The sequence below is a fragment of the Lacerta agilis genome, chromosome 6 (genome assembly GCF_009819535.1).
Source record: "Lacerta agilis isolate rLacAgi1 chromosome 6, rLacAgi1.pri, whole genome shotgun sequence".
Classification (NCBI taxonomy): Eukaryota; Metazoa; Chordata; class Lepidosauria; order Squamata; family Lacertidae; genus Lacerta; species Lacerta agilis.
In genome coordinates this window covers 93,689,181-93,831,836 of record NC_046317.1, presented here as the reverse complement: position 1 = coordinate 93,831,836, position 142,656 = coordinate 93,689,181, and the positions used below count along the sequence as shown (strand labels likewise).

Here is a 142,656-nt window from a genome sequence, read left to right as displayed (position 1 = left end):
TCCGTTTCTCTGGAGCAGCAGAAAACAACCTTTCTCCCTCCTCTATATGACGTCCTTTTATATATTTGAACATGGCTATCATATCACCCCCTTAACCTTCTCTGCTCCAGGCTAAACATACCCAGCTCCCTAAGCCGTTCCTCCTAAGGCATTGTTTCCAGGCCTTTGACCATTTTGGCTGCCCTCCTCTGGACACGTTTCCAGCTTGTCAGTATCCTTCTTGAACTGGGGTGCCCAGAAACTGGACACAGTATTCCAGGTGAGTCTGACCAGAGTGGAATACAGAGGTACTATTATGTTGTACTTGGCTGCTCTAGTATTAGTACATCCCACAAAATGGGACAGGGGTTTTGGCACCTGTCAACCAGGTTTAATTGCTGCAGTGGTGAGCCTGTATTTTTAATTGGGAGAGGAGGAGAGAAAGCTCACATGAGGAATTATTCTCTCCCACTCTCTGAGCAAGTCCACCACAAATCTGTAATGTATTATGCCCTGGAGCATAGAAATGTGTCCCTATTCATAATCTCTAGAGGGAAATACAGCCTATTGAACCCTTTGCTTGTAATCATGAATGTCTTTGAAATTGTGGCGCTGCATTAATATTACTAAGGCAGTGATGAGAATCAGGCTATTTAAGGATTATATTTTATTTTTAGAAAAGGACACAAAATGTACCGAGGCCAGCCATGAAAAAACACATCCAGTGGCTTTTGTCTAAACAGGTCTTACTATGCATTCTCTGCGCTAAGTTCTAGAAAAGAAGAGGGCGAACAATTACTTCTTGGTGATACAAGGTGGGAGTGAAAGGAGTAAGATTTGGAGCGTCTACAAGAGCCTGCTGGATCAGGCCAATGCAGGGGTGGAGCAAGGGGTGCGTTGGGGTGGGCCGCCCCGGGTGCCACTTGGGGGGCCCCCCTGCAACTCCCAAGCCGAGCCCCGCCACCCGGCAAAAAGCCTTGCTCAAGTCGCCAGCGGCTGGCTTGATCGCTCACCTGCTTGGCCGGCACGCACTTTGCTTCTTCCTGGGCGAGGCGAGGGCACATGCAATCAGCACCCCGTACGGAGTGCGCAGTGCAGCATTCTGTATGGAGTGCGCATGTGCGGAAGCCGCACTTGCACAGTCCATATGGGGTGCCCAAAAGAAATCCTGCACCGGGTGCAATCTGGGCTTGCTCCGCCACTGGGCCAATGGCCCATCTAGTCCAGCATGCTGTTCCCACAGTGGTTGCCCCAATGGGAAGCTCACAAACAGGTTCTGAGTTCAAGACCAGCGCTCTCCCCTCCTATAGTTTCCAGCAACTGGCATTAAGAAGCACTTTTGTTTCCAACTGTGGAGACAAAACAGAGCCATCCTGACTAGTAGCCATCCATAGCCCTCTGCTCCTCCATGAATTTGTCCAATCCTCTTTTAAAGCCATCTAGTTTGGTGGCCATCGCTGCCTCCTGTGGCAGGGAGTTCCATAGTTTAAAGGTAAATCCTTCAGACCACTTGAACCATGGAGCAAGCTGCCAGGGAGAGGCTTGGACAGCCAGCTCATCCTTGGCCCTGAGCTGGAAGGTGACAGCAGGACATTCCTGGATCCAGACGGAAGCTGGGAATTGCTTCTGTGAATGTAGGAGTGTCCCTCATAAAAGGGGGGCGGTTGGAGGGTATGCTCTGAGCATGTGCAGAGAGCCACACCTACAGCCAGCGTGCTAACTGGTGATTGGGGTCAAGGCTGGTGGATGTGTCGAGTTCCCAGAACCTCTCATTTTACAAATTAGGCATGTCAGCCTAAACGAAGCATGAGGAAGCTGCTGGAGAGGGGGGGGGGAGAGAGAGGGAGGCTTCTACCTGAAAGCAAATGTGCCAGCAGCTGCCCTCCCACAACCCCAGGCCTTAACAAGCGCTGCTAATGAGCCTCAAGGCAGAGAAGCCTCTCTGAAACTCAGGGAAAACCCTTGGCTTCATTCCTCTCTGGCAAAGAGCTCTCTGACTCCAATGGTCCACCAGAGGCCAGGGAGAGACCCCTTTGCTAGCTGCAGGAGAGGCAATTACTGTGCCTTCGCCATGCCTTCCCTCTCTGATCCTCCCCGGGGTAATAGCGGATGGTGCCAGGTTAGTTAGGAAATTGCCTTCCTCCTCTCTCTCTCTCTCCTCCATTGCTGTGCTTTGTCTGAGCTGAGGAGTCAGGTTTTGCGGGAGTCTCCTGGGCTGTTAACTGCAAGAATCAGAGGGCCTCGCTAGTCTTCCCTCTTACTTTGGGGTGTGTGAGTGAGAGGGGGGGGGGAGAAAATGCTCTTTTATATTGACCCTGATGGAAGGGAGTTGCAGGACGGAGCAAAGCTGGCTTGGGGGAGAATCGAAGCAGGAGGAGACGGTTACCAGCCACAGAGACTCTGCTTTGACTCAGAGGCAGCAATGCTTCTGAATACCAGTTGCATACCCTCCAACATTTCTCTGATGAAAATAGGGATGCCCTGTTCCATAATAATAATAATAATAATAATAATAATAATAATAATAATAAATGTTATTATTTATACCCCACCCACTCTGGGCAGCTTCCAACATATATAAAAACACAACGAAACATTTTAAAACTTCCCTATACTGTACAGGGCTGCCTTCGGGTGTCTTCTAAAGGTTGTAGAGTTTCCTATCTCCTTGGCTTGGTAGTCGCAATACTCCATACCCGCCAACATTTCTCCAGTGAAAATAGGGACGTCCTATTCCATATCCCCCAACATTTCTCAGATGAAAATAAAGATATCCTAAGGAAAAGAGAGACATTCCAGGATCAAATCAGAAACCAGGACGGCTTATGTAGAGCCAGGACTGTCCCTGGAAAATAGGGACACTTGGAGGGTCTGCAGTTGCTGGAAACCACAGGAGTGGAGGGGTCTTTTGTGCCTGAATCCTGCTTATGGGTTTCCCCAAAGAGGCACCTGCTTGGCCACTGTGAGAACAGGATGCCTGACATTGGCCTGATTCAGCAGGTGTCGTTCTTAGCTTCTTAAATTCTTACAACATTTTGAAGCTGATACTTCTTGATACCGTGCCTTTATAATTTTAAAGCAGTGCAACTGCAAACATGTTTTAATAAGGCAGCACGGGGCAAGAGGACTGCAGCTAAAATTACTTCTGAGTAAACATGGTTACAGAATGGGGAGTTAATCCCCTGGATTGCCCTGGTGGAATGCCAGCTTTGCAGTCGGCACAGCAGGATCTAATCAGGAAACGCAATCTGGTCAGTTTCACAATCACACCCACGGAAAAACAACAACTGCTGGCTTCATTTCCCCTGCTTCTTAGCTGTGCTGCTCTACCAGAGCACAATTGCAACTGAAAGGGAGGAAAGAAACCAATTCCCGTCCCTGCAGCAGAGGGATCTAAGCCACAGCTAGAGGATTTGCAGCCTTGCAAGACACAGTCACAACCACATCTGGAAGGAAGCATTGCTGTTTCATAGAATCATAGAATGGTAGAGTTGGGAGGGAACCTGAAGGGCATCTTGCCCAGCCCCCTGCAATGCAAGAATCTCAGCTAGACCATGGCCATCCCAGTTTCCTCCTGGTGGGTTGAGGAAACCTCCTTCCAGGAAGCAATTACTTAAGGCTGAGAGCAGAGGCAGATTTGGGGCAGTTCCACCACACTGGGTGGGTGCCAAGCCTAGTGGGCACCGCAGGGCATGACGTACTGAACCCAGCAGAACGGAAGGCGAGAGGTGGGGGGGGCACTGAATTTTGCCCTGAAATCTGAAAGACCAAAGTCCTTCCCTGCTGAGAGCCAGTAGATCAGAGGAAATGTATCACTGGACATGCCCACATCGTATGCCTCAGTGTGGGATTTTCAGCATTACACCTCCAACATCCATTTAGAAAGTTTGTATCGGCTTCCTTTTAGTCTATGTTCTATTGTGGTTTTAACTTTCTGTATGTTTTAAATTATGGCTGCAGACTTCCCAGTGATAATTTTATCGTTTTATATTGGTTGCCTTTCTCTGCACAGTCCCGGCTTCAACATGACAAGAAGCCCTGTTGAAATCCAAAGGCAAAGAAGGGCAATTGTATCAATTGGGTTATCCCCCCCCCCTTGGAGGACTGCAGATGCTCTGGAGGAGGCATGGGGGGAACTGGCCATCAGCCCTGCAAGGGTTAAATCCGCCCTGCCCTCGGCTGCCATGGGGCTCCCTCTGCAACAATGGATATTGGCTCTGGGGCAGGAAGATAGCTGAGCAACCGGTATATCTCAGGTTTATGAGAGCACCAAGCTGTCCCAACAGGCGTTTTCAATTCTGTTTATCTGCGTTTCCCTACTGAGTTCGTTTTATTTCCCTTAAGTTTTGTTTCCTGGAAGATTTATTCTCCCTGATTTTCTCAGTTTATGACGGCGAGAGTGCCATAAACTGGCAAGCAGGCTGAGACCATTCTTCTCGCTTTCTGTCTCTGGATTTGTCTGTGTTTAAGAGAAGCTCCTCTGCCGGTGCCACTGTGGAAGGTGCTGCTGCTGATGGTGGCAAGTGCTGCTGGTGGGGACTGGGGAGGAAATGGCAAGGCAAACTGGGGGTACAGACTCTCCTAAAAGGCAGCCAGGAGGAGGACTTCTTAATGCTAGGAATTGTGGGCATCCACATTGGCAGATTCAGAGCAAATTTCTTCACACAGTGCATAGTTTTACTCTGGAACTCGTTCCCCCAGGGAGGCAGTGAAGGCCCCCATCCTGGGTGGCTTTAAAAGAGGATGAGACAAGTTCGTGGAGGAGGAGGAGGAGGCTGTTGGTGGTGGTGGAGCCAGTGTGGTGAAGTGGTTAAGAGCGGTAGACTCGTTGTTGATTTAAGCCAGGATCTATCCAGGTCTTGTGCCCCTCTTTGTGCCCCGACTGGGCCAGGCGATAAGACTGGAACACCTACAGCTTAATCAGGATATCTGGACTCAGGACTGTCTGTCATGAGCACCCTCACTTCCTCAGAGGTTGAATAAAGCGCTGGCTATATTAACTTGAAACAGTTCTTCTTTATTTTCTACAAGCTACATTATATACATAACTACACAGCTTGTGTGGCTAAGTTTCTTCCACACATCTTATCTACAGAACAAACCCTGTCTCTAACACACACAGTGAAGGTCACAGTCTGTCTGACGCAGAGAAGCTAAGTAGGAGATCAAAGACTCAGTTCCCTCCCCCTTCTCTCAGACCATAAGTCACACGATTCTCACAAAGGGAGGGGGTGAAATACTAACACTCGTAATCTGGTGAACCGGATTCGCGTCTCCGCTCCTCCACATGCAGCTGCTGAGTGACCTTGGTCTAGTCACACTTCTCTGAAGTCTCTCAGCCCCACTCACCTCACAGAGTGTTTGTTGTGGGGGAGGAAGGGAAAGGAGAATGTGAGCCGCTCTGAGACTCCTTCGGGTAGTGATAAAGCGGGTTATCAAATCCAAACTCTTCTTCTTCTTCTTCTCCTAGCCAGGATGCTCTGCTCTGCCTCCACTGTTGGAAGCATCAATGCTTCTGAATATCCGTTGCTGGAAACAGCAGGAGGGGAGAAGGGTCTTGTGTTTGAATCCTGCTTGCTGGTTCCCCACAGGCATCTGGTTGGACACTGTGAGAACAGGACGCTGGACTAAATGGGCCACTGACCTGATCCAGTTATTGTCGTTGTTGTTGTTGTTGTTAACATAATCCAGATGCTTAAAGCAGCAAAGAAATTTTTTAACCACCAGCAACTTAAAGCCAATGCAAACACTCACAAGTTGAAACCTTAACAGCACACAGCGGCCGTAAAAAGCCAGCTGTATCGTTAAAAAACTCAGCTCAAATCTTTAAAAATAAATAGGCCTTATGTTGGTTCTAGAAATTAAAAGGGGGGTACATTAAAACACGTCTATTGCAGGATACTGCTCCATGGCGAGTCAGAGAGACAGGGGGAGTTTCCATCCCTGGGGGAGAAAGACCCTCTGGTTCCTGGTGGACTGACAAGCCTAGGAGTAAAAAAGAGTCAAAAGTACCCCCACCAGGGTATTACGTCTGCAAACAGATCCTGCCACTTCCAGCTCCCCAAATGCAAGCCTCAGTCAGAGCAAGGAAGGGGGTCTCTTCATTACTCTGAGCAAACGTCAGGAGGCTGCCTTTTCCTGGAGAGGTTTCCAATGGGTTAGGACAGGCTTCATCCAGTCCTGGGGAAGTCTCAGAGTCATCCAGGGAGGAGGCCACTGGTACCAACCCTGACCTTGGACGGTGGCAAAGGAAGCCTCTCGGGCATCTGGGATGGCGCGTCCAGGGGTGGGGAGAACCACTCATAGGGACGGGACAGGGCACACGGTGCCCTTAGAGAGGGATGGGATGGGGTGCTTGGCACCCATTAGGGGCGATTGGCATGGCAATCAGCACCCATTTGGGGTGATTGGTGCGGTGATCGGTGTCCAGGGGGGTGATCGGAGCAGTCATCGGCACCCGGGGGGGAATTGGTGCTGTCATTGGTGTCCAGAGGGGCGGCTCGGTGATTTGCCCAGGGGGGATTTTGACACACCCACCCACACACACACACCCAGGGATGACACCCAGGGTGGATGGCCCTCACCTACCCCTAATAGTAATAAATAATAATAATAATAATAATAATAATAATAATAATAATAATTTATTTATACCCCACCCATCCTTTTTTAATAATAATTTTTATTGCTTTAATACACAACTACTACAAAGAAAAAAAGATTAATTCACGCATAATCATCCATATTTTCCACCTTTCTGGCTTTTATAGCCGTGACTTCCCTCAGACCTTCCACATGGCTTTCAAATTTCTATCTTTTTAACCTATACATCTTTAATCTATCATTGCTTAAACTATCATATCCATAATAATCACTATAAAATTCATAATTACAATAATATTTCTTCATTTATTTACAAAGCTTCTTGAAGTCCTATAAACATATTCAATTGAGTATCTTTATCTTTCAGATAGTTCGTAAATTTAGACCAGTCTTTGATGAATTTCTGGTCCCGCTGTTCTCGGATTCTTCCCGTCATTTTGTCCAGTTCTGCATATTCCATTAATTTCACTATCCATTCTTCCTTTGTCGGTGTTTCTTCCTGTGTCCACCTTTGTGCTATCAAAATATACCCCACCCATCCTATGCTCCTGACCTTGAAGGAGTCTCAAGCAGGTTATCAGAGAAGTGACCACTCCCAGCAGCCACCAGACAGCCCCAAACAGAACCCTTCAGCTCGAGAAATCCCTCAGGTGCCTCCCCTGTTGGTGAGCTTCTGGCTGTGGAGGAGAACTCAAGAAGAGCTTGCTGGATCAGGCCAATGGCCCACCTAGTCCAGCATCCTGTTCTCACAGTGGCCAGAGAGGTGACCATGGTGGAAACCTACAATCAGCCCAGGACTTGAGCCCAAAAGCAGCACTCTCCCCACTGTGGTTTCCAGCAACTGGTGTCCGGATGTGTTGCTGTCTCTGACTGTGGAGGGCACAGCATAGCTGTTGTGGCTGGCAGCCACCCATAACCCTTTCCTTCCTCCAGGGGGTTTGGGTTGGGTGTTCATCAGTATGCGGATGATACCCAGCTCTACCTCTCTTTCAAATCAGAACCAGTGAAGGCCGTGAAGGTCCTGTGTGAGTGCCTGGAGGCGGTTGGAGGATGGATGGCGGTTAACAGATTGGGGTTGAATCCTGACAAGACAGAAGTACTGTTTTGGGGGGATCAGGGGGTGGGCGGGGGTGGGGGACTCCCTGTTCCTGAATGGGGTAACTGTGCCTCTGAAGGACCAGGTGCGCAGCCTGGGAGTCATTTTGGACTCACAGCTGTCCATGGAGGTGCAGGTAAATTCTGTGTCCAGGGCAGCTGTCTACCAGCTCCACCTGGTACGCAGGCTGAGACCCTACCTGCCCTTAGACTGTCTTGCCAGAGTGATGCATGCTCCAGTTATCTCCCGCTTGGACTACTGCAACACGCTATATGTGGGGCTACCTTTGAAGGTGATCCGGAAACTGCAATTAATCCAGAATGCGGCAGCTAGACTGGTGACTGGGAGTGGCCGCCGGGACCATATAATACCGGTCCTGAGAGATCTACATTGGCTTCCAGTACGTTTCCGAGCACAATTCAAAGTGTTGGTGCTGACCTTTAAAGCCCTAAACGGCCTCGGTCCTGTACACCTGAAGGAGCGTCTCCACCCCCATCGTTCAGCCCGGACACTGAGATCCAGCGCCGAGGGCCTTCTGTCGGTTCCCTCACTGCGAGAAGCAAAACTACAGGGAACCAGGCAGAGGGCCTTCTCGGTAGTGGCACCCGCCCTGTGGAACGCCCTCCCATCACAGGTCAAGGAGATAAACAACTACCTGACATTCAGAAAATACCTGAAGGCAGCCCTGTTTAGGGAAGTTTTTAAATTGTGATATTTTAATGTATTTGATTTTTGTTGGAAGCCGCCCAGAGTGGCTGGGGAAATCCAGCCAGATGGGCAGGGTATAAATAATAAATATTATTATTATTATTACTCTACAAATTGGTCAAATCCTCTTTTAAAGCCATCTAGTTGGGTAGCCATCATTGCCTCCTGTGGAAGTGAGTTCCATAGATTTGATTATGCCTTGTGTGAAGGAGTGCTTCCTTTTATCTGCACCGAATCTTCCAGTGTTCATCTTCACTGGGTGTCCACGAGTTCCAGTGTAACGAGAGAGGGAGAAAACCTTTCTCTATCCACTTTCTCTGTGCCAGGCTTCCTTTTACAAACATCTATAATGTCTCCAGGGGCTTTGGCACCAGCAGAATTGGTACGTGGCCCCCAACCGCTTCCACCCAAGAGAATGCAGCCTGGGGACGGGGGGAGACAGAAGTGAAGCCCTCCTTCTGCACACAATGCATCACGAGAATTGACTTAGGGGATTCACAAGTCCAAGATGTGGCCGCCAGGGAGGCCGCTGGCTCATATCTGGCCCAGCAAGGCAATTTCTTCCGTTTACCTCCATTTTACCTGCTGTTTGCTGGAGTTAACAGCGCACCTCCTGCAATTGCAGCTCATGCTCCCTCCTCCCGGCTTGGCTTTTGCAAAACTTGTCTGCAATCATGTCTTCCTGGCAGAAGCATTCATAGAAAGTGAATCACAGGTGAGGGAGCTTTTGGGAACCTCATTTTGATTCATGAGCACAAATATTTGCAAGGAAAATAGAAGCATCCTCTCCCTTGCCTGTATTTGTGGAAGCAGCCGGAGACTTTTGACTGCCGCAGATTGCTCGGTGGAAACTGGGAGGCTGCCTTGGCTGCAGTGTTGTGTTGTGTTGTGTTGTGTTGTGTTGTTATGTTTTATGTTGTGTGTTGTGTTGTGTTGTGTTGTTTTACTTCCATGCTGCCTTCTAACCAGAAAAGCATCCCAGGGCGGCTCACAAATAATGCAAATCCAAACATACCATTGCAAATAAAATACAATAAAAAATCACACTGAATCTTAGCATTTCAAAAATAATAAAATACATTCATTTCCCTGCCAAAAGGGCAACACATTGTCCCCCCCCCAAAAAAAAAACTTAAGTACTTAAACATTGGCTCTTCCTTGCCAGGGTCCCAGGCAGGGGTGTGGGGCAAGGCAGAAGGAATATGTGCAGACTCTCCCCTGAATCTGGACTGGGAGGTGGTGTCGTTGAGGGGAAGCCTCTTCGCTCTCCTTCTCAAGATGGGCATTGCCAGGGCATGAACTGCCTTCTGGAAAAGGGGCACCACACCTCCAGCACCCGTGGCCATAGGTGTGGGTGCTGAGCAGCCGGTCGTGGTGGGGAAGGCCCTTGCCATGGAAGGGGGAGCTGAGCACCATCTCACTGAGCAATTTCTTCTTGCTTCTGTAACTGCTTGGCCTGCATCATTGAAACCTGCCGGAAAGAGTAAAACAAAACCAAAAAAGCAAAAATAATTTCGTAACAGATTACAGAAGCTCTGTTTCCAAAACGAGACGCTTGGGTGCTTCGCCTGTGATGAAATTTTATTCATTGCTTGGTTTTTTTCTACCCTCCCCACTCCGAGAGCTGTAAAAAGCAGTTACAGCCCTTTCTCTTAGAAATGTTCTCGAGAACTCCTCTCTGTTCCAAATGTGGGAATGTTCAGGGATGCAGGAGCGGATATATTGTTTATTATATCCTATTCCAAATTGTGTAAACAAGTTCAACAACTCCTAGGGGCTGCGGCCCCTTCGCCCCCCCCATAAAATATTTCCTGGGATAGCCCCCCCCCCCCAAGTTGATGGTCATTGCCATTCAAGTGGTGTGGGTGTGCTGCATCATGCAGTTAATTGTGCAGAGTGGGCTTCTTTCTTTCTTTCTTTCTTTCTTTCTTTCTTTCTTTCTTTCTTTCTTTCTTTTATATTTTATTCCAGTTGTCCCCCCTGGATGAAGAGATGGTAGGCTGCTGAGGTGGCAGGAGGGGGCAAAGGGGGTTGGCTAAAGAATAAGCAGCTAAGGTGGTGCATATTTTGGCTATATATTGTGTGTGTGCTGATGGAAATGCTCTCACAGACCCTTTTGGAATCTGCCGATAAAGCACTTCTGAATAAAGCCTGTCTCCTGGGGAATCTGGCGTGAGCCCCCCCCCCCCTATTGATCCCCCAAAGTAAACCTTCTCCCACCAGGGGGTTTGCCAATGTGGCCCAAGCAGTGGCGGAGGAAGACTCCGTGCTACCTGGGGCAGCAAAAGGAAACGCCCCGGGGGGCTGGGCGTCGTGACGTCACAATGTGACGTCACGACGGAGTGCCGCCGCCGCTTCTGCAGCCCCCTTTTAAGCCGCAGAGCGAAAAGGCGGCTTGTGGGGCTGCCGAGCGCGATCGGTGGCTCCCCGCTGATCGCGCACGGCAGCCCCACGAGCCACCTTTTCACTCTGCGGCTCAAAAGGAGGCTGCAGAAGCGGCGGTCCGACGACAGAGTGCGCCTGCGTGAAATGTCGCGCAGGCACACTCAGTCATCGGGCCGTGCGCTGCCACTCCCAGGGTGACAGAGGGAGCGGCGGCGGCACATGGGCGTGGCGGGAGGGGCCGCTGCTTGTCACCCCCACCCTCCCCTGTCACCCAGGGCGTACCGCCCCCACCACCCCCCTAGTGACGCCCCTGGGCCCAAGGTTTTCTGATTTGGATCTTGGGTTTGGATTGCACTGTAGGAAACTGAGCTCTGAAGCAGGAAGTCAGCAGTTTGAATCTCCAGCCCCCACCCTAGAACTCATGGCCGCTCTCTCTATCAGTCCCCCCCACCCAGATTTACCAACACAGATAACAGGGTTATTGTTCAGAATGGAATCAGATCATATCTGTGTGAACTGCTCTGAACATCCTGAAACACAAGATAATGTCTGAGGCTGCCATTATGAATTGCATAAAGTCTGCTGCCATTCTTTTTCATTTTTAGAAAAAAAAACCCTTTGTGTTGTTGCTGATTCATCAGAACAGCATTGATTCGATGGCAGATTTCCCCCCATTTTCAATATTCCCAAACTGAAACCATTTCTCTGAGTGACAATTTCCAGCACCCTGTAAATTGAGTGCATTTCTTCCTCCTCCATAACATTTTAAAAGGTAAAGGACCCCTGACAGTTAAGTCTAGTCGCGAACGACTCTGGGGTTGCAGCGCTCATCAGTGGCGTAGCAAGGGAGGGGCGGTGGGGGTGGGTCGCCCTGGGTTCCAAGGGAGGGGGTGACACTTGGCAGCCCCTCCCGCCACTCCCCGCCACCCGGCACCCCATCCTTGCTGCTCCACAGACGGACGGGGCAGCCCCACAATCCACCGCTCACCCAGCGGCTCACCCGGTCACCGCGGGAGGAGCAGCACTGTGCATGCCCGGAAATTCCAGGCATGCACAGTGCATCCGAGTCAGCGCCACTGCTCCCACGGGGACCGAGCGAACCGCCGAGCGAGCTGAGGCTTGTGGGGCTGCCCTGTCTGTAAAGCACCACGGAGGGGCAGCCCACAAGCCACCGCTCAGTTGCCGCAGGAGCAGCAGCGCTGGACCAGATGGACTGCACATGTGCGGCATTTCCATGCATGCGCAGCCCGTCCCAACATGCGTTGTGACGTTGCGTCGCCCTGCCCCCAGGGGGGTGCCTGTGTGCGCCACCCCGGGCGGCACGGAGGCTTCCTCTCCAACTGGCACTCATCTCGCTATACTGGCCAAGGGAGCCAACATTTGTCTGCAGTTTTTCCAGGTCATGTGGCCAGCATGACTAAACCGTTCACCCCATTGCAGCACTCTGTCGTGGGGATTCGAACCACCGACCTTCCAATCGGCAAGCCCTAGGCTCAGTGGTTTAGACCACAGTGCCACCCGCGTCCCTATCCCATAACATTTATATACCACTTAAAAATGCAAAACCCCTAAGCAGTTTACATATGGCCCAGTAACATAATTAGAAAAGGGAAAATGTATATACAACATTTAAAACCCAAAATACAAGGAAATGCCTGCTTGCTTAAGTATCTGAATCTTTAGGAGGCTGCCACTGTTTGTGTCTCGTGAACAGTGCATGGAAGGGGGTTTGGCCATTGGTCATCCCGCCTGAGGCATCCTCACTGAAGGCTGACTCTGAAAATTTGGCAGGTCTCCTCCCTTGGAGCGGGGCTGGGAAGTGCCCTCCCTGGCTGGGTGGAAGACACCAAAGTTAAAGGCTGGGTCTCTTTTTGAAAATACTTACAAACACACCCCAATTCCCCCCTCTCTCCCCACCCTTTTGCTCTATGTCTGCTGCAAGGGTAAACAGAAGAGCAAATCTGAACTTATTTTGTTTCCATTTTATTTGTTTCATAACAAAGGACCGACATGCTTCCCCCTTTGTTCCATTTTCCCATTTGTTTGGCACAGAAAAATAGAATTGTAGACTCGGAAGGGACCCTGAGAGGCTTCTAGTCCAACCCCCTGCGAGGCAGGAATCACAGCTAGAGAATCCTCCTCTGTTGAAGGAGGGTCCACCACCTTCTGAGGTTATAGAATCATAGAACTGTACAGTTGGAAGGGACATCAAGGGTCATTTACTCCAGCCCCCTGCAATGCGGGAATCTCAACTAAAGCATCCCTGACAGATGGCCACTCAACTTCTGTTTAAAAATCTCCCATGAAGGAGAGCCCACCACCTTCCAAGAGAGTCCATTCCACTGTAGAAGAGCTCTTTCTTACCATCGTCCAGATGTTTAGTTGGAATCTCATTTCTTGTCATTTGAATCCTGTGATTTGGGTCGGATCCTGCCTTCTAGAGCAGCAGAAAACAAGCCTGCTCCCTCTTCCACGGGGCGGCCCTTCGGAGATTTGAAGATGGCCCTCAAACTACCTCTCTATCCCTAGCCCAAGCCTCCCTCCTCTGGACCCCACCATGCTTTCCATGGCACCTGTCTCGCTCGCCCAGCTACCATGAGCTGCCCTGGGCATGTCTCCCAGCCCAGCAACTGCCTTCTGTGCCACCACACCTGGTACAAAGCTGGTGCTCTGCCCACCCTGCTTAGCAGTGTTCCTGCCTCGAGGAGGACTGCCAGCGGGGAACTGTGCCATCTCCTCTGGTTGGGGATTTTATGGCTCGGCTGCTCAGGTTCAGGAGGGTGGGGGGGGGGGGTTGGCAGGCAAATGATGCAGTCAGAATGCAAACATCTCCCATTACTGTGGGGGGGGGGAAGCATCTGAGAATGGAATGATAAGGAGAAGCAGCAGAGAGCCAAGGGGCCAGGGCAGCCGGATGGAAATGGATGCTGCTCCCTTCATGGGGGGGGGGCGACGGATTCAGATTTGCTCTCCCCAGACACTAGAAATAAATTCCTGAAAGGCAGAATGGCCAGCTCTCCATTGCTGGGGCCGCCTCCATTACTGAATGATCTACAGTGCTTTTGCAAATATTGAAGAAAGGTTAAGCGGCAAATTAATATTTAAAGATGCAGCAGCTGTGTCTCACTCTAGGAAAATGCAACATTTTCTGACTCTGCCTTTTGCTCCGGAGATGCTGGAGTCCAACAGAAGGAACACAAACATAATAATAATAATAATAATAATAATAATAATAATAATAATAATAATGTATTATTTATACCCCGCCCATCTGGCTGGGTTTCCACAGCTTCCAACAGAACATTAAAATGCAATAATCTATTAAACATTAAAAGCCTTCCTAAACAGGGCTGCCTTCAGATGTCTTCTAAACGTCTGGTGGTTGTTTTTCTCTTTATATATCGGACGGGGGTGAGTAGGCACCGTGTCATTAGACATTTGTCCCGTCTAGCTAATAAAGCAGAACGCTGTTCTTTCTGAAAGCAGACTTGCTTCTTAATGCATTGAGGGATGCCCAGTGCAGCTCCCTGACTGCCTTGGTTTTGACTGCCCTCTGCATAATCCCCAGGGGTCGGTCACAGATAGGTCCAAAATGGCTGGCCTCCTTTTGCCTTTGGTCACGAAAGGGTGCGAGCAGAACAGGACAGCGTAAGGAGAGTGGGTGCTCCTCTTCTGCTCGAATCCTGCTTGCAGGTTTCTCACATCTGGTTGGCGACTGTGACAACAGCTGATTAGATGGGCCATTGGTCGGACCCAGCAGGAGCTTCCTATGTTTCTATAATTCATGGATGATGAGGCTTTCAATGACTGCTGGCCAGAGGCAGCAATGCTTCTGAATGCCTGTCACAGGAGGGGAAGAAAGGGCTCCTGTGCTCGGATCGGATCCTGCTTGCATGTTTCCCATGATGGGCATCTGAAAACAGGGTGTTGGTCTAGATGGGTCATTGGCCTGATGCAGCAAACTCTTCTTAGGGCCATGCTTTAGTTGAGATTCCAGCCCTGCAGCGGGGTTGGGCTAGATCAGTGTTTTTCAACCTTTTTTGGGCAAAGGCACACTTGTTTCATGAAAAAAATCACGAGGCACACCACCATTAGAAAATGTTAAAAAAATTAACTCTGTGCCTATATTGACTATATATAAAGTAATTCTCTTGAATTTTTCAATTTTTCCCACGGCACACCAGGCAGCATCTCGCGGCACACTAGTGTGCCGCGGAACAGTGGTTGAAAAACACTGGGCTAGATGACCCTTGGGGTCCCTTCCAACTCTACAATTCTAGGATTCTATCATTTCATCCTCCTCCTTGGTAACACACCCCACCACAGGCACTAAGCAAGAAGTAGGAAAGTCAAGCCTTTCTGACTACAATGGAACCTCAGTTTCGAACGTAACCCGTTCCGGAAGACCATTCGACTTCTGAAACGTTCGAAAACCGAAAACTGAAAGCAGAAGCCTCAATTTAATAGAGAAACCCAAAACAGAAGGCACATAGCACGTTCGGCTTCTGAAAATCATTCAAAAACCAAAACAGTTACTTCCGGGTTTTTGGCGTTTGGGTTCCGAAACGTTAATCAACGGAGATGTTTGAGGTTCCACTGCACTAGAAATATTGACTTAATACAGAGCAGAGATTTGTGGACTCTGTCGTCCGAATGATCCGCAACAATCTAGTGCGAATATAGGGTGCCTTCCCTGCTGCATTTTGGACTGGCCTACCTTGGTTCAGTTTAACTCTTTCAGTCTGCAATTTTGGGCCGCAAGATCCCATGGGTGGATTGCTGGAGAGCGTTGCCGTATCACCGATCCTTCATCCAACCCCCCTCTCTCACCACCTGCCCCCGAGTCTCTGTTTATCGCGAACACAGCACCGTGCTGCCTCTCACAGCTATCTTATCCTGCAGAGCATCTCTCTGCCTGTCTCTCATCACTCGAGAGCGGGGGCCCTTCCATATCAGCCTTGATTCAATGATCCACGATGTGCTGGGTGGCGGCATCACTTGCTAATGTGATACGCGAAGGGAACCCGGAGAAGAAGAAGAGGAGAAAAGGCATTTTCTTCCTCCAGCCTGAGCTATAGGCAGGTGCTGGGTTTGCAGCGGCGTGTCTATGGTGACAATAGTACATATGGCATCTGTGCGCACTTGTGCATATAAATCAGGAAGCCGTTTCTCTCTAACTTACTGCACCGCAACGTGCATTGGGGTGAACGTCTGTTTTCCCAGTCGCAAGCTGAAAGCCTTCCACAAAGCCCAAACAGGCAAACGAACGAGAAGAAGCAAAATTCCAATTTTTATATCTGCGATTCGCTGTGTGTTGTTTGGGGATTCTCTGCTGCTTTAGCTCTCCAAAGTCAACAGCCCAGTCTGGTTCCTTGTGCAAAAATGGCTGGTCAAAGAGACTGGCCTTGCATTCTCCATGCTGTCCAGCTCTTGGATGATGGTGAGCGCCACGGCCCTGCAGAGCTCATAAGGACCGCCAGCACCAGATGCGCTGCCTGGCCAGTCCCCTGCTGCCAATACCACCACCACCACTGCAGAAATCCAAGGGAGAAAGTCGGGAGGGGACCGGGAGAGCCAGGAAGGCCGCAAGGAAGTGCACAGCCTAGTCCAGCCCCAGCCCCAAACTCACCTCCCTGGCAACTGGCACGGAAATGGCAGACTGGGGCCCAACCAGGAAACGTGTGCCAGGGATCACCCGGGAGACCCTTATAATTCTATACTTGTAAAATCAAATAAAAATTATTTCAAACAAAGTATGACATAAGCTATGAACAAAATCGAAAATTCTTTCTAGTAGCACCTTAGAGACCAACTGAGTTTGTTCCTGGTATGAGCTTTCGTGTGCATGCACACTTCTTCAGATACACTGAAACAGAAGTCACCAGATCCCAATCACTGTTCCTCAGCTTAACCTACCTTACAAGAGATTCTTTCCAGTAGCACCTTAGAGACCAACTGAGTTTGTTCTTGGTATGAGCTTTCGTGTGCATGCACACTTCTTCAGATACACTGAAACAGTGTATCTGTTTCAGTGTATCTGAAGAAGTGTGCATGCACACGAAAGCTCATACCAGGAACAAACTCAGTTGGTCTCTAAGGTGCTACTAGAAAGAATTTTCGATTTTGTTTTGACTATGGCAGACCAACACGGCTACCCACCTGTAACTAAACATAAGCTATGAAATTAACTCCACCCAATGGACTAGAATGTGGTCCAAATCTCCCTTTAAAACCATATCGGCTAAAAGAAAAGAACTCACCCCGAAACTCACTCACAGATGGTCCCTAACCAGTGGCGGAGGAAGCCGCTTGGCTGCCCGGGGTGGTAAACAGAGGCACCCCCTGGGGGCGGGGCATCCTGACGCTTGTGTTGTGACGTCACGACGCACGTCAGGACAGACTGTGCATGCACAGTCCTCCGTGCTGGTGCTGGTGGTACTGCTCCCGCGGTTACCTTGCGAGCTGCTGAGTGATCGGTGGCTCGTGGGGCTGCCCCATCCGTGCTGCTTCTCACGCTCGGCAGCTTGCAAGGTTGCTGCGGGAGCAGCAGCGCTGGCCCGGACGGAGTGCGCATGTGTGACATTCTGCACATGCGCACTCCGTCTGGGCCGGCGCTGGTGCTCCCGTAGCAACCTTGCAAGCCACCGCCGCACAGACGGGGTGCCGGGCAGTGGGGCTCAGCTTGGGGAGTGGCGGGAGGGGCCGCCGAGTGTCACCTCCCCTCCCCTGGAACCCGGGGTGCCCCGCCCCCATCGCCCCCACCTTCCTACGCCACTGTACCTAACACCACAGAAACTAGCAGTGATACATCCAGGAGCCTCACCAAAATGCTGGAGAGGATGCACCTCCGCAGGCACATACCTCCACATGTGGTGGGAATGTCCCAAAATCCAACTCTCCTGGACACCAGTTATATAAGAAATAAGCAAAATAACTAAGCAAGTATTAGAAGTTACCCTACTGGACATCTTCCAAGAGAATAATGCCCATTCACATCATAAAGAACTCATAACTCACCTACTCTCAGCAGCCAGTAGCAGACACTGGAGAGACCTGTCAGGTGTAAGCATGGAGCAATGGTACCAAATAGTATGGGAAACAGCCTTACTAGAAAAACTAACCAATAAACTGAAACTGACACGCGGACAAATAGAATAAGATGCCTTCACCCCGGTATGGTTCCCCTTTATCACATACGCAGCCCGACAAGACAACGACAAGAACCCGCCAACAGCATGTGAATCAATCTGGTTAACCTGACCCCAAAATCCACCCTCTCAAAGACTCGCACACATGAACCAATCTCACTACAGACAACCAAAGACAACCAACCACACCCTAGGCCACCCCCAACCTCTCTCACCACCAAGGAAATAGAACAAGCGAATAGTAAGAGAACCCACACAAGTGCCACAAAACCCCACACATACACTAAGCAGAAGAATAGGAGCATCACCACCCCACCCCACTCACTATCCCTCCTCCCCCTTTCCCCCCTCTTTTCCCCCAACCCAGTAGTGCATGCAATACTATTGTCTCACAACAAATGTAACCGATCTGTAGAAAAAAGAGACAATGCACGTATTTTTGTAAACTAAGAAATCTTAAATATTTTTTTAAAAATCATATCTCTGCTGCTGCTTTTTATTTAAAAGGCACTTTCACTTTTAATTGATTGATTGCAGCATTTTCCTTCCATCCTGAGACGCATATTCCTGCTTAGATTAAAACAAGGTAATTGAAATGGCTTGCCGCTTTAATTACAGGACATTATTTATTTATTCAGTTTATTTATTATCGTTATCTGCAATATTTAGAGCCCATTCTTCATTTAACATTTTCAACCCCAGAAAATAAACAGAGGGCAAGAAACATACAAAAACTACAAAACCATATAAGCAGGACCAAGAAGCAGCAATGCTATCGTAATGCAAACAAGCAAAATTGCAGCATCAAAGATTGTTATTCCAAATTAATTGGAGTTGGGGGCTCAGGGTCAGCAGGACTGACAGGTAGATTTTCTTGCCCTCCTTCATCTCTCTCTTCTCCTTACCAGCCGGCAGCCACAGCTCCAGAATCGTGCACGGCTAACATCCCAGTGTTTGGGAATCAGAACGCAGAGCAATGTTTCATTTTAACCAGAAGAGAAAAATGCTGTATGTATGTCCCCACTTCTAATGAATAAGAGAAAACAGACAATAGAGGTCACAACCCCAGAGGCGTAGAAAGGTCAGGTGGTACCTGGTGCGCAAAATTTCTTGTCCCCCCCCCCCACATTGATTTTTATTTTATTTTTTGCTTGCAAAAATTGTTTTACGTTATTTCATATTTTCTTACAAAGGAATAATAATAATAATAATAATAATAATAATAATAATAATAATAATAAACTTTTATTTATATCCTGCCCTCCCTGGCCAAAGTTGGGCTCAGGGTGGCTAACATCAGATACATAACATTGGTATAAAATCAAACAATAATTAAATTACCTCCTAAAAACATCTCAAAATCAAATTAAAGTCTAATTAGATGGCTTTCTGCAGGGTTAGGGTTGGGAACAGTAAGTGCTCCACTGAATTGAAATTTCAGCCTTCACGACATAGGAAAATGGCCAAGTAAACAGCTATTTTCATGGAGGAGGGTCAAGATATTAACCGATATGCATGAAATTTAATATATAGCTATATAATCCCTAGTGCAGTAAGATAAGACCTTCGGAGCAGGCATTTAAAAAAAAAGTTTTTTATGAACCGCCCTAGTAGGGCAGTAATTGTTCCTTGATAATTTGTCAACCCCCCTTCCATGATGGAACATGGGGCGAACCACCCCCCACTTCCTACGTCCCTGCACAACCCCACAGCTCCTTCGATGGTTGGTAGATCCTTCAGACCATCATGGAATTTCTGAAGAAATCAACGCAGCCATTACAGAGGGCATGAGGCTTCCCGTCCATAAATCAGGCTGAAGGTTTGAGAGCTTTGGGTAGCACTTTAATTAACGCAGAATATGGCGGCAATTTCTATGGCAAACCAGAGCTTTCCTCCCTCCTACTGGTAGCAGTCCCCGCATTTGGCCCATGATTAAGCAAAACATGGCAAACTCATTTTCAGCAATGCCGGCTTGAGCCGAGTTTCCCATCAAATGTGAAAGCGGACAATTAGTCAAGGCCTCTGACCAGGCTGGGTGCCTCTGGCTACTGAGATCCATCATTGCCACCAGATGCAGGAGCAATAAAGTTGCAATTAAAGGACCCTGCCAACTTGTTTACCCAGGAGCAAACCAATAGCTCTCGCCCTCCGCCCTGCCGGCATGCTTTCATTTATTTTAAGGTTAGCAAATTCACCCGTTGCCTGCTAAGGGAAAAATTAAAGAGCTGTGTATGCACAACCCAAAAGGCAGGTGGGGGAAATTAAGCCCAATGATGCAGCCACCCTTCTAAGTTGGTCTATCCCAGATTTGCAGTGTATTAAAGTTAGTTTCCGTGCCAAGTGAAACATATATTCAAGCATGTTGGGTTCTTGCCTCTCCCCTTATTCATCAGGTTGGCTGTCATCTGTGTTTGTGTGTGTGTGTGTGTGTGTGTGTGTGTGTGTGTCCGTGTGTGCAGGGGTGTAGCAAGGTAAATTTGTAAAGGTAAAGGTAAAGGGACCCCTGACCATCAGGTCCAGTCGTGTCCGACTCTGGGGTTGCGGCGCTCATCTCGCTCTATAGGCCGAGGGAGCCGGCGTTTGTCCGTAGACAGCTTCCGGGTCATGTGGCCAGCATGACAAAGCTGCTTCTGGCGAACCAGGGCAGTGCACGGAAACACCGTTTACCTTCCCGCTGGAGCGGTCCCTATTTATCTACTTGCACTTTGACATGCTTTCGAACTGCTAGGTGGGCAGGAGCTGGGACCGAGCAACGGGAGCTCACCCCGTGGCAGGGATTCTTTTTTTTTTTATATCATACTTTTTTATTGAATTTTTACTTTGACATACAAACATAGAACTCGTCAATTATATTTACATTGTTATTCCATAGTTTATATTTCATTCCATATCTTTGTGTCGTATATCCTCCTTATATTCTTTTTTACCTCCTATGAGTTCCATTCTTCTTACAATGCAAATCTGTCATTATTGAACCCCTCCCTATTCCTCCCCCTTTCTTTCCCCTCCGGCTTCCCCCCTTCTTCCTCTGTTTTATTCTTTCTTTTGTTCAGTTCTTGCGGTTTCAAACCTCTTTATTGTTTTTATCCTATGTTCTTAATTATTTTCATCTTTGTCCTCATCTTTTCCTCTCTATATTCTTATATATTTCCAACTCAATAAAGTGTTCTAGATCAAGCAATGAGATTCTAATTACTATTTCAAATTCCACATATTCTATTCAAGTATAATAGAAATTTTCCCCATTCTTTTTCATATGTTCCACTTCCTGTTTGCCGAATTTTCACTGTCAATTTTGCTGTTTCCATATAGCTCACCATTTTTTGTCTCCATTCATTTACAGTTGGGATTTGTTGTTGCTTCCAAACTTGTGCCAATAAGATTCTCGCACCTGTTGTTGCGTACATAAATAGAGTCACATCCTCTTTTTCTACATCCTCTCCTACCATACCCAACAAGAATGCTTCGGGCAGTTTTTTAAATGAATATCTATAGATCTTTTTTAGTTCATTGTAAATTTCTTCCCAATATTGTTTCACTTTAGTACAATTCCACCACATGTGGATGAAGTTTCCCTCCTTCAACCCACATTTCCAGCATTTTTTATTTCCTGATTTATACATTTTGTACAGTTTAGTTGGGGTGATGTACCATCTGTATATCATCTTGTATATATTTTCTTTCAACTGTACTGATGCTGTAAATTTCAATCTTATATTCCACAGTTTATACCACTTTTCAAATTCAATATTGTGGCCTAGGTCCATTGCCCATCTAATCATGACGCTTTTTATCTCTTCATCCTTGGTATTCCACTCTAATAAAAATTCATATATTTTAGACAAGATCTTGGAGTCATTTCCCGTCACTATTTTGTCTAACAGTGTCTCCTCCTGATCAAATCCTCTTTCTTTCTTATCTTTTTGGAAGACACTATTCCAACCATCCTTGCAGCCTGTCTTTAATCTCTTCATACGGTCTTATATTGAGTTCTTTCTTATCACCTATTAATATGTCTCTATATGTGATCCATTTTCCCTCAGTATTGGTTTTTTTTATTGTAAAGGCTTCTTGAGGTGACAACCATCTTGGTGTTTTTCTCTCAAACCATTCTTTATATTTGTTCCAAACTAAAAATAATGATTTCCTTATTGTATGGTTTAAGAAACCTTTGTGAGCTTTAATTTTATCATACCATAAGTATGCGTGCCACCCGAATCTATTTGAGAAGCCTTCCAGATCTAATAAATCTGAGTTTTCTAGCTTAAGCCATTCTCTTATCCATACAAGACAGGCTGATTCATAATAGATCTTGAGATCTGGCAGTGCAAAGCCCCCTCTTTCTTTTTTATCTGTCATAATTTTAAATTTTATTCTGGGTTTTTTGCACTGCCATATGAATCTGGAGATTGTTTTCTGCCATTCTTTAAACTGATTTTGACCCATCACAATTGGTATAGTTTGAAAGAGGAAAAGCATTTTAGGCAGGATCATCATTTTAACTGTGGCTATCCTCCCCAACCATGACAATTTAAGTTTTTCCCAAATTTCCAAGTTTTTTGTGATCTCCTTCCACGTCGTTAAATAATTATCTTTATATAAATCACGATTTCTTGCTGTCAGCCAAATGCCTAGATATTTCACTTTCTTCACCGCTTTTATTCCTGTTTGTTTTTCCAGTTGGTCTTTTTGTTCTTCATTCATATTCTTCACTATCATGTTTGTCTTTGTTTTATTTAATTTCAACCCTGCCAGGGCCCCGAACTCTTCAACTTCTTTTAACGCTTCCTTTAATGAGTATTGCGGATCTTGTAATGTTAAGACAATATCGTCTGCATAAGCCTTAAGCTTGTATTCTCTATAGCCTTGTCTGATGCCTATTATGGCTTCATTTTTCCTTATTTTTTGAAGCAAGACTTCTACAGTTGTTATAAATAATAAAGGTGATAATGGGCAGCCCTGCCTTGTTCCTTTCGTTATTTTAAAATTTTGAGTAGTTTCATCGTTTACAATAATTTTTGCGTTTTGATCTCTATATATCGCCTCTATACACTTCATGAAGTTCTTTCCAATACCCATCATCTTCAGATTTTCCTTCATAAAACTCCATGAGACGTTATCAAACGCTTTCTCCGCGTCTAGAAATATCAGGGCTGCCTGTTTGTCTATTTTTTCATCTAAATATTCAATTATATTGAGAATATTCCTCATATTATCTCTTAGCTGTCGACCCGGTAGGAAGCCTCTTTGGTCCATCTGTATTTGATCTTTCAGCACCAGTTTCAATCTTTGTGCTAATATATTTGTAAATATTTTATAGTCGCAATTTAATAAGGATATCGGCCTATAATTTTTGACGTTTGTTTGTTCCGATCCTTGTTTATGAATCAAAGTAATATGGGCTTCTTCCCATGTCTTAGGTATCCGACCTGTCTTCTCTACATTCCATATTACTTCCTTCAATGGTGCCATTATCTGTTCACTCAATTTTTTATAATATTTGATAGGTAGTCCGTCGGGCCCGGGCGCTTTTCCATTTTCTCCACTTTTAATTGCATTTAAGATTTCTTCTTCTGTTATAGGTTTTTCTAGCATATCTACCTGTTGTTGTGATATTTCCTTTAATTTATGTTTTCCCAGGTACTTTTTTATTTTCTCTTCATCCTCTTTTGGTGCTTTATATAATTCTTTGTAGAATTCCAGGAATGCGTTCTTTATCTTTCCTTGTTTGTCCAATGTCTCGTTGTTTTGAATGATTTTATTTATCGTAGTTGCCTCCCTTCTCTTCTTCAACTGCCAAGCTAACCATCTTCCGGTTTTATTAGCAGATTCAAAATTCTTTAATTTCAGTATATTCATTTTCCACTCTACCTCCTGGTTTATTAGTCCCTCCATTTGTGCTAATAGTAGCTTATATTTCTGTTTTATTTCTGTATCTTCCGGTTTTTTAGCCAATTGATTTTCTGCTTCCTTTATTTTCTTCAATATATTTTCTTTGTATTTATCTCTTTCTCTCTTCTTAATTGAACTCTGCTGGATGAGATAACCTCTTATTACTGCCTTACTGGCATCCCATACTACATTTATGTCAGTTCCTTTATTTAAATTACATTCAAAATATGTGTTTACTTGTTCTTTCACTTTTGTTAGGATCTTTTCATCATCTAGTATAGTTTCATTCATTCTCCACCTAAAGTTTTTCTTCCGTTTAGTCTCCCACTCCATGCATACCGCCCTATGATCCGACAGAGTTTTTGGTAATATTTCTGCTCTGTTAACTCTAGTTGTTAAATCTTTCGTTGTCCATATATGATCAATTCTACTCCAACTTCTATTTGCATCTGAATAAAATGAGAATTCTTTCACCGTTGGGTTTTTCCATCTCCATATGTCAATTAAACCGTTCTTTTCTGCCATCAATTCGAATATCATTGGCAGTTTCCCTTGATTCATTCTCTTTTTCTCTGATCTATCCATTTCCAAAGATGGTACTCCATTGAAGTCCCCCATCAGTATAATTTTACAGTCGATATAATCATTTAATATTTCATCTAATTTCTTATAGAATTCCACCTTATTATCATTTGGTGCGTAGATTCCTACGACTATTATTTTTTCCTCTTCAATTTGAACTTGCAGTCCTAAAATTCTTCCTTCTTTGTCTTTAAAGATTTGCTTCGTTTCATATTTATTTTTTACGTATATCACCACCCCTCTCTTTTTCTGAGTATCCGAGGATATAAATTCATTTCCCAGTTTTTGTTTTTAAGGACTCTATTATGTTTTTTATCACATGAGTTTCTTGCAGACATATTATGTCTGCCTTTTGTTTTTCCAATACATGTCCAATTTTATTTCTCTTATTTTTATCATTCATGCCATTCACATTCCACGAAATTATTTTAACCACCATTTTGTTCGTTTAATTAAATAAATTTTTATTTCACTTTAATTATCTCTATAAAGAAAAAGATGCGAGATCTTTATGAGGCTATCTCTTTAATCTCTTGTTCTTGTATCTCGTTTTCGCCTTCTGACTCCGATTCACCTGACTCCAATTCAACTCCTTCTATCTTTCCTAATTCCTTATATCTCCTTCCGAATTTCTTTATTTCCAAGATAGAGTCAATCTTAAATTTTTTGTCTTTATAGAAGAAAGACACTCCCTCTGGATATTCCCACCTGAATCTTATCTTATTTGCCGTCAATATCTTAGTCAATCCTTTATAAAGATTCCTTTTGTGCAAAAACCTTTTCGGGATGTCTTTAAACACTACTATTTGTTTCCCATTTACTATCCACTTTGTCTCTCTCCCTTTCCTTAGAATTTCGTTTCTTACTTCCATAGAGTTGAGAGTTACTAAGCAGTCTCCTGAGTATTTCTTTGCTCTTCCCTGAGTTGGGTTAGGCCTAATCCTGAAAACCTTGATAATCTGATTCTCCACCTCTTCCATTTTCCAATCAAGCAGTTTAGCTATTTCTTCAACAATTTTCCCTCTTAAATTCTCCCCTGCCTCTTCTGTTAAACCTCTAATTTTCACATTTTGTATTTTTTGATTCATTTCCAACAGTGCAATATTGTCCAAAGTTAATTCTTGTGTTTTCTCCCATTTCTCCATTTCTGCCTTAAATTTCTCTCCTTCTTTCCTGTTCTCCCTGACTTCTTTTTGAACTTTCTTAGTTTGTTCTTCCACTAACTGTACTTTACTGCTTAAATCTTTCATTGGCTTGAGAATTCTGTCACAATTTCCGTCAATTTTTCCCCAATGCTTTTTTCACTTTCTTTCATTTCTCTCCTTAATTCCCTTATTTCAGATAATATCTTGGCCAAATCCCCTTCCCCTTCTATTTCCGCCTTAGAAGACCTTCTTTCCATTGGTGTTGTTATTTTTGTAGCCTTATGTGCCATTTTCTGTGTGTTATACTCCCCTTGGTCACTAGAGGTCGCTTTTCCCACTGCCTTACCAGTAATGTTTTTCCTTCCCTTTACACACCAACTTAATCTTCCACTAATACATTTGGTATAATTAATACAATTATATGTTCAATTATATATTATACCTTGTACATTGTGTATTATCTTTTATATTCTTTGTCAGTTCTCCCCTTTTTCCTTTCTTATCCCCAGAGTCTAGGATTCGTGCCCCACAGTCTGCAGAGTTTCTATTTCTCCTTCTGCCGCCTCCAATAGCCCCCTCCTCCGCTTGGCTCTTCCTCTTTCCACTTTTCCCGTGGTGGGTCGAAGTTGGATCGTCTCTAGGTTGTAGGTCGATGTTGGGTCGTCTTTAGGTCTTTTTGTTACCCCCCTCAGTTCAATCTGGGGCGTTAATAATTCAGCGTAAAGTCTTTAGTATCTCTCTCTCTCACACAATGTTTCTTAATCCCAGCGGCTTCTTGACAGGATGTACAGCTTCTAGTGAACCAAACGGGATTTTCCCCCACCCTTTTTTGCGTTCTCAGTCTTTCGCAACCCTCACCCTATGAAAGCTCCACAGTTCGGGTTTCTCCAAGGTTTCAAGGTTCAAAGTCAGAGTCTCTTTCTTATAGCCCAATATCTCGTCAGTTCTTTGTCAGCAACATAAAAACAGCATTCCCATTCATTAAAGTTCGTTACAGTACCTTTCGGCTTTTCCGTGGCAGGGATTCGAACTGCCGACCTTCTGATCAGCAAGCCCTAGGCTCAGTGGTTTAACCCACAGCGCCACCTGGGTCCCCAGGTAAATTTGTACCCGGGGGCAAAAAAAACTTTGTCCCCCCCCCCCAGGCATGGGAAGGTCAGGTGGTACCCAGTGCGGAAAATTTCTTCTCAACCCCCCCCCCATTGATTCCCCCCCCCCGCAAAAATGGTTTTAAGTTATTTCATATTTTCTTACAAAGGAATAATAACAAGTAATAATAATAATAATAAACCTTTATTTATATCCCACCCTATCCAGCCAAAGTCGGGCTCAGGGTGGCTAACACCAGATACATAACATTGGTATAAAATCAAACAATAATTAAATTACCTCCTAAAACATCTCAAAATCAAATTAAAGTCTAATTAGATGGCTTTCCACAGGGTTATGGTTGGGAGCAGTAAGTGCTCCACTGAACGGAAATTTCAGCCTTCATGACATAGGAAAACAGCCAAGTGAACAGCTATTTTGGTGGAGGAGGGTCAAGATATTAACCGATATGCATGAAATTTCATGTATAGCTGTATAATCCCTAGTATAGTAAGAAAAGACCTTCGGAGCAGGCATTTTCAAAAAAAAAAAAATCAAAAAAATTTCAAAAAAAAATTGTTCCTTGATAATTTGTCACCCCCTCCATTATGGAACATGGGGTGGACCCCCCACCCCCCTTGCTACGCCCCTGTGCGTATGACAAATTGCTCTGGTGTATGTGTGGTGTTGTTGATGGTACAGGTGCTAGCCAATACACACCCTCCATAAACCAACTATTCCCTGGTTCACACTGACCATGCTTGAAGCTCATGGAACCCTTTTGTCAGAGCTCATGAAGTTAAAAAGTATGTCCCTGCTGAATGTAGCCCAGGCACTTCCAAACTGGCCCTGTTGCTCTGAAAATGTGACATTTGTCTTCACCCTCGTTGTGCCGGCAGTGGCTTGGAAGGCAGGCCTTGGCATGCCTCCCTTTTCCTGCCCCTGCTAAATGACTTTTGCAAGTCTCTTGCTGTTCCAGAAGCCCCTTTGCCCAGAGATGAGGGCGGGACAAAAGATGCCACTTCTGCCAGCAGGGCAAGCTGAGTCTCTCCCAAGGGAGTTTCCTTCAACTCTCTCCTGAAAAGGACTATTAATAGTCTCCAGGCAAAAGGGAGAACTTTGGTCTATGAACTTTGAGAAAGCTTCCCGCGGATCGGCAGGGGAGGCATTGTGCAAACAGAGAAAATTTTAAAAAGGAGCACAGTTGGGGCCTCCCTCCTGCAAGCAGCAAATCCATTTCCACCTTCTTTCAAATACAGAAATTTGCAAGGCTGCAGCTACAATCCACAAAAGAAAAAAAGAAGAAGAAAAAGCAAGGAAAGGAAAAGGAAAAGAAGGTTAAAGGAGGTAGAAAACAGGAAACAAGTAAGAGAGAAAATGATGGGCTGCTGGAAGGGAACATGAGAACATAATAACAGTCTGCTGGATCCAGTCCAGCACCCTGCTCTCACAGTGGCCAACCAGGTGCCTGTGGGAAGCCTGCAAGCAGGATCCGAGCACAAGAGCAGCCCTCTCCCCTCCTGCGGCTTCCAGCAGCTGGGATTCAGAAGCATCGCTGCCTCCAGCTGTGGAGTGCAGAGCGGAGCCACCCTGGCTAGGAGCCACCGACAGCCCTCTCCTCCTCCTCCTCCTCTGTGAACTTGTCTCGTCCTCTTTTAAAGACATCTGGTTTGGGGGCCATCACTGCTTCCTTCCTGCAGGAAGGAGTTCCATAGATTGAACTATGCATTGCCTGAAGAAGGGCTTTCTTTAATCTGTCCTGGATCGTCCAACACTCAGCTTCACTGAATGCCCACAAGTTCTAGAGCTCCTCCTGTCTTTCCCCTACCTCCATGCCACACATAGAATCCTAGAGTTGGAAGAGACCCCAAGGGCCATCCAGTTTATCCCCCTGCCAAGCAGGAAACACCATCAAAGCATTCCTGACAGGTGGCTGTCAAGCCTCCGCTTAAAGACCTCCAAAGAAGGAGACTCCACCACACTCCTAGCAGCAAATTCCACTGTCAGGAAGTTCTCCCTAATGTTTAGGTGTAATCTTCTTTCTTGTAGTTTGAATCCATTGCCCCATGTCCGCTACACATACTTTTATAAACTCCTATTGTGTTGCCTCTTGATTTTCTTTTCTCTAAAGTAAAAAGTCCCCTTTCCTCGCAGGGGAGCCCCTCCATCCTCTCGGTCATTTCCTGAACCTCCTCAAACTGCACAATGTTCTTTTCGAGGCGAGGCGACCAGAACTGCACACCGTGCTCCAAATTTTGCCACGCCATAGATTTATAGGATGATGGCATTATGATATTGGCAGTTTTTATTTTTCCTTTCCTTTCCTAATGACCCCTGGGCATGGAATTTGCCTTGCATATTGTCGCCTCCCACTGGGTGGGCATCTCCTTGGAAGCGGGCTAGAGGGGGGGAGGGCCAGAGAAAGGGAGCTGAGGACACCCCCCCTCCCCCCCACCCCCATCAATAGCTGTTTCCAGGTTGTTCTCCTCTGAATGGATGGTTTTATCCACTGTCTCTCAGACCTTCCTTGCCTGCCATTCACTGTTGCTCAGCATCTCCATCTTTCTCAGATGCTGCCACCTCTGGACTCCATCAATGATGCTTCCTAGGGACACAGATACATTATGGCGGGGCGAGGGCGGGGGGGAGGGGGACACAAAGTCCCGGGCTGCTAAATTTATGTCATTTTGGCATGGGGAAGGAGGGGGGAGGAGGCATCATAAAGGAGGGCAGGGGTCAAGTTTTCCTAAACCCAACAGTTTTGTATTTATTGATCACTACTAATGATACAGCAACTGTTATTTGTACCGTAGCAAACCATTACAGTATATCCATTTCAGTTACCCTGGAGAGAATATTTTGCTACTGTACAAATAACGACTCTGGACTCGCTAACGACCTCTCCGTCTTTCTTTTCTTGTCATTTATTGGATTCGGCCGCCGCTTTTGCTGAAGGCTCAAGGCAACTTGCAAAAGCGCACATAGTCATAAACAGAAAATACATATTACAAACATACATATTACATCACAAAAACAACTTTAAAAATTATGGAGAGCTATATCCATGAGACATTTTCCCAAGCCACAGTAGCAAGATTTTCACTGTTCTCTTACTGGGTATTATTTAATATCCTGTACCAAGCTCCTTAGGTTTTTTAAATACAGTACTGCTTGCTGCAACTAAATCAGCTGGGGAACTGCGGGTTGTAGGTGTCACCCTTAACACCTGTATGGGAAAAAACAAATAACTCTGAACATTTCATGTGACTTCACAGGGATGCCCCTCCTCCCCCGGCCTCTTGCTCAACATGAGCTGAAGAATACTGTTTGGCACTGTGCCTTAGAGTTCCACAGTTTCCAGAAATCTTCCATTTTTCTTCTTTCTCCCTGTGATGCGGTGGCTGGAGGAGGCTGACAGGGGTGAGGCTCAGCCTCTCTGCTTGGGGGTTGTCTCGGTGATGCTTCTTGGATCAGCGGCAACTGAGCTGTTGTGATGGGTGAAACAAAACGGAAGGAGATGTGGCAGGACAAGGTGCTCTCCTCCTCTGCCGCTTCCTTTCCCCCACGGAAACGTCACCTGGGATGTCCTCCTTGAACTGGCAGAGCTCAACCACCTGCCACAAAGAGAAAGCAAATCAATTCCTCTGTGGCTCCTGCTGACAAAAGCCACGGGACGCCACAGGTAGTTACTGCTCTTGAGATTCTTCCTTGTGATTTGATCACAAGCTTAGATCCGCTTTCAGCTAGAATCATGGAACGGTAGAATTGGAAGGGGTCCCAAGCGGTCATCTAGCCCAACCCCCGGCAATGCTGCTTTTCTCTGGCCATCCCACACATTATGCAGCAAGAAACCCAGGTCTGAGTTTGTATCCTTCCAAAGAACTGCAATGAGCTTATTGAAATTTACTGTATAATACTCTTGCAACCAGATGCGGGTGCAGGGGCGGAGCAAGGGGGCTGGGGGGGTGGCCCGCCCCGGGTTCCAGGAAGGGGGGTGACACTTTGGTCGCCCCCCCTACCCCACCTGCCGGGCGGGCCCCGAATGGGGGCATGCCGGCTTTTCCCCCTTCCAGCGGCTTTTTTCCGGCGCGAGGGGCGGGCCAGTGAGGATGGGGCGTCACCCCTCCTCGCTGGCCCACCCCCGTGCAGAAAAAAAGCCGCTGGGAGGGGGAAAAGGGGAGGCAAAGCAGGTGCTTGCCAGAAATTTACCAGTGTAGAACATTAAAATAAACAACATTTGAAGCAGTATTGTCCCTATTACATCTCCAGCAGCCGCATGAATTTCTTTATCTTTTTTTCCTTTTGTCTTTTTTTACACAGGTGTATCTTAACAATCATGTGTTTCCCCCCCCCCCATGTCTTATTTTACCTTGCGCACCTATAGCTTTATACTGGGTACAAAAATCCTTTTTGTTTTCAATAAAGAAGGGATGTAGCTTATAGCAGTACAGCAGGTATGTCCAACAGGTAGATTGTGCATCTACTGGTAGATCACTGGACATCTGCAGTAGATCACTGGTAGATCATTTGCTCCCCCCAAAAAAAGCTGAACAACTGTGGCTCCCCTAAAAAAAAGCTCAATATTTTACCTCCTCCCTGGAAAAAAACTCAACAACTTTGATCCAAACCAACCTGAACCCCAAAAAAGGGAGTAGATCACTGCCAGTTTTTAACTCTTTGAGTAGATCGCAGTCTCTTGGGAGTTGGCCACCTCTGCAGGTAGAGCATCTGCCTTGTGTCCAGAAGACTGCAGGTTCCATCCTCAGTGGCATCTCCAGGCAGGACTGGGAATGTCTTCTGCCTGAAATCCTGAAGATCGGATGCCGGTCACCATAGATAATTCTAAGCTGGATGGCAAAAGAGTCTGATCCAGAAGAAGGCAGCTTCCAATCTCCCTGAGAATATGTAGATTGTGGCCACTGCTGAACTCACCGCAGACCTTCACGTGCCCATCCAGTTGTCACAGAATCATAGAATTGTAGATTGAAGGGACCCCCAAGTGCCATCAAGTCCAACCCCCTGTAATGCAGGAATCTCGGCTAAAGCATCCATGACAGATGGCCACCCAACCTCTGCATAAAACCCTCCAAGGAAGGAGAGTCCACCACCTCCCGAGGGAGACAGCTCCACCGCCAAACGGCTCTTGCTGTCAGATAGTTCTTCCTAATGTTGAGGTCCGAATCTCCCTTTTCGTGGCTTGAATGGTTTTGTGTTCTAACCTCTGTAGCAGGAGGAAAACAAGCTTGCTCCCTCCTCCACGTGACAGCCCTTTAGATATTTGAAGATAGCTTTCACATCACCTCTCTGTCTCTCTTCTGCAGAATAAACATATCCAGCTCCCTCAGCTGTCTGAAGATAGCTTTCTTGTGCTCACATGAATTCTGCTCAGATCTGTACTTGAATGCTTGAAAAAATACAGCGGGGGGCTGGGGGGGGGGGTTAGGGCCGGCAGTTGTGATCCAGCTTTCCCCTTCCATGCATTCTTGAGACAGGGCATACTTCAGCAAGAAGCTTCCGCTGCAGCAAATGTGTCCGCCTCCAGTGTGTCACAGCATGGAGCAGCTGACATTAAGATGGGGGGGGGAGGGAATCCCACCATGTTTAGGGCTTCCAGTGAGGAAGAAGCCACTCCGCTGGCTGCCCCTGAGATAAATGACTTTCCCCTGGGATGAAACTGTCTCTTGTGTGTAGGCTGCTCTCCATTAAAGGCCTTGGAGGCGTTAATGAGGATTCTCTTACTCAGAGGCATAAGGCGCAGTTCCCACATGACCTTTCCCAGCCACAGGATGGCAAGCCTGAAAAGGACAAGTTGTTTGATCGCAGGATAAACTGCAAACTCTGCTATCGGCTACCCACTCGCCCGACCTGTTCGGCATAGGCTCAGGTTACCTTAAAGGCTGTATCTCCCTTTACCAACCTGCCCAGGTGCTAAGATCCCCAGGTGAGAACCTCCTCTTGGTCCCATCCTCATCTGAGGCACGGTTGGTAATGGTGCAAGACTGTATCTCCCTTTACCAACCTGCCCAGGTGCTAAGATCCCCAGGTGAGAACCTCCTCTTGGTCCCATCCTCATCTGAGGCACGGTTGGTAATGGTGCAAGACTGTATCTCCCTTTACCAACCTGCCCAGGTGCTAAGATCCCCAGGTGAGAACCTCCTCTTGGTCCCATCCTCATCTGAGGCACGGTTGGTGATGGTGCAAGACTGTATCTCCCTTTACCAACCTGCCCAGGTGCTAAGATCCCCAGGTGAGAACCTCCTCTTGGTCCCCATCCTCATCTGAGGCACGGTTGGTGATGGTGCAAGACTGTATCTCCCTTTATCAACCTGCCCATGTGCTAAGATCCCCAGGTGAGAACCCTCCTCTTGGTCCCATCCTCATCTGAGGCACGGTTGGTGATGGTGCAAGACTGTATCTCCCTTTATCAACCTGCCCGGGTGCTGAGATCCCCAGGTGAGAACCTCCTCTTGGTCCCATCCTCATCTGAGGCACGGTTGGTGATGGTGCAAGACTGTATCTCCCTTACCAACCTGCCCAGGTGCTAAGATCCCCAGGTGAGAACCTCCTCTTGGTCCCATCCACATCTGAGGCACGGTTGGTGACGGTGCAAGACTGAGGCTTTTCTGTGGCTGCTCCCATATTGGGGCATTCCTTCCCAAGAGAGGTCAGACTGGCTCCCTCTTCGTTATTCTTCCGCCACCTAGCTCAGACCTTCCGGTTCAAACAGACAACGCTGGACCACTGGGCTGCTGTCAGGGCAAACTGTGCAAGATGTGCAGTCCAATCTAACAGTGAATGTTCTTGCTAGTTAGCATGTGAAGGAGTTAAGGTCATAGAGCTGCATTGCTGATAGGCAGACTCGGAGCATAGAAGCGTAATTGGTAGAAAAGGCTCTGTGTGATGTCATTTCCCTCCTCTCCTGGGAGGAAGAAGCAAATAAGTATTTCCTGTTCTTTCCTGCTCTCTCTGTCTTTGACCATCATGCACATGCCTAAGACTGCTTTTTGCTGTAAATACAAGAATTTTACCTGCAGTTATTTTTACTGTTGCTGCTGCTAAGGACGAATGTCTGACTGTGAGTAACTATATGTTTTAAACTTAATAATAATAATAATATAATAATAATAATAATTTGTACCCCGCTCATCTGGCTGGATTTCCCGAGCCACTCTGGGCGGCTTCCAACAAAAATCAAATACATTAAAATATCACACATTAAAAGCTTCCCTAAACAGGGCTGCCTTCAGATGTCCTCTAAATGTCTGGAAGTTGTCTATCTCTTTGACATCTGAAGGGAGGGAGTTCCACAGGCGGGTTGCCACTACCGAGAAGGCCCTCTGCCTGGTTCCCTGTAGCTTTGCTTCTCGCAGTGAGGGAAAGTACAGACTTTTTAGTCTGTAGCCTTTGAAAATCAGGGTAACCAAAGGGAGAAAGCAGCCTAACAGCTAATTCCTATGCTTTCAGTTAAACTACTTAAGATGAGATCCAATCTCTGCTCAGCCCCACGCTTTCAAACGCAGCGATAAGCTGATCCTTTTGTCTGCTAGCACACAGACGAGGGTCTGTGGAAGGACGGAATATAAGGAATGCCTCATCAAACCCATCACAGGTTGCATTTTAATGGCTGTTACTGTTTTGGACTAATTTGTTTTAATACTTTTATACTTTGCATTCTGTAACAGTGTTTGAATCCCAGTTTGGGAGAAAGCCCAGAATATAGAAGTCCATTGAAGCATCATCATCCTCGCCAGTCTCAGGGGACCAATGAGTGGCCTACATCGTAGGACCTCACAATATATTTGCTTATCCAGCCTAATCCCGCCCATGTTTACTTGGACTAAACGACTAAACAACAACAAGAAGCCTCCCGGAGTTCAATGGGACTCAAAAGAGCCGCATGAATTAAGATTGTGTCTGCAGCATTTGCAAACCCAAAGGGCAAAGAGAGAAATCCTGACTCCTGACTGGGAGCAATTAGCCTCAAAGGGCAGAGCAGCCTCCACCCTGACACTCCCATCCCTGCCGCTCACTCTGGCCAGAAGAGAAGGTGGAGGTGCCCATTTTTCCCTGCACCAGGAGGCAGCTCACAGCCACAACTCCCCCCCCCCCCAGGCTGTCTCTGTCAGAGGAAAGTGATCCTTGCAGGTGCCCCTCGGCTGAAGGAAGGCGGGGCCAGGGTGCTCTGATTTATTTAAATACATGCAACTTTTGAAATTGCTCGTTGCACAGCATGAAATGAATCCGGTCAGGCTGGCTTAGACCTAGCCAGGTGGAACTCTGAGTCTCCCTCTTGAGTGCCCCTCTTAAGTGGAGGTTAATTGAGGGCGCGCAGCCATCTCGGCCCCAGAGCACCCCAACCTCGTATGCAAAAGAGGGAGCAATGCTCCATCTCCCGCTGCCTGGCCCGGGGTCTTCGCTGTCCCCCAGGTGCCCGGGAGGATTAGCCAGGCGGAAGGTCGGCTTCCGGTGCCCCTCGCAGGCTCCAACGGCCACCAGCTGCTGGGCCATTCAGGGGCTCAGTCTCATTTTAATAAGCTGATTTAAGAGCTTAAGCCTCCAAAAAACCCAGATATTGTAGCAGATGCAGCTATGAGAGTCGGATTTATTTCCTGCCTCTCTTCGCCCTCGTTGGCCTCCAGTCTCTTTCTCTCTCTCTGATCACAGCTGTTGCTGCAGGGGGGGCGGCAGGGAAGGCGGGGGGGGGGGGAGAGAGAAGATGACCAAATGCAATAGAGGGAGGGTTTTTAATAGAGGTCAATGCAAAAATTGAGCAGGCACAGCTTTCATCTTCTGGAAAAATAATAATAATCCTGCACGCAAGTTTCTTTTGCCGACTGAAATGGCCTAAAGGTCCCAGGCATATTTTTACATTTGGCCACCTGATGGTTAATTGCGGTGGTAGGCAACCTAAGGCCCGGGGGCTGTATGCGGCCCAATCACCTTCTCAATCCGGCCCACGGACAGTCCGGGAATCGGCATGTTTTTACATGAGTAGAATGTGCCCTTTTATTTAAAATGCATCTCTGGTTTATTTGTGGGGCACAGGAATTCGTTCATATATATTTTCAAAATATAGCCTGGCCCACCACATGGTCTGAGGGACGGTGGACCGGCCCACTGCTGAAAAAGGTTGCTGACCCCCGGTTAAGAGTATTGGGGAGAGCCAGGTTTGCTCCCCTGCTCAGCCAGGGACCCTGGACCTGCCGCTCTTGGTCAGCCTGGCCTACCTCACAAGGCTGTTGTAAGGATAAAAGGAGGGGGGTGGGAGAGCAATGTGCACTGCCTTGTGGTCCTTGGAGGAAAAGAATAAAGCAGATAAGCAAGGCCTTAGGCATGGGCACAGCCAGGAATTTTGTTGGGGGGGGGGGTCAGGACTTGCTTCCAATAAGTTGCAAAGGGAATGTGCTCTGCTGTTTGCTCACTAGCTTGAGTGAAGAGGGATCATATCAAAACAGAATACCCTCCCCTACCTTCCTTAACATTCCCACACCCTTTCCTTTCCTCCCTGCACTGGCGTTAAACTGTGGAACTCCCTCCCACTGGAAGCAGTGATGGCTGCCAACCTGGATGCTCTTGTGCTCCAATCCTGCTTTCTGGTTTCCTGACCCAGCAGTCTCTTCTTATCTTCTTATGGGTTAGATTCAAGGGGTGTCAAACTCAAATTCATCGGAGGCCGCATCAGCAGTTTGGTCACCCTCAAAGGGCCGGTTGTATCTGTAGGACTATGTGTCCACTCTTTATTATCATAAATTATTGTCACTGCATTCAATTATTACTGTTTTTTGTAATAATGTAAGTAATAACTAGCTCTGAAAGCAGAATAATGGCAAGTAGATATTCAAAAATAGCTTTAAAAAAGCGAGAATAAAAGGTGAAGGCTGGTGGCCAGCGGCGGCTACACGGGCCACATGACGAGGTCTGGCGGGCCGGATTCGGCCCGCGGGCCTTGTGTTTGACACCCGTGGCGTTAGAAGATCCCTATTCCCCACCCCCACCCCCGCTCTCCTTCTGCCTCCGATTCACATCCCCACCTCTGAGCAGAAGGGAAAGGGCCAGAGGGTGTTCCTCCCAGCCGTTGCTCCTCTGCTAGTGAGGATTTGTGTGCCATGAGATGGGCGAGGAGGCAACATCTCCAAGAGCAATCGGCCCTGCTGCTGCGCCACCATGCGCTCACACTCACACTTGTGTGCACGCACGCGTACAGATATGTATATGCATCATCCCTCCGCCTTGCCCTGGCTCTGCATTCAGAAAGAAGGCCAGGCCCCGGGGTTAATTAATATCGTGGCTTCCCAATTAAAGCCTGACAGAAAAAAGATGTTTGATTCAATCAAGCTCTTTCTCTGCTCCACCGCTGAATTTCTAATCTTTCGGAGCGGATTTTAATTGTGTTCTGAGCAATTTAAACCCGGTCTCGGGACCTCGGGGCAATGGCGGTATGCGGTGGTTCTCCTTAAACTCGATAATTAAAGCTGCTTCACTGGAGGGGCTTCCCCCCCCAAGGGATGTTGCCTGAGAAATGCAGAGGGTGGTGAAGAAGAAGAGAAGAAGAAGAAGAAGAGAAGAAGAAGAGAGAGGAGTTTGGATTTGATATCCCGCTTTTCACTACCCGAAGGAGTCTCAAAGTGGCTCACATTCTCCTTTCCCTTCCTCCCCCACAACAAATACTCTGTGAGGTGAGTGGGGCTGAGAGACTTCAGAGAAGTGTGACTAGCCCAAGGTCACCCAGCAGCTGCATGTGGAGGAGCGGAGACACGAACCCGGTTCCCCAGATTACGAGTCTACCACTCTTAACCACTACACCACACTGGCTCCCAGTGGAGGTGGAGATGGGGGTGGGCATTGGGCGGAGGGGGTTGCAGAGAAGCCCTCCTCAGAGGGAGATCTCGGGGGGGGGACCACCCTCTCCCTGACACCCCATTTAAGTGGAGCTGGGGCTTGCCAACTCCAGATCCCAGCTCTGAATGCGAAGTACTTTACAGAGCGCTTCAGACCTCCTACAAGCTGCTTTCCACTCAACCCAGTCTTATTTTCTCCAAGGAACTCAAGGTGCAGAATATGCTTCTCCCCCTCCTCATTCAATCCCACATCAACCCTGTGAGGTAGGCTAGGCTGAGAGGCAGCAACCTGTGTCCCAAGGTCCCTTTGTGGCCAAGTGTGGATTCGAACCCTGGTCTGCCAGTCTGACCCTCTTAACCACTACGCCATGCTGGCTCTGGGCTGGTCCACACATACTGGGGTTTAGAAGACATGGCTTCCTTCCAAGCCAGGGGCTACTGAACAGTAGAATTCTAGAGTTGGAAGGGACCCCCAAGGGTCATGTAGTCCAGCCCCCTGCAACGCAGGAATCTCAGCTAGAGCATCTATGACAGGGAGCCCTCCAACCTCTGCTCAAAAACCTCAATTGAAGGAAAGGCCAGGAGAGTTTTCAGGCTGAAGTTCCAGCACTTGCTATGAACAGGGACAACTCTATGCATAATAATAATAATAATAATAATAATAATATAATAATAATAATAATAATAATTTATTATTTATACCCGCCCATCTGGCCGGGTCTCCCCAGCCACTCTTCTCATGTACTGTAATAAAATGCCCCAGTTATAGGAAATGCTTGGTCTGTCTCTGTCTGTCTGTCTGCCTGTCCCCATCTTTTCAGAAAACTAATGTTGCTCTCCATTTTTGCAGAAACTAATGTGCACATCACCATCTTTGGGCATTGATTGCTGGGGTCTGCACATAATTTATGTTCAATGCAGCAGTCCCCAAACTACCCCCCCAGTGTCCCCTACCCTATAAAAAGCATTATTCAGAATAGCAGTTTACACAACCCACTAAGGGTCACACAGTGAAATTCAAAACGGCAACGATTCATTGCACATTCATTCAATATCCAGTGGAAAATATTCAGTTTTATTTATTCAGCAAAATCGATGAACCCAGTATAGTTAAAGGAGCATAGTTGCCCCCATCGCTCAGCCCACACCCAGAGGTCCAGCTCTGAGGGCCTTCTGGCAGTTTCCCTCCGTGCGAGAAGCGAGGTTACAGCGAACCAGGCAGAGGGCCTTCTCGGTGGTGGCGCCTGCCCTGTGGAACAGCCCTCCCATCAGATGTCAAGGAAATAAACAACTATCTGACTTTTAGAAGACATCTGTATCGGGAAGTTTTTAATGTTTGTTGCTTTATTATGTTTTTATATTTTCTGTGAGCTGCCCAGAGCGGCTGGGGAAACCCAGCCAGATGGGCGGGGTATAAATAATAAAATTATATTATTAATTAATTAATTAATTATTAATTTGAGCCAGTTAAAGAAGCTTTTCAAATGTGATTTCCATCTCCAGCGCGCCCCCTGCTCTACCCCCTGCCCCATAGTGCCCCCTCCTGGTAATTCCCCCCCCGCCGCCGCCGCAAGGGACAGGACCACCCTCTTCGGAACCTCTGGTAATGGCTCTGAAAGCAGCCCTGGGTGGCAACAGCGTATAATAAGAGGCTCTGGAGAAGTTGTCTTGAACCTCTCCAGAAATCTCTGCCTGTTTGCTTTTCCCTACAGACTCTCGTGCCTTCCATTTGTCCTCTGACTGAACGGACGGCGAGAGGCTCTTGCAAAAGCAGCAGGGAGACGGGACCTCTCTCGTTAAGCCTCCCTCCCTACTCTGTATTTTCCCGTGTTCCCCTGCTAAAGGGATTAAGGAAAGCAGTAAGTCTATGGGATTTCCAGGCATCCAGGGGGACAGAGAGACATTAGAGGTATTAACTTTTTTCTGTCTAGCCTGATAATAATTCACTTTTCAGACCGGATCAGGAAACTCAGGGGAAGCCGCGAATTCACTTGCCGGTCTCCTGAGCAGCCCCGGCCGGGTCCCGTAAATGAGGAAAGGGGGGTGGGAGGAGGCCTGTGATGGATTAATCTGCGGGGGGGGGGAGTCCACTTTGACAACCCGGCTTCTGTATAACATCAGGGTCTCGGACCCCACAGGCTCCTTTCATGAATATCTTTAGGCAGCTGCGCTGAAGTTCAGAGTTTTCTGGGGCATCCCAAGTTGTTCCCAGGAAAAGCGTTGCGCTGCGCAGGCGACAGCCTCCGTTGCATCTGGCATTTGATCCGCACAACCAGTTTTATAGGGTGTTTGCTTTATTGTGGTGCAGATGCCGTGCGCTGGGTGCTTGTGCATCACAATCAGCTTGTTGTGACTTCCTACCTCCCTACGTGGCAAGCACGGTTGTGGCGGGGGGGGGGGAGGACAGGGGGGGGCAGAGGAGGGCAGACACCCCCCCCCCGGCCCAAGCATCTATGCAGCCAACTCCTGGTGGGCTTTCAAGCTGCATGTGCACAGTCTTCTTAATATATCTAGAAATACCTAAATATGTCTAACTAAAAGCGCTCTTGCCTACCTGGAATTTCAATTCCTCCGTCTGCCACCCGGAGGGGGGGGGGTCTGGCAATTCTATTTCATATTTGAGTGGGGGAGGGCAGCTGTCAATGTTCACCGATATCCAAAACGCTTGACTTGGGAGCAAGAAGGTTGCATGATGTCCTGTCTGGCTATGGCAGAAGAGGAAGATGGCCGGCGTGCCACCAGGATTGCCCACCCCCTTCTCCAGTCTCCAACAGTTACACAGTTCTCCCAAGTGTGATGATGAGGAATCTCTTGCTAGGGGCTCCTGTGACTAATCTCAATTAGGTTTCCCCCCCCCTCCCGCCCCCATTCCGGAAGGTTCCAGCGATGCGGAAGGAACTGAAGCGGAACCGACGTTGCCTCCAGGAACAGAGATGGCAGATTAATCTATGATTAATCCAGATCTCCCCTTTTTAGTATTCCGCTTCTGGCCTGTCGCGTTATCCCTCAGACGGATGTGCGGAAGGAGGCGGAGGGGGAATCCTAGTGCCCAAGGTGGCGGTTGGGTGGGTAGGGTTGGTGCAGGGAACACCCCACATCTCCAAACAGCTGCAGGGGCTGACTTTGCAAGCCCAGTGCACACAGGTGGAGCCTGATGTGTGCATCCTTTGTGCAGTATGCAGAGCAGGGATTTCTACACCTGGGGACAGTTCAGGTGCCTTTAGACATAGAATCCTAGAGTTGGAAGAGACCCCAAGGGCCATCCAGTCCAACCCCCTGCCAAGCAGGAAACACCATCAAAGCATTCCTGACAGATGGCTGTCAAGCCTCCGCTTAGAGACCTCCAAAGAAGGAGACTCCACCACACTCATGGATCCATCCCGAAGAACAGAAGAAGAGACTGCTGGATCAGACCAATGGCCCATCTGGTCCAGCATCCTGTTTTCACCAGTGGCTGACCAGTTGCCTCTGGGAAACCAGAATGCAGGATCCGAGCACGAGAGCAGCCCTCTCCCCTCCTAGGCTTTCTGCATCCTTCTGCAACATGCTCCCAGAAGGTCTGTGTGCGAGTGATGCAGGCATGTGAGTGGGCCAAGTCGCCTGGATCCATCCCATGCCGTCAGCACTCTCCCACCCAGCAGGGCATTGGTAAGAAGACCCATGGGGTGCCCCGCCCCCAGTTGCGTTGCAACTCCGAGCCTCAGGGGATGAGCCAATCACAGGAAAGCAGTTCCTGACCTGCACATTCAAAAGATGAGAGCCAGTGATACAGAGGGGCGGGGCAATATTTACCAGAACTGTGCTTCATTGGAAGTTGAGTTTGTACCTTCTGGGGTTTTATGGAGGACTGTTCTGTAGAACAGGGATGTTTTGAATAAGTAGGTTTGTTTGTTTGTTTGTTTGTTTGTTAATTTGTATACCACCCTATACCCATAGATCTCAGGACGGTTCGCAAACATGAAACGCATATTAAAATAAGAACAAAAGCAAACCGATAACCTCCTCTCTCCCACAAATACATTTACCACGATATAGGGTGTTAGGTTATGATATAGGCTGGTTTTGCAGAACAACATTTTCACCTGGTGTCTGAATGTGCATAATGAAGGAGCCAGACAAGCATTTTACAAAAAAGGAGCCACTGTAGAAAGGCCCCGTTCTCATGTTGCCAACCTCTGTACTTCTCGTGGGAAAGGCACACAAAGGAGGGCCTCAGTGGATGTTCTCAGGGTCCGGGCAGGTCCTATGGAGAGAGGCCGTCCTTGAGGTCTCTAGAAAATTTTGCTCAAAGAACCCAGGAGGGGGGGGGGCATTGCACCAATTGCACAATTTGGAAGTTGGCCAAATGGAAGATTAGAGTGTTTGAGCCACAGAACTGTGGGCAGTTGGAGTGGGGGAGACCTAGAGAATGGGAAAGGGCTGCCTGTTACCCCCCCCCCCGGAATATGAGATACTTGATGGAACAAACAGTGGTGGTTTCCAGAGACACCCCCCCTGCTATAACAGGAGCCATGTTTTGACAGTGTGACAATGATCTTCAGGAGAAATGAGGGACACCTAATGCTACCTGCAAGGAGTATTTGTTTTCAGAGACAGAGAAGGGAAATCTGCCACATTGGAGAGGGAAGTGCTGCTTATTTGTTTTGTCCAAAGACGGCAGGGTTTTCTGGGTGTGTGAGAGAGGATTTGCTCGTCGTTTTATGCTTTCGATAATAAGTGGAGATGCAAGACAGATGGCACCTTCCCCTTTGAAGAAGCTGCATTATGTGACGCAATCCCATTTCTCTCTCTTTCTGATGTTCCAACAAGATGCAGGGGTGGGTGGGGAGGATGCTCAATAATTGCATTTCCCCTTTTCATGCTGTTCAGAACACAAGGACATAATAAGAAGAGCTTGCTGGATCAGGCCAATGGCCTCCTGTTCTCACGTGGCCAACCAGATGCCTATTATGGGAAACCCAAGCATAAGAGCCCTCTCCCGCCCTTGAACTCCCTCCCACACCACCAACCTGGGTGGATTTAAAAGAGGATGAGACCAATTAATGAAGGAGGAGAGGGCTATTGATGGCCACTAGTCATCATGGCTATTCTCTGCTTCCACAGTTGGAGGAAGCAATGAATGAATACCAGTTGCTGGGGATTCTCAAATTATGCCCCGTGCGTTTCCTACGAGGTCAGCCACTATGAGAACTACGTGGACTACGTGGGCCATTATTGTTCCGCCACCCCAATCTGAGATACTCCATCGGTTCCAAACACTTACCTAGGTTCAGTTTCCTTGGAATGATGGTCAGGGGAGACGATGTGGTGTCTTCCTAAGATAATAATAATTTTATTTATTTATTTATTCATACTCCTCCCATCTGGCTGGGTTTCCCCAGTGACTCTGGGCGGCTCCCAACAGAATATTAAAAATACAATAAAACATCAAACTTTAAAAGCTTCCCTAAACAGGGCTGTCTTCAGATGTCTTCTAAAAGTCAGATAGTTGTTTATTTCCTGACATCTGATGGGAGGGCATTCCACAGTTGGCGCCACCACCGAGAAGGCCCTCCTGCCCAGCTTCCAGCGTCCTCCAGCTCATCTCTCACACAACTCTGTGGCGGCTCCTGCAACCTGGCTCTTTCTTTTGGGATGCTGAAGAGGAGAGCAGGACACTTATTGCGCCCAGCTCCGGCCATTGTCTTGACACGCTTATCAGACTAGTTAGCAATATACTCTTCTATTAGCTCCTAACCCTCGCTGGACCCCCAGGAACTGGAAGGGACTCAGGGCATCATCCAGCCCTCACTCCCCTCCCCAGAACCCACCACGCCCTGTCTGTTTGCTTGTGCTATCCAGAGCAGGAGGGAATGTGCTGGGCTGTCAGAGCCAGGCGTCTCCATCGCAGCAATGCACCCGAAGATGATTTCCCCAACAATAAATGGCTTGTCTGTGTTATTTAGTCAAGAGCAATTGCCATCTTAATTGCATATTCTCAAGATAACACCTGTATTGAGTTACTGTAGTATTATTTTAATTGGCTAATTGATTAATCATTGAAAGGAGATAGCTAATTAGCTAAAGGGCCGTTAATGGGCTGACAGCTCTGATTTTTAATTGTTGGAGAAATGTTTAAAAAAAGAGAGAGGGAGAGGAAAGAACTACCCTCCCCCCTGAAATCTAACACCCCCCCCCATGTGCCAAAGTATTGTGATAAAAACCAAGGCTTTGTTTCTTGTTTGGGTGAGAACCAGCAGTCCAGCCTGCCAGCCTTTCAAGGGGTTACCAAGCAACCCAAAAGTATGCTGCCCTCGTAATGGTTTGAGGAGTGCAGAGGTCAGCATGGAGAAAAGTGTTGCAACACCCCCGCCCCCCTTGGCATCTGTGCATCAACCTGCTGTGAAATGCAGAGCTAAAGACTCCTGACCGATGACCCGCCTTGCTTGTGGCTCTTGTCTCCCCTGCAGCGTTTTTCACAGAGGACCCCCATGACATGACCGCCCGGGCTGGTGAGGACCGTGGAGATGGCTGTGCTCCTTCCGTGGCAGCGGATCCCCTTCGTACTCGTCGAGATCCAGTGGTGGTACGTGCGCACTCACAGAGACTGGACGGACAAGCAGAACTGGGCCTCCAACCAGGTATGGCAGACCCCCCCCTCCACCTCCACCTTTCCATCTTTTGCAAAGAGCCCAGTGCAGCTACATCCCCACTGCAGACACCCTCTCTGCAGGATTCCACTCGGATAAAAGATTCCTGGTCGGGAACAACCCCCCCGGGATGCCTCCTCTGGCGATCCTTTTGGTGCTATGAAGAGCTGGCCTAGAGAGAAGGGTCCAATATTCATGTCATTCATTCCATTCATTCCATTCCATTCATTCCATTTATATCCCACTTTTTTTTTCTCCAAGGAGCTCACAGTGGCATATAAGATTCTGTGATTCCACTTTTAATCCCCACAACAGCCCTGTGAGGTAGGGTAGGCTGAGCGGCTGTGGCTGGCACCCAAGGTCACCCAGCGAGCCTCGTGGCCGAGTGGAGATTTGAACCCAGCTCTCTCCAAAGGCCTAGTCCGACACCCTAACCCCTAGACCACTCTGGCTCTAAGAGGGGTGTGCAAGATTTTTTATTATTAATTGTTATTATTGCTATCTGGAGGTTTAATTTGCCATTATTAAAGCTCAAATTCGTTTTGCCTCTCGTTCATTTAAGCTGCGTTCATTTCATTACCCAAATTGCTTCCATCGCTGCTTTGACGTCGTTCTCTAGACGTCTCAAAATAATATTATAAAAACGGTCTGAAGCCCTAACAATAAATCTGACTACTTGGATATTCTGCGGGTGGCCAGGGGGAAACAGTGGCTGCCCACCCCACCCCCGGCCAAATGGCAGCCCTCTTCCAACTCTACGATCCTGCAAAACCGCCTCTTCCAAAGGCGAAAGAGATCCCTTGCCCAGGGCAGAGCAGGTTGCCCGAGGTCAGTGGCCTCCTTGCCCCCTTGCCTCCTGGCACCTGATACCATCAGACCCCCCCCACCACCACCCCCGCTCTGCTGCCACCATGTTCTCAGCCGCTCCTGGCGCTTCTCCTCCGTATCCTCCCTTCCATCTCCCTCTCCCGCTCCCGCCTTTCTCTCCCATGCTATCAGACTCTGCAAACATCTGTCTCTTTCTTTCCCACTCGCTGCTCACACAGAGATAAGGGCCAAACAATGGCCAGGGCCTCTCTCGCGTCATGGTAATGGGGCTTGGTGGTGATTTTGTGCCTGCGGGGGCGAGAGAAGGAAGGAGATCCGAGCGAGAGGGAGAGGGCGCTCCAAGCTTCAGCCCCGTTGTTGTCCCAGAGTGTCTTTGGGGGTGCACATAAGAACACAGGGGGTTACACCCTAGCCGAGCCGTGCAAGATTCCACAGGTTCCAGGCGCATTCACCCAGTGCCTGTGTTTCCTTTTGCAAATAAGGCGCAGCGGAGACTGTGGTGTCTTTGGGATAGGACGATATTGGCAGTTTGGCACACTTATACAACCTGAGCCTATGATGGTGGGGCTCACAGCACTGGCACCCCAAGAGGGGCTTGCTTCTCCCATAACTGCAGCTTAGGATTCAAACAGATCCGACTGCAACTTTTTTCCTCCATATCTCATTCCAAGCCAACTCTAAACCCTGGCTTTTTTTACTCTAACAAAAGCCTTTCCCTTCTTAAAGCCTTTCTCATCACCTTCCTTTTCTCCTGCTAATGGCCTGTCACCCCAGGCAATTTCCTGGTCACAACTGGACCCAGGAATTTAGGGTGTCTGGTACCCACGGTCTCATAACAATAAGAAGAGCTCTGCTGGGTCAGGCAAACACCCATCTCACCCAGCACCCTGTTCTCACAGTGGCCAGACAGATGCCTGAAAGAAACCCGCAGCACTCTAACCATTTGACCACACTGCCTCTCTGCATACTCATGGCACTAGAACTTGGTGACCTCCAATGAACCTGAATAATGGAGGATTCAGGGCAGAGGAAACAATAATGAAAAGAAAGTAATTATTCATGCAGTGCATAGTTAAAATATTTAACTTGCTTCCACAAAAAGCAGCAATGGCCACCAACTTGGATAGATTTGAAAGTTTAAGAAGGATATTGATGAACTAGAAAGTGTGGCCAAGAGTTGGGCGACCAAGATTATGATGGGTCTGGAAACCAAGCCTGATGAGGAACAGTTGAGGGTATTGGGTATGTTTAGCGTGGAAAAAGAGAAGACGGAAAGGTGATGTGGATATGTTGTTGTTTAGTTGTTTAGTTGTGTCTGACTCTTCGTGACCCCATGGACCAGAGTACGCCAGGCACTCCTGTCTTCCACTGCCTCCACCAGTTTGGTCAGACTTGTGTTGGTCGCTTCGAGAACACTGTCCAACCATCTTGTCCTCTGTGGTCCCCTTCTCCTTGTGCCCTCCATCTTCCCCAACATCAGGGTCTTTTCCAGGGAGTCTTCTCTTCTCATGAGGTGGCCAAAGTCTTGGAGCCTCAGCTTCAGGATCTGTCCTTCCAGTGAGCACTCAGGGCTGATTTCCTTCAGAATGGATAGGTCTGATCTTCTTGCAGTCCATGGGACTCTCAAGAGTCTTCTCCAGATGTGGATATAGCCATCTTCAAATATATGAAGAACTTTAAACCAGGAAGTGCTATTTGACAGTGGAAGGTAGTGGACTCACCTTTGTTGGAGGCATTTAAACAGAGCCTGGATGGCCATCTGTCAGGGATTCTCTAGCAGCGATCACTGCATTGGAGAAATGATTTTCTGAATGCTGATCTCTGTCTCTGTTTCCACGCCCCACCCTCGTATGCTGGGCCACCTGAGGGAGCCCTGCTCTGCCTGCCGACTTACCGGAGTGCAATGCATTGATCAGTCTGGTTGTGCTCCTCCAGGCCTGGCTGTGGGTGCAGAAAACTTTTATTATCTCCAGGGGGCGTTCCTAGCCCCTTGGCTGCCCAGGGCGGGAAGCCAAGAGGCACCCGTGGGGGCGGGGGCATCGTGGCGCGTGCGTGTGTCATGACGTCATGACGCACGCACACGCTGCGACACCCCACCCCCAGGGGATGCCGGGCGGGGGCTTTGGGAGCCTCTGTGGGCTGCAGAGAGTCCCGAAGCCGCTGCTGTAGCACACAGGGGTGCCAGGCTGTGGCTTCGGGACTCTCTGCAGCCCGCCCGGGCCCCCTCGGGGGAGCGCAAGTGGGGCAGGGAGAGGGGCAGGTCAGCGAAGAGGGGTGTCACCCCTCTTCGCTGGCCTGCCCCTCTCCTTGCCCCGGCTCCGCAAGCCAGCCAGCGGCGCAAAAAGCTGCTGGAGGGCGGGGGCTATTTTCGGCGCTGCTGGGGCAGAGCCGCAGGGGTGGCCAGCGAGGGGGGTGAAACCCCGATTCGCTGGCGGCCCCTGCGGCTCCACCCCGGCAGTGCCGAAAATAGCCTAAAAAGAATTTTTTAAAATAAAAAATAAAAAGTTTTTTTTAAGCCCAGTGCGCGGGGCCGTCCCCCTGATGTGTCATCCCCAGCAGGGGCGCTGCCCGGGGCCCTCGCCCCCCCCTCTGCAACGCCCCTGATTATCTCCCATTTGACCGCATAAGGCACATGCGCATTGTTTCATGCTTCAGTTATCAGAATATGTTCCGTTAGTTTTAATTCTCACCTTTTTTAAAAATGCAGTTTTAATCTATGGAGCATGCATAATAGAACCATCTCCCTCACGCAGATACCCAGAAAGCCTCCTGCCAGAGCCAAGAACTAATTGGCTGAAGGTTTAATTTCACTGTTCTTTCTCCCAAGGAGCTACAGGCCTGGAGGGCTGGAATGTGGGCGGTGGGGGCGGCCTTCTCCTGCAGACGATTCTCACTGCCCTCACCAAATGACAGCCCCCAGATTCTTTGAGTGAAGTTACTGCAATGAAATCAGGTTTTTTTTTTTTAAAAAAAAGGCAACCTATTTTAAATGCAGAGAAGAGTCATAGAATTGTAGAGTTGGAAGGAAATCTCAACTAAAGAAGGACCAGGACAGATGGCCATCCACCTACATCATTCTGCCCGGACACTGAGGTCCAGCTCCGAGGGCCTTCTGGCAGTTCCCTCACTACGAGAAGCCAAGTTACAGGGAACCAAGCAGAGGGCCTTCTCGGTAGTGGCACACACCCTGTGGAACACCCTCCCACCAGATGTCAAAGGAAAACAACAACTACCAGACCTTTAGAAGACATCTGAAGGCAGCCCTGTTTAGGGAGGCTTTTAATGTTTAATAGATTATTACATTTTAATGTTCTGTTGGAAGCTGCCCAGGGTGGCTGGAGAAACCCAGCCAGATGGGTGGGGTATAAATAAATTATTATTATTATTGTTATTATTGTTATTATTATTATTATTATTATTATTATTAACCTCCAAGGAAGGAGAGTCCACCACCTTCTGAGGAAGACTGTCCCACTGTCAAACAGCTCTTACTCCCAGAAAGTTTTTTCCCGGGTTTTAGTTGGAATCTCCTTTCCTGCAACTTGAAGCCATTGTTCCAGTTACAGGCAGGTAGCTGTGTTGGTCTGCCATAGTCAAAACAAAATAAAAAATAAAAAAATTCCTTCCAGTAGCACCTTAGAGACCAACTACCGGTAAGTTTGTTCTTGGTATGAGCTTTCATGTGCATGTATCTGAAGAAGTGTGCATGCACACGAAAGCTCATACCAAGAACAAACTTAGTTGGTCTCTAAGGTGCTACTGGAAGGGATTTTTAATTTTGTTTTGAAGCCATTGGTTTGAGTCCTACCCCCCAGAGCAGGAGAAAACAAGGTTGTTCCCTCTTCCATGCAATACTGGAAGATGGCTATCAGGTCACTTCTCAGTTGTCTCTTCTCCAAGATAAATGTGGCCAGTTTTAAAAATGTACCCAGCTCACCCCATAAAAGGCTGCCTGGTCAGCTGGTCAGGCAACAAACAAACTCTGCAGCAATCCCCAACTGCCTCAACTGTTCCTCACAAGGCTTGGTTTCCAGATCCTTGATCATCCTGGTCGCCCTCCTCTGCACACCTCCCAGCTTGTCAATATCCTCCTTAAATTGAGGCCCCCAGAACTGGAGAGTATTCATTCAGAGCTGCAAAAAATGTTAAAGATCTCCTTCAATTAAAAAAAAAAAAAACCAGAGGCCTATCTCCTGGGAATTATAGATTCGGATATACCACAAAAAAATGAAGGGTATATTTTTATATGCTACGGCAGCAGCAAGAGTTCTCATTGTGGCAAAATGGAAGAGTATTGAAATCCTCTCTATACATGATTGGGTCGAAAAGCTAACAGAATATGCTGAATTAAATGGTCTATCAGAGAAAATAAAGAATAAACCAAAACAGGGTTTTGTTTCAGAATGGGAGGTTTACAAAGAATATTTGAAATATAATTACAGTGGTTTTAAATTCTGTTGCAGCATTCGAGGAACTTCAGTAATAATTGTAAGCTAGATATAAGAGTTAAGATATATCAAGAAGATGTTAAATTATGAAATTATGATAAATTTTTTTTGGCAATTTAAGGAATACACGGGAGGTCGGGTCTATAGTGTTAGACCAATTTGTGTTTTTGTTCAGTGTTTGTTGCTATTCTTGTGTGTAGTTTTGTATATATGTTTTCTTTTTTGTTGTTGTTTATTTGTTGTTGATGATGCATTTTAAAAAAAATTAAAAAAGAGGCCCCCAGAACTGGACACAGGACTCTAAGCGGAGCCTGACCCAGGCAGAATAGATTGGTGTCTGTACCAAATTCAGAGAGCTCAGCTCACTGCTAAGATTAGCTGCCTCCGTATGCACTGCATTGATGAAAGGGGAGCTTCAGGGCACTTCGTGTCTAGAAGCAGAGAAAATGCATACAAAATAAGCAAAGATTTAGGAATCTTAATGTGCAATTCCCCCCCCCCCCATTTTTCTGGGCTATGAATCTGATTTCTGTGAGCATGGAGGGCTTGTACAGCCCTGCTAACAGAACATGCTATAACTCCTTTTGCAAACTGGCTGGAGGGAAGGAGGAGGGCAGCTGGGCTAACCTGCCTCCTTTCAGTCCCTGGGAGGAGGTGTCAGGTGGGGGGGGGGGCAGTGGAGGGGGGGGTCATCCCAGTGCATCAAAATACTTGCCTTGCAAATACCGGTACATCCCCCCCCCCCAAAAAAAAGCAATCTCATCCCAAGACCACGTCTTCGTGTTGGTTTGCTCAATACCTTTATTGATTTTTAAAGTAAATGTTAAACAAGAGAACAAACACAATTCCTTAAGAATATAAGGACAAGAAATGTCCACATATCATTTCATTTTAGCGAGTTCTAAATATTTGCTGCCGGGCGTCTTGCAGCTCTTCTTGCTTTTAAATTCCTTTATTTGAAAAACAGAGATCTGAGTGACCCTAAATCACACGATGCAAATCAAGGGGGAATAATGCCCTTCTCTCTGGCGGGTATGTCAACCATCAGTGGCTTCAGACGTCTTTTTGCCCAGGCTTTTCCTGACCCAGAAGACCTGTTGCAGGGGGCTGGACTGGATGACCCCTGGGGATCCCTCCCAGCTCTACAATTCTATAATTTGACCCTGTTTCATATGTTTGAATACCATGAATTTTTGTTTTATTTGCTTTTGCATGCTTTTTATACTTCTGGCCCGCTGCATATCTGTTCCAATGGATGTTTTTACACACTCTAGATAGTGTATGCTGCTTAGAGTTTTATTTTTAAAAAATAAACAAACAAACAAACAAGCTATTGAGCTGTTACATAATTAAAATGAATGCCCCCTCCAATTCTTGACCCAATATGTGGCTGCAGAGTCAGCCCACCAGACCTTGCCATCCTACCCACTGGACATGACTGCCCAAGGTCTGAGATGCCGCACAGGCACACACACAGGTGGGCCCAAATATGGCATGGAAGGGACCCCAAGGTTCATCTAGTCCAACCCCCTGCAACGCTGAAATGACACAGGTGAAATATCCAAAATGCATAAGCCTAGCGGCATAATCGATATCCCACATCAGAAGAACCTGCTGGATGCGACCAATGGCCTATTTGTTGGTTTTTTTTTTAATTTTGTACATTTGTAGTCTACCTTTCCCTGGTTATGCATCTCTCCATTTTATTCTCACAACAACAACTCTGTGAGGTAGGCTAGGTTGAGAAATGGTGCCTGGCCCAAAATCTTATGCATTAGGAGAAATTGCCACTAAAATGCTGATGAATCTTCACGAGGTCTTTAGAAAGTGGAGGAAGAGGGAAAATGTGAAACAGAGAGCAACTGAAATGGGGCGATTTCACTCATCCTTACCCATCTCACAGGCTTGATCTTACCAGAGGATGCATGTGTGGGAATGTTCAGGGTGGCAGGAGAGGATATATTGTTTATTACTATCCAGAGATTCAGGTGGCGCTGTGGGTTAAACCACAGAGCCTTGGGCTTGTGGATCAGAAAGTCAGCAGTTCAAATCCCCATGACGGGGTGAGCTCCTGTTGCTCGGTCCCTGCTCCTGCCCACCTAGCAGTTCGAAAGCACGTCAAAAGTGCAAGTAGCTAAATAGGTACCGCTCCGGCGGGAAGGTAAACGGCGTTTCCGTGCGCTGCTCTGCTTCGCCAGAAGCGGCTTAGTCATGCTGGCCACATGACCCGGAAGCTGTACGCCGGCTCCCTCAGCCAGTAATGCGAGATGAGCGCTGCAACCCCAGAGTCGGACACGACTGGACCTAACGGTCAGGGGTCCCTTTACTTTTATTAAGTATTGAGGCAGTGAACAGGGGCTGCACAAATTATTTGAGTTACCCCTGGGAAAGCACACAACCCCATGCACGTTGCTGTGTCCTGCCACCTGCATCTTCTGGGCCACTTCTTTTCCTTCATTCTGCTTTCATGCCTTGGGTTTCTTCTCTCTAAATATATCCCCCCCCCCAATTCATTCCCTCTGTCTCCCTCCCAGCCCAGTTTTGCCTTTGAAGACTGTATTAAAGGCCAAGGTGTGAATTATTTTGATGGGCTTTCTGTGCCCCCCCTCCTCCTTCCCCCCTTTTTTCTTTTTGTATCAAGCTGAACTAATGGGTTCTCCTCTCCCCTTTTCTCTCCCTCCCTCTTTCCCTTCCATTCCCGACAGCTAAAAGCATCTCCACAGGAAGAACCCGGGAAGGAGGCGACGAAAATAAGCGTGAGTTTTTTCCGATAATGACTTCTCAGGAAGGCTTTAAATCAAGGGCACAGCAGCCGCAGCATTCCCTTGTGATGTGGGGAGCGCCCGAGGTTTTTCAGCAAAAAAATAAAATAAGATATGATGAAGTGCAGGGCTGAGGAGTTGGGAATTTCTGAGAGAGTCCTTTGCCCACCCCCCCTGGCTGCCCTTTTGCCAGGGAAGGAAGTGGCATCAGGAACATAGGAAGGAGCAGCCTTGTATGGAGTCAAGAGCGTTGCTCCATCCAGCTCAACATTGCCTACACTGACTGGCAGCAGCTCTAGAGGGTTTCGGGCAGAAGTCTGTCCCAGCCCCAGCAGGAGATGGAAGCAGGGATTGAACCCAGGACGTTCTGCATGCAAAGCAGCTGCTCTGCCGCTGAGCAGGGGCAGATTCCGTCAAGGCAGCCATCGCCAACCTGACGCCCTCCAGATGTTTGGGGCTAAGACTTCCACCAGCCCCAGCATCATACGGCTGGAAGGAACTGCCGTCCAAAGCATCTGCCGGGCACCAGGTTGGTGAAGCGTGCTTTAAGGAAATGGGACCAGTCAAACAGTCTTCTGGAGAATCTGCCTAGCCAGGCACTGCTTCCTCTGACAGCCAGGGGCTCCCCAGGACTTCCCGGATATGAGAGTACTAACAGGTGCATTTGGGGGAAGGGAAGGGGCCCTGGGACTTGGGGGGGAGGTCTGGCAGGGAGGCAGCCATCGTGGCAAGGGGGAGCCCCACCGTGTGCCTGGCCCAAACCCAAAAGGGTCTGCACTCCATTTATATTACTGTGTGGCTTCTGGATTCTGGAACAAGGAAAAAATATAACATTCTTATTTTTTCCAGGTCCCTTTATCAGTTTTGATCCCACCACGCAATTTGCCTCCGAGCAACTTGCACTCCCTCTGGTTTCTTCTTACTGACTTTTCACCCTTCCCGCCCTCCGCTCATTTGCATTCCTTGTTGGGGTTGCAGAATGGTATCCCAGACGCAGGGCTGGCCCACCCATGAGACAAAGTGGGGTGACTGTCTCAGGTCCCCCCAGGACAGCAGATCCCAATGTTGATCTCTCTCCCAGCCCCTTTGTCCCTTACTTAGACCTTCTCTGACCTCCTTCCCCAGCAGGGAAGAGGGGGGGCATCATTTTGGGGCCCACCCCAGGCGCCAAAATATCTTGGACCGAACCTGCCCAGAAGTAATAGTAATAGTCCCACTCTATTCTGATTTGGTCAGACCTCACCTGGAATCCTGTGTCCAGTTCTGAGTGGGCACTACAATTTAAGAAGGATGTTGACAAGCTGGAAGGTGTGCAGAGGAGGGTGACCGAGATGATCAAGGGTCTGGAAACTAAGCCTTATGAGGAACGGTTGAAGGAACTGGGTATGTTTAGCCTAGAAAAGAGGAAACTGAGAGGAGATATGAGAGCCATCTTCAGATATCTCAAGGGTCGTTCTTGGAAGAGGGAACAAGCTTGTCTTCTCTTGCTTCAGAGGGTAGGACTCGAACCAATGGCTTCAAGTTACAAGAAAGGAGATTCCAATTAAACACCCGGAAGAACTTTATGATATGAAAAGCTGTTCAACATTGGAACGGCCTCCCTTGGAAGGTGCTGAACTCTCCTTCCGTGCAAGGGTCCGGTGGCCATCTGTCAGGGATACTTTAGTGGAGATCCCTGCATTGTAGGGGGTTGGACTAGATGACCCTTGGGATCCCTCCAGCTCCACAATTCTGTGATTTTTTTTGAGAGTGCATTGATCCAGAGGAGCACCTGGGAAGCCCCTCCCCTTTGGGGTTGATTGGCACTTGCTCCCCCCACCCCCAGTGCTGTGGCTCATTTTATTTCCCACCGAAGACAGTGGCTGGCCATGGAGGTGTCTCAAGGCAGCTGGAGAAGCCTCCGTTTGTAACCGCGTGAAGGATGGTGCCTGAGTCAGGCTCTGGGAGCTGCTGTGGGGATTTTAAATTTCCTGGTGGGTACTATCCAAGGCCCTGCTGGATCCACAACTATTTTTTACCTCCTGTGGCCAACTGATAAATTATAGCCAAGTCCTCTGCCAGAGGAAGGACGGCGTGAGAAATAAATTGCTCGGGCCAAGGTCTTCTGCTTTTCCTTTGACTTCCATTTACGCTGATAGATGTAGCTGTCTCTGGTGAGGTAGCCCACAGTAAAACTCTCTCTGAGAGGGCTTTCCTCTTCCCTGGCTCAGCTGCCCAGTCTGTTTTTCCATCTCCTGCCCAGATGCCTGTTGTTCCAAGTGTCACAGAATCACAGAACTGCAGAGTTAGAAGGGAACCCAGGGGTCCTCTAGTCCAACCCGCTACAATGCAGGGATCACAGCTAAGGAATCCCTGTAAATGTTAAGGACCCCTGACAATTAAGTCCAGTCATGAACGACTCTGGGGTTGCGGCGTTCATCTCGCTTTACTGGCCGAGGGAGCCGACATTTGTCCGCAGACAGTTTTCCCAGGTCATGTGGCCAGCATGACTAAGCCACTTCTGGCTAACCAGAGCAGAGCACGGAAACGCAGTTTACCTTCCCGCCAGAGCGGTACCTATTTATCTACTTGCACTTTTGACGTGCTTTCAAACTGCTAGTTTGGCAGGAGCTGGGACCGAGCAGCGGGAGCTCACCCCGTCGCGGGGATTCGAACCGCCGACCTTCTGATCGGCAAGCCCTAGGCTCAGTGGGTTAGACCACAGCGCCACCCGCATCCCAAGGAATCCCTGAGGGGTGCTTAAAAAACATCCAAGAAAGGAGAGCCCACCACCTTCTGAAATAAACTTTGAGTCTGAAGCCACTGGCTGTTATTTTTAGGACTGGGAGACCAGCGTAAACCTTTCATATACACTGCAGATTCCAGGGTTGCTGTGCATTTTGTGTGGTTTGAAATATATGGCGTTTAGAGATGCCAAATATCCTGTTGCGATTAAAAGGGGGTAGGGAGAAGCTCCAAAAATGAAAGGGGTGGGAGGAACACAAGGAGAGGTATACAAAGGCGAGTGCCAGGTGTGATTTATGCTTGCAGAACTACACAAAGACCATTTCAATACAGAAACCCATCTTCCCTACGGATTTTGGTGCTTTTGACAAAGTGCTTCACCAAAAACTCTAGTGGAAGCTCAGCAGTCGTGGAGCAGGAGGACAGCAAGGCGTGGAGAAAGTGTCCTTCTCCCTCTCTCAGAGCACTTGAACTCGTGAACGTCCAATGGAGCTGAAGGCTGGAAGATTCAGGGCAGAGAAAAGAAAGTCACACAGCACAGAGCTAACTAGGGAACTCCCTTCCGCAGGAGGAAGTGGATGGCTTTAAGAGAAGAATGGACAAATTCCGGAAGGAGAGGGGACTATCAATGGCTACTAGCCAGGATGGCTATGCTCTGCCTCCACCATTGGAGGCAGAAGTGCTTCTGAATACCAGTCATTAAAAACCCCAGGAAGGAAGAGGGCTCAGGTGTTCGAATCCTGGTTGTGGGTTTCCCACAAACATCCCAGTATGTTTCCAAGCACAATTCAAAGTGTTGGTGCTGACCAGGGCCGTCTCATCCATAGGGGCTAGTGGCGTGGCGAGCCAGGGCACTGGGCCCCCCAGGGGTGCCCCCGCAAGCCCGCCGGCATACCGGGCGCCCCCCTCCCCAACCTGCCCCCACCCCCACGGGCGGGCTGGCGGCCGGGCATTTGCGTGCTGGCAGCGCAACCGCTGCCACCCATGCTGCTCCCGGGGGGGCTGCGAGCTGGCCGCCCTCGCCTCCCATCCCAGGAGCACTGGAAGGGCGCGCAGAGCCCCGCACCGCTCCAGTGCCACGGCCCTCACCCCCCCGCTCGCCCCCCCGAGGGGCAGCAAGCACAGGAGACTGCGGAGAGGCGGCACGCTGGGGGCGCCGGAGAGATTGCCGTGCCATGGCGGCCGATCTGCCTAAGGCGGCCCTGGTGCTGACCTTGAAAGCCCTAAACAGCCTCGGCCCAGTATACCTGAAGGAGCGTTTCCACCCCCATCGTTCAGCCGGGACACTGAGGTCCAGATCCGAGGGCCTTCTGGTGGTTCTCTCACTGTGAAATGTGAGGCTACAGAAGAAGAAGAAGAAGAAGAAGAAGAAGAAGAAGAAGAAGAAGAAGAAGAAGAAGAAGAAGAAGAAGAAGAAGAAGAAGAAGAAGAAGATATCCCGCTTTATCACTACCCAAAGGAGTCTCTTTTTTTATAATCTCTCTTTATTATTTAAAAATACACATAAAAATACAAATACACATAAAGACAAACACAAACACAACAAAGTAAACATAAACATAAACAAACTGCTATTCTTCTCTTTTCTTATTTACAAACAAATTCTTGTACCTCCAATTATCCTCATTGCATTTTTAAGCTATTATACCTATATCGCGTACAGTTATATATTTCATTTACAAATCATAATTTGTAAATGGCAGATGCAGACTGAACCTTTAAGGTAAACAAATAGAGACTTAAGGATGGAAACTACCCAAAGTAGTCTCAAAGCGGCTAACGTTCTCCTTTCCCTTCCTCCCCCACAACAAACACTGTGAGGTGAGTGGGGCTGAGAGACTCCAGAGAAGTGTGACTAGCCCAAGGTCACCCAGCAGCTGTATGTGGAGGAGAGGAGACGCGAACCTGGTTCCCCAGATTACGAGTCTACTGCTCTTAACCACTACACCACACAGGCAGTGGCGGAGCTTCATGCTCCGGCACCAGGGGCGGAGAGCAGGCAGGGGCGGGGCTGGTGTGCATCCCGGGGGCGGGCATGCTCCCCAAAGGGTGGGGGCGTGTTCTGGGGGTGGGCCACACTGCCTGCAGGGGCGGGGCGTTTCCACTGCCCCCTTCTTCCTCTGACAGTGGTTGCAGGGAGCCAGGCAGAGAGTCTTATTTGTAGTTCTTCTTATTTGTAGTTCTTCTTCTTCAACTCCTTCAACCGTTCCTCATAAGGCTTGGTTTCCAGGCCCTTGATCATCTTGGTCACCTTCCTTTGCACACCTTCCAGCTTGGCAATACCCTTCTTAAACTGAGGTGCCCAGAACTGGACAAAGGACTCCAGTGGGGTCTGACCAATGCAGAATAGATAATATTTTTCTACTGAGGTGCCAATTTGCTTGAGAGTTTTGGCCCAGCCGCTGAGAGGCATCTGGTTGGCTGCTGTGAGAACAGGATTCTGGATGTGATGCGCCCTCTCTGGCCTGGTCCAGCTGTTTTGGGACTCTTCTCGTGTTCCCCAGCCACTTCATCTTCACACGACACACTTGTCACCGAGGCTGCCTCTCATCCCTGGAAATATCTCCTTCGATTTCTGCCGGCGTCTAAAGAGCAAGTTGACGCTAAGGAGGTAATAATCTAATTTGCTGAACAGATTAGAATTCCAAAACCCCATTTAGGCTCACGTGAACGGAATGAGGAGATATGCTAATTAGTTAAATCAAACAAATCTCCGTGGCCCCTCGGGTCTTTGCCCGCCCTCCCCCCCCCAATGCATTGGCCTCCCTGTCTCTTGCCATTCCCATTCCAATGGGGGGGGGGTGAGGTTTGCAGGAGTCGCTTTGTCAATTATCTTCCAGCTCATTACAGCAGAGGGTTTTGCCCATGCTAAAAACGGAATAATATTTAAAAAGCATTTGTTCTAATTGCTTCTCCTCTGACATTGTCTCATTTTAACAATGCTTGGCAGGCATCAGTTCCCTCGACCGGGGTGGGGTGGGGTGGGGGGCGGGAGACACGAGAGCCAGTGTGGTGTAGTGGTTAAGAGCGGCAGACTCGTAATCTGGGGAACCGGGTTCGCGTCTCCGCTCCTCCACCTGCAGCTGCTGGGTGACCTTGGGCTAGTCACACTTCTCTGAAGTCTCTCAGCCCCACTCACCTCACAGAGTGTTTGTTGTGGGGGAGGAAAAAGGGAAAGGATAATGTTAGCCGCTTTGAGACTCCTTCGGGTAGTGAAAAGCGGGATATCAAATCCAAACTCTTCTTCTTCTTCTTCTCTGCCAATATCGCGGTGGCTGTTGGCCTTCAGAGCCAGCCAGCCTCAGTTGGAGGGAGCAATGCGTCTGAATCCCAGCTGCTGGAAACAAAGGGAGCAGGGAGGGCCCTTGTGCTCGGATCACTAGTTTCCCCACAGGCATCCGATTGGCCACCGTGAGAAGAGGATGTTCGACTAGGGGGGCTCCTTTGGCCTGATCCTGCTACTGCAGGGATCTTCTTAGTATCTTATTATTCCTCAGTGGAGCCTCCATGGACAGAGCCAGTCTACCTTCGAACAGGAACAAGAGTGGGAGAAAGCTGTTGCTCTCACCTCCTGCTTGGGGGCTTCCCTTGGGGGGGGGGCATCTGGTTGGCCACTGTGAGAACAAGATGCTGGACTTTATGGGCCACTGGCCTGATCCAGCAGCCAGCTCTTCTTATGCTTTTAGGACAGCACAAGACGTGGGGCAAGAATGTTGCCCCAAGCACCCCTCAGCAACACGTTGCCACAATTAGGTGGGGTGGCAGAGCTCGCTGTGACTTGTTTGCAAAGTATTTTGAGGATAAAACCTCTTGCATCTGCAGATGAATCTCGAGGCGTGTTCAGAGCTCTGTCTGGTCCTGTTGTGTTGGATGAGTTTCAGTTGGTAAGGCACGAGGATGTGGACAAGGTGCTTGGATCAGTCAGGGTGACCACTTGCGCTCTGGTCCCTTGCCCCTTGTGGCTGATAAAGACTACCAGGGAAGGGACAGCTGGCTGGGCCAAGGAGGTGGTCAGTGCCTCTTTGCAAGAGCAGGTGGCCCCTGCCTGCCAGAAGGAGGCAATGGTGACACCACTCCTTCAGAAACCCTCCCTGGATTTGGATAATCTATGTAACTACTGGCCAGTTGTGAATCTCCCCTTCTTGGACAAGGTTCTTGAGAGGACGGTTGTGGACCAGATCCAGGTGCTCTTGGGGGAAATTGGTTTTCTAGGTCCATGTCTATTGGGGTTTATGCCCAGTTTTGGCACAGGTACTGCTTTGGTCACCCTGTCTGGTGACCTTTGCCAGGAGACGGACAGGAGCAATGTGTCCTTGTTAATTCTCCCTGACCTCTCCATGCCTTTTTTGATACCATCAATCATAGTATCCTTCTGGAGCGGCTGTCCGCTTTGCCGTGATACCGGTCTTGCTTGGGTGGTCATTCCCAGAGGGTGATCCTTGGGGAGTACTCTTTGACCCAGTGGAAGCTTCAATGTGTGGTTCCTCGGGGTTCAGTTTTATCCCTTATGTTGTTTAACATCTACATGCAATCGCTGGGTGGGGTTATCTGGAGGTTTGGGGCACACTGTCAACAATGCTCTCATGGCACTCATCTCTACTCCTTTGCATCTGCAGATGAGGCAATGGAAGTGCTAGACTGTTTTCTTGCCTCGGTAATTGACTGGATGAGAGTCAACAAACCAAACTGAAAGGTTGCCTGCTCTCAATGGGGTTACCTTCCCTTTGAAGGAGCAGGTACACAGCTTGGGGGTATTCCTGAACCCGTAGCTGTTGCTTGAGCCCCAGATGGTCTTGGTGACGCACCAGCTTCAGTTGGTGGCCCAGCTATGCCCCTATCTGGACAGGGATAGCCTAACTACTGTTGTCTATGCTCTGCTAACCTCAAGGTTAAGATTACTGCAATGTGTTGTAAGTAGGGCTGCCTCTGAAGACAGTACGGAAACTTCAGCTAGTGCAGAATTCAGTGGCCAGGTTGCGCACCAGAGCAAGACGGTTTGGCCATATAACGCCAGTCCTGGCCTGACTACACTGGCTGCCAATTAGCTTCCTGGCCCAATTCAAAGTGCTGGTTTTGTCCTATAAATGTTTCAGGAACACAATACCTCAAGGACCGCTTCTCCCCATATAAACTGACTCAGACCCTGAGATCATCATCTGAGGCGCTTCTCTGTGTGCCTCCTCCACAAGAGGTCCAGAGGGTGGCAACACATGAACAGGGCCTTTTCTGCATTGGCTCCACGTTTGTGGAATGCTCTTCTCAGGAAGGCCCACCTGGCACCTACACTACATATCTTTAAGTGCCAAGCAAAAACGTTCCTCTTCTCCCAGGCCTTTGGCTACTGAGATAAACTTTGGCGTTTTAAACGTGTGCTTTGTTTTGTTTTGTTTTGTTTGTTACTATGGTATGCATTTTGTGGTTTTATTTTGTTAACCTTCCTGTATTCATTGAATGAAGTGTGGTGTATAAATTTAATAAATAAAGTAAACAGTAACATTTATAAGGTCCTGTAGCCTGTGGTGTTGTTGCCCTGGGCCCCGGGGCCCCTTCCAACACATATTGAAGGGGCCGAGGTGTCTTCGGCCCCCTAGAGTTGGTGTGCTTGATTCTGGGAGTCACAACACTTTCCCAAACTCCTGGACTCTTTTAAAAGTTAGAGGAGTCTGAACGAGCAGCTGTGGAGAGACGTGTGCGCACATGTCTAAAGGCCAACCGTGTAATCATCAATGTTCTCCGTTCTTGGAGAAGACCTAAATTCCGATTCAGAAATGCCTTACTAGACCCAAGGGAGTGAGGCACAGCACCTTCCTGGAGATAAGTAACCCATAAATTCTTGCCAAGGGTGAAATTAACTTTTGTGCCAATTGTGCTGGAAAAGATTCTGATGTCCCCTCAGACCCATTTCTGAGCACCATCCTGTTTAAGAGGGACTCGGGAACATAGATTTTTGTCGGTCTGAAGAGGACCGGAAGCTGTAAAAAGAGATGAAGGAGGTGCTTTGAGAGACACGAGGGGAATTTATTTAAACCAGTCTTTTAATGATGCCTCCATTTCAGAAAGACTTACGATCCGCCTGCCAGGCCCATCTCAGAAGGGGCTCAGAAGGGAAACAGCCATTAAAGTAATTTGGGAGACGTTGCAGGACTCCTAATGAGTCCATGCAAATGACATCATTCTGGAGAAATGGCAGGGAATCATGGCAAGCTACTGCTGAAAAGAAACTTCATTCTCTGACCCAGAAATCCCAGAAGTGTGTGGACTGGTTGGGTCTACATGATGGACCTTGGAAGATGGCTGCACATGCTTGAAAGGAGTCCCTTCTTAGTGGTATTGCTTCGCAGGTTAAGAACTTAAGAACGTAACAAACACCTCCGGGATCAGGTCCAGCCCAACCTTCTGTTTTCACAGTGACTGATCAGATTCCTGCAGGACCTGAGCACAAGAGCCTTCCCCCCTCCTGCGGTTTCCAGTAACGCAGTGGTTCCCAACCTTTTTTTGGCCGTGCCCCACCTAAGCATCTCTAAAATCCGGATGCCCATCCGCTGTGACATATACCATTTTTTCGCTCCATAAGACGCACATTTTCCCTCCTAAAAAGTAAGGGGAAATGTCTGTGCGTCTTATGGGGCGAATGCATGGTCCCTGGAGCTGAATTGCCATGGGGCCAAAAGCTGATCGTGCTCTTTTTTTTTTTTTACAAAGAGAAGGGGGTGTTGAAAGGAAGCCGCTGAACAGCTGTTCAGCAAGTGATGGGGAGAGAGATAAGGCTCCCTTTCCAGCCCTGCCCCCTTGCCCAGGCCTCCATTGTTGAATGCAGAGGGAGGCTGTTTGTTTCCCCAGCAACATGGGACTGGCTGATTAGATTATCTGTCTGGAAACTGTAGAAATGGCTGTAGGACTAGAAGCTGCAGAACTGTGAGTTGAACCCCATAAAAACGGGGCTTTTCCTCTTTGAAAAAGAAGCTGCACCACTTTTAGCTGATCCTCAAAAAAGCAGGGCTTTCCCCCCTTTCCTCCTCTAAAAAATAGGTGCGTATTATGTTCAGGTGCGTCTTATGCAGCGAAAAATATGGTAATTATTATTCAAAAATTGAACTCCTATAAACGTGTAGAAAGCCTAAAAGGCCATTAACTGTTAATAACTCGTTCTCAGATTGCTCCCCCCACAAAAAAAATCAAATTGGGAACCACCGCAATAACGGAACTTCAGAAGCAGGGCTAACTCTAACTGTGGAGGCAGAGAAGAGCCATCCTAGCCTGTACACATTGGTAGCCTTGTCCATGAATTTGTCCAATCCTTTTTTTCATATTGGTGGCCATCCCTGCCTCCTGCAGGAATGAGTTCCATAGTTTAACTATGTGCTGCATGAATAGGGCAGCTGTATTTCAAAAAGTAAAAAACAGGGCACCCCAAAAGTTGTTGAGGATGCCCACCATTTTTCGACTGACTTACCTAAGATCCAGGACAAAGAGCCACCTTTCGGAAATTCCCCCCGGACATCAATTCCAGATGTATGGCAGCCCTGTGCATGAAGAAGGGCTTTCTTCTGTCTGTTCTGAATCTCCTGATGTTTGGCTTCAGTGGATCCCCATGAATTTGAGTGTTACGAGAGAGGGAGAAAAGGCTTTTCTCTATAAATAAGTCTTCTGTTTCAGTCATGGTTGTGTCTGCTTCATCTCCAAAGTTTCCTACTAATATCTTGTGACTTACCGTGCCTCAAATGTTCCTTGCTTGGGGGGCTTTCCTCCTCCTCCTCCTTCTGCTCTGTAGCACAAGGCTGCTCCTCCAGAAGGCAATAACGCAGGAACACTGGGAGCAACTAGCAAAGTGGAACCAGGTGCAGACGTCCCAGTATAAATCCACCACAAATGCATCAATGACGTCTTGCAGACTACAGAAGGCAACCCCTCATCAGCCTGGGAGGCCCCTTAGATTCGCTGTGCCTGGACTGCGATAAGGAAAGGCTTCCATCCTTCGCGTCACATGTGGACGGGCGCTGCACCCCAAAGGACGCAGCCCCCCCACACAAACAGTGCCATCAAGATAACAAGAATATTCCTTCCTGACCCCTGTGATGGAACATAAAGCATCGTTCTGCTTTTTCCTCCCAGCCTGAATAACTGCAAACATTATTAAGGGCCATAAAGTTACTCAGCCCTTTTATAATCCCCCCGGCTTGGAAGATCCCCCTTTCCGAGCTGCGAGTTGTGCAAAGTTGCGTTTCCTTTTATGGGTTCCGAATTTGCCGGCTGTTAATTTCTCTAAGTGACTCCTTGTTCTCGTATGATGGAGTTAACACGGGGGCCTGATTCCTCTCCTCCCCCCTCCCTTCGGTCCTTCAGCTGGCCGGAAGAAGGATGGGAATGGAAGGAGGAAACAGGGTGTGACTAGGGGTGCTTTGCCCTTTAGCTCACTGGGACACAGCGTCCAGAGGCTGCCCAAGAGGTTTTGCCCTGCGCCCTGGCCTGAGGGCCAATCTGCAGCAGACGCAAGCATTTGAACTGGGGTCAAACCCCACCACATGCGGGAGGGCTTCGCATACAGAAGGTCCCAGGTTCTGGAATGTCCCCCATTTGAAACCCTGGGCAGCCACTGCCAGTCCGTGTAGATAATACGGAGCAAGATGGAGCAATGCTCTGACCCAGCAGAAAGCGCTTGTCTACACTGTGATCTCTGCAGTCATGCCCAAGTGCCAGCAAAGGCTATTGGGGTGGCTACACATCAGACTTGTACTGTAGTTGGGGTTATGTGTGTGTATGGTCATACTGGGAGCTTCCACCCATGCTTGCTTTGCAAAGCAACTCTGCCTACACATTTGTCAACCACCTGATCAACCCACACCCTTTTCACTTCATCCACCCCCTTTACCAGTGTGGTGTAGTGGTTAAGAGCGGTAGACTTGTAATCTGGGGAACCGGGTTTGTGTCTCCGCTCTTCCACATGCAGCTGCTGGGTGACCTTGGGCTAGTCACACTTCCTTGAAGTCTCTCAGCCCCACTCACCTCACAGAGTGTTTGTTGTGGGGGAGGAAGGGAAAGGAGATTGTGAGCCGCTTTGAGACTCCTTCGGGTAGTGATAAAGCGGGATATCAAATCCAAACTCCTCCTCCTACTCCCCCTACTCCCCCTCCCCTTCTTCTTCTTCTTCTTCTTCTTCTTCTTCTTCTTCTTCTTCTTCTTCTTCTTCTTCTTCTTCTTCTTCTTCTTCTTCTTCTTCTTCCCCATCCCCCCACAGCTCATCTCAAGCCCCTCCCCTATATGAAGCCCCTCCCTTTTAAAGGAAGGGGAGGTGCTTCCCACAGCAGTTGGCTAAACTGCTATGTGAAGCACCTCCCCACCCCCAGCAGCACAGCTTGCCTCGGCTGCATGCCACCCACGCTGCTTTCTTTCTTTCTTTCTCACCTGCCTGCCATTCCTCATGCTGGAGCCAGTGTACCCCCCCTACTGGTGGTCATGTGAAGTGCAGCGTGACAACAGTCTTAGATTCTTATGTATATACAGCAATCTGAGCAGATTGCTCACCACCATCCCGTTTTAATTGGGACTGTGGCATGCAGGGAGGGGGAGGGGTTAACCCTTCCCTCTTCCGCATCACCCAAACCAAAATCAACCTCACAGCAGCTGTTAGCCCCAGAATGCAATCTCCCACTGAGAGCTGCCCTACAGGGGCATACCTGTATTTGATTTTTGTCTGGAATGCAGTAGGGGAGGAAAATGTTGACCCCATGTGCACATGTGCCAGATATTCATTATTGCAGCCATTACATTTAGAGTGGTACCTCGCGTTAAGAACTTAATTTGTTCTGGAGATCCGTTCTTAACCTGAAACTGTTCTTAACCTGAAGCACCACTTTAGCTAATGGGACCTCCCGCTGCCACCGCACCGCCAGAGCACGATTTCTGTTCTTATCCTGAAGAAAAGTTCTTAATATGAAGTGTTATTTCTGGGTTAGCGGAGTATGTAACCTGAAGCGTATGTAACCTGAGGTACCACTGTAATGGGATGCATTTAGCCCTGTGTCTAGTTTGGCATCTCTCTCTCCCTCCCCCTCCCCCTCCTTCTTTTGCGTGTGCTGTTATCATCCCCTTACCAAAATGCCATAAAGCTGTCTGATCACAAAGGCAGGGGCAAGTAGACAAATGGCCTTAAACTTCTAGAGGTGATTATATAGCAGAGCAGCTCCTGGGACCTCGGGGATGGGCAATATATCTGATTTATAGAGCCAGCAATGGGCCTTGTCACTCCCTTCCTCCCGAGGCTAAGCAGGAAAGCAGCTGGGACCCAGCTTCTCCTCTCTCTCTTGCTCCTCACCCCCTCTCACCTCTCCTCCTGGCCCTCCTGGTGCTGCAGAGGTAAGGCAGGCCAAGAAGGGGAGGGGTTGTGCTTCCAGGTGCCACAGAGCCCCAACTCTCAATCATCTTGGTCTCCCTCCTCTGTGCACCTACTGCTGGTCAGCACCCTTCTTGATCTAGGGTGCCTAGAATTGGACACAGGACTCCCGCTGGGGTCTGACCAAGGCAGAATAGAGCAGTACAGTTATTTCCTACAAATCTGCGGATGCAGCCTAGAATTGCGCTAGCCTTGCTGCCGAATGACAACTGTTGACTTGTGAGACTCGCTCACGTGGTCGTCCGGGATTGCAGATATGCAGCCCGTCAGAGCGGGCAGGCGGGTGGGTCTGCTCCCACCTTTGGAGCCTGAGTCTAGGCCAGGGGTAGGCAACCTAAGGCCCAGGGGCCGGATGCAGCCCTATCGCCTTCTCAATCCGGCCCGCGGAGGACGGTCCGGGAATCGGCATGTTTTTACATGAGTAGAATGTGTCCTTGTATTTAAAATGCATCTCTGGGTTATTTGTGGGGCATAGGAATTCGTTCCTTCAAAATATAGTCCGGCCCACCACATGGTCTGAGGGACGGTGGACCGGCCCACAGCTGAAAAAGGTTGCTGACCACTGGTCTAGGCAGCAAGACCTTACTCTCTTGTTCCAGCTTTTGGTAGAATGTGTCCTTTTATTTAAAATGCATCTCTGGGTTATTTGTGGTAGCACTCTCCCGTTGCTCCACTTTGATTTTTGATCCCCCTTCCAAAGTGGCTGCAGTCCACGCACAATGAGGGGACCCCCCCTTCCAAGACCATTCATCCCCACCCATTTCCTCCTCCCATCCCTATACTTGCTGCACTGTAAGACTTGTGAATCATAGAACTGGAAGGCACCACAAAGAGTCATCTAGTCCATCCCCCTACAATGGGTTTGATGGAACTGGCTCTGTGAGAGGTGCCACATGGCCCCGTTTCTGCATTTGTAAGAACTTGATATTTTACTGTGGTAGCACCTACACTTTGGAACTCCCTGCCGATTGAAATCAGGCAGGTGCCTTCACTGCTCTCCTTTCAGTGCCTGCTAAAAATATTCTTGTTTAGACATGATATTTAGAAAGTTGGCGCACATTAAAATCTACTGCAGTGAGAGATTTTTCTTTCATGGGCTCCATGATCACTGCAGAAGGTGACAGCAGTCACGAAATTAAAAGACGCCTGCTTCTTGGGAGGAAAGCAATGACAAACCTAGACAGCATCTTAAAAAGCAAAGACATCACCTTGCCGACAAAGGTCCGTATAGTTAAAGCTATGGTCTTCCCAGTAGTAATGTACGGAAGTGAGAGCTGGACCATAAAGAAGGCTGATCGCCAAAGAATTGATGCTTTTGAATTATGGTGCTGGAGGAGACTCTTGAGAGTCCCATGGACTGCAAGAAGATCAAACCTATCCATTCTGAAGGAAATCAGCCCTGAGTGCTCACTAGAAGGACAGATCCTGAAGTTGAGGCTCTAGTACTTTGGCCACCTCATGAGAAGAGAAGACTCCCTGGAAAAGACCCTGATGTTGGGAAAGATGGAGGGCAGAAGGAGAAGGGGACGACAGAGGACGAGATGGTTGGACAGTGTTCTCGAAGCTACCAACATGAGTCTGACCAAACTGCGAGAGGCAGTGGAAGACAGGAGTGCCTGGCGTGCTCTGGTCCATGGGGTCACGAAGAGTCGGACATGACTGAACGACTGAACAACAACAATGATCTACTGCTGTTTTAATTTTTTGCAAGGTTTACATTATTGCTGTGTGGGTTTTTTCCCTACTGGTAATTTTATCATGTTATCTTTTTTTTTGTAAACTGTGTTTAGGATTTGTTTTTTTGGGGGGGGCGGTTTGCAGTTAAGTGGTGTATATATTTTATAAAGTCCCTATCGAGTCGTTGATGTACAATCATTGAGTTATGTGAGGTCCTCCATCTGAGCCACAGCTTCCCCATCCAACGGCCGGGCAGCCTATGCTTGGTGGCCCTGAGCAAGGGGGTCTGTCAATTGCTTTGGTACCAGAAATGATGGAAGAGATCTCCTGCTGTGTTATTCACTGGCCCCTGTGCTTCTCATTCATTCATTCATTCATTCATTCATTCATTCATTGCCCGCCCACAATTTAAGACAATGTACAACCATAAAAACAAAGTGGGTCCAAAACATTCTTCTTCAGCATCCTCCGGCAGCTGTGCAATGAAGGTGCCAGGCATGCCTCTGCGGGAAGGGATTTCCCCAGTTTAGGGGCAACCACAGAGAAGGCCCTCTCCCCCTGGCCCACCACCCCCTCTGAAGGTGGAGGGGCTACCAAGAGGACCCCCTCTGCCAATCTCGGCACCCAGAGGGTCTGTAAGGAGGAGGTGGTCCTTCAGGTATCTGTGGCCTGAGTTGTTTAAACACCAACGTGAGCACCTGGAGTTGGGCCCAGAAACGAAATGGCAACCAGTGCAGTTCTCTTTAAAACAGGGGTTGTGTGATATCTAAATGGAACCCTAGCCGGTAATCAGGACGCTGAATTTTTGACCAGCTGAAGTTTCTGCGTCGTCTTCAAAGGCAGCCCCACGTAGAGCACATTGCAGCAGTCCAACTTGGAAGTCACCGCATTGTGATGCATGTCCTTCCCTCTCACCGATGCGGCACAGATGCTTGAGGCACTGAATCATCAAATTGTACCCTGAGAAGGGACCCGCGGGGTCATCTAGTCCAACCCCCTTGCAAGGAAGGTTGTGCCAAGGTGTCTGAGGCCAGGTGCAGGATTAGCAGCAAAAGCCGTTCTCTTCTCCATCCCCTGTTGACAGCTCTGATTGCAAGAAAGGCCTTTTCCATATAAATCTGCCTAGTGCTCAGATCAGTGCAGCCCATCTTTCCTTCTTTCCCATCCTTAGCCCATCAGAAACACGGTGGGTTTTTGTGTGACCCCAACCCCATTACCTAGATGCTATAAAATCTTCAGCTAACAAAGGTGATGGAGACAAGGGCAGTTGGGAGAGGGGGCGGGCGGCCTTTAGCATCCCTCGTGATTAAAGGGAGCAGAGCCAGCAGCCTCCGGGCGGGTAATAAAATCTGATTTATTGACCCAGCCCAATAACAGCAGCAGCAGCAGCAGCAGCTCCGGCTAGTGAGTAAGTCTTAAATTTCATTAGGTGATAAATACTGAGAGCGAATCAATTTGGTAGGAAAGCTAATTAGCTCCCGCAATTCTGCATCGATCTCGGGGCGCCTCACATTGGAGGGGGCCTGGATCTCATCTTCTCGGATGGAGGGGGGCATGGGGGGAAGGGCCCTGTGGTGGAGTAACGGGGTGGGGGTGGGGGGCTCAGTACCATTTGGGAAGAAGAAACTGCTGGAGAGCAGAGATCAGAGTCATCTAGTCCAGGGCAAGCATAAATCCTTGGGCTGGTGGAATGAGTTTGCTGAGTCCTGCCCACTGCTTGCTTTAGCTGAATGTCTGTGATTAGGGTTTTTGGCTTATTATTTATAACTTCTGTGCCTCGGACTGCTCGAGGTGGCTTAAAATCAATTAAACCAGCATGGCTTTAAACAAACAAACAAACAAATGGAACCTGAAAAATCACAAATTGCACCAAGGAGGGACCGACTAAAATTATGAAGTGCGTCAAGATGGAGCGAGTTAGAAAAACACAGGGAAATATATCTTTTTCTTTAGTAAAGAAAACCATGCCCCCCAGAGCCTTCTAAACAGGATACCCTGTTTATAAGTATCGTTTAATTTGAGGAGTGTTCTGTAATGGCAAACTTAGACCTTAGGATGGCTGGCCATCATGCCGGTCACATCAAGGTGAGCGAAATGTGCAAGAGGATGTCAGAGGGAGGTATTGGCTATTGGTTACGTGAGGGCTTAGTGTGTGAGAAGACTTGGGGGGGATAGAATTTTTTGCAGCTCAATATAACATGTTCGAAAAGGGACACGGGTGGCGCTGTGGTCTAAACCAGTGTTTTTCAACCACTGTTCCGTGGCACACTAGTGTGCCGCGAGATGTTGCCTGGTGTGCCGTGGGAAAAATTGAAAAATTACTTTATATATAGTCAATATAGGCACAGAGTTAAATTTTTTAACATTTTCTAATGGTGGTGTGCCTCGAGATTTTTTTCATGAAACAAGTGTGCCTTTGCCCAAAAAAGGTTGAAAAACACTGGTCTAAACCACTGAGCCTAGGGCTTGCCAATCAGAAGGTTGGCAGTTGGAATCCCTGCGACAGGATGAGCTCCCGTTGCTCAGTCCCACCTCCTGCCAACCTAGCAGTTCGAAAGCACATCAAAGTGCAAGTAGATAAATAGGTACCGCTCCAGTGGGAAAGTGAACGGCGTTTCCGTGCGCTGCTCTGGTTCGCCAGAAGCGGCTTAGTCATGCTGGCCACATGACCCGGAAAAACTGTCTGCGGACAAACATCAGCTCCCTTGGCCAGTAAAGCGAGATGAGCGCCGCAACCCCAGAGTCGTCTGTGACTGGACTTAACTGTCAGGGGTCCTTTTACCTTATAGCATGTTTGAATCTTATGTAGGGTTTGGCTCCAAGGATTCCACGCATACACAAAAATTGCATATGCCCAAACTGTTGGAGCCACCCCATGGCTACTGGGTGAGTGGAGGAAAGAAAGAGAAGCTACCTTGCTCCCGGAGCCCATGCGCAGAGTGTGTCTCCCAGCCGGCAAGGCAGAGAGCTCTTCTTTTGCACTGACCGGCCTGCTGCGAAAAGAGGTTTTAAGCTCTGTGCCTTGTTTGCTGGGCAACGACTGCTCAGTGCGCAATCTCTGACTGGCTAGAGATACTCACACGAGATCTTGCGGCAACTCAGTTGCCCTGCTAGATTTTGTGCAAGCATCCCAGAGCCGGCACACTGAGCAGGACTTCCTGCCCACCCGACGCACACACCAGCAATACAGAGAGCTCAAAAGCTCTTTCCTTTTGCAAGTGCAACATGAGCTTTGAAGCTCTACACCTCGCTTGGGTTTAAGTTGAGCCATTTCAACCAGCCGAACTTCAAGCACACATGGTTAAAATGGCGCAAGTTGTGATTGCACTATCCTGCCGCAGTGTACTGTTTTATTTAGAGCAAAGAAGTTGGGCATCTGCTCTGCACGCAGAAGGTCCCGGGTTAAGGGAAGAGAAGGTTAAGGGGTGATATGATAGCCATGTTCAAATATATAAAAGGATGTCATATAGAGGAGGGTGAAAGGTTGTTTTCTGCTGCTCCAGAGAAGCGGACACGGGGCAATGGATTCAAACTACAAGAAAGAAGATTCCACCTAAACATTAGGAAGAACTTCCTGACAGTAAGAGCTGTTGGACAGTGGAATTTGCTGCCAAGGAGTGTGGTGGAGTCTCCTTCTTTGGAGATCTTTAAGCGGAGGCTTGACAGCCATCTGTCAGGAATGCTTTGATGGTGTTTCCTGCTTGGCAGGGGGTTGGACTGGATGGCCCTTGGGGCCTCTTCCAACTCTAGGATTCTATGATTTTATGATTCCATCCCTGCTGGCATCTCCAAGTGAGGCTGGGAATGTCTTCCGTCTGCAATCCTGGAGAGACACTACCAGCCAGAGTAGACCATACTGAGCTAGAAAGAGCAGTGATCTGACTCATTGGTGTGAGGCAGCCGCCTGTGTAAATATGCACACATGATGTTCAGTCTCCTGGTTTTATTTCAACCCAAATCAGCTACAGAAACTACATTCTTGAGCAGAAGGGGGGCCCATGGGGGCTGCTTCACCCTTTCATCTTCTGCCATATTGCAGACCTGGTGCAATTGGCTGTATTTGCACAACTTGCTTTCATGCTGCAGCTCCCCTGTCCTTCCCATCCACATATAAAATATTGCCGTTAAATCTTTTTTACTTTCTTTCCATTCTTCCAAATAAATATTAAGAATAATCACTGCAATTTTGTTATTTGCAGGTTGGATGTTTTTATTGGCATAGGCTGGAAAAGAAAATTTAGTTGGCTACAATTCAATTTTTATTATAGAAATCCTGCCTAGGAAAGAAAAATGTAACTTTACCCTGTGGTGGGGCAGTACATTGTCTAGAAACACATAAATAATTCCAAATATTTTCTGTCTTGTTGTCCGTACGTCGTCCCCCCCCCGCATATCTTATTGGCTCTCACCCACCGACTATATTCTATCTTTTATTTTATTTTGACTCCTCAATTAGCAGTTACATTGATTTCACATTTTTCAGTTTTTCCCTTCCAGCTAAGGGACCATATTCAGTTATTACTAATTCCATTTCAGTAAAGGATTACCCTGGTTTAGTTAGTGTCACAGTGACACTGGCCATACATATTTGTTTACTTTTCAATTTTTACCCCAGTTATACACTATTTCCTCTTATTTTACTTGCTTTGGCATCTAAAGCCAAGAGAAACATTAAACAGACATCCTTACCTTTTGCCTTTTGCCAGATTAACCTTTTTTTGATAAACTCCCATTAGTGTAAATTCTCTGTGTTGAATCTGAATAAATGGCTTAAATCCATTGTCTGTTGCAAATCTGAAATCAAAATCTTTAAGAGTTTCCAAAAAGAAAATGCCATTCTTCATTGTCAAAAGCCTTTTCTGCATATAGAAACATCAAACAAGGACTCCTCTTGACTTTTGGAGCCAATTAAAGTCTTTCTTGTAAGCAATATTAGTGCAATTTATACTAGACCCATTGGAATTAATGAAGTGAGGTTTATTAATTTCATTGGGTCTACTCTGAGGAGATGTTTGTTGGATACAACCCGACATGACTTTTGCAGGTATTGTCACTGCTGTGGATAAAAACGGTTGCTGGGTAGGGTTGAGTCTGGGAATAGTTTAGTGTCGGGACCTGAATATCTGCGGTGGCTTCACTCCTGTGCTCTCTCTGCCTTGCTCTGCCCAACCCCTGCAACCCCCTCCAGGTCGTGAAAGTGGTCGGCAGTAACATCTCCCACAAGCTGCGGCTCTCTCGGGTCAAACCGACGGATGAAGGTACCTACGAGTGTCGCGTCATCGACTTCAGCGACAGCAAAGCCCGCCACCACAAAGTGAAGGCCTACCTGCGGGTGGAACCAGAGGAGACCACCGAGCCCCACCGCCACAGCTCCCCCACCGGGCACCTGCAAGACACCCAGCAGCTGGGCCTGCAGCTCTCTGACCACAGCAAACTGAGCGGCTCCCACCCACACCACCCGCACCACAAGCCAGGCAAGGAGCTCAAGAAACGCTCTGTGGACGATACGTCCTGTGCCCTCTAGACTGGGCTGCGTCCCGAGTTGTGGTACTGAATGGCCTAAATGGGGTTTCTCCCTCCTCCACCCCCACTCTTCCACACACACACACACACACACACACACACACACATGCACACCCACCTGCCCCATCCCACTGGGTGGTGGGAACATGACACCCCAGTGGCCAGCCCGTATTTGGGCCAAGTTGCTGAGGAACCGATGTAAAATGAATGCCACAAACTAGAGTCACCCCGTCCGCATGAACCTCATTGTCAGCATCCCTTCCACTCGGCCATATAGATATGTATTTTTAACATTCCTTCCTAACTATGAATTTCTCCCCTTGAATGGACAATGGGCTGCTTCCGGGACTCCGGAGACAAAACAGAGCCGCTCCAGGGTGGATTTAAATGGAGGGAGCCCAGTTGGCCGGGTTACACTGTCCTGCTGACTCTGCCTATGTCCACATGGGTAGGAGAGGGCATCTTCCCCAAGGAACACAGCTGTGGGTGGCCCCCCTGGCACCTGCTTGGACTGTCGTCTCTGATTGTCTTTTTGGAAGTATTTAGGGTGTCCGAACATGGGCCTGAGCTCACCTGCCTTGCTGTGAGGAGGTTTAATTCAAAGCTGGACCTTCCCCCAGCTCTGGGGACACTTTAAGCCACACCTGGGGCTGACCCTCCTCACCTTTGTATTGCTAGCTTCTTATGCCATTTGTGAACCCCACCCCCCACCCCAATCCGGAGATGCTCCACCTCTTGCTTTGTAAAATGAGACGCCCGAGGGATGCCGTTTAGACCACCCGTTTTAATTCACTAGTATCAAACTGTGTAACTATGAAATTGATGACTGTATATTGTAAATATAACCGACTGTTTCTCCTTCCAGCATTCCCAGGACACTGACCCAGTCCCCATGAGTTTTCCAAGTGGCACCTCTTTGTAGTTGTGCGGAGAACCAGCAGGACGCATTCTTGGGGGTGCTGGCCACTGGAAATCCCATCTCAAAAAATATGGAAGGCCACCATTATCAAACAGGTTGTCTCTTGCGACACCCAAATTTGCACAGTGATTTCACGCACTGCTGTGTTCTTTTTTAAATGCTCCACTCCAATCTGTGTCCCCGGTACTATTCTAGAGCGATGCTGCAATCTGGTACTAGAGCACAATAATATGGGGACGATTTGCCAGCCGGAAAAGTTGATGTGGAGCTCAGGTCCAAGAGCTGTCAATCACCGGCTAATGGTGGGGGGCGGATTATATTCTCAGCACTGCTTCTCATGATTTATTTATTTTTAATTTGGGGAAAGTTTGGGATCCTCTTTTTTATGTAATCCCTGGAGAAGTGGCACGGACACAACTGTAGCGAGGCCTCTGTATCTCAGTCGCTGGAAGTGAGAACAAGAAATCTCCCAACAACCAACCTTAGTTGGATGTGGAGGCCATGCCGGAGAACCAGTAGAGTCAAATTTGTGGGGCAACCTGGGAATATAGACCCACCTGGGTGGATACTTTTTTGCGGGGAGGGGGAATGAGACCCCACCCCTGTGGGAGCGGACGCCCGCAGGTGGCTGCCACCCTAGCCTTGGCAAAAACTCATGGGCACATAGAATGGTAGAATTGGCAGGGACCCAAAGGAGCATCTAATCCAATGCCTGCAACATCTATCCTTAGAGCGGGGTCTGGGGATGGCAAGGCTCCTGATTGAAACAATTCTGGTCCCCAAAAGCTAGAGCATAAAATGCAGATTGCACAAGAAATGCCAATTTCTTTTCCTGCTTGGCAGGGGGTTGGACTGGATGGCCCTTGTGGTCTCTTCCAACTCTATGATTCTATGATTTTCTGGGTTTCAAAACCAGACGCCCAAACCCACTGGCGGAGGAAGCCGCTTCGCCACCTGGGGCGGCAAACCCGGGGGCAGAGTCACTCCGTAGCGCGCATGCGCAACGTCGCTACGTACGGCGCATACGTCATTACGTTCGATGCATGCGTAGCGACGCGCACGCATGCACGCTAAGGAGCGGAGGCAAGCCGGGGGGGGGCATCAGCAGCCCAAGAGAATCCCGCCCCTCCCCTCCACCCACACCCCGAGCGGGAAGGAACGAAGCAAAGCACCAAGTGGAGGGGAGGGGCAGGGCGGGGCTTGGCCCACAGCTCGCCTCCGCCCGCAGCCCAGGCAGCAAAGGGTGCGCCGACAGCTAACCTGCTCGGCATGCGCTTTGCTATTTCTGGCTGGGGCGGAGGTGAGGGGCGGGTTCGCCCAAGCTGGAAATAGCAAAGCGCGCACCGAGCAGGTTTGCGAGCCCCGCTGCCGAGCGTGGCGTTTTACCGGGCAGCCGCAGGGCTCGGCTTGGGTGTCACGGAGTGGGGGCACCCAGAGTGTCACCCCCTCCAGGGTGGAACCCGGGGCACACCGCCCCCATCTCCCCCTTCCTACGCCACTGCCCAAACCACCTGGTTCCACAAGCCCCGTTTGCCCCCCTCCCCAGTCCTATTCCTCTTGTATATATTTCTATTTGCTATGTCTCGGGGGAGGTTGTTTGCAGAAGCAGGGAAGACTGGTCAGGGAAAGGGAGGTCATGTGTGTCTCATCGAGAATAGAGTTTCCTGCTGCTGCCTCTGGGCAGAGGGTCAGCCTAGCTGGCTACGAGAGACAACCTCTTCCTTACAGCTCTGTGACTCCAGGCCCAGCGTAGGAGCCCCATAAGAGGGGAGGCAAGCAGCTTTCTCACAAGGACCTGCCCTTACCTGCACCACACAAACCAGTCTGTAACCAGCTGAAGCAAATAAAGTTCTTTAAATGGGCTTGTCATCTCTGAGTCTTCATTCATGTCAAAACGCACGTGTCATGGAAAAGAAGTGAAGGCAGTGACCGGGAGCCTGGGAGCCCATCAGACACGACTGGGGTGGGTCTGTGGGGGTGTGGTTTGGGGAAGGAGGCAAAAATATTGCCATGTGCTAGCTAATCTCCAAGTGGTGAGGGTTTCCAGCAGCTACAGCTTTTACCCAGGGTTCAGTTTCCTTGGAATGAAGGTCGGCGGAGATTGTGGTGCATTGAGGATTTGTGGTTTTATTTATGCATACCTGTATATACAACCTAAGTTTCCGTGCGCTGCTCTGGTTTGCCAGAAGCGGCTTTGTCATGCTGGCCACATGACTCGGAAGCTGTACGCCGGCTCCCTCAGCCAGTAAAGCGAGATGAGCGCCTCAACCCCAGAGTCGGACACGACTGGACCTAATGGTCAGGGGTCCCTTTACCTTTACTTTACAACCTAAGTTGGGGGGGGGAGGGTTCACATCTCCTTCTCCAGGAAACACAAGCCTACTTCTGACACCAGTGTTGCGTGCACATCAGTTGCTGAGGGCCGGGAGACTCCAGGGGTGTGGGAATGCATCTTCAGGTTTATCTGCATACATATATACACAACCTGAGCATAGAATGGAGGGACTTGCAGAATTAACACCCCAAAAGATCTTGCTTCTCCATTACAGCTTTGAGTTAAGCACAGAGTAAGGCAAGCCTCTGCACCTCTGTTCATCGTCAACAGAGTCATGCCAGAGCGCTGAACCGGAAGGCGTTTTGGCATGCTGACCATCGCCAGAATGAGCATCTTTTGGTCTGATCCTCACACCAGAGAGCCAAAGCAAAAACAGAATCCGGGATTGGCTGCTGTGATCTGGGATGTCCTGCTTAAAACAGGACAGTTGGTGGGTCTGCACTGTGGATAACTTTAAAAGAGCAATTCATGGAGGAGAGAGAGGGCTATCAGTGGCGACTGACCAGTATGACTATGCTCTGCCTGGAAGACAGTTGGGCGTAGCAATGCTTCTGAATGACTTTTGGCTACAGGAGCTGCCACCCAACCACCAACTGTCCTGTTTTAAGCAGGACATCCCAGATCACAGCAGCCAATCCCGGCCAGAGAGCCAGTGTGGTGTAGTGGTTAAGAGCGGTAGACTCGTTATCTGGGGAACCGGGTTCGCGTCTCCGCTCCTCCACATGCAGCTGCTGGGTGACCTTGGGCTAGTCACACTGCTCTGAAGTCTCTCAGCCCCACTCACCTCACAGTGTTTGTTGTGGGGAAGGAAGGGAAAAGGAGAATGTTAGCCGCTTTGAGACTCCTTCGGGTAGTGATAAAGCGGGATATCAAATCCAAACTCTTTTTCTTCTTCTTAGGGAATCCACTCTGGATTTGTGTAAGGTTTACTCCTTAGCATTTTCTTCTCCCAAAGATGTCCCACAGGGCTGAGGGTACGGACTTTTCCTCAGGGTTTACTCCCAAAGTCTTTCCCACAAGTAAGTACAGTGTAGCCACAAAGGCAGGGGAAGTTTAGGATCAGAGTATTCCTTCTCCTGGATAAGCTACCTCCCCAGGTGCCCCTCACTTCCCTCTATTGCACAGGCAGAAGCCACCTTCCTGACGGACGGTTGGGCCCACTATTGGCCTCATCCATCTGCCGGAGCCTGTCTTTGCATGCAGGGGAAGTTCTTAACTCCAGGATCGTTTGAGACCCACCTGGTTTCGCCAGCCAGTCAAAGCTGTTCCTGGGGTGTGTTTGCTGTCGCACGACGACAGCTTCTAGGAGCCACAAGTGAGAGCTGAGTGCAGGGTGGGGACCAAAGATGGACAAAGGACCCCAGAAGGAGCATGACTTGTCCCCACACCTCATACACCCCAATTTAAATTAAAATAATAATAATAATAATAAGAGGAGGAGGAGGAGGAGGAGGAGGAGGAGAAGGAGGAGGAGGAGAAGAAGAAGAAGAAGAAGAAGAAGAAGAAGAAGAAGAAGAAGAAGAAGAAGAAGAAGAAGAAGAAGATATGGAGGCTTTGTCTCCAGACCAGGGGTAAGCAGCCCAAGGCCCATGGACCACAAGCGGCCCATGGGGGTCCTTTAAGCAGCCCACGAGCCGCCCCCAAACCGAGCCGCCCGCTCAGCAAGTCCCCGTGTGCTGCGCTAAACCGGCACAGTACGGTGTGGGGGCTCGCTTCCGCGGTGCCAGAAATTGCATCTGTGCAGACGCAGACACCAGCTCATGGAGGGATCTCCACTGGAGTGAACCAGCCCAGGGGAGGTAAACCTTGCCGATCCCTGCTCCAGACCCTTCTTCATCTCCCCAGATGTCCCAAAGAGAGGCAGAGGCTCAGACCTCGTAGACCAGGACCATCTCTCTTCCTTCTCCTCTGCCCCACAATCACCCAGTGACGCACTGAGAGAAGGGGGGGGGGTCAGCTTGTGCACAGCTCCATAAGTAGCCCTGACGGTCTTGTCAGAAAATAAACACACAGCCTCTCTGCAACCGTCCCCAGGCCTCGCTTGTCTGTCTTCCCCGGACGGTGATTTCTCACTTTGTCTGCCCTTCTTATGCCTCCTGTCAGGCAAACTTACGTCTCACCCAGCAAGAGGCGGAAGAGTGGAAAGTGGGGGCTGGCTGAGGTTTGCTCAAGGCTGATGGGAGCCCACCCCCCACCCCCCAAATGAAGAGGAACAAATAAGGAATCCCATGATGCAACCCAGACACAGGAGCCTGGCCAGTCAGGAGATGCAAATCAAAGCAGAGCCTCAGGCTAGCAAGGAACTTTGCAAAGCCCCCTCCCACTTCACCACATCTCTGTGCTGGGGGAGCGCTTGATTTCTGCCTGCCCTTGTAGCTGTCAAGGTGCAGCAGCCCTGCCTGGACCAAGGAGGGGGCAACCGGACGGAGAAGAGCCTGCGCATGCAGAGGCATTGCACACTGCTGGCTGCCACATGGCACGGACAATGCGCAGCACTCACTGCTGACCTCTCTCACCCGCACACTGCATCTCTGAACTTGGGGCTGCTCCCCCTTCTGTTGGATAGAGCATGGGAATCTCTCTCTCTCCCCCCCCCCCCCAAAAAAAGAATCTTTATCAAACAATCAACATTAACTTACACAACAATACACAATAATACAATGTATATACAAACTACATACACATACTATACAGAAAAACAAAAAGAAAAAAGAAAAGAATGAAAGATGGAATATATAAACTTCCAATTATTCTCATTGTACTGTTTCTCATTTTGTTATTTTACACACAGTAATAAGAATTAATCTATCTATCTATCTATCTATCTATCTATTTATTTATTTATTTATACCCCGCCCATCTGGCTGGGTTTCCCCAGCCACTCTGGGCGGCTTCCAACAGAACACTAAAATGCAAGAATCTATTAAACATTAAAAGCCTCCCTAAATGGTGCCTTCTTGTTGTTTTTTGTTCTCCCAATTCTTTTCAAGATCTTCTGTTATTTATCACCTATGGATTACAAGAATCATTCGAGGTCTGCCAGGAGATTTTTGTTATCACAATATTTTTTTAATACTCTTTAGGTACTGTCCATCCTTTATCTACCTTCACTCTCTGAACTTGGGTCTGTTCCCGCTTCTGTTCAGTAGAGCATGGGACTCTCTTATCTCGTGGGTCGTGGGTTCGAGCCCCACGTTGGGCAAAAGGATTCCTGCATTGCAGGGGGTTGGACTAGAGGACCCTCGTGCTCCCTTCCAATTCCATGATTCTGCTCTGGAATCAATCCAGGCACCAGGAGATGCTCTCGGAAGGGAGTCTGACTGCCAGGGAAATGGAACTGTTGCAGGTTCCAGCCTGTGCAGTGTGGGAAGGTGGGAGAGCGCCTATTTCCCATGCATGAAAAAGGTCCCGGGTTCAGTTCTCACTGGTATCCTCAGGTAGGGCTGGGAGAGACTCTCCGGCTGAAACCCTGGAAAGCCATTGCTGCTGCCAGTCAGTGTAGACAATACCAAACTAGATGGACCAATGATCTGATTTGGTATAAGGCAACTTCCTATGCTCCCCAAATAAGGCAACGCAGACCACATTGTTCGTCATTATTTACTTATTAAATTTATATACGTATATTTTTTTATTATTACTTTATTTATTACATTTACATACCACCTATTGTCCCAAGGAGCTCAAGGTGGAGTAAATCGTTCTCCTACCCATTTCACCCTCACAACGACCCTGGGAGGTAGGGGAGGCTGCCCGAGGTCACCCAGTGAGCAGCATGCCTGAGCGGGGATTTGAACCCGGGTATTCCAGGTCATGGGACGCGGGTGGTGCTGTGGTCTAAACCACAAAGCCTAGGGCTTACCGATCGGAAGGTTGGTGGTTTGAATCCCCACAACGGGGTGAGCTCCCGTTTTTCAGTCCCTGCTCCTGCCCACCTAGCAGTTCGAAAGCATGTCAAAGTGCAAGTAGATAAATAGGTACCGCTCCAGCGGGAAGGTAAACGGCGTTTCCATGCGCTGCTCTGGTTCACCAGAAGCGGCTTAGTCATGCTGGCCACATGACCGGAAGCTGTCTGCGGACAAACGCCAGCTCCCTCGGCCTATAGAGCGAGATGAGTTGTGCGAACCCAGAGTCGTCCACGACTGGACCTAACGGTCAGGGGTACCTTTACCTTTACCTATTCCAGGTCATAGTCCAAAACTCTTAACTATTACACCATCTCTGTCCTTCATCAGGAAATCAAAGGGCAGTTTGTACTTTCTAGCTTGTCCATCCATCCATCCATCCATCCATCCATCCATCCATCTGTAACATGGAAGACAGAGCTTGTTTTCTGCTGCTTCAGAGGTTAGGACCAGGAGCAATGGGTTCAACTTCCAAGGAAGGAGATGGTGAGTGCTGTTTGACAGTGGAACGGACTCCCTTCCTTGGAGGTTCTTAAACAGAGGTTGGATGGCCATCTGTCAGGGAATATTTAGCTGAGATTCCCGCATTCCAGAGGGTTGGATTAGATGACTCTTGGGGGTCCCTTCCAACTCTGCAGTTCTATGAGTCCATTATTCTTTTCCAGATGCCAAGAGATACCCTCTGAAGGGAGCTCAGCAGCACACGGTTGACAGCACTGAGGAAGCGGCAACACAAACTGAACCAGACAAAATCTTCATAAAATTCATTGCTGGGGGCAGACAGAATTGGAAATGTATTTCTGTGGGTCTCTGGGGAAATAACCCAAACAGTGCTCACTAACTGTTCCTTGTCTTCCTGGGGAAAAGGTGACAAGTGGGGTGCCGCAGGGTTCTGTCCTGAGCCCGTTGTTGTTCAGCATCTTTAGAAACAACTTGTATGAAGGAATTGAAGGGATTCTCATGAAATTTGCAGATGACACCAAATTGGGAACGGCAGCAATGCTGTAGAAGACACAATTGGGATTTAAGGTGATCTTAACAGATTGGAAAACTGGGCCTAAACTAAAGGAATGAATTTCAATAGGGACAAATGTAAGGCTCTGGAATCAGATACATCAATATAGGAGCGGGGACACCTGGATTGCTAGCAGTACATGTGAAAAGGATACCGTATAGGGATCTTGGTGGACCAGAAGCTTAACATGAATCAACAGTGTGAGGCAGCAGGAAAAAAAGAGAAGGCTCTTCTAGGCTGAATCAACAGAAGTCTAGAAAGTCCAGATCAAGGGAAGTCATAGTCCCACTCTATTATGCCTTGGTCAGACCACACCTGGAATCCTGTGTCCAATTCTGGGCACCACAATTTAAGGAGGATGTTGACAAGCTGGAAAGCGTGCAGAAGAGGGCAGCCAAGATGATCCAGGGTCTGGAAATCAAGGCTTATGAGGAACGGTTGAAGGAGCTGGGTGTGTTTAGCCTGGAAAAGAGGAGACAGAGAGGAGATAGGAGAGCCATCTGAAGGCAGTCCTGCACAGTGGTACCTCGGGTTACATACGCTTCAGGTTACAAACTCTGCTAACCCAGAAATAACACTTCAGGTTAAGAACTTTGCTTCAGGATAAGAACAGAAATCGTGCTCTGGCAGCACAGCGGCAGCGGGAGGTTCCATTAGCTAAAGTGGTGCTTCAGGTCAGAACAGTTTCAGGTTAAGAGAGCCAGTTTGGTGTAGTGGTTAAGAGCGGCAGACTCGTAATCTGGGGAACTGTGTTCGTGTCTGCACTCCTCCACATGCAGCTGCTGGGTGACCTTGGGCTAGTCACACTTCTCTGAAGTCTCTCAGCCCCACTCACCTCACAGAGTGTTTGTTGTGGGGGAGGAAGGGGAAGGAGAATGTTAGCCGCTTTGAGACTCCTTCGGGTAGTAAAAAGCGGGATATCAAATCCAAAACTCTTCTTCTTCTTCTTAAGAACGGACCTCCGGAACGAATTAAGTACTTAACCAGAGGTACCACTGTACTGGTTTTTAATGGTTGATGCTCTGCTGTGGTTTTATATGTGTTGTAAGTCACGCAGAGTGTCTGGGGGAAACCCAGCAAGGTGAGTGGGGTATAAATGACAAAATCATCATCATCATATAACTCAAAGGCTGTCCCATGGAAGATGGAGCAAGGTTGTTTTCTTCTGCTCTTGAGGGTAGGATATGAACCAATGGCTTCAAGTTACAAGAAAGGAGATTCCAGCTAAACATTAGGAAGAACTTTCTGACAGTAAGAGCTGTTGGACAGTGGAACGGTCTCCCTCGGGATGTTGTGGACTCTCCTTCTTTGGAAATTTTAAAGCAGAGGTTGGATGGCCATTTGTTATGTATTATCTAGTTGAGGTTCCTACATTGCAGGGGGTTGGACTAGATGACCCTTGGGTCCCTTCCAACTCTACAAGTAAGTCAGTCTGTCTGTCTGTCTGTCTGTCTATCTATCCCATAGATTGATAGAATTGTAAATGGACATCCACTTAAGGATACAAAACAATTTAAACAGTGGCCTGCATATCATGGTACGCCCTGAGATGACCCCTATCCACAGTGACCCCTACAAGGTCCCCCTTTCTGCTCCCCTTGACGCCTCCCTTATAGACTTGTGACCCAGCTTAACCCTCCCATCAAGGCATTGATTTCCCCACCCCTGGCTCCCCTGCCCAGGTTATGGCCCTCTTTGCACAGGAAACAAGATGTTTCTCTAAGTTTATGGCGCCATTAGAAATTCTCTGGGAAGCTTGAAGGCTCCAGGCAGGATGGTTCGTGTTTCCATTTTTATGGTGGTGTCTGGCTGGGAGGACGAGGGCAGCCGTGGCGGGGTGGGGGGTGGGGGGCAGAAGTGACTCAAGAGCTTCGTTATCACCTTGGCTTTATTATAGGCAGAGTAAATTGCTTTTGTTTGAAGCGGCATAATGGTCAGAAAAGTGACTGTGTGGAAATGACATTTTCACGCTGCCTATTTATTCTCAGATAGTGCTTTGCATATTAAGCTTGCTCCATTTGCAAACCAAAAAGGAATCAAAGCTGCACTGGATTTTTAAAGGCATCCCTCAGCTGCCAGCTTTGCAGGCTTCTGCTTCTTGCTTCAAAACAGAACCTGAAGGTTGGATGGTTCTGCAGTTTTTTTGGGGGGGGGGTTCTTGAGTTTCCTCCCACCTGCTCTGCCACCTGTAACCTACCCAAGTTCCAGGGAGCAGGATGAATCCCTCAGGAAGAAAGCAGTATGTGGGGGACCTTCTCTCCCCATCCTGGGTCCAGCCACCTCCACGGCCAAGGGGAGCTCAATCCCTTAAGCACATTTCAGTGTGGTCTGATTCACACAAATACACCCCGCCCAACACTTTGTGTCTTTGTGTCCTGTCCTTCGCGGTTGCGGCAGCCATGTCCTTCACATGCAGGGGCTGGTCAGGTAAGTCTTCCAGCCGCGGGATCTGGTGGGCAGGAGCAGGGTCAGGGCCGCTCTCTGGCAGTGGCAAGCAGCTGAGCGCGTCTGCATGACCCATGGCTTTCCCGGGTCGGTGCTGTGGTGAATATTGGTACCCGGCCAGGAAAATGGACCAGCGCAATACTCGTGGCGAAAGCATCTGGGGTGTCTGGCGGTCGGGCGCAAAGAGTCCCAGGAGTGGCTTGTGGTCTGTAACGATTGTGAAAGGCCGACCATAAAGGAAGTCATGAAACTTTTTGACTCCTTTAACTATTGCCAAACCCTCCTTTTCGATCTGGGGCAAGGTCACGCCGATTTGGTGTGAGATCTTGCCCGAAACGGACCCCACCTTGCCAAAAATTGGTGCCTATTGCAGCAGGGCACCCATGGGCATGCCCCCTGGAGTGCTTCTGCTGCCTGAAGCAGTGGCCTCACCCTGCCTCACACTGGGCTGGCTCCATGAGAAAGGGAGAAAAACATTAATTTGCCCCCTTTCTCCAGTGCCACGGAGAGGTGGCTGCTTGGCCCCGCGGCTACCTTGAGTACGAAGGCCGAGTGTGAACTGCCATCATTTATGCCGGTGACAAGATTATCCTTTTTCTTCTCTTCTGGATCACAGCCCTGGATTCAATTTATCGGAAGCCGCCCTCCCCGGGAAAGGCAGCCGATCCATTTGCTGGAGAACAAAAGACAAGAGCCCATGCCCCTTCCCTCGACCTTCTCCGGGGAATCCTGACACACGGATAGGTTTTGATGCTCTAATGTCTCTTTTATTCCCTAACAAACGACACCAGAAAAATCTGCCTTCCCTCTGACAGCAGCTTCATCTATAGCGCTGTAAACCTTGCTCTGTAATCAATAGATGTGATGTGGACAAGCTTCCCCTTTTATGCTAAGGCCTTTAATGGCCCAGGAAGGAGGAGAGATGCCCAGGGGGACCCAGAAATCAAATGCAGGGAGATAGAAAGAGTCTGCACAGCCGGCTTGCTCCGTTTTGTAATGCCATCAGGCCTGTTTTCCACCTTCATTGAGGAACTAGACATTCCTGCTGCTCCATCTCTTTCCCTCCCTCCCACTTTCTTGTAGCATCTAAACACAACAAATGAGGAGATTGTAGAGTTGGGAGGGGTTCAGAAAAGGGCCGCCAGAAATGATCAAGGGGGGTAGAGAGACTCCCCCATGAGGAAAGGGGGGCAGCATCTGGGATTTTTTTTAGTTTAGAGCAGGCACATCCAACAGGTAGATCACTGGCTCCCCCCCCCCAAAGAAGTTCAACAACTTTGGCTCCCCTAAAAAATGCTCTACATTTTAGCCCTTCACCCCCCCCAAAACAGGGCTTTCCTCCCACCTCAGAAAATCTCAACAACTTTGACCTAAACCCCTAAAAAACGGGGCATTCCTCCTCCCTAAAAAAGCTTAACAACTTTGATCTGAACCCCCCAAAAGGGGGTAAATCACTGCCAGTTTTTAAACTCTGAGTGTAGATAGCAGTCTCTTTGGAGTTGGCCACCCCTGGTTTAGAGAAAAGGCAAGTTAGAAGAGACATGACAGAGGTTTTTACTGAAGTAGTCAGATAGCAACACAGACCTGGCGCAACCCCCTCCCCAACTCTCTGGAAGAAAGGCAGCCCCCTGCTTCTGCAACAGAGATCTATTTCAGAAGCAAGCCCAACAGCATTTACCGGTGTTAGAAAGAGTGGCATCCTGTTTCTTTCTCTCTCCCCTGTGTTTAAAAAAATCGCACTATATTTTGAACGGTTCCACCAAGCAACGAGATTAATGGGTGATGGAGTTTGCAAAGATTGTCTGCGATAAATAATTGGTGGAGAAGTGAGGAGGCAGCTGGCAAAGTTTTGCATTGGGCTGCTCCTGGGTAACGGATCACTCTTTGCTTCGGGGTTCATCAGTCTCTTGAAAATCTGCACAGGCAGGAGTTTTGGTTTTTTTTTGCCCTCTCCACCTGAAGCAACCATGCATTTCCCCTCAGCTCTTCACCTCCTCACATTCCCAGAGAAGGCAGCACTGAATTTCCTGAGCCTGAGATGGTGCAGGATGGAAGGGGGAAGATATCTGCATTCTTTGCTTCAAGCTAACAAGGACGGATTTTGCATGAGCTCACTGCGTGGTTGCAAAGCCGCAACATTCCCTATGCATCATCTGCACATGTTTCCGCCCTCCTGAAACCCAACATCCAAGATATTTGGCAAAACAAGAATTTCAGAAAACTGCAAGACTTTTTTTTTAACCTACAGGAAAGTCGAGCATCCCTTGGGCATGAATACTAACTAGGGCCCATCCAGACCCACCCGGAAAATCCACATTTCACATCACCGATTCATCCCCTCGCTAGTGCATGCCTGAGTGGTTTATATTCGGACGCGATTTCAACCAGGGGATTTGGGGGTCTGTTCTCCTTGCTTTCTACGATTTGCTCTTTCAAGCAGCCCTGCCGCCTGCAGGAGCTGCTCCACTTCAAAAAACGCCCATGTCAAAAGAAGGGGGGGGAAATGGACAAAGGTGTCCAGGGAAAGCTGGCAAAAGCCAAAGGCAAAGGACAACTTCCTACCTGCTTGATCTGACTTCATTTGTAAGCCAGGAGGAACATGGCTGAGGACCCCCCCCCCCCCACCTATGAACCAATATGGTCAACGCAGTGACTCGGGGCATCTGAATACTTTAATGACTTGGAGCAACAGGGGAACCTTGTCTTGCTTAACCATAATGTCTATACTATAGTTGCAGCCACTGCCACCTACGCAGCAAAACAGGCCTGTGGTTTATTTACTTTGGCTTTATTTCATGTCTGTATTTCACGCCTGTATTTGCAGATGCACTATGTAAACGGCAACACCAGATGCTGTTGCACAACACTGCATTTTGCAGAATATTGCATAACCTTTTCTTGAATGAATAAAAATGACAGGTAGAGCAGGTGTCCCTTTTGGATCAGAGAAATTCCAGATTTAGAAGGAGAACGTTGAGGGCAGCGGCTGTTTCCGGTGCATGCCGTATGGACGAGGGGGAATCAAAGGACTCAAAAGGGGTGCCTATTCCACATCAAGCTGAGGTGCGGATGGGCTGCGGTCCCTAGGAAGGTGCTGTCATCTCCTGCTCAGTCATGTTCTCTGGCCAGCTGAGACCTTCCCCCAAGGAGGTGCACCTCCGACACTCCTCAATGCTGCCTGAGGATCTTCCCCCATCGACCCTCCTGTTCCCCTTCCTGCTGCTGCCTGGAGCGCCACCGGACCCCCAGCTTCTAGCAAAAGGCTCCCGTCTCCCCAGGCTTCAAGGGTGGCCCTCAGGGTGCAGCTGCCACCGCCGCTCCTTCCCTCCCTTGCAGCTCGCCCAGCAGGCGCGCGACGTTGTCGGTGAACTCATCCCGCTTCTTCTCCGCCCCGGCCAGCTTCACGGGGCGCAGGCTGGGGTGGGGGGGCTCACAGGGGTGGGGGCACCAGACGCTGCTGAGGAAGAGCCAGACGGCATCCGGGTCCACCAGCATCAGGTGGAGGAAAACGCTGCGGAGACAAAAAAAAAAAAAGCAGGGAGGAGAAGCTGAGTCAATGGGAAGTCTAGAATCATAAAACCGCAGGGTTGGAAGGGGACCCCAAGGGTCATCTAGTCCAAACCCCCCCCCCACAATGCAGGAATCACAGCTAAAGAATCCCTGAAAGGTGGTCACCCAGCTTCTGTTTAGAGACCTCCGGTGAAGAAGAGCCCACCGCATCTTGTGGGAGTCAAAGACAGGGCTCTTTGCCAATCCATTTTATTGCACAGTGGTGCCCCGCTTAACGAAAATAATTCGTTTTGCGAAAATTTTCATCTAGCGGGTTTTTCGTCTTGCGGAGCGGCAATGGCAGCCGCGCTCCGCAAAATGAAAAAAAAAAAAAGATGAAAATTTTTCGTCTTGCGAGGCAGCCCCATAGACTTTTTCGTCTAGCCTTCATCTAGCGAGTTTTTCGTCTAGCGGGGCACCACTGTATATAGCCCAAGCCCTTTACAATGCTCAACAGAGAATAAAAGGAAAACTTTCCTCTAAAACCATACAACATAACCTGTAGCAGTTTACAACGTAAAAAAGAAATCTACAACATTAAAACCTAAGATTGGAATGCATTCACAATAGCCGGAACGGAGCTTTTTGGCTGCCAGCGCAAATTTGGCTACCTGGTGTGTAATATCTACATGTTTACCTGCTAGGAGTTCAACGGTCACTTCCTGTGCAGATCGACCTGGAAGCCAATTAAGAACTGGCGATATAAATTTCCCTCTGGCCGGTGTCTACAGGGGGCAAATCAGCAGATAGACTGCGATGTCCTCTACCTGGTGGCATCCATGTATACATTTGCGATCCGTATGGCGAATTCCCCGCTATCTCCCCTCTAAATATGCTGAGGGCACCTTGGAATCTTAGTTCTGCAAAGGCCCTGCGTTGTTGTCAGAGCCTCAAGGTGACGGGGCCTTGAGCAATTGGTCTGGATTTGGGGGTATACCAAGTAGAGTAATGGGCGGCAATGATGGATGCTCTGTCTTGGTTGGCATCCTGATCAAAAATCCACGTGGCCTAAGGGCTTAGTAGTTCTGCATTTCTAGATTATAAACCCTAAGCTCATCTTGCCACTTTTGTGCCCAGCCCCCCTTCCTTAGTTGCTCTAACCAGCTGAGCTTAAGGGTAAGATCCTCGAAGGCATTTAGCCTGTGCCAGTATCTCAGGCTAGATCAATTCAGGCTGCAAGCGAAGGGAGGCCCAACTCAGATGTGAGGTAGGCTGCTGGTGTCCGTCGCACCGCTGAATGGCTCTAATAATGCCAGGTCCAGGATTTGGGGAACCCAGGCTCACCCCAGCCCCCCTATTAGACTTGCGTTAGCACAGCATTGCTAGAAGACAGGAGTGCCTGGCGTGCTCTGGTCCATGGGGTCACAAAGAGTCGGACACGACTAAACGACTAGACAACAACAGCAGCAGCAGCAGCACAGCATTGAGGGTTCAGGATCTCTTCTTTCATTAATTCTTCTGATCACGTCCACCTGAACAAGGACTCCACTCTCCTCAAATGCTGACTTGAGGCATCCTCTGAAAAGACTAATTGGTCCAGTAAAGGTCTCCTTAACATGATGGAGAACCAACCCGGCTACTCCTCCCCAAAGCGCCAAGGAATTGCAAGGCACACGGCTATTTCTGAGCATCAATCGCTCAGCACAAGAATGCTTAGAATGTAAGCAAGAGCCTGCAGGATCAGGCCAGCGGCCCGTCTAGTCCAGTGTCCTGTCCCCACAGTGGCCAACCGAGTGCCTCTCCTGGGAAACCTGCCAATCAATCCATCCTTTATTGCGGTCCAAAGACCCACAAGGCAATTTCAAAACAAGATACAGTTGAAACGACCAGACGGACAGATGGAAGAAACCAAGGCAGTCATTTTGATCTTTGTTTCTTATAACCTCCAAAAGAAACTTTGCCACGGCCAGTGGAATATCATTTGACCTGCCAAGCACGAGATCCCTCTCCCCTCCCATGGCCTCCAGCAACTGGTTTCCAGAAGCACTGCTGCCTCTAACTGCCGTTGATGGCCCTCTCCTCTTCCTCCATGAATTTGTCTCACCCTCTTTCAAAGCCATCCAAGTCAGTGCCCATCCCTGCCTCCTGCAGCAGAGAGTTCCATAGTTTAACTATGTGCTGTGTGAAGAAGGACGTCCTTTTATGTGCCTCGTATTTTCCAACGTACAGCTTCCTTGTAGGTCAGCACCTACCATTACTGACGGATCGGGGCCTGTGATTTGTTCCCAGAATCCAGACTCTTCCCTTTATCTTCTCCTTTTATAAAAAAAGGGAATCGCCAAATCGCATCATTCAGACTGATGTCCGGAGGTTGCTTCCCTTTGAGTCTCACGTCGCTCTGCCCCCTTTCAGGCTTCCCCCAAATTCCTACTTTGGAGGCCCAGCAGTTTAATGGGTGCAGGGCGGTGGCTTTTCATACTGACACAGCGCTATCGCAGCAAATCGAGGCCAGGCTCACATCGCAGCTAAGGGAAGTCTTGCCTTCCTAGTCCAGTCCCTGCAACTACTGCCCCGTCTTCAAATCAAACAACTTTCCCTCTGCCCTCTCCACACGGATTTTCTTCCGTTCTTTTGGACTGGGTGGCCGGAGACCAATTTTTGCTCCGCAGAGGTTGTTCCCTGCCAGCCTCTCTCCACCTAATCAATGGGAAAGGATGTTAATTCATCCCGGTTGCTTTGCAATCCATATGTTTGATCCTGGACGGCTGTGGAGAACACCAGCCCTGTCTCAACTCATTTGGAGTCCTGCCTCCAGGCAAAGCCTCTTGTTTCTTCCCCACACCTCCCCCCCCCAAAAAAAAGCACGGTTCCGGTTCACGGCACAGTCAGCACCCTGGAAACTTGCAATGTGCTAAATAAGCGCTCTCCTCCGCCTTAATGCTTACTTGCTGCGAGACGAGGCCCGGGAAAAAATGAGAGAGTCCTGATTAAAGGCATTGCCACTTCCTATTTTCAACTTCCTTCATCAATACATTCCCACACGGAGGTGAATAACTGTGGGTTCAGAGTTAGCTGCATTTTCAGAATGTGATTACATAAAGCAGCAGCCGGTTTGGAGATTAAATTTTTAAAAGGCTGTGAGAGAAAGAAGTAAATCTCTGGAAGGAATGTCTATCTATCTATCTTACGCAAACATACCTTCTCTCTCTCTCTGTCTCTCGCGCACACACACACACACACACTTAGCTTAACACCTGAGATGACATTATGATCTCTTCCCAAACTTGCTCTATTAAAAGTAGGAATTGCACACAATGTGGCTGCTGAGATTCCCCAACCTGGCGCTCTCCACTGCATGTGGACTCCAGCTTCCATCAGCCCCAGTCACCGCAGTCATGCTGGCTTGGGGAATAATTAATAATAAATAATAATAATTAACTAAATAATAATAATAATAATAATAATAATAATAATAATAATAATAATAATAATAAATTATTTATGTCCCACCCTCCCCAGCCATAACTGGGCTCAGGGCAGCTAACATTAAAATATAAAATTCTTTCCAGTAGCACCTTAGAGACCAACTGAGTTTGTTCTTGGTATGAATGAGCTTTCGTGTGCATGCACACTTCTTCAGATACACTGAAACAGAAGTCACTATATTTAAGGATGACACGGAAGCTCATACCAAGAACAAACTCAGTCGGTCTCTAAGGTGCTACTGAAAAGAATTTTCTATTTTGTTTCGACTATGGCAGACCAACACGGCTACCCACCTGTAATTAAAATATAAATACATTAAAGCATAAAATTCAGCAATTGACTGAAATACAGCTTGAAATCGGATTAAAATCAAATAAGGTCAGAAGGCAACCATCAAATTATGATTATGGGGTTGGGAACCTTAGGTACTCACCAGACTCAGCAATTTATATGAGCCGGTGAGAGGAGTTAGAGTAAGGTTACCAGGTTTTTTCCAGTGAATCCGGGGACACTTTTTCAACTTCAATGGATTTTGTACGGGGATTGATTTGTAAATCCGGGGACTGTCCCTGGGAAACGGGGACGTCTGGTAACCTTAAGTCAGAGAGGCCTCTTATATATAGGGTCTTGTAGGAGGAGAGGGGTCAGACTGGGCCCCGACCAGGGAGTTGTAGTCCGAAGGCAACAGGGGAGCCCCGGTTTGGGGAAGGCCGATCTAGCTGACGCCAACAGAGCGGTTCCTTTCCTTCTCTCTCTCTCCTTCTCACAGAATTCTGCAAACAGTTTCATTGTGCAGTCTCCTTTCTCACTGACTTATAAATCTTGCCATTGCTGCTGCTTTTCCATGGGACTTCATCCTCCAATGCAGATATCAGGTACAGAATCCAATGCGCACAGTGGTGGTCATGAAGGGACCTGGAGTGTCTATAAATCATGCTTTTCTCTTTAAAAGCCCACTCAAAATTGCTAGAATAGAATCAAAGCCAAAAGCAATCAAAGAAATGAGGAAGGCACCCCACCTCAAGAGAGAGAGAGAGAGTTTTAAGAACTTCCCGAAAAAGTTTGCACTCTGCTGGTCATCCAGAGCTCAACAGGCAATGAGTTCCAAAGGTGTGGGAACTGCTGCTGCAGAAAATGCCCCCTGAAATACCCTGTGGCCAAAACAACAGTAAATTTGGTGTGGTTGTTCTACTGTTACTTTGCTAGAAATTACCTTAATCAGGATTGAAAAATCTAAACAGCTTAAATTTAAATGTGTTTTTGTACTTATAGCCTACACTGTTTGGGTTACAGGTAGGTAGCTGTGTTGGTCTGCCATGGTCGAAACCAAATTTTAAAAAATTCCTTCCGGTAGCACCTTAGAGACCAGCTAAGTTTGTTCTTGGTATGAGCTTTCATGTGCATACACACTTCTTCAGATACACAGGAAAGCTCATACCAAGAACAAACTTAGTTGGTCTCCAAGGTGCTACTGGAAGGAATTTTTTTAAAAAAATTGGTTTAGATTGTTTGGGTTTCTGAAGTAATTCTGTGTGAGCCAAATTGTTGATTTTTGTCATTTTTTTAATTTACTGACACGCCCTGCATTTTGTACAGCAGTATTTCCAACGCTCCGCATTTTGATGCTTTGAATGTCTGCTGTAATATGGTTTGCCCACAGCTCATTGTGGGAAAGCAGAATATAAGTGAACTCAATCGAATCAAATTGATCAAGCTACTTGGTTCCAAAGCATGGCACCGACTAGGCAGCCCAAGCCGGATCCCTCAGACCTGTGTGATCCCCCTGGCAGATTTCTGCGGCTTTTCTCCAGGCGAATCAATCCAAAATTACCCTCCCGGAGGTTGGCAGTTTGACAACCACTGGCCTACTCTAGAGCTGCTGCGGGAAACTGGGCAAAATCCAAACACCAAAGACTTGACTGCAGGCAGAGAAGGCGTCTGGAGAGGAAACCGGCCTCTCCTTCTCTCTCTTTCTAATGGATTTACGTGGCTTTTCCAGCTTCTTGTTTGTACCAGTCAAGGCAACACCCAGCTCAGACGCTTCCCTGCCTCTTCGGGGCAAGTGTGTTTCCACTGTGCCCACCGAGACGGCCTCAGAGGCTGGAATTAGATACTCTCCGCAGCCAAGCCACCTCTCTTGGAGCCAAGAGAGGCTCTTCAGGCCTGATTGGGATTCAGCGGAGCCCTTTCCTAGAGGGATAATCGCAGCACTTCTTCCGTGGCCTAGGAAACGGCTGGCAGGCCTGGAGAAATCCATCCTCTTGGGCGAGGAACCGCACACTTGCAAGAGGACCAGACAGGCTCCACAATGAATGGTGTTTATTCATTGAGTATAGAGGCAGCGTGGCATAGCAGTTACAGTGCTGGACTAGGAGTCCCCCACTGGGCCACGAAGCTCACTGGCTGTGACCTTGAGGGCCAAGCGCTCGCTGTCAGCCTAACCTACCCCACAGGGTTGTTGTGAGGATAAAATGAGGAAGAGGATAAGTATGCATGCCACCTATAAATGAATAAATGAAATAAATGAAATGAAATGAAATGAATGAAATAAAATAAAATAAAAGGCAGAGACAGGGGATTCTGCAGGAAAGAGAAAAGTACTACAATGCCTTAGAATGTACAGAGAGGGCAACTCTGGGCTCCCCAAATCAGAGGAAGAGATGGAAGGGGTACCGTGATGCAGCCCATTATGCCTTTGGCACCTTCCAAGGTGGCGAATGCTCCTTCCTTGGAAGTTGTGTGGGGATTCTTTAGCTGGGAGTCTCTGCACTGCAGGGGGTTGGACTAGATGAGCCCTGGGGGTCCCCTTCCAACCCTGCAGCGCTATGATTCACAGATGCTCCATCACATCCCTGTCCCTCATCCCCATCCTGTGCCTACAAAGCACCTGAGAAACTCCACTGCAGAAACTTGTTCTGCAGCCCTGACTGATACGCACAGCCTGCCTCGTCTTGGCAGCAACGGCCACAGAGCCCACCGGGCATTGGACGCCATCTGGCAACCCAATCCCACTTGAACCGCACCGGGCGGCAGCGGCCAGAGTCAACAGACGCATGAAGCTGCCTCGCACCAAGCCAAACGGCCGGTCCGTCCAGCCCGGCTCTGGCACCCTCGGGCTGGCAAGCGCTCCCCACAGCCGCTGGCAAAAGCCCCTTCCCCAGTCCTCCTGCCAGGGATCTTTTAACGGGAAAAGTTGGGGATTGAACCGGGACCTCCAAGCCGGCAGAGCTCGGGCACAGCTGCTGAAAGCCACGTCCAATGATGCTGGAAGATTCAGGACGGATAAAATACAAGTCCTTCTTCACACAGCACAGAGTTAATCCGTGGAACTCCAGGATGGGTGGCTTTAAAATTCACGGGGGATAGGGCTATTTTTTTGGGGGGGGGGTGATGGCTTTGCTCAGCCTCCACAGTCAGAGGCAGCGATGCTTCTGAATCTCAGTTGCTGGAAGCCACAGGAAAGTAGAGTAGTCTTGGGTTCGGATCCTGCGTGTTTCCCCAAGGGCCACCAGTGAGAAGAGGATGCTAGGAGGAACTTTCTGACACTAAGAGCTGTTCAGAAGTGGAACGGAAACCCTCAGGAGGTGGCAGACTTTCCTTCCCTGCAGGTTTCAAAGCAGAGGTTGGATGGCCATCTGTCAGGGATGCTTGAGCTGAGATTCCTGCATTGCAGGGGGTTGGACTGGATGACCCTTAGAAGTCCCTTCCAACGCTACGATTCTGTTGTCCTGATCCAGCGGGCTCATACTATGCTCTTATTGGGGAGAGAAGGTGCATGTGCGGAATGGAGACGGGACAGGATTTCTCCCGTGAATCTAGAAAGAGAGATGCTGGACTGAATGGGGTCAGTGGCTGGATCCAGCAGGCCTTTCTCTCTTACTGTTGGGGGAAAGGTCCCGTAGGTGAAAGAGCCAACGTGAGAAACAGGCTTGGCTTCTCCATCCACACTTGAGCAAGCAGGATCTGGAACACAATGGCTCAAGAGCCGCCTCTCCCCCTATGAACTGGCCTGGCCCCTACATCATTATCTGAGGGCCAGAGGCCAAGAGAGGTCTGGAGGGTGGCAACACGAGAACGGGGCCTTTTCTGCAGTGGCCCCGTTTGTGGGATGTTCTCCCCAGGGAGTCTCGCCTGGTGCCTTCACCACATAGTTGTTTTCTCCTTCTCTGGAGGGTAGGACTCCAACCAATGGCTTCAAGTTATAAGGAAGGAGATTCCAACTAAAACTGAGGAAGAACTTTCTGACAGTTAAGAGATGTTCGACAGTGGAGTGGTCTCCCTCGGGAGGGCGAGGGCTCTCCTTCCTTGGAGGTTTTTAAGCAGAGGTTGGATGGTCATTTGTCATGGATGCTTTATCTGAAATTCCTGCATTGAAAGTGATTGGACTAGATGACCCTTAGAAGTCCCTTCCAACTATACAATTCTATGACATCTTTCAGCGCCAGGCAAAAACTTTGCTCTTCTCCCAGGCTTTGGCCTGTAACTATCTGTGGCATCTTACGAGTGGGCAGCGTGTTTTAAACATTTTAAAAAAAGTTTCTAATGCATCTATGTGGGTTTTTGTTTGTTTAGTTTTGGTTGTAAGTCGTTTGAGTGGAAATTCAATACAATAAAACTGACCCTTAACTTTAATATAAAAGGGAGGGAAATGTCCAGTTTGCAGACTGGCCTGGTTCCCAGGAAGGGCTCTCACCTGAACGGGCAAAGCCTCAAGGGGATGCACGGAGACCGCCTTCCCCAGCCTGGCATGGCAGAGGCACCTTGACCCCTTCCGTCAGGTGCCTCCACTTCCTGCCTGGCCATCTCAAGTCCAGCCTGACCCTGGGTGGACCCTCCCTCCACGCCAAGACCCTTCTCCTCTTGGGCGCAGATTCTCCCCTGGCGGTCCAGAGGGCTGTGCCGCTTAAGGAGCAACTTGACTCCTTATATATGAATTTACTCCAGCAGTTTCCAAGCAACCTCCGTTTCCATGGCAAAAGATGCCCGGGTTAATCCAAGCAGACGTGCTCGCCTTTGTATTTGCTTTGTTCAAGTGTGGCTTATTGATTTTTACTTTGTTTTTAAGCTTTCGCTTGGCAGGGCTCTGCACCAGAGCTCGCAACTTGGCAGATGCAGATGGGGATGCGGGGAATGAAAGCGGCCCAAGGAGAGGCGCCTGTTTAACCGTGGCGAGAAACGGCTCGGAATAGCTGGCTTGTGCAAACCCGCTGAGTCTGCGCTGAACGCAGCTGGAGCATCTCACTGGGTTTGGCTCGCCTGGGCAAGTTGGAAGGAGGCTGCTCAGCGCAGAAGCTTCTCTACGGAGGGAAGAGGCCGATCTGCTTTGCAAAAAAGACTGTCGTCGATGCTCTGGCTTTTCCAAGAATAGCCTTTTCGGCGCAGGCTGGGGTGGGCAGGAATCTGGGGCCCTGCAGCTCATGGTGAAGAACATAGGAAGAGCTTGCTGGATCAGGCCAATGGCCCACCTAGGCCAGCATTCTGGTCTCACAGTGAAGAAGGACTTCCTTTGATCTGTCCTGAGTCCTCCAACATTCAACTTGGATGTCCGTATGTTATGAGAGAGAGAGAGAGAGAGAGAGAGAGAGAAATTTATCTACCCACTTTGTCCATGAAAAAAGGTTGCAGCATCTGGGGCCTTTTTCTAGTTTAGAGTGACAAGCGACATTATAGAACTTTATAAAATTGTTGTTCAGTCGTGTCCAACTCTTCGTGACCCCATGGACCAGAGCACGCCAGGCACCCCTATCCTCCACTGCCTCCCGCAGTTTGGCCAAACTCATGCCAGTCGCTTCGAGAACACTGTCCAACCATCTCGTCCTCTGTCGCCCCCTTCTCTTTGTGCCCTCCATCTTTCCCAACATCGGGGTCTTTTCCAGGGAGTCTTCTCTTCAAGGTGGCCAAAGTATTGGAGCATCAACTTCAGGATCTGTCCTTCCAGTGAGCACTCGGGGCTGATTTCTTTAAGGATGGATAAGTTTGATCTTTTTGCAGTCCTATTATATATAAAATAGTGCTATTATATTATAAAATAGTGCATGGCATTAAAAAAAGCAGATTGGAAGGGACCCCCAAGGGCCATCTAGCTCAACCCCCTGCAATGCTGGAATCTCAGTTAAAGCATCCATGGCAGATGGCCACCCAACCTCTGCTTGAAAACCTCCAGCGAAGGAGAGTCCAGCACCTTCCGGGGGAGTCTGCTCCACTGTTGGGAAGCTCTTACGCTCAGAAAGTTCTTCGTAATGTTGAGTCAGGATCTCCTTCCTTGTAACTAGAATCCATTGTTTCGGGCCCTCCCTTCTGGAGCAGCAGAAAGCAAGCTGGCTCCGTCTTCCATGTGACAGCCCTCCAGATCTCTGAAGATGGTTATCGTGTCTCCTCTCCGTCTTCTGTTTGGCAGGAAGGACTCAGGCTGGGCGCCCACAAAGCAGGTCCTCTTAACCTCTGGGAAGGGAGAGGCTCACATTACCTGAATTAAGCTTGCAGAAACTCTCGAGATGGGAAAGGTCTTCAGCTCCCACTGTGGCAGAGCAAGGACCCTCAGCACTTGCCCCTGCCCCCAGGGCATTTCGGCCTTGACTGGAGCCCCAGCAACAGAGCCACTGCTGCTCGTTCTGCTATTAACATGAGTTGACCAGGGTTTCCTTTCCTCCTCCAAATTTCCTTGACTGAAGATGCATTAAAGAGCAGTTAAGAAGCCACGACTGCAACAGAGGGCCTGGTCCTTTTCCAGGATTTGCCAAGGGGTGGAGAGAAACGGATTTGGGCTCAGGCAAGCGCAAGTAACTTTCAGGGCCAAAGGGACAGAAGAGAGAAAACAGAAAGAAAATGGGGGCGGGGAGCCAGCTTTGCCTGGTTTGGTGAAAACAGCAGGCAGGACGAGGCAGGCTTCCCACTGAGCCAAATTTGCCTTTTCCTCACATATGGTGAGAAGATTTCATTGGCTGGTCCACCTACCTGGAACTGGAATCCTAAGAGGCTGCGGTTAGTGCCGGATGCTGCAGCACAATTGCTGGCAGGAGAACACCTGTGTGTGCTCAGAAATCTGCACTGGGCCAAGTTCAAGGTGTGAATATTAGTATAGGAAGCCCTGAAGAACTTGGCAGCAGTTTACCTACGAGGTCGCCCTGACCTCCCCCCCCCCTCAACATGCGCTCACTGAACCGCTTTGATCAGCAGAGCTGTCACTGTTACAAAGCCACAGGATGACTTTTCCGCGTTGGAAAGAACTCGATCTTTCAGTGGGGCGCCAGCTACACTCTGGAACCCCTTGCCACTTGGCGTCGGGCAAGCGCCTTCACTGGACTCCAAACTTTTTGGTTTAGCAAGGACTGTCGCACATGTACAAAGTGGATGTATGTTTTAATCTCTTTTTAGTTCATAGCTGACTTTTATCTTTGGGATGTTTCAAAGGGCTGGGTTTTTTTGTTATGTTTTTACTGTTTATACAGATATTTTTATTCCCTTTGGAAACTGTGTCACTTTTTTTTTTTTTTACAATCAAGCAGTAATAATAATAATAAATAATAATTTATTACTTATACCCTACCCATCTGGCCGGGCCTCCCCAGCCACTCAGGGTGGCTTCCAACAGAATACTAAAAACACAATAAAACATCAAACATTTAAACCTTCCCTAAACAGTGTATAAATGTATCAGGAAGTTTTTAATTACAGGTAGGTAGCCGTGTTGGTCTGCCATAGTCAAAACAAAATAAAAAATTCCTTCCAGTAGCACCTTAGAGACCAACTAAGTTTGTTCTTGGTATGAGATTTCGTGTGCATGCACACTTATTCACATACCTGTTTTTAATGCTTGATATTTTACTATGTTTTATGTAGACTGTAAGCTCTTCCAGAGTGGCTGGGGAAACCCAGCTAGATTGGCAGGGTATAAATGAAATGATGATGATGATGATGAAATGAATGAATGCAGGTCCTCGTTGAGTGAAGGGCAAGGCCCCTTGCACCTTGGCTCACTTGCGTGAGTCACCTGAAGCAGCCGGCTTTGTGGTGTGCATGTGGCACGTGGCCTGGAGCATATTTATGGATCTATGAGGGGGCGGCTTTTCTGCAGAGAGGGGGGATTAGGCTTGATGTCCGAGGGAACCCTACACTGCTATGGAATTCTGTTCCGGGTACAACTTTGAAGGCTTTGTGTTGCTTGCGTTTCCATTACCTGCAGGTGGCCTCTTGCAACTTGGCAGGCTGCTTGGCGCTGAGGTAGGGGAGGCAGGCGCTCTCCACTTTATTCAGGTCGCCCTCACCTGTGGGAATAGGAAGAGAGAAGCGTCAGCGGAAGGCGACTTGCGCAGGGAGTGCCCCGGAGGGGAAGCGGCAGGGTGGGCAGAGCGTCGGCTTGCGTCTGCAAACAAGGAGGGCTTGGCAAGATTTAGGGCTTGCAGAGCGAATTGAGGCCTCGGGGTGGGCAAGGGGGAGTTGGTTCCTGGGAAGGAAGGAGCACAGGGAGTCGCAGACCCTACAAGGCCGTTTTCCACAAAGCACACGAACAAAGCACCTCTCACCTACAGGTAGGTAGCCTTCTTGGTCTGCCGTAGTCGAAACAAAATAAAAAAATGCCTTCCAGTAGCACCTTAAAGAGGAACTAAGTTTGTTCTTGGTATGAGCTTTTGTGTGCATGCACACTTCTTCAGATACACATGCACATGAAAGCTCATACCAAGAACAAACATTGTTGTTGTTGTTCAGTCGTTCAGTCATGTCTGACTCTTCGTGACCCCATGGACCAGAGCACGCCAGGCACGCCTATCCTCCACTGCCTCCCGCAGTTTGGCCAAACTCATGTTAGTAGCTTCAAGAACACTGTCCAACCATCTCATCCTCTGTCGTCCCCTTCTCCTTGTGCCCTCCATCTTTCCCAACATCAGGGTCTTTTCTAGGGAGTCTTCTCTTCTCATGAGGTGGCCAAAGTACTGGAGCCTCAACTTCAGGATCTGTCCTTCTAGTGAGCACTCAGGGCTGATTTCCTTCAGAATGGAGAGGTTTCATCTTCTTGCAGTCCATGGGACTCTCAAGAGTCTCCTCCAGCACCAGAATTCAAAAGCATCAATTCTTCGGCGATCAGCCTTCTTTATGATCCAACTAAGAACAAACTTAGTTGGTCTTTAAGGTGCTACTGGAAGGATTTTTTTATTTTTTTATTTTGTTCTGCCTCTCACCTGGCATCGGGCAGGTAGAGATGCGACTGGATCAGCTGCAGGACAGAGTTCCTTGGTGGCACACACGACCCCTGCAGAAAGCAGCTCTGCCAGCCCTGCATTTTGGCTCTTTCCCAAGCGCCAGGCTGGCAAAGCCCCTTGCACTGCGGTTCCCAAGCCACAAGCTCCGTTATCCTAAGGTTACAAAGGTTCGGCTGTTGCAATTTGTCTAAGTCTCTTTTAAAGCCATATAGAGTGGTGGCCGTCACTGCCTCCTGTGGGAGGGAGTTCCACAGATTAACTACTCACCAAGGTCCAGAGTTTCGCAGAGGGATCCGAGGCCCTGCAGCACGGCGAGCTGCAGCTTGAAGGCAAGGGTGTGGCCATAGATGGGCCCTGCGCGGGCGCTGACCGGGGCCTGGGTGACGAGGGAGGCTGCCAGCTTGGGCAGGACGTCTTTGGAGAACCGCCGCCGCAGGAAGTCGCCGCTGTGGGCTCCCAAAGTGCACAGCAGCTGTGGAAATTCCACCAAGTGGGCTCTTATTGACAGAGGCAAGTCACATTTGCTTGAACGAGTGCAACCTGCAACAAAATGCTGCAGTATTGAGGGTTCCTGTGCAGTTTTTTCAGCCAGCTATGCCCTTTCCCGGGATACTCCATTCCATTCCCCTTCTCCCCTGGGATGAAAAGCGGGACTCTTTTTCATTCTGCTTCAGAGCACAGCTGCTTTGTGCCAAGCCAACCACTTTCTGCATGAATCTGCACGGAGAGGGTGATCTCTCACAAGACCCAGGCAGAGGGGCTTCTTGGTGGTGGCACCTGCCCTGGAGAACACCCTCCCATCAGATGCCAAACAGATAAAACAACTATCTGACTTTTAGAAGACACCTGAAGGCAGCCCTGTTCAAGGAAGATTTAAAATGGTTGATGTTTGATTGTGTTTTTAATAATTTGTTGGGAGCCACCCAGAGTGGCTGGGGCAACCCAGTCAGACGGGTGGGCTATAAATGTAAATTATTATTACTTCTCTATGCCACGTTCAGCCCAAATCTGGGGGCCTGGAGAAAATACTGCAGCTTGGGCTTGCACACTGTTTGCACAGTGCTGCGCAGCTCTGTGTATGAGAGCGACTGTTGCAGCATCATGCAAAGGACTAAAGACAAGAAAGTGCAAGAACTGCTAAGCCTCTAGGCATTGCAGGGGGTTGGACTGGATGACCCCTGGGACCCCTTCCGACTCCGCAATTCTACGATTCTCCCAGCACAGGGAGGGCTGGGTCCCCTGCCGCACTGAAGTGCTCTCCTTCCCTCTCTGCAGTTTCAGAAAGGAGGCCACCACGATCAAAGGGATTTCTATAATTAAAAAATATCACCTTCCCTGCTGCTTGGCAGCCTATCTCAAAATGCTGAAAAGGTAACTGCGTTCCTCGATAACGTCTTCTCCTCTCCCGCTTAAGAAAAAATCCTGCCTGGTCCTTGAGATGTTGGCTGGGTATTGCAGGCTTGGCTGGGGTTTTTTTTTTGTTCCCCCCCCCACAAAGTGGGGGCCCCTGTGTATTACGCTTTTAGCTTTAGGTCGCTCAAACCATTTGCACTTCAAAAGCTCTCCTTGTAGGCCAGATCTCTGAACGGGAAGCCTGGAGGGCATCATCGTCAGTTGGCAGGTGCAAGTATCTGCTGGAGCACAGCTGGGCCAGATTCGCTCCAGGGGGAGCACAATCCCCCTCCCACCCAACCCCCCCCCAAAAAAGAAGAGCAGATCTTGCACCAGCCCTTGAGAAACAAACAGGAGATGAAACATAGCGAGGGAGATTTCCTCTTTGCTTTTCCCCTGTGGCCGTTTTTCACTTTGCGTTTTCAGCCAGGCTGCAACTGCGGTGCCGAACTGTTTTGGACTCCCAGTGCGCATCTGACTCAGCACTGCGGAGCTCAGCGGTGGACCGCACTGTCGGGCTATTAGTTTTATTCCCCGTTTTGCTTATTGCAAATATGTGTTGTTCTCATCGGCCGACTTGCCTTCTTTTGGAGGCAGCGGGTGGCGCTGTGGGTTAAACCACTGAGCCTCTTGGGCTTGCCGATCAGAAGGTCGGCGGTTCGAATCCCCGCGACGGGGTGAGCTCCCGTTGCTCGGTCCCAGCTCCTGCCCACCTAGCAGTTCAAAAGCACGTCAAAGTGCAAGTAGATAATCAGGTACCGCTCCGGTGGGAAGGTAAACGGCGTTTCCGTGCGCTGCTCTGGTTCGCCAGAAGCGGCTTAGTCATGCTGGCCACATGACCCGGAAGCTGTACGCCGGCTCCCTCAGCCAGTAACGTGAGATGAGCGCCGCAACCCCAGAGTCGGACACGACTGGACCTAATGGTCAGGGGTCCCTTTACCTTTACCTTTAATGTTTCTCAGGGCCAGCTGTTGGAAACTGCAGGAGGAGAGAGGGCCTCCTGTGATCGAATCCTGCTTGTGGGTCTCTTCCCACAGGCATCTGGTTGGCCACTGTGGCGATTAGCCTTTTGTGGTTTCCAGCAGCTGATATTCAGAAACATCACATTCTCTCTCTCTCTTTTAAATAGTTTTATTAAACAGAGGGCTAGGGTGTGCCATTCTAGGGGTGGAACTTAATTTTTGCAAATCTCTTTCTTTCAAATGTGTTTTTGGGTGTGAGGAATTCAAATCTCCTATTATTTTGTGACTAGACAGCATTTAGCTTGGCAAGTCTTACATCTGATGAAGAATCACAGAAACTGCTTTTGGAAAATCAAATAACTTTTAATTTTACCTTCAGAAAAATGTCAGCTGAAGCTAAAGGATGGTGGTGATGTAACTGGAAATACTTGGCAATCAATGATTTCTATGCAAATTTCCTTACCGAGGAAAACTAATTATATTAATTTAACCAAAATATATTTTGAACTCCCAAGCCACGTTACAACGTTTTAGCACCCTTCATCTTCAGAATCTGCAAAATTTCAACACTACCTAATAGGGGGAAGCCCCAGATTCAGATCAGGCCCATGAAACTAGATTGTAGTCAAGACGGCTGGCTCCTCCCTTGCCTCCCGGGGCGGAACTGCGACGGGGGCAGAGTCCAGCCCCTTGCTGGCCTTGGTGTGGTGTGTGTGTGGGTGGGTGGGTTGAGGATTCTGAACAGGCTCACCTTGAAGGCCCTGAGGACGGCCAGAGGATCGTCCTTGGTCAGGCGGTGGACGAGGGCAGGCCACGTCCGATGGGCCAACGGAAGGAGGTGGCTCTCGTGGGGGCTCAGCACCGTCACGCAGAGCTCCAAGATATCCATGACCTGCCAGGGGAAGCGCAGGAGAATTCAGAGGAGAAACACAATGGCATCAACGGAGGTGGGGCTGGAGACAGCTAGACGAGTGATTCTGCGATATAAGAGTGTTCAGCCCTCTTGCTCTGTTCTCACCTCGAGAAGGAAACAGTCCTCGATCTCTTTTTCAAAGACTAAAATGTGTTGGTCACTCGCGGAAGCCAGTTGGTAGCTGACCACCCCTCAACTTGCGTGATGTGTCGGCAGAGGGTGTGGAGCCCCGGCAGAGACTCCGGAGATTTCCTGCTCCCTAGAGAGAGCTTCTTCCAGAGTCCCCGGTTAAGGGGGAAACTCCTCTCCCGCATAGTTCAAAGGAACGACGTGCTTTTTGTCTCCAGACACAAAGACGAAGCTGGGCGCTACTATCTACTTATGTGCAGAGAGATCTGCTAACACAACTAGCGAAGCGCTGCTGTGTAAAACCTACAGCCTCTTCCTCTGACAGATTCAGAGTCAGACCCTGACAGCAAACAGGGCAGGGCTCAACATCAGCAAAAGATCGGGACAACAGGCCATACTAAAAACAATGCCCCAGAGACCATTATACCTGTCTCCACATCACTGGACCAACGGAAGGGCGAAGGACTCTGCAAATCACACACTCGGCCTCGCTGGTGCTGCTATGGTGACCCAGTGCACCTGACACCCTTGTTTCAGAGCATCCAGACACGGAGGGTGTGCTCCTCAAGACATGAGGCCAAGCACTGTGTCATTTAACCCATTTCTGCATTATACCCAAAGGGTGCCCTCTAGCCAGCTTGAAGATCAGCCCTTTGAGCTATGAGCCAAGCCCATCAGTCTCAGGCGCATTTTAACTGATAGATTTGATGTTAGCCGCTCTGAGCCCGGTTTTGGCAAGGGTATAAATAAAACAACAACAACAACTATGGAAAAGGGACTGTGGACATGCTCAAAGCAACTCATTTCATTGCTGTTTTACATGTTCAAAGTAAGCGCTGGCCCTTGGCACTTAGGTACTGTCTCCAGGGCTGGGCCAACAGCAGAGCGTCTGGTGAACTGGCTGCTCCAAGGCGTACTGTCAGGAAACCCTCCTCCCCGCGGCTGGTAGGGTTGCGGGAGCGTTTGCAATATAGAGAACCCCCTAAGCTGTTTACTAGCTCGTCCTCCCCCTCCAGCGCCGGAAGCGACCATTCCTCCAGTGGGGAGGGGGAGTCAGAGGCAGGAAGGAGGTGCAGGGGCTCTGAGAGGATAGCGGAGCCTCAGCACCGAGAGGAAAGCGGGGAATGGGGTCAGGTTCCCACGCTTCGAGGGCGCAGGCAGGATGGACGTGGAAGAGGGAGGTGGGGGTTTAGAATCCCACGCCTCTTTTGCTGGACAAAGAACCAGAAGAGTTCATTCCTGGACTCTGCGGAGGGATGAGATGGACGTTTGATCTTTTGCTCCACTGTACATAGCTGTGCACAATAAAGAACTTAGTTTTTAGAAGTTCTGCGTCTGGCACTTTACTCATGAGCAACCACTGAACGTCCTTACACGTACCTTCAGTCGCACGCGGAGACTCTTGTCAGAGAGCAAGTGGGAGCATCTCTCCATCACGGCCTTGGCGGTCTGGGCATGGGCTGGCAACAGGCTCTCTGTCTCCAGGCTCTGCTCGCTTGCTTCTGGCTCCACAGCAGGCAGCTGCTGCTCCTCTGGGAAGGAGAAAGGAGGGTTGGCACTTAGGGGAACGATACAGGGTGGAACTTAAACACATTTTTTAATTACAGGTAGGTATCCGTGTTGGTCTGCCATAGTCGAAACAAAATAAAAAATTAAAAAATTCCTTCTAGTAGCACCTTAGAGACCAACGAAGTTTGTTCTTGGTATGAGCTTTCATGTGCATATAAGGGTCTGGTGACTTCCGTTTCAGTGTATCTGCAGCAGCTAAAAAAGCCAATGCAATTCTGGGCTGCATCAATAGGAGTATAGCGTCTAGATCAAGGGAAGTAATAGTACCACTGTATTCCGCTCTGGTCAGACTTCACCTGGAATACTGTGTCCAGTTCTGGGCACCACAGTTCAAGAAGGATACTGACAAGCTGGAACGTGTCCAGAGGAGGGCAACCAAAATGGTCAAAGGCCTGGAAATGATGCCTTATGAGGAATGGCTTAGGGAGCTGGGTATGTTTAGCCTGGAGAAGAGAAGGTTAAGGGGTGATCTGATAGCCATGTTCAAATATATAAAAGGATGTCATATAGAGGAGGGAGAAAGGTTGTTTTCTGCTGCTCCAGAGAAGCGGACACGGAGCAATGGATTCAAACTACAAGAAAGATCCACCTGAACATTAGGAAGAACTTCCTGACAGTGAGAGCTGTTCGACAGTGGAATTTGCTGCCAAGGAGTGTGGTGGAGTCTCCTTCTTTGGAGGTCTTTAAGCGGAGGCTTGACAGCCATCTGTCAGGAATGCTTTGATGGTGTTTCCTGCTTGGCAGGGGGTTGGACTGGATGGCCCTTGTGGTCTCTTCCAACTCTAGGATTCTATGATTCTAAGAAGTGTGCATGCACACGAAAGCTCATACCAAGAACAAACTTAGTTGGTCTCTAAGTTGCTACTGGAAGGAATTTTATTATTTTTTATTTTGTTTCGACATTTTTTAATTTATTTCATAAAATTTATGCTGCACTGCTTGACTGTAGGGGAAACAAGTCTCAAAGTGGTTTTCTATTCACCTATCCATGAAAGATTAACAATAATTTAAACTTCCAAAAAGTTAAAATAGCAATAGACTAAAACAGGTTAAAACTGACACCCATCTGGGTAGGCTTATCTAAACAAGAATGTTTCTCGCAGGCACTAAAAGAGGGCAAATGGTGAAGGCGCCTGCTTGGCGTCAATAGGCAGGAGTTCCGAAGGGTAGATGCTGCCACACTAAAAGATCAAGCTCATATCAATGCAGGAGAACTGAGATGATGATTAGAGCCTTCCAAATCTTGAAGCATGGGAAGCCCCCCCAAAAATAAATTGTAATTTGGCAGAATATTTGGACTATTTGATATGTATATGTATAATTTGGAATATTTGATTGGATTGTTAAAAGTGGAAAATTTAATTAAAATGATTTATATATTTAAAAAATCAAGCTCTCCCAAATGCACCTATGGATGCGCATGCAGGGTCGTGTGTGTTGGGGACGAACATCCTGGGCTCTGACCAGAGACCTGAAGGGCTTTCCAGCTGCACTGACCTTCCTCCTCCTCCTCCTCCTCTGTGAGATTGCCTTCTGCAATCCGCTTCTGCTTCACGTACTCGAGGAAGAACTCCTCCATGGCCTCTGCGGTGAGAAGTGGCGGGGAAGGGGTTTCCTCATGCTGCCCAGCTGCTCCCGAGAAACGGCCACCTTCCTGCTCCAAATCCTTCTCCGTCCGGCGCTCCACCGCAAACCAGGAAGCTGCCAAGAGGAGGAAAGCGTGACTTCCTCAAGCCCAACACAGCAATCCTGAACTTGACTACGCTGGTGGAAGTGGGTTCTATTCTGGGGAGCTGGGATATACATTTAAGTCCCAGTTTGGGGAAAGAGGGCTGGGCCACACAGGGAAGACGCAGAGCAGTGGATCTCCATGCCAGGCTATATTTATTATCCATATTTGAAGACGACCGTGCAGAACTAGTTTATAAAACTCTTATTATATATTTGTTGGCTGCGGCAAGATTGACTATTGCCCAATAATGGAGAAATATGTTCGATTTTCCCCTTCACATTTGGTTTCAGAAGGCCCTACACATCCCAATTGCAGAAGAGTAGAATCATCTGATGTGTGTTTCACGAGACACCACCAAGCCAACAGACTAAGCCCTCGCATGGTGGATGTTTTTGACACGCATTAAGGAACAAAATCATGGCTGGAAAATTCCCACAAAACCAGATTTATTAGGTGCTGACTACATACCAAAATTCGCTACCACTAGCCCTCTTTGATCCCAAGGGAACGATAATCCCATTTTCTGGCCTGATTTTAGATCACCCTCTTCGTGTTCCCGTATACCTGTACTATAGAACTATGATAGCAAGTTGCCAGCTCATTTGTTTCAGTTCACTGGGTAAGATATTTTGATTCCTTAATAAAGTTTTTTAAAATAAAAAAGAGGTACTGTGCAGAGTCGGGATGTGGGTGGCGCTGTGGTCTAAACCACTTAGCCTAGGGCTTGCCGATCGGAAAGGCAGCGGTTCAAATCCCCGCAACGGGTTGAGCTCCCATTGCTCGGTCCCAGCTCCTGCCAACCTAGCAGTTCGAAAGCAGCCCCAAAAGTGCAAGTAGATAAATACAGAGCCGCTTATGCCTTGAGCTCCTTGAAAGAAAAAGCAGGATAGAGGCATGGCAGTGAATCGGTACCTAGCCTCAGCAGCAGCGGTGTGCATGACCCCAAGGAACGAGGTCGCCCGGTCAGCGTGCTGCTGGTCAGCTTGGCCAGGATGTCCTGGGATGACGTCGTCCACTAGGGGCAGCACGTTAGCATCCGAGGTGTCTCAGCATGGCTTCCAGGACCCGCGAGCAACGGGGCACGTGAGCCTGGTGGCGCAGGTGCAAGGAGATGCCGTTCACCAGGTAGTCGGCGTTCTGATTGATAAGGTCCGGGATGGAGCCGTAGCCGCAGGCGTGGCAAATGTCCCCCATGGCCCCGCTGGCTGCCTGGCTGATAAGGAGCGTGCCGTCTCCTGCCTTTTCCAGGACGGGGTACAAGGCTGAGGATCAGCAGCGGGCGGAAGTCCTGCTTGAGCGCAGAAGCAAAGCAGCCCACCCCTTCCAGCTGGATACAAATCTGCCAGATGTTGCCGTTCATGGCGCGGACGGTGGGCTTGGCATCTGGGAGAGGAAGGGGATGGCCAGGCGGAACGGCAAGGAGCCCGGAGCACTTTGCCTCTGGTTCACTGGCCAACTCCTCAGCCTCGATGCTGGTGACCAGATGCCAGTTGGCTTGGTCCACGTATTCCTCCAGCACAGAAGCCACGACGCCTCTGAGATCCTCAGCACTGGCCACCTCTTCCCGCTCATGAAGGACGTCCACCTCCAGCCCCTGCTGCTCCAGCAACCAGTTCGTTGAGGACCATCGCCGCCTGCTTCCGGTACACAGCGGACTCTCCGTACAGCCCCAGGAAATGGTCCACCAGCAATAGAGGTTGCCGTAGTACCCGAGGACCCGGCAGATCTGCGGAGCAAGGAGAATATGCGCTCGCCGGCAAAGAACCGGAAGCACTTTCTCTGGGCGCTGCTGCTGTGCTGTAAAGGCCCTGGCACGTCCCCGAGGCGCCGCTCCTCCACAACCTTCACGTCCTTCACGTCCAGCTCCAGGACTTGCACAAGGGCCCTGGAGAGGCGGGTGGAGGTGGGAAGCCGAGTTCAGAACCAGGTTGACCCGGGGGCCCAGCAGCTTCAATACCCGAGGAGCAAGTTCAGGTGACCGTCTTGCCCTGGTCATCCTGGGAGCTCATCAGGCGCGGAAGGGCGGTGCCAGGGAGTGGAGGTCCTCCGAAAGGATGTCGGCAAGGAGGCGGTTCTCCGCCACCACTTCCCTGCTCCGCGGCGCTCCGCAGGACCTCGCTGCTCCGAGTTCGGATCTCGGCCTCTCGTCGTTGACGAGGCCAACCAAGGCCTTCAGGAGCTGGCCAGCAGAGTCGACCAAAGACCGGCCGCAGGTCGCCATCAACAGCTGGACCATTTCCACCAGCTCCATCCTCGCCTTCAGTGAGGATGAACGGACACGGACCCAACCACCTTCGCTATCAGGATGGAGAGCTAGCTGCAGTGCTCTTTGCCCAGTCTGGGCCTCGGTGAACCACGAGTTCCGAGAGCCTGCTTTGCCCCGGCACAGATGCCTCCGTCTTTGGCGGGATCTGTGCCAGTTGCTCATCTGCCATGACCAAAGCTACCACCCGGAGAAGACTTTGATGGCCGAGACGACGACGGCATGGCCTTGCTTCACGTCCCCCGCAATGATCCGATGAGAGCGTGAGGGAGATCCCGGGCAGGAAGGAAGCGAAGAGATCCCCGCAACGCTTCGCCTCCTCGCCGCCCGGGGCTGGTGGCCCTCCTCGCAGTCGCACTGCAGAAGCAGCGCTTGCAGGCATCTCAAGGCCGCGATCTTGAGCTGCTTGGCTTTCTCCTGCTCCGCCAGGGAGAGCAGCAAGGAGACGGCGAAGCCCAGGTGCGGGAGGTTGGAGGGCTGGTACAGAGTCGCCAGGACATCACCGGAAGCCGAATGCAGCAGAGCCAGCAGCGCCTGCAATACTGCCTCCTTCAGCTCCTCCGACACAGGGCCAGGTGCTGCGGGCTGGAGGGGGAGGCCAGGCAGAGGCAGAGCTCAGAGAAACAGCTCCAGGAGCGCTCAGGCTTCTTCACGCACGTGGCGGAGAGCACCGAGGCACGCACTGTGCCACGGTCTGGACCAACGCGCTCCCGCTTCGGCCCCGGGACCTTGAGGGTGAAGCGCAGGGGGAAGAGGACATATTCCTGGAGTTCCTGCAGGGCAGAGTCGCTGACCGTCCGCAGCTGGGAGCGGAGCAGCTCCACGTTCTCCGCCGTCTGGGCTTTGGTCAGCTGCACGCAGGCCGGGGCGCAAGGCCCCAAACGCCTCCTGCGGAGTGTCGAAAACAGCCATGGCCTGGCCCTGCCACCCTCGCCTCAGGCCTCTCCTTCGCTTGTCGTCATCCTGCGTAGGGAAGGGGAAATAAGTTGTGTGAGAGCAGCTTTCGGGCTACATGAGGAGGAGAGGAAAAAAAAGTGACGCATAAACACAACAAATAAATAAAATGGTAACAAGCCCAATGTGCCCTGACATAACTTCTGCCGGCCTTAAGAGGGGAAATGACAAGTTCTCAAAAACGAGAGGAAGGCTCTTTGAAAAACAGCAGGCAGTCTCAACGTCCCTTAAGAGTTTCACTGCATGGCTAGCTACCCCAGTGTGTGTGCAGAGCAGGGCGGCTTCGGCCGATGCCTGAGCAGAAGAGGGAAAGAGAAGCCCCCTGGCATACAAAGGAAGCGGCCTGGGAATCCCGGAACTGTAGAGTTGGAAAAGACCCCGAAAGGCCACCCAGCGCCGACCCCCTGCAGTGCAGGAATCGCAGCATTGTGGAGTTGGAAGGGGTTCCCCAAGGGTCATCCAGGCTGACCCCCTGCAATGCCTTGCAAGGGGTCAAGCCCTCTGGTTTAGCCTGGCCGTGTCCCTGGCCTAGACTGGCAGTCTCTTTGGGGTCGAACTTTGCAGGAGGGGGCCTGGCCTGGCCTTTATGCCCGGAGGGCACGTGCTCTACGCATTGGGCCACACTTCCTCACCTGGGGCCGGAGTCCAGCGAGTGGGCGGGGTCAGGCCACCGGCAAAGGCTCTGGAAGTGGCCCAGGGTCGCAGGTCCCTGGCCCCCTATTCCTCCCCAAACCCCCAGGACTCCCGCCTTCCCCCCGCTCCTCCCTTCCTCACTCGCTGCCCGGGAGAAAGCGAGAGTTCGCCACATGCCGGAAGTCAGCCCGCAATTCTGGCGGAGCGAAATATCTCCCGCGGGGGAGAGGGGCGAGCGGAAAGGAGCGACTAAAGTCTCACCGGAGCAGCACCGCCCATGCGCGGCGGCCGGGGCCCTACTGCGCACGCGTCGCTCGGAGTCCGCGCGTGCGCTTTAGGGAGGCTGCGGAGGCGCCGGCTCGACTTGGCGCCGCTTGTCCGGCCGAAGCAGCAGCGGCCGCCGCTCTCTCGCGCCTCCTCGGTGGTTGTCCCCCGCGGCCACCCGTAGCAATGCCGCCCTGTGACCCTCTCGCGGCGCCGGGGTGAAAGGGCGCGCGGCCATTTTGTGGCGGCGGTTGGTGGTCTCTGAGGCGAGGAGGGAGAGGGCCGGAGGGAGGGGAGGGAGGGAGGGGCGGGCGGCGGGGCCGGGCCGCTCCAGCGAGGCCAGGCCGGGCCAGGCCGGGCGGAGGCCCAAGCGCGGAGCTCCTCTCCTCCTCCTCGGCCGGCCGCGCCAGTCCTCGTTCTCGGAGTCGGCGCTGGAGCGGAAGCTGTCGGAGCTGAGCAACTCCCAGCAGCGCGTCAGACGCTGAGCCTGTGGCTCATCCACCACCGGAAGCACGCCGGGCCCATCGTCACCGTCTGGCACCGAGAGCTCCGTAAGGGTGAGGAGGAGGGAGGGGGGAGGCCAGGTGCGCGGGTGCCAGCATGGCCCAACAGTCGCGTAAAAGGGAAGGCCACGCCCCCTCCTGGGGGGGAAGAGAGAGAGTGTGGAAGCAGAGGGTGCCAGCATGGCTGAGCCGTTGTGTAAACCAGAGAGGGGGGTGGGTGGGTGGGTGGGTGTGCTGCCAGTCCTCTATCATTGATCACATAACACACAGCACAAACACCATTCGAATTGCAGTGCCTACCAACTTTGCCCGCCTCAATATGTTATGGGACCTCAGCACCTAGGAGTTGGTTCTTACGACCGCCAGCATGGCTGAACAGTCATGTAATCAGAGCAGCATGCCCCCTCTGGGAAAGAGCACACAGGTGTGGTGGGTGACTGTGCAAGCATGGCATATCCATAGCACCACACCCCCTCTTTAGAAAGGAGGGTGCCAGTATAGTGGAACAGTCATGTGATCCGAGTGCCAAGCGCTCCCGCGACTGTATTAGGTTAGGGAATGCCAGCATGGCTGAACAATCATGTAACCAGAGCGCTATGTGCTGTCCTGGAAGGGTGAGTTGTAGGAGAGTCTTCCAGAGCAGGGCTGGGTAGTTGGGAGGCCTATGGAGGCTCTCCAGATCTCGTTGTTCACAACATCCTTTTGTTTTGTTTGTTTTTAATTAATTTTTTATTCAGTTTTCTTATTACATACATCTCAATATCAATAACATTTATATTACTCACCTCTTCCCCACCCCTCCTGGGCTTCCCCCAAATCCACTTTTGGTTGTTCCCCTGTTATTACATACTGTTTCTTAAAAGCATTCCTTTGTCATTTTTAACTATTTCTTTTTTGTAAAGGTGTGAGTGTTTATTTAAATCCTGCCATCAGTCAGTAGTCTTCCTTTATTTCTGCAAGTATGTTATAAATGGTTCCCATCCTTCTGGAACAGCTGTGTGAGTTGTGAGCTGGAAGTGTGGAGGTTCCACTCCTACTTGCAGGGCTGGTATCAGAAGGGAGCTCTGGGAACTATTGCCCCCATGCTGTTAATATGTGCTGTATGTGGAGCTGCCCTTGAAGACACCTGGGGAGCTGTAACACGTGCAGAACGCAGCTGCTGGGATTTTAACTGGGAGCAGTCCGCTGGGATCATATCTTAGCAGTTGTGAAAGGTCTTCACTGGATTCCAAGCCAAGGTGTGGATTTTGATTCTGAAAGCCCTACATGGCTTTTGACCCAGGTACTTACTAATAAATAGAACTATTAAAACCGATTACAGTAAACACATACACCTGTACAATTAAAAGACAGGAAGGTCCTTCTCCCACATCAAAAGAGGCTCCTGTGTCATTGAGATAAGGTGGGTGGGTGGTAACAGAGCTTGGTGCTTCCGTGAACCGCCCTGAGACCCCTGGGTATGTTGTTCAGTCGTTCAGTCGTGTCCGACTCTTCGTGACCCCATGGACCAGAGCACGCCAGGCACGCCTATCCTTCACTGCCTCTCGCAGTTGGCCAAACTCATGTTAGTAGCTTCGAGAACGCTGTCCAACCATCTCATCCTCTGTCGTCCCCTTCTCCTTGTGCCCTCCATCTTTCCCAACATCAGGGTCTTTTCTAGGGAGTCTTCTCTTCTCATGAGGTGGCCAAAGTACTGGAGCCTCAACTTCAGTATCTGTCCTTCTAGTGAGCACTCAGGGCTGATTTCTTTGAGAATGGATAGGTTTGATCTTCTTGCAGTCCATGGCACTCTCAAGAGTCTCCTCCAGCACCATAATTTCAAAAGCATCAATTCTACGGCGATCAGCCTTCTTTATGGTCCAGCTCTCACTTCCGTACATTACTACTGGGAAAACCATAGCTTTAACTAACGGACCTTTGTCGGCATGGTGATGTCTTTGCTTTTTAAGATGCTGTCTAGGTTTGTCATTGCTTTCTCCAAGAAGCAGGCGTCTTCTAATTTCGTGACTGCTGTCACCATCTGCAGTGATCATGGAACCCAAGAAAGTGAAATCTCTCACTGCCTCCATTTCTTCCCCTTCTATTTGCCAGGAGGTGATGGGACCAGTGGCCCGGATCTTAGTTTTTTTGATGTTGAGCTTCAGACCATATTTTGCGCTCTCTTCTTTCACCCTCATTAAAAGGTTCTTTAATTCTTCCTCACTTTCTGCCATCAAGGTAGTATCATCAGCATATCTGAAGTTGTTGATCTTTTTCCGGCAATCTTAATTCCGGCTTGGGATTCATCCAGTCCCGCCTTTCGCATGATGAATTCTGCATATAAGTTAAATAGGCAGGGAGACAATATACAGCCTTGTCGTACTCCTTTCCCAATTTTGAACCAATCAGTTGTTCCATATCCAGTTCTAACTGTAGCTTCTTGTCCCACATAGAGATTTCTCAGGAGACAACTGAGGTGATCCGGCACTCCCATTTCTTGGGTATAGGGCGGTATATAAATTCAATAAATCATAATAATTCTATTTGCTTCTGCAGGGCAGCATTTAGGAGCTGGGGATCCCTGCAGAACTTGGGCTGTGGGCTTGTTATCGCTCAACATCCCAACTTGTAATTTGTAATGCAACTTGATCTGCAGGTTCTTCCCCCACCCCTCTCAGTGGCACCTTGAGCTGAAGATCAGCTTGGAGAACTGAACATAAGAGCTGATGATGGGTCTTAACAGCTTGATCCGGGAAGGTTCAGACTTTCCGCCTGTAGAGGATCCCACTGGGACTGGTCCTTGTATGATTCTTCTGTCCCAAGCTTCAGTTTTGACAAAACATTCTACTAATTATCACCTGCTGAGTTGTTCAGCTTCTCTGTATCTGCCCAACAACGGGCCTGACAAAAGATGTGTTGGAGGAATTAAGAACTTATGTTGTGCTGTTCTTCTAATGGCAGGTGCTGATCTCAGCTTTGCCCCCTCACAAGGAAGCTATTCTGCCAGCCTTGGTAGTATAATGAATTGATTGTGTGTGTGTCTTGGTGGAGGACTGCTCTGCATGTTCCAAAGGCACTCTTTGCTTAGTGCTGGGTAAAACCTGTATGGGAAAGGGAGGGTTTAAAAATTGCAGGCCTGTTAGGGTCAAAAGTCAACAGGAGCAACTGGCAAGCTACACATTGGCCCAGAACATCTTCAGAAAACTAAATTGTGCAGTTCTTGAATTGCTTCTGAATAGCATGGTTGTCTGTTCTCTGGTGCACAGTATGGTCTATTGTTCAGTATTCAGCTTCAAGGGCCAAGTGTTTGTTCTTGATCCTGTCCTGCTGGTTCTAAAAATACACGATTTGCAAATAACATTTGAGCTGACTGTTAGCAAGTAGCGATCCCTCAGTTGGTAAAGTAAGAGAAAGATACCTGGTTTCACTCCTTGATTGGGTCTCAGTAGCTGGTGCCCTTCCAGGAGTGTGGCACTCACTTTGGCTGCCCCCCATCTCCCCCTGCCTCTCCAGCACCCAGCGGTGGTACAGGTCACATCACCTTGGGGTGATGCCTTGCTTCTACAGTTAGAAAGCTCTGGTAGGAGTCTAAGGTGGACTTTATTTTTTGGAGTTTAAAATGTGCTGGTTGATGCCAGGCACTTACCGCTATAGTCACTCTGAACTTAATGAACTATTCAGAACTCTAATGAAATTGTCATGCTTTGAATAGGGGAGAGCAGAAAACTTGCAGTCACACTCGGGTAAAGACTGTGCTACTGCTGCTCTGATGCTCTGTGGCATGCATTTTTTGAGTCAATTTGATGCTCTGGCATGCATTTTTGATAGTCAGTTTGTTAACCACCCTTCCTTGGTTAGGGCTGCCAAGCAGCTTCTGCATTTTGACTCAAAGGAGCCAGTTTGCATTGAGTGGAACCTGTGAACGCATGGTGCAAAGAAGCCATGTGTGTGGCTCACTACAGTGAAGTTGAAATATTCTCTCAGGGACAGATAAAAGGAAGTACAGGGAACAACAGATTTGTGACCGGGGGAGGGGTTTACGTTCCTGACCCCTGCAAGCATCGGTGAGGTATGCATAAGGCCCACCCCGCTCGCTGCCCCTCATCTTTGTTATCTTAATTTGATACGAGGCTAACAGGTGTTGTTGTTTTTTTAAAAGCTTAGCTTTGATATTGTGGCCTGTCAGGTTGAGCAATATAGGGCATGCTTGGATGAAAGATATCATAGAATCGCACAGCCTGTCAGCATCAACGCCTGCTTTCTGGGGCTGCCTCTTTCCCCCGAGCCTTCACCATGATTACCGATGAGTTCATTCTTGTCAGTGCCACTTGCTTGCTTGTTTTTAAGGATTTCTACAAATAAGTCATATTTATGGCTTTGATATTGAAATAATTACCACTGAAACAGCTCAGTGCGCCAAGCAGTTCACACAGCTCTTCTTGGAATATTCCAATTAAACGAGCACCAGCTACAAGTGCTGATGGTGCAAAGAAATGCTTTTTGGTACTAGTTGTTTTCTTTTTTCTTCCCTTCAACTCTCTTCAAGTCTGGGAACCTAAATCTTTTCCAAGAATTCTATGAAATTTGTTAATTAGACACCCCACCATGCCATGGTTTAAAAGCTCAAGTAGGGGTTGGCGTGGTTTCGCAATAGAGAGTGACTCCTTTTGTATTTGGGCAGGGAATGAGCAGGGCACCTGGGAAGGGCAAGTCCATGCCTGGGCCTAGTTTACCTGGTGTTGGCCCACCCAGACCCTGCGGATGCCTTTCCTTTAATGCTCCCAGCAAGTGAGGCTCAGCAGGGGACTATGAGTCACTGAAAGAGCCTCTGTAGCAGTGGCTGGCCCCTCGTTGTGGAATGCCTTTTCCTGAAAAGTCCACGAGTGCTTGGTCTAGTTCAAGGGTCGACAAGAGTTTTTTGTGGCTTGGGCCGGTTCATCGTCCCGCAGATGCCGTGGTGGGCCGGAGTGCACACGCACACACGTGCAAATGCTATTTCCGGCACGGAGGAGGCGTGTGCAGCTTCCCATTGGCTGCAGGAGCTGGCCAGCGTTGGGGAAGGCGGTCCCCGCTCTGCGCCGTTTTAGCGCGGCGCATGGAAGCCGACAGAGCGGGCAGCGGGGGTCCATGGGTCGGTTAAGCGACCCCCATGGGCTGCTTGTGGCCCATGGGTCTTAGGTTGCCGACCCCTGGTCTAGTTCCTTTTTGCAAAGGGCATTATTATTTCCTTAAGCTTTTAGTGGTTTTAGATTTGCTTGTTTCCTTTGATTTGTTTCTGGTCATGCCTGATTATTTAATGCTGCATTTAAAATAATTTAAACAATAAATGTAAACAATAAAAATGCAAGATAAAATGCAATAAAACAAGATTTGTTTAATTTTGTAAGCCACCCATCTGACTGGAAATAGGCTAATTGAGAGCTATTTTGTCTTGAAAGCATGGAGTTACTGAGGCTAACCACAGGAATCTTCAAGAACAAAGCAAGCCAGCTTGGGAGGTCACCTTGCATGAAATGAAATATATACTAGCCTGTGGAAGCTGACGCCACAATAAACCATCAGTTGGGCCTTTCAGTTGCCACAAGACGTCTTTCCTTGTTGTGCTTCTGCAGCCCTGCTCTGGTTAAGTGTAGATCCGCCGCTGGCTTTAAAGAAGGCATGAAATGAGAATTTGGCTTTTGTTTGTGATATCCACCTCAAGGGTGACTGTGAGCCGAATGAAAATGATTGATGGGTGACTTGAGAGCTATTATACGATATTTTTTCCTCTTCTATTTTCCTAGCAAAGTCAAGTAGGAAACTGACTTTCCTATACTTGGCCAACGACGTCATCCAGAACAGTAAAAGGAAGGGGCCTGAGTTTACAAGGGAATTTGAATCGGTTCTGGTGGATGCTTTTTCACACGTTGCCAGGTATGTATAACAACCTCTTCTAATGCCTCTGGCAACCTCTAGGCTGGATTACTGCAATGTGCTACATATGGGGCTATCTGTGAAGTTTGGAAACTTTGTTTAATGCAGAATGCAGCTGCCAGGCTCTTAACAAAACAGATCTTCAAGGGAGGTCCTTTTTTTTTCGGATCCACCACCTTCATAGGCACGCCTGGTGGGGATATGGAAAAGGGCCTCTTGGTAGCTGCTCCCAGGCTCTGGAGCTCCTCCCTGGAGAAGGTAGACTGTCTCCCTCCATGTGTCCTTCAGCAAGTGAAGACCTGCATTAGGATTGGGTGGAAGGGTTTGGTCTCTGCAGCTGCAACATGAGCAGTAGGCCTGCAGGCTCTACACCTACCGTACTACAAAACCACAAAGGGGCTTCCTTAATGCACGCTTGCTGTGCTCCTTTTGGGATTGAGCTGGACACTATATTTGATCATCTGCGCTGCACAAGTGTTCTTTTCAGATTTCAGCAAATCTAACTTTCCTTTGATCTGTTATTTGAAGAGTTATAACTGTGGCAAACACATTACCACTTGGAGTATTCCCTGCAGAAATTTCAGCTTGTTTCCTTCAGACCCCCAGTTGGCAGCCTTGTGCAATTGCTAGTTATTCCACGTGCCTTTGCTCTGTCTGAACACCATTTTAAGTGAGGTCAGCTTCTCAAATGCTATGGATTTATCAGATATTTTTCCCCCCAGATTGCCTTTCTGCTTGGCTCGCTCCATCTGTCATTGAGTGACTGTTCTCTCACTGTGGGGCAAGCTACAAATGAGCAGGCTACGTGTAATTTCCTGGCACACAATATGTTATCAGCTACTTAAAAGCTGTGGTGCTATTTAGAGAAGACCTTAGTCTGCAAACTGATTATATCTAGAACACACGGAGGAATAAGTGAGCAAGTGTGTTCTGGATAACTCTATACTTAACTGGATTGTTGCTGATGACTAAGTATTTCCTTTTACTTTGAAATTGCATATTTCAAATTTGTGTGCCTATGGATATAAATGGCTGGCATGCTGGTGAACACCTTACTTGGGAAGCCTGGCGGGTTTAGCTCAGTTTCATCCCTGTTTTGTCTCTGATTGTGTCTCTCCTTAAACATTTTACGTGGGAGGGAAGGAGTGGAGTGGACACCCTCTACCACTTCCCCCCCCCCTAGTGTGTGTGTTCTCTCTCAGCCCCTTTCTGACGTTCTGAATTTCTGACCCTCCAGAGAAGCAGATGAGGGCTGCAAAAAGCCCTTGGAACGATTGCTGAACATCTGGCAAGAGAGGAGTGTGTATGGCAGTGAGTTCATACAGCAGTTGAAACTGTCTTTGGAGGACTCCAATAGCCCCCAACCCAAAGGTAAAAAAAAGAAGTGTTTGCTTTTTTGAAACATCCTTGACTCCAATCAAGCCATTATGAAAAGGCACCGTATATACCCGAGTATAAGCCGACCCAAATATAAACCGAGGCATCTAATTTCCTACAAAAACCTGGGAAAGCTTATTGACTCGAGTATAAGCCGGTCACCTTTGCCGCTGTGGAGGAGGAGGAGGAACGAGCAGCCCAAAAGCAGCCCTTTGGGCTGCTCCTTCCTCTTCCTCCTTTGCCGCTGTGGAGCTCACCCTATCGCGGGGTTTCGAACTGCCATTCTTCTGATCGGCAAGCCTAGGGCTCTGTGGTTTAACCCACAGTGCAATGTTCCCTTGTGTTATGCAGAGAAGGCTGGGATCCTGTCCTGTTTAAGCAGGAGCCAGGGAAAGTGAGCACCTGTGGGGTTTTAATACTTCCTTAACTGATAGGCTTTCTGCTTTCTGGGGTCTAAAGTTTGCATTTATGTGAGCAGTTCAGGAATGGAACAAGCTGCCTGGGGAGAGTAAAGCAGTGTTTTCAACCACTGTTCCACGGCACACTAGTGTGCCGCGAGATGTTGCCTGGTGTGCCGTGGGAAAAATAGAAAAAATACTTTATATATAGTCAATATAGGCACAGAGTTAAATTTTTTAACATTTTCTAATGGTGGTGTGCCTCGTGATTTTTTTCATGAAACAAGTGTGCCTTTGCCCAAAAAAGGTTGAAAAACACTGGAGTAAAGAACCACCGTTCTTGTACACTTCTTAAGGAATGGTTGACTGGGGTGAGCGGGTGGCGGCATGAGCGGAGAGAAAGGGGCCTTTAGATGTTGTTGGGCAAGAATCCTCATCATCCCAGGTCATTTGGTCGTGCTGACTGGGGCAGATGGGAGTTGAAGAACACCTGGAGGGCCACAAGATCCCCAGCTGTGGTTCTTACCATTTGAATTCAAGGTATTTGCGCTCAAGGGCTCCTGCTTGGTTGTAACTGAACTGGTGAAAGTCTTCACATCTGCACTGTGTAGACACTTGTTGTAGGCTGCCCCAGCAACTTCTCTGTAAGTTATGTTTGTGGAGCAGGGTCCATCATCCCAGGGGTGTTTCGAGGCCCTGGCAGGCAACAGCCAGAGTGAGACACAGGAAGTTGCCTTGTACCAGATCATATTACAGTGGTACCTTGGTACTCAAACTTAATCCGTTCTGGAAGTCTGTTCCAAAACCAAGGTGTGCTTTCCCATAGAAAGTAATGCAAAACGGATTAATCCGTTCCAGGCTGTTGAAAAACGACCCCTAAAATGCTTCCCACCACCACCCCAATCAGCGCGATCTTTCGGTCTCTCTCTCATTCACGTCAAAGCAGCTGGGCTGCAGAGCGCTGCCGGGACGCTTCTCCCCACCACCCCAATCAGCGCGATCTTTTGATAATCTCTCTCTCTCTCTCTCTCACTCACACACACACACACACACACACACACGTCAAAGCAGCTGGGCTGCAGAGCGCTGCCGGGACGCTTCTCACCTGCCCAATCAGCGCGATCTCTCTAAAATGGAAGTGCAACACTAAAAACGGAAGCTCAGGACACGGTCGACTTCCAAAAAATTTCGAGAACCGGAACTCTCACTTCTGGGTTTGCAACATTCAGGTTCTAATTTGTTTGTGAACTAGGCTGTTTGAGAACCAAGGTACCACTGTATTTGTCTGTCTGCCCCTGCATTGTCTCCTGACTATTGGCATCTCTTCAGGGCCTCAGACAGAGGTCTTTCCCATCAGCTGCCATCTGATCCTTTTAACTCAGGCAGGGAAGCCGTGGTGTTGCAGTAGTTGCTGGACTACAACTCCCATCAACATCCCAGACCTGCTCTCTGAGGCGGATGGGAGATGAACTCGTAACAGTATCTGGAGGGCCAAAGATTCTCCACTCCTTTTCTAACTGGAGGAACTGGGAATTGAACAGTCAACCTTCTACATGCAGAGCTTATGCTTTGCTGCTGAGTTCTGGCTGCTCCCCAAATCACAAGTTTCCTAAAGACCATTCTATGCTTTGAAGCTCGTCTTGTTATGGGAATGAAGGGACTGTAGTTGTTCTGAACATGTCTGCTATCGCAGTAGCCATGGTGGCAGTAGCCGTGGTGGTATCTGTTAATGATGATTTGGCAGTGCCGTAGGTCTCCATGGTTCCTTGTAGTGACTTCCCCCAATCTGGGTTACAGAGAAGGCTGGGTTAAGCCCAAAGTCTTGGCAGGTGGGCCATTCCATTGTCACGGGTGGGACACTTTGACCATGTTTTTTGGTATTCACACATGTGTAACAATGTAAATATACATAAGAATTAACAACCAAAATTTAAACTATGTTCTTAATAAGATGCTGAACATTTTACTAATTTTTTATTATTTTTATGGATATTTTTCACAATTTTATTAAATGTTAAAAGTGTTGTCACGGGTGGGACAAAAAAGGACATGGAGCTTGAGATAAGTTTGATTTATGGAAAAACTGAGTTGGGAAGTGAATCAATGATAAACTCAGCATATCTATTTAAATCAATGTTTATTGTTTACAACTATGCAATCAGGAATTAAGTTTAAGAAATTTAACGATACGAAATTAAGAAAAAAATGCTGTCACGGGTGGGACAATCATCAGAAAACTTTTAACTTGAACACTTCTGTGAAGACTACGTGGGTGGACTTTTGAAAAGAAGGTCCATAAAATAAACTTCTTTTGTCTTTAGCTTTTAAAAAAAATGGTTAGACTGCATGTTTGGAATCTTCCTCACCAAAGTCCAGCGCTCATCTAGCATTCTTATCAGGCTCATTTTTCATGGAATGGCCCAGATGTCTATAAACTGAGAGTAGCTTTTGAGCCAATCATGACTAGTTTGGCCATTGGGCACTTTCCCCCATCGTTCATTCATCCTTCACTAAATTGGCACCATTCAACTGTCATCCTGGGACCGGAGCAGGAGGTTACGTTGTCGCATTTGATTTGCAATCTGACATGTTTACTCCTGTGATAGGAACGAGAGAGTCAGCATGCAGTTGCCCAAAGCATTTCTCTCCCACCCCCCCATGAAGTCGCATATGAGGCAGCTTGATCTGCTCTCAGGTGGTTTACCCTTTCCTTATGATCTTTAATGCTCTGTTTTTCAACGTAATGGCACTTGAAAGGGGTGCTTGGGACAGAGTGCTCTCAGTGCAGCTGGCTTTCCTCGAGTTCTTAGTCGGAAGATCTGGCTTGGCAAAGAAGAGGAGCCTGCCAGCTTCAGGGGGGTTTAATTTGCACCCTGGAAACCAGCCAGAAACACCTGACCCCTTTGTCGGTGGTGGCAGCAAATGCTTTCTGACCAGCTTGCGCTTCGTCTTTCTCCTGGTGCTGCCAGATGCTGCTCCCCTTCCAGACATGATTGCCGAGGACGTGCCAAACATCCCTTGCCCTCCAGCTCTTCACCATCTGTGCCCAGGTTCCCACCTGCAAAAACATGCCAGTAGTTCTGTATGCAAGGAGGAGGAGGGCTGGTATTGGGCAAACCCGGGGCTCTGTCCAAAAAAAAGAAAGAAAAAAGAACCAGGGGACACCCGCCTCCCAAACTGTTTTCTGGGAAGCCTCTGCGTGCTGTCCTCCTCTACCTTAGATGGGAGGTGTTTCTGGCAGCCTGGGGTTCTTTGCTTGTCTGGTCTGCAGAGGAAGAAGACACAGGAATCACCCAGCAATTCAGCCTGAGAAGGATTGCTGAGGGCAATGGGGAAGCCTTTTGTCTTTCTACTTTGGTGCCTGCCCCCCCACCCCAAGTTACCGCAGGTTCTTACTATATCTGCAGTGTTCTATTTATCTTCGGCAATTTGTGGGATGGGTTTTCCTTTTAAAAAAAAAGGAAGTCACATTCATGATAAGATGTTGCATACAAAATATAGAAAATTCTGGAGTGTGGCCTAACCTTCCTGATTCTTCCAGAACCTTTAAACCAGTGGCAAAGAATGTCACCCACCACCAATTGTGCAAGCTCCCAAAAGCTGCTCCAAGCAGTGCAGAATTGAAATGGGGGGAAGTGGAGGCCTCTGTAGTTTCCCTTTTCTCTTTCTCACAACCCTGAAGGCAGGAGGCTTGTTCCTCAACCTGATATATGGGACACTCAGAGCTAACTTTTTTTTCATGTTTAAAGATGAACCTGATCAGACTTCGACCTTCAAAGCAGTTTATGCATAGCTGTCCACCCTACCTGCTGTTTCCCAATGCTATAATAAGGGAATTTCCTGCAAAAAAGGGAAAGGTTGACAGCTATATGTTTTATCACACATGCACCCACACTTTTCAAAAGGTACCACTGGAACAATGTCTCCTTACAGGATGTGACCGTCTCTCTGTGTCTTTCCTCAGTTACAGAGGAGAAAAAGTCCTTGAAGCGGACATTTCAGCAGATACAAGAAGAAGAAGATGACGATTATCCCGGGAGCTACTCCCCGCAGGACCCTAACGCTGGGCCTCTTCTGGTATGTCTGGAAGGCGAAGGATTGAGAGAGAGACAGGCCCTGGATTCTAAAGAGAGAGCCACATGGTGGCGCCATTAGCAAATGCAATATGAGGAGCAGTGTTGTTCTGTTTATTTGCTCAGTAACAGGCCCTCGCGACTCAAGGAAGAGCATGGAACATAGTAAAACGGAACATAAAACAAATATTATTCCATAAAATTGCCGCAGTCAAAGCAAAGTAAAACAAATTGCCCAAAGCGAGACAGTATATTACACCCAGCATGGTGTGATCTAATTTATATATCTTTGTTGGAAGCCGCCCAGAGTGGCTGGGGAAACCCAGCCAGATGGGCAGGGTACAAATAATAAATTATTATTATTATGGTGTTAGATGATTCCAGGAAGTTCATTAAACTCAGATGTCCTGCTCTGCTGTCTGTTCTGTGGACCAGAAATGGGGGTTCAAATATTCTGTGATTGTAGTTTGGTTTTGAGGGTGGCTTGTTGGCCTGGGGATGTGGGGGGGGGGGGTGAGAGCTTTTGAAAAGTGAGACGTGTGTTAGAAGAATAAGTTAGAAGCAAGGTGTGGTGACTACATGCACTGGGAAAGTGATCATGGCAGTCTCTCTATGTCTCAACTGTGCAGACTGAGGACTTGATCAAAGCCCTGCAAGATCTGGAAAATGCAGCATCGGGAGATGCCACAGTGCGGCAGAAAATTGCTTCTCTTCCCCAGGAGGTTCAGGACGTGTCACTCTTGGAGAAGATTACAGGTGAGGCTCTCAAGTGCCAACCCTTGGGTGCAAAAGGCACCTGGAAACTGCCCAATGAGACTAGCTTGTTTTGATTTTTAAGGGTTTTCTTCACCCTCAGTTGCCAAAAGATGAATATGAACCTGCCTTTCCCCTTTTTGTCCTGTTCCAATGTGGCTTGGGCTCTGTTGGGCCACATGCCAAGCCCTGCCAGCTGCTGTTTGTGTGGCAAGAGCATGTGACACGCTCCTCGCTGAAGGGGATCATTGCCTTGTAAGGGGAGCCATGCAGATTGTGCGCAGAGGCTGCTGATTTAACTGAATATGTGAGAGGCCCAGGACATGTTTGTTCATTTCTGTTCCTCTCTGGCCCCGAATTGCCTCCTTCGATGACCTCCTTCATCACTGCTTACAGTGTCTCACAGTGGAGGAGAGGGTGCCACAATTGTACTGTGTGCTGCTGGGTGGAGATCTAGACAGAGCGCCTAATGCATAGGAGCCTCACTCCCAAGGCAACTGTGGTAGCATAGCTCTCTTCACAGTAGGGCCCGGGGGCAGTGGCGTGGCAAGCCTCTGCGCTGCTGGGGGGGGCGGCAGCGCAGAGGCACCCCCCTGGGGGAGGGGCACGACCCCGTGCGCCATGACATCATCGTGACGCCACGACACACGTGGATGCAGAAAGGGGGATTTTCCCCCTTTCTGCGGCTTTTGTTCGGCGGGGGGGGGCCAGCGAGGAGGTGGTGACAAGCGTGACAACCCCCCCTCACTGGCCCGCCCCCCCCCCCGCCGAAAAAAGCGGCGGAAAGGGGAAAAAGAGAAGCAGAGCAGGCGCTTGGATGTGCCTGCTCTGCTTCCTTCCCCCCCTCCCAGCGGTTTTTTTTGGCGGGGGGGGCCAGCAAGGAGGGGGTGTCATGCCAGCGTGACACCCCCTCCTTGCTGGCCCACCCCCCGCCGAAAAATAGCCGCTGGGAGGGGGGAAAGGCGACATGCCCCCGTTCGGGGCTCGCCCGGCGAGGCAGGGTGGGAGGGGCCGGCCAAAGTGTCACCCCTCCCCTCCCCTGGAACTAGGGGCGGCCCGCCCGCCCCCCTTGCGACGCCCCTGCCCGGGGGGAGCTGAACCAGGCATTTAGCAGTAGAGTTCGCAGTCTGTGCTCATCAGAAGAGAGAAATACACAGTTCCGTTCAGTACTGCTTTTGCAGAGGGTGGCACTGCAGCTATCAGTTCAACAGATGTTCTTCCCCAAGTCCTCTAAAGTGGCCTGCTCAGGCCTTAGCAACTTGCTAACCTTGGGCACAGACAAGAGCGGCTCTGGGACCACCCCTCCCTGCAGATGTGCCGGCCTGCTTCCTGGATCACCTGCAGGCAGCCAGCCCTAACCCTGACTTCTTGGCCTTCCAGAAAAAGAAAGGACACTTTGGGCTAGCTGCACTTGTCTTCCTCTGCCAGTTGTTTGCTGGTCCTTGTGAAATCCACGCTTGATTGGAATTCACCCCAGATGAGCTGCTTTTTGTCACCCACACAAAGGCTTTTGCACACAGTCAGTGTCGATTATATGCCACTTTTGTGCCTAGACAAAGAGGCTGCCGAGCGCCTTTCGAAGACTGTGGACGAGGCATGTTTGCTACTAGCAGAGTACAATGGGCGACTGGCAGCAGAGCTGGAAGACCGGCGCCAGCTGGCACGCATGTTGATTGAGTACACCCAGAACCAGAAGGACGTGCTGACGGAGAAGGAGAAAAAGCTAGAAGTGAGTACTGTAGTGTTCCTCCGATTGATGCCGAGCAGCGTCCTTCCTTAGACATGTCAGTTCCTCGAGTCAGCCCTGGCTTCTGAGGTTGCTTTAATCCACAGGCCCAATAATCCCCATGTGGTTTGCACAGTCACACCTGAAGCGGCCACACCTGTGTCTCCTCCCCCACCCCATGGGCATGAAGCTGGAGACTGGGCTCTCCAGGTGTGTGCACTGAGGGCAGGAGAATGTGATGGGGAAAAGTCTGGTAGCTGCTTGCGATGTGACCCTAGGAGCGTTCAAACACTGGCCTGAGCACAAGAATGTTCTCAAAGTGTGGGCAAGGGCATGGGGCTTCCCATGTGGTGTGGGGAGGATCGGCATGGGGCTTCCAACCTGCATCTGCTTGAACATACGTAGAAGCACCACCACCACCAGCAGCAGCAGCCCTGAATAGGGGCCCTGATTTATTAATAATCATTGCATGATATTTGTGTTTGCGTGGGTGGTAGTTGCATGTAGACCGTCCCTGTGCAATATGGCCGGAAAGTAGGATTGCTGGGAGAATGCAAGACGGCAACACATGAGGCTGTTTTAGGTGGCACTTGCAGGCCCCACCCGTACTTGGACCATTGCACATGCAGGAACACACTTCTTCACCTTCTTTTGTTTGTTTGTTTTTTACATAGAAGTGTCTTCATATGTCTGACATAATAAAAATAACAGGAACGCTACAACCAAATATAAAAGCAGCGATAAAAGAATACCTAAAGTGCTTATCCAGAAATATATTAAAGGAATACCTCCTTCCTACCTCGCCTTAAAACAGGCCACAGATGTGACTAGTTTCCCTCCCAGTTAAGACCCAAAGGCCTGCTGGGTAAATGAAAAAGGGTTTTGCATTGAAATAGACAATGATGGCACCAGGTGAGACTCCCTGGAGAAGAGCATTCCACAGGCGGGGCCACCACCAAAAAAGGTCCCTCTTGTGTGGCCACCCTCTGTCACCTCCCCCCTTGGGTGAGGCGCATGGAGAAGGAGGGCCTCAGATGACAAATGCAGTGCCTGGGTTGGTTGATGTGGGGAGAGGCAGTCCTTGAGATACTGGCCTCCTGAGCCATATATGGCTTACCAGCACTTTGAATTGACCCCAGAAACGAAATCGTAGCTCATAAATACAGGTGTGTGAAGCTCTATGCTCAGACCATCGTGCCCTAGTAAGCAACCTGCTCCAGCTGCAAATTTGAAACAGGCTTGGACTACGTGACTCTTGGGGTCCCTTACTCTATGATTCTACGATTCGAAGGCAGTCCCATATATAGTTTATTGCAGCAATGTAACTTTCGAGCGTGTGCACCAGAAGTTAGGCTTTCCCTGTCCAAATGGGGCTGTTGATGGAAGGCATTCTGTGCTCCTCTGGGGGAGAGAAAGATAAGCATACTTTTCTGTAAAGCTTGAGCAAAGGAAGTGTGTATGTTTGGATTGCTATTTGTATACAATAGAAGGCATCATGTTTTAATAGTTAACGTTAAAAACGGGATACTTCTCTTGGAAGAAGGAACTCCTGAAACATGACCTTCCTCGAAGGAAATTTGGGTTCTGGGTTGCTCTGGCGTTAAGTGCAGGCAGGCTCCCCAGTATTATCAGAGTCCCCCAACTTGCACTTTGCCGGTAACTTTCCTCTTCTTGGTTCACTTGATCTGCTGTGCCCAGCTTTTCCAACATCTCGCAAGTTCAGCTGAAGCCCTTTTGAATTGCTATTGACCTGACGCGCGACCACGCATGTGGGCAGATGATAAAAGCGGTTTCGTAAAAAGCCGCTTGACTTGGGAGCACAGGAAACAGCTGACAAATATGGCTTTGGCAGCAGGCTGGAGCTCGGCAGCGTCCAAAAGCCACTGGAAGAGAGCGCATGAGCGGGGTGGAGAGTCATTTATCTGAAATGTACCATTTTCAGCAGGGCGGCATGTTCTGCTCTGCACCCCAGGATTATGACGGGAACATAATTAATGATTCTGCTTGTATGTCACTCTGCCATCTGTTGCGTTGCCCCTGGCTAGCACATTAAGGGCTTCCTGTGGCTGTCAGTGCTGACAGTTAGGAGCAGCTGTTCTTGGGCGGAACATGAGTTGCTGCAGAGTGCAGAGCTGTCCAGAAGGAGACAGCAAGTGCTAAGCAGTTTGTCCCAATGGCAGCCTCTCTTCCTGCCACGGGGCCGGTGTTGTCGTCTCGAAAGCTGCATGTCGCCCTTGCTTTTCCGAGTGCCACTTTCTCTTGGCTCTTGTCTTGAACTTCTACATGTTGTTGCAGATGTCACAGGTGCACTTGCACTGCAGCTCTTCTTGAGGCTGTTGGCAGATGAAATCTACTATAAGACGGGGAGCATGGTTTGAAAACCTGCCGCTTTGTCCCTGACGTGAGCAAAACACCCCTACGGTTCAAGGAGTCGCGGCTGGCACAGCAGTGCAACTGATGCACTTGCGCTAGAGTCATAAGCTCTGCTCTTTGCCAGTGAATTGGGCAAGGCTGCCATTCACGTTTATGCCCGTGAGCCACTTGGTAAGGGAAGCAGTTCTCCTTGAAGTCCTAAGCCTTTGGGGTCCTTGGGAGCTGGTATAGCCCTATTCTGCATGTGTTAAGAAGCAGGATTGTTCCTTAAAAATACAACGTTGACTGATGCATGTAAGATTATTAGCATACTGACTTCAGTATGAAGGAATCCTCCAGATACATCTCTTGCTGCTTTTCTGGGACCTGGCTTAGGAGGATTGCAAAGGGTGGCGTAAATGTACAACTTGGTGTGTTTCAAGTGCTCTGGCAAAACATCCTCGCCATAGGTTTCTCCAGGGTAATGCCCTCTTTGCTTCGTTTTTCCCTCTTATGGCACAAGGTCTCTACTGTAGGAAAGCCAACCCCTTGTTCTCAGAAAAAGTACGTTGAAAGGCCAAAAACTTTCTGGAATGAGCTGGGAGGAGAAATTTGGCTCCCCTCTGGCAAATCTAAATTGGGATTTATTTTGCTAAGTCAGGAAAAGTCTGCAGTGCTCTGATCAAATAAGGCATCTTCGGGGTGCTCCAGGTTCTCAAAGTGATTTTTCGCCCAAGTAATTAAACAGTTAATCCCTTTCTCTGGCACCACAGCTGGCTAGCTAAACATTGGGGTTCAAATTTAGAAGCTGCTAACATAATCACTCATCGGTCAAGGCAGATTCTGCAACTAAATATTATTTACGTGGAGTGCCAGTGATTTCTCATTGTAGGCTGTTGGCCAAGGACCTGAAATAGCAGGTCCTGGGGGCTCTGGGCACCCTTTCTGGGCTCTGTCATACCAAAGCATTAATCAAACCAGGACATACTGCCAACTGAGACTAGCTGGAAGCTAACTCTGGAGCAGAGGAAAAAGTATTGAGTTTTAATCTTCATTAGGGGATAAAGAGAGAAGTTTCACCTTCAGAAGCAGTGGGTTTGGGTTGAAAAGATGCAAAAAAGGGTATGATGTCTGTCCTTGACACAGTGTGCAGATGGAAGATGCAATTCACAGTTGACATGTAGAGCACAGTCTCAGACCTTATTGACAACAGTGAAACTTTGCATTGCTCAGTTTCAGAAAAAGTAAACTCCCAACGGGCAGAGTGGTTGAATAAACCTTGGAAGACTGTTTTTGCGGATAAAGCCAATGTGCAGCAGGAAGGCAACATATCAACAATTATCATGACAAAGATATTGAAAGATGAGCCCTGCTTATTCGGTTTTGGAATGGCAAAGTAGCAGGCGGTTTGCGTCCTTATAATTGATTTACACCATCTGTGGTGTCCCCTCTTATTGCTGACTACTCTTCATTCCCTATTACAGTATTCCATTTTGTTCCTTCTTTCTTTTTCAAAATTAAAAATGTGATAACGCACAGACAGCGCATTTCAGCTCTTGTAAACAGTTTTCAAGGAGGCCAGGAAAGGTTTGTTTATTCATTTATTAAAAAAAAAAATTATTTGGCTACTGCTGTGTGGTAAAAAATATAAAAACATACAATAAGAACAAAAAGGTAAAAGCAGACATCAGTTAACCATTGCAGAAGGGTGTAGTATTAATTGCCTGCATAGATTACAGCAGGCATTCAAAAGTTGGCACAGAAGGCGGCTGCAGAATTTCTGTTCCACACTAAATATGCTATTATTACTATTTATTAAACTTGTATACCGCCATTTATCCCTAGATTTCTGGGTGCTTCACAATACCTTGGATCCCGAACACCTTGTGAGTCGGAACGTTTTGGCTCCCGAAAGTGATTGTTCCGCTTTGCGAACGTTCTTTGGAAGCCGAACGTCCGACGCGGCTTCTGCGGCTTCCGGTTGAGTGCAAGAAGCTCCTGCAGCCGATCAGAAGCCACGCCTTGGTTGTCAAATGTTTTCGGAAGTTGAATGGACTTCTGGAACGGATTCCGTTCCAACAACCAAGGTACGACTGTATACAAATACAGGCTCTGTACCTTGTTGTTATCAAGTGAGCCTCACCAATTCAGGGAATGGCCAGCAGCACTGCAGCAGGTGATCTCAGCACTCAAGGTGGGGTCAAAGGGTTCAGGCGGTCCCTGACTTACTACCCTGGACCTAGGCTGTTGGGGGCTCTGTAAATTAATACAAGGACTCTGTAGTGGATGGGCGCCACCCACATTGTACCTCCCTTTAAGGCTGGGTGGGGGAACTCGGAGCCTCACCTGGATTGCGGCTTCCGTCCTCCTTGACCCCTGGCAGAATAAATTAATAGAATATGCGGAATTAGCAGTGTTGACTGCAAAGATAAGGAATCAGGATGAGACAGATAGAAGAGAGGAGTGGGAACACTTTGGAGAATATTTAAAGAAATACAATAATTACAGGTGAAACGCGAAAAATTAGAATATAGTGGAAAAGTCTTATGTAAGCAATTGTTTTCATTAGCTACTGGAGTTTAATATATGAGATTGACTCATGACATGCAAAGCGAGATATGTCAAGCCTTTGTTTGTTATAATTGTGATGATTATGGCGTACAGTTGATGAAAACCCCAAAGTTGAAATTGTTAATTTGGGGTTTTCATCATCTGTATGCCATAATCATCACACTTAAAACAAATAAAGGCTTGACATATCTCACTTTGCATGTCATGAATCTATCTCATAAATTAGTTTCACCTTTTAAGTTGAATTACTGAAAGGAATGAACCTTTCCACAATATTCTAATTTTTTGAGTTTCACCTGTAGATGAATTTCCAAGCAGAGTTATACATATGGTAAAAGGTAAAGGTTCGAATCCCCGTGACGGGGTGAGCTCTTGTTGCTCGGTCCCTGCTCCTGCCAACCTAGCAGTTCGAAAGCACGTCAAAGTGCAAGTAGATAAATAGGTACTGCTCTGGCAGGAAGGTAAGCGGCGTTTTGGTGCACTGCTCTGGTTCGCCAGAAGTGGCTTAGTCATGCTGGCCTCATGACCTGGAAGATCTGTTTGCGGACAAACGCCGGCTCCCTCGGCCAGTAAAGCGAGATGAGTGCCGCAACCCCAGAGTCATCCATGACTGGACATAACTGGCCAGGGGTCCTGCTGCTCAGTGGTTTAGACCACAGCGCCACCCGCGTCCCCATAGACATATGAGCAGCAGTTAAAAGTAAGCAGAAGAGGAGTGCAGTTAAGGAATGCAGCTCAGCAAGGACTAAACAAGAACCCATGAAAGGATGTGTGGGGAAGTCCGAGAGTATAAGATAAAAGAAGATTACTATAATGGATGTAGCAAACTATGGAAAGTGTGTGTGTGTGTGTGTGTGTGTGTGTGTAAAATGTTGCTTGCTCCCCTCCAGCAGCTGAGTCAGTGTTTGGCAAGCCAATTCTGGCCACCATCTAAAGCCACAAGTGTGCAGTTCTTTGTTGCAGCTCCAGCCTTTGAAATTAGCAGAAAGGAGGGAGAAGCCATTAAAATGTGGACAGGGAGTGGAGCCCCTTTTTCCAGATAGCACCTCCAACACCTGCCCACCCCCTGCCTCGCTCGCTTTGCATCTCCGTTCTGCCATGCACACTCAGTGGCAGCTTAGCAGCCCTGAAGGCTGCCTTTTCCTTTAATAGCTCGGACTCTGCGGCATCTTTTTAAAAGGCCCATGTTGAATAGTGAATCTGATTTAGTGTGTCTCGTCTGGATCTTCTGAAGGAATTTCCCTTAACCTAATCTCAGCTGCGATGGGAATTGAGCATAACTCACGGAATGTTTACTTTGTCTGATCCCTGCAAGTCAGAAATAGCCAGCCTCGATTAGGCCTATTAATATTTTGTTTTGTTTTTTTGGTCCAGCTAAGTCTCTACTACTTTGGTCTGGCTGTTTCCTTTTATGGGTAATGTGCCTCCCTTGTGGATGCAGACCAACCATGTTTAGCACTGGGTTTAGGGGGTCAGTGACTGGTTAATGGGCTGAACACCAGAGATTTATGATGGCTTGTTGTTCGTCATCTGAACTCCGGTTAGTAAGCCTGGTGAGAGAGCATGGCTGGAAATCTCGGTGCCGCCACTGCTTTAAATTTGTATTTTAATCTGTTATTTTACATTGATCGTTTCTATGTTTTTTGTTGTGATTTTAATTGATGTTAGCCGCCCTGAGCCCGGTTCTCTGGCTGGGAAGGGCGGGGTATAAAATTATTATTATTATTATTATTATTATTATTATTATTATTATTATGCACGGGTGCCACGGATTCATAGAATTGTAGAGCTGGAAGCGGGTCCAGGGGGTCATCTAGTCCAACCCCCTGCAATGCAGGAATCGGGTGCAGGATCACTGACAGGCAGCCATCCAACCTCCGTTGAAAAGCCTCCCAGGGAAGGGAAGTCCATCACCAGCTTTCTGTCCAGTCTAGATCAGGGGATTTAATCCCCCTGCCCCACAATTGCTGTGGGTCTTGGCGGACCACGTAATGATTTTTCTGCAATTGTAATGAACTGTACTGTACCAGCATGGTTTTAAATTGCATTTTTATTGCTGCTTTTATTTATTATGTATTTTATTCCATGGAATGATGTGGAATAATTACAATGCCATAAAACTAACAATCAAACTGTAATGCCTGTTGTTTTCACATCATGATACAATAAAAGAAGCAATAAAAATGTCAAAGAAATACAATTTAAAAAACAATATGAGTATGTAATGCAATGGGTGTCCCATCTTCAAGCACAATCCAGAGGCTGCCACAGATGGCCTGGATCAGCCCAGTGGACCACGTCTCAGAAGCCCCTGGTCTAGGTGAAATGAGGTCCTCAGATTAAGGCTACACCAGACATGTCCAACAGGTAGATTGTGATCTACTGGTAGATCACTGGACGTCTGCAGTAGATCATCATTGGCTCCCCACAAAGAAGCTGAACAACTGTGGCTCCCCTAAAAAAAGCTCAACATTTTACCTCCCACCTGAAAAAACTCAACAGCTTTGACCCGACCCCCCCCCCATGGGTCTTCCTCCTTCCTAAAAAAAAGCTCAACAACCTCAACCTGAACCTCAAAAATGGGGGTAGATCACTGCTAGTTTTTAACTCTGTGAGTAGATCGCAGTCTCTTGGGAGTTGGCCACCCGTGGGCTACACCATTGGAAAAGGCAGTTTGGGGTGATTTCCTTGTGCCTCTCCCGACAGTTGTATTACGGCACAAAGAATGCGGCTCAATGTGGTGCCTTCCATAGTTCCAGTTACAGGTAGGTAGCCGTGTTGGTCTGCCATAGTCAAAACAAAATAAAATAAATTCCTTCCAGTAGCACCTTGTTGTTGTTCAGTCGTTCAGTCATGTCCGACTCTTTGTGACCCCATGGACCAGAGCACGCCAGGCACACCTATCCTTCACTGCCTCTCGCAGTTTGGCCAAACTCATGCCAGTTGCTTTGAGAACACTGTCCAACCATCTCATCCTCTGTCGTCCCCTTCTCCTTGTGCCCTTCATCTTTCCCAACATCAGGGTCTTTTCTAGGGAGTCTTCTCTTCTCATGAGGTGGCCAAAGTCTTGGAGCCTCAGTTTCAGGATCTGTCCTTCCAGTGAGCACTCAGGGCTGATTTCTTTGAGAATGGAGAGGTTTGATCTTCTTGCAGTCCATGGGACTCTCAAGAGTCTCCTCCAGCACCATAATTCAGCACCAGCACCACTTCTTCACTGTTATCACACTGTATCTGAAGAAGTGCGCATGCACACGAAAGCTCATACCAAGAACAAACTTAGTTGGTCTCTAAGGTGCTACTGGAAGGAATTTTTTATTTTATTTTGTTTTGGCACAAAGAATGTTCACTCTGCTGCTCTAGTGATGATTCTCTTTTACCACAGTTGCTTGGAAGATCATTTACAGATTTTTCTCAAGGTTAAGCACTCTGTCACTTCTCATCAGGCGCCTCTTTAGGATTAAATGTAATCCTGAAAGAGCTCTGTGAGAATTGAAAAGGGAGAAAGATTTGGGTCAGCTAAGCCCCCTGAGCGTGGGGAGTGGACTGCGGCTGTTGATGAGTTGGGGAGCAGGCGTAGGGGACCTTGAAATGCTCCCTGTTGCTCACGGGCATGCTCACCCTCTTGCAGGATGCCTGGCGCAGGTACACTTGTATGCAGTCGAGTGGTTTTTCAAGAGAGGCCTGCATTGCAGGGGGCTGGACTAGATGACCCTCAGGTCCCTTCCAGCTCTTAGGATTCCAGTGTGGAACACTCTGGTGAGAGAATGAAGAAGCGCTGACCTCTAGGAAGGACCTCCCTAATGGGGGGGGGGGAGAAAGTGGACTGGAGGAATGGAGCATCCCTCTGGGAATGTGCCCTCCCTGGCAGTTGTGGGCTCCCTCTTCCAACTGGTTATGGGGAAGGACCCCCAGGCTTGGCCTGATAGGTTGGCGGACCCATCCCCCTGCATTTTTGGGTGCGGGAGAGCGAGGCTTGGCCCGCAGCTCTTTCCACCTCTCCCTCCTGGCTCTCCCAGTGCTGCATCCATCACTGTCATTCAGAGTCATGTACTACAATTTCCAAGCAGCGGATTCTTGGCAGGAAGTTATCTGTAGACTCAGCTGTGTCAGCCTCCTGTCTGTGAGCATGTTCAGCTACGATAAAATCCCATTTCTGTCTGCGCCCCTGGGCAAGCCTGGAGAGCCTGTCCTTCAGCTGTTAACACACTCTTCCAGCGTACGTTTTTGGAAACGGCAGGAATGACTTTGGCAGAGTATATACCAAAGGGGCAAAGAATCATAGAATTGTAGAGTTCAAAGGGACCGCAGGGATCATCTAGTCCAACCCCCTGCAGTGCAAGAATCACACCTAAAGGATCCCTGACAGGTGGCCATCTGATCTCTTTTAAAACCTTCTGCAAAGGAGGGTGCACAAGCTTCCAAGGGACTTTGTTCTGCAGTCCAATAGTTCTTATTGTAAGAAGGTTCTTGATGCTGAGTCGGTATTTCCTTTCCTGTAACTTGAATCCATTGGTTCTGATCCTCCCCTCTGGAGCAGGAGGAAGCAAGCTTGTTCCCTCTTCCATGTGGTGGCCCTTGAGGTGTTTGAATGTGGCTCTCATATCAAGTTGGGTCGGGGGCCACCCATGAGAATAGAACGGCCCCATGCACCCCACGGGTGCTTAACCCCACCACTGGTCATATCTCACGTTGCATGTACAGAAGATGGATGGGGGGGTCTGTTTCCAGCACTAGCTCTGCTTGTCTCCTCCTGGACCTTTGTGTATTGGAAATAACACATTGTTCTTCATTTCCCACATATCCTTGCGTTAGGCTAGACTCTTCTCCTTCTTCCCGCCTCCCACTGCGAATCTTACTGGTTTTTCCAGGGCTACAGCTGGAGAGCAATGCTAAGGGATTTAAACAGCAACACACTCTTCCTCCTGAATTGGAGCTCTGGCCCCCACCCTGCAGCTTCCTGAACCCAGTGCAGCTTGTGGGTGCAGGTGATGAAGGAGTCTCTTGCCACAACAAATGCCTTCATTGCTCAGGAGCTGCCTGGTGCTTCGATGCTGGAGTCCCATTTCTGGGCCACATCCTGAGCTGGTGCTGTGGCAGTGTCTCCCTCCCTCCCCTCCCTTTGCTGGAGAACCTCCAGCTATTTATTTTATGCTTGATGAAACCTGCGGTGCCTCTTCTGCAACCATCCCGTCTACTGCTGTGCATCTTCACATAGATCTCCAAGAAAGAGTGGCCTCCCTCTCTCCTCAGCCTTGGAATCCTGCAGAGATTGGCGATAGCACGTTAAAGGAAATCCGCATCTGTGCATCAGCCGCTGTTGCTGACCCACAGCAAACGGGGAGAAGAGCACACCAGGGGGCCCCAGTCGAAGCGGGGGCTTTTGCATTATTCCTGCTGTAAAGGCAGGATCCTAGAATTGTATGATCCCAAAGGGCCGTCTAGCCCAACCCCCTTGGATGCAGGAGGGAAAGGTGGGAGGTGGCCTGGAGATGGAGAGCTTGTTTGACAGACAGTGTGGAGGCACCGCACTCGTCCCCCAGTTCCAAGGGGGCCTTTTTGGAAAAGAATAAAGGAGTCCGTGTGTCAGTACCCTCATTTTTCCTGCGGGACAAGGGTCCCCTGGACCTTTAGCCAAGAAAGCCAACCAGAGCTGCAGTTGGGGCTCAGGAGGTTGGGTTGGGTTTCCCCACAGCACTGCACCCTCTTCTGGCGGAAGCAGCTGGGTCAGAAAGAGTTTGGATAGGAACAAAGTGGGGGAAACGGGGGCACAGGGAAAGCATTGGGGGGCAGCGTTATGGAAATTCATAGCTGTACCCCCGCCCCCCGAATGCTCTTGATTAAATGCTAAGCCTGTGTGTGGCCTGTGGTTGGATGCGCAAGATTTTTTTACACATAGAAAACTAGACGGTGAGCATTAAGACTTTCCCCAAATTCCTGACACTTTCCAAAGGCCACTTCTCACACCACCATTTGTATTCTGGACATCTGTGACAAAGCCCTCGTGTGCTTGTGTTTTTGGCAGGTCATAAAGTGTTTAGAAGCATTTAAGCCATGTACAAATGCTGTTGAAATAAGCCTGGATTGTACCCTTGTTTGATGTGTAAGGTGGACCCTGGGAGCTGCATGTGGCTTGAGCGGGACTTCCAAGGTCAAGATGAGATGAGCTCCTTGGGCCTCTTCCCCTCCCCCTCACCCATCGCTTTGCTCAGGGCCCTGCAGACCCCGCAGTCCCACTCATTCCCCCAGTCTTGGTCAGCCCAACCCGGTCTGATTTCAGAAAGCATAGTGGGTTGTGCGAATAATATATGTCTCAGATTGCCTGCCTTGTCCCTGCCGCTGTGCACTGAAGGAGTGGAGAAGGAGTGCCCATTTCGTATTTCACCTCCTGATTTCCTTTTTCTCCTGCCACGACCCCTGTTTCTTCTGATACTTGCTGTTGCTCCACTCGGCCCAGCGTAGAGATGAAGCTGTAGAATTTCTGCCCGTGGCTAAAAATGGCAATCACAGTCACATTATGTTGCAACAAAAGCAGGGAAGGCTGCAAATCTTGACTGCAGCTAAGACGGGGATGATGGTTGGGAAACAGGAGCATCGTCTAATTCATTTTTTCCTTTGTGTTTCCTGTTTCTTCCTTTGTCCCCCCCAGGAGTACAAACAGAAGCTTGCTCGGGTAACTCAGGTCCGCAAAGAGCTCAAGTCCCACATCCAGAGCCTCCCCGATTTGTCGCTGCTGCCCAACGTGACGGGCGGCTTGGCACCTTTGCCATCTGCTGGGGACCTTTTCTCAACTGACTAGGGCACGTGGGTGTCTGCGCTCCCCCTTCCCCTCCACCCACATTTTCAGTTACTACCAGCAGGACACCGGAGATTCCCACCGCGTTCTCACACAGGAAGGACTGGACATAGGAAGACTCTCCTTTGACCCTCCACGTTGTTGCAATGGGACGGGCATGGCTCTCTCTCGAAAGGAAGGAGGCAAGCGCCCTCGTGTTGGGCAGAAAATTCAGTTTACCTTTGGCTGCCCCCGTTAGCACCTCCAGTTTCCACCACCGCCTGTGCAAATCATGTGTGTCGTCTTCTGAGAGCTTTTTAAGCAAAAGAAAGAAAAGTTGATTTACACTTTTGCTCTCTCCCCCTCCTTCCCAACATATAAAAAAAGAACTGGATTGTTTCCGAATTGGTTTGGTGTGTGTCAATCTTGGTTTTTCTGGGCCTCCCAACTCTGGCATGGGCGCATGCGGCGTGGCTGTGTCCAGAGCATGGCATGGCTGAGGCCTCCCTTCTGCGGGTGCATCTCAGTGCGTGGCTCCTGCTCTCTCATGGCGTGGCTGCGTGGAGACATGCAGCACACAGGTGACCAAAAGGAGGTTGCATGGCCCAGGCAAAACTTCTGCTCCTCTCTCCCCTCTCCTCCTCCAACCAGCGCTCCCTTATCTTCACCCCGCAGTGGGAATTCTCAAAATGCACCCACTTGGGATGTGTGACACTCTTAAGAAGGCTCTGAGACCTCAGTAAAAATTCTTCTTTGCTGTAAGCGGATGGGCTGAGCTTAGTAGTAGGTTGCAGGTGTCCACTTCCACCAAGGAAAGTCAGTTGGCATGTAAAGTCCATTAAAGGAGCCAGGAATTGCGTAGCTGTGGTCTTGTGCCCATCGCTGGTCCGTCTCAAGGATGGGGAGCATCTGTAGCCCTGCGGATGCTGTTGATCTCCAGCTCCCATCATCCGTGATCATTGGGCCTTTCAGTCAGGGAGTCCAACAGCATCTGAAGACCCAGTCGAAATCCCATTCATGTTTTCCCTTCTCCCTTCACTACACAAGCAGTGCAGGAATATTTGTACATCTGGAGTAGGCAGACTTATTTTGCAGTAATAGCAGCTGTTCTCCCTTTGTTTTGGGGGTCTCCCATTCTTTGGGAGTCCCCCCCCCCAAGGAAAACAAGCCTCCCAGCTCCAATTCATTCCAGTGCCCACAAGGGCCATCCCTCCACCCCTCACACTCTGATCTTTAGAGGAGGGGCTTCCCCTTGCCTCCCCTAGGACCCTGCTGTATCCCCAGAGCCCTCTGCCCTCCGTTTGGCCTGCAAGTGCCCTGCACCTTCAGTGTGTGTTTGCATGTGCCAAATCCAGCCGCAAACATCAGCATCCATCATGCCGCTTTGCGTTATCAGAGGCAGGAGAGTCCTCCATGCAATATATTTCCCTCTAAATAGATCAGGGGGTCATGGGGAAATCCCTGGGGGATTGTGGGGGAGGGGAGAGGGTTTGGACACAGCAGCACAGATTAGGCAATCCACATGTTCCACTTTTTAAATTTTTTTAAACGTTGAAATCCTGTGAATTTGATTTGCTTTAAAGGGTCAATGAGGGGCAGGAGTCTGGCAGGGCCCCTCGTGCTCCGTGCGAGATCTTCCCTCGAGATCAAATCCACATTCTTGCCCCCCAAACATTTTCTTAAATCTGTATATGAATCGATCTAGAAATAAATTTTAGAGCTATAGGCTGCCATTTTCGCAGCAGTATATTCTGAAATGTCTCATAAATATATTTTTGAATAAAGAGGGTGTCGTTCAACAGGTGCGAGTGCCTCTTTTATTGGTGGGCTGTACCGCGTGTGTTTCAAAGTCTTGTGCTTTGGGCGCCTGAGGAGCAACATTTATTAGCTTTCTTTGGATAGAGTCCCCTTCATCAGATGCAAGGATGACACTGTTGTTCTTGCTGAATTCCCAAATACAGTTGTATTTAGGTTGGAAGCAGGAGTGCCTTTTATCATGCTTCCACTCGGGAAGCAGTTTCTGGTGTAGCTGGATGTTTGGGGTCCATAAAGCTCAACAGTGCCCGAATCGACTTCTTCCGAATTGGGTGCGTTCCGTAGCCAGCTGACTGATGCTGGCAGGTGTACTCCGTTTTCAGAGAGCACAGGTAAGTGCCCACGTTTAGCCATCAAACCCTCGCAGTTATTTTCTCTATGGAACTTTAAATGTTGATTATTGGTTCCTTAAAACCCATGAATGTCACCCAGATTGATTGGGAGAGTTCTGACATGAGCAGAGGATGCTGGCTGGCTGCTGGTTTGCAGAGGTGCTGTAACTTGAAGGAGCTTTTTTCTTAAATAATATTCCTTGGTTAAGTCCTGTCCTCTCCCATTTAGAAGGTTATTAAATGGCAGTACAGGGGATGTAATGTTTCTGCCCGAGTTCAGTAGGTGAGCGACTTGCATTGATGGTCTGACTCTGGGTACTTAAGAATGCCTTGCAGAATCAACCCACAGTCCCATCTAAAGCAACGTTCTGGGCCCAGACAGGTCCTCACTTGCAACTGGTGCATGAAGGATTGACCCTAACCCTTTTCAATTCCAAACAGAATTATAAATGTTTTGTTTTGTTTTAGAACATTCTCCCAAAGAGTGTAGCTGGAAGCATTTGTACGTTAGTAATCTTGCATTAAGGTCTTAATGCCAAAACGTGTCCTTGGCCCAGATTCCTTGCTCACATAACAGGACTGGGGATCTTCCTTCACTCTGTGGCAACCACAGTGTGTCACAACCTTGAAAAAGCAGCTTGGGATACTGGGTACCCTCTTGCAGGGCTGAGGCTCAGCTGTTTACAATCAGTCCTCAAGAGTGTTGTGTATGCTTTGGCCCCTTGCTTTCCCTTCCATGCAGAGAAAGAGCCAACTCCCCAAATTTGTGTGTCAGCCAAGCAACTTGAAGCTCTCTACCACCTGTGGAAGGGTTGCCGGTTCCGGTCTGCTTCTCCCCGTGAGGTGCCGGTCTGCTTCTCCAGCACCTCACGGGGAGAAGCAGAACAGCCAAAAAGCAGCCTTGTGAATCTGGGCTCTGCTGCTCCCATGGTGCTTGGGATATTTTGGCTGTAAACTGCGCCGCATGCAGGAATGGGAGTTCGGCATTGGATCAGTGATTAATTGCTACCAGCACACAAACAGAGCAGAGGCCACATCTTCCTGGACGCTTTTTAATTTACTCCATTAGGGGCAGGGGGGCGTCAGTTGAGCCCAGCAAGCATGACACAGAATAAGGCTACAATTTCTATGTCCCTCTGTCCTAATTCACTCACATTCTTTGAAATGATCAGTGTTCGGCTGAGGCAGGTTTTAAAATAAAATCAGGTGTATTGCTTTAAGGAAGCTACCTTGAACTGAGTTGGGCTGCAAGTCTGTCTATCTCAGTATGGTCTACTCTGACTGGCAGTGGCTCTCCATGGTTTCCAGCAGCGATCCTTTCCCAGCCCTGCGTGACAATGCCAGGGATTGAACCTGGCACCTCCTTCATGCAAGGCAGATGCTCTGCTCCTGAGCAGTTGTCTTTTCCGACTGAACTTAAAAGAGAGTTGTCTTTTCCGACTGAACTTAAAAAATAAATCCTTCGTTGTATATAAAGCTGTCCACTTCCACAATGCCAAGCTGAAGCTTTCAAAATCGTGTTTCTGTTTTTAGTTGGGGGGAGGGTTAAACCTTGGGTAAATTATGCCCTTCGTCTTCTGTGACTCCGTTTCTTTGGGTTTCCAGGGGGAATTCGCTAACCAGTCTTCTGATAAGAACCTAAGGAGAGCCTGCTGGATGAGGCCAATGGCCAATCTAGTCAGCACCCTCTTCTCTCAGTGGCCAACCAAATGCCTGTGATGGGAAACCCGCAAGAGGGATCCAAGCACAAGAGCAGATAAACAAAATAAAGTGTGGCTGAACTAGGGAACTCAAAGCTGCAGGAGGCAGTGAAGGGTTTCCAACTTGGAAGACTTTGAAAGACAAATTCAAGGGCGGGGGGGGGGGGGCTCTGGATGGCTACTAGCCAGGATGGCCCTGCCCTGCCTCCGCAGCTGGAGCAACGTTTCTGTATCCCATTTTCCTGGAAACCACAAGAGGGGAGGTGTTTAAGTCCTGCTTAAGTCCCACCACTGTGAGAACAGGATGCTGGACTAGATGGGCCACTGGCCTCATCCAGCAGATGCTCTGCTCATGTCCTTCAGTTTCAGGATGCATGAAAACAGGGAGATGGTTCTCCTCTTTCCTGTTGCACTGCAGAAAATGATGGTCATATACCGGCCTCGTTCCAATCCAGCCCTCCTCAGACATCATCATAAGCCCTGCCCTGCCCTGGAGCACCTCCAGTTTGTGGGCAAGAGGACTCCAGAGTCCCAGTAAATAGTGAGTAGGACAGTTTGTTCAAAGCAAAAAAAAAAAAAAGCAACAACACAGAGAATTTGGCTCTTTTTCTGGGGTCAGGGCAGTTCATATCCCCCTTGGCTGGCAATCTCTGCCGAATACTTTTGTGGGCTGTGCATTAGCTCCACAGCCAAAGGTTCATATTTCCCCCCAAGTGAAGAAAGAAAGCAGCGAACGGGGCCCCCCGCCAGTGCCTGATTCAACAAGGCACTGACACAAACTGGCACGGCTTGCTGGTAGTAAAACTGGTGTTTGAAATACGCAAGGAACTCTGCTCAGGATCTCTTCTTCCAGCCACCATCCCGTGAACCTTCCTGGGAAAGTAGAGCTGGTCCCATGGGGGCAAGTGGGGGTGGGCACAGCCTCCCAAAGCTCAGCCTCACACCAGCCTCCATTTGCCAGCCCAGGAGAGGGAGTGGCACAGCCTGCCAGCTTCCTCCTCCTCCTCCTCCTCCTCCTGAGCCTCAGTTTTGCCCTTGTAAAGAGGAGGCTGGGGACAAAACTGGAAAGAGTTGGTTCTGCCACCCACCCCCTAGTGCTGGGCTCCCTGCCTGCCTTTCTACCAGCCTCAATGGGCATCAGCCGCCACTGCAAACCGCTCTGAAGCAACCCCACAGCTGAAGGGCTCCGGGACTGGCCTGCCGAAATGTTGCCTCTTTCTGCTCATCTTCTGCGACTTTATCCTTTTGTCAAGAACAAGCAGAAAGTGAACTGGGAGGAGGGTGCTGGCCTGTCTATCGCTGGGGGGTTTTAAGCAGAGACTAGATGGCCACCTGTCAGGGATTGTCCAGCTGCGATTCCTGCATTGCAGGGGGTTGGACTGGATAACCCCTGGGGGTCCCCTTCCAACTGTACGATTCTGTGGCTACAGATACGTCCTGGAAAACACATGAAAGGCTTTCTCCACTCTTCACCACTGCCAACCCCCTTTTTTTTGGAGAGGCAAGCCAGATGTTTTGGCGGAGCTCTGCTGACATTCTCTAGGCCAGGGAATGGTTGTGGTGGAGAACACAATGCTTAGGCAGGGAGGGAGACCAGATGCTGTGCGGGAAATCTCTGGTCTTCTTTTATTTATTTTGGGGGGGTGTTTATACAGCCTTATTTAATAGCCCAAAGCAATGGACAGAAACTTGGCTCACACAAAACAATGTTTGCAGTATGCTGAGAGTTTTGCTTAGAGCTTTTCCTTTCCTTTCTGAGTCCTCAAAAAGCTTATGTCGTTACCTTTTTGAAAAACCTATAAATATGGTAGTCTTAGGAAACTTATTCCAGGCATTCATTGGAACAGAAGAAGAGCCTTGCAGGATCAGGCCAGTGGCCCATGTAGACCAGCGTCCTGTTCTCACAGTGGTCAACCAGATCCCCATTATGGGAAACCCGCAAGCAGGATCCGACCACAAGAACCCTCTCTCCCCTAGTCCTTGATTCACAAAAGCCTCTTGGTCCCATGCCAGAAGCCCCTCAGTGGGGGGGGGGACCCCATTTCCAAACGGGCCTGTGCAGGATGCACCCACTCCAGCCTGGCACATGGGAGCAAGATGTCCTTTTGAGATATTGGCAGAAAAATGAAATTGCTTCTCTGCGCAGGAAGCGGGTGCGACTGTCAGTTATAGCAGCAGCTGGAAGAGTTGTGTGTGTGGTAGACGCTGCAAGATCTCACCTGCGGAGGCTTCATTAGTGCCTCAATCTGAGGGGAGAGGGGAGAGCCAAGAAGATCAAGAAGGAATCTGTGCCCAGCAGAGAGGTAATTGCTCTGAGCTGGGAGCAGATGAAAAGGTCTGGGGA

General features: G+C 49.0%; 3 protein-coding genes across 3 annotated transcripts; 2 read left to right on the top strand and 1 right to left on the bottom strand.

Moving 5' to 3' along the window:
* The first annotated feature begins 43,925 nt into the window (after positions 1–43,925).
* Positions 43,926–73,661, top strand: VSTM2L (V-set and transmembrane domain containing 2 like). The gene is given in 5 exon segments (XM_033153896.1): positions 43,926–43,964; positions 43,967–44,012; positions 44,015–44,085; positions 52,076–52,126; positions 72,112–73,661. Coding segments are annotated over 5 exon segments (528 nt in total). The 5' UTR covers positions 43,926–43,940; the 3' UTR covers positions 72,448–73,661.
* A 12,089-nt stretch (positions 73,662–85,750) lies between these two features.
* Positions 85,751–110,068, bottom strand: TTI1 (TELO2 interacting protein 1). The gene is given in 25 exon segments (XM_033154009.1): positions 85,751–86,576; positions 98,217–98,304; positions 99,505–99,709; positions 102,343–102,483; positions 104,014–104,165; positions 105,667–105,926; positions 106,871–106,974; positions 106,976–107,200; positions 107,202–107,528; positions 107,530–107,624; positions 107,627–107,665; positions 107,668–107,830; positions 107,832–107,907; positions 107,909–107,963; positions 107,966–108,020; positions 108,022–108,074; positions 108,077–108,196; positions 108,199–108,249; positions 108,252–108,389; positions 108,392–108,452; positions 108,454–108,521; positions 108,524–108,769; positions 108,772–109,063; positions 109,065–109,160; positions 110,046–110,068. Coding segments are annotated over 25 exon segments (3,345 nt in total). The 5' UTR covers positions 110,064–110,068; the 3' UTR covers positions 85,751–86,359.
* A 166-nt stretch (positions 110,069–110,234) lies between these two features.
* On the top strand, positions 110,235–136,874 carry RPRD1B (regulation of nuclear pre-mRNA domain containing 1B). The gene is given in 9 exon segments (XM_033154008.1): positions 110,235–110,266; positions 110,323–110,519; positions 110,522–110,605; positions 116,314–116,443; positions 117,681–117,814; positions 122,183–122,295; positions 122,921–123,047; positions 124,598–124,773; positions 136,340–136,874. Coding segments are annotated over 9 exon segments (1,143 nt in total). The 3' UTR covers positions 136,490–136,874.
* The last annotated feature ends 5,782 nt before the right edge of the window (positions 136,875–142,656 follow it).